This window comes from Thalia democratica, chromosome 2, assembly GCF_965202585.1.
Source record: "Thalia democratica chromosome 2, ktThaDemo2.hap1.1, whole genome shotgun sequence".
NCBI classification, from domain to species: domain Eukaryota; kingdom Metazoa; phylum Chordata; class Thaliacea; order Salpida; family Salpidae; genus Thalia; species Thalia democratica.
The window spans coordinates 39276506-39420684 of NC_139166.1; the positions used below are offsets into that span (position 1 = coordinate 39276506).

The 144179-nt window shown below is 26.1% G+C and overlaps 3 protein-coding genes across 7 annotated transcripts; 2 read left to right on the forward strand and 1 right to left on the reverse strand.

The window, feature by feature from the left end:
* The first annotated feature begins 38399 nt into the window (after window positions 1–38399).
* Window positions 38400–63284, forward strand: LOC145829518 (uncharacterized). Of its 2 annotated transcripts, none has more exons than XM_082937341.1 (7): window positions 38400–38586; window positions 42132–42263; window positions 52308–52625; window positions 56237–56404; window positions 57311–57488; window positions 57553–57678; window positions 62638–63284. In XM_082937341.1, the coding sequence occupies exons 1-6, from the start codon at window positions 38523–38525 to the stop codon at window positions 57656–57658; spliced, it is 966 nt and encodes a 321-aa protein (XP_082793467.1). In that variant the 5' UTR covers window positions 38400–38522; the 3' UTR covers window positions 57659–57678; window positions 62638–63284. The 2 variants fall into 2 exon arrangements, with proteins under 2 accessions (XP_082793467.1, XP_082793468.1); XM_082937342.1 differs by lacking the exon at window positions 62638–63284 and adding an exon at window positions 62157–62209.
* Window positions 63285–64551: 1267 nt separating this feature from the next.
* Window positions 64552–67807, reverse strand: LOC145828581 (SCAN domain-containing protein 3-like). The gene is made up of 3 exons (XM_082936336.1): window positions 67655–67807; window positions 66940–67468; window positions 64552–64580 (listed from the first exon to the last, which is right to left on the reverse strand). The coding sequence occupies exons 1-3, from the start codon at window positions 67805–67807 to the stop codon at window positions 64552–64554; spliced, it is 711 nt and encodes a 236-aa protein (XP_082792462.1).
* Window positions 67808–104595: 36788 nt separating this feature from the next.
* LOC145830212 (B9 domain-containing protein 1-like) lies at window positions 104596–124837 on the forward strand. Of its 4 annotated transcripts, XM_082938141.1 has the most exons (7): window positions 106944–106997; window positions 107243–107439; window positions 108591–108694; window positions 110400–110580; window positions 117550–117709; window positions 122473–122572; window positions 124697–124837. In XM_082938141.1, exons 3-7 carry the CDS (start codon window positions 108611–108613, stop codon window positions 124808–124810), a joined length of 639 nt encoding a protein of 212 aa, XP_082794267.1. In that variant the 5' UTR covers window positions 106944–106997; window positions 107243–107439; window positions 108591–108610; the 3' UTR covers window positions 124811–124837. The 4 variants fall into 4 exon arrangements, with proteins under 4 accessions (XP_082794264.1, XP_082794265.1, XP_082794266.1 ...); XM_082938138.1 differs by lacking the exons at window positions 106944–106997; window positions 107243–107439 and adding an exon at window positions 104596–104730; XM_082938139.1 differs by lacking the exons at window positions 106944–106997; window positions 107243–107439 and adding an exon at window positions 104788–104911.
* Window positions 124838–144179: the final 19342 nt, after the last annotated feature.

Genomic DNA, 144179 nt, shown 5'->3' on the forward strand with positions numbered 1-144179 from the left:
GCACTTTTGCTCGCTTGACTGCAAGAGTTTGGGATAACCAAAAGCTAAGCATCCGAACAAAGGCTAACGTTTACCGTTCCTGTGTTTGCAATACTCTGCTTTACGGTAGCAAGACATGGACGTTACCTAGCGTACAGGAGAAGAAAATCAATACCTTCCACCTACGATGCCTTCGTCGCATCCTTGGAATTACATGGCAGCAAAAGATCACCAATGAGGAAGTATTGAGACGTACTGGTCTTACCACTATGTACTTTATCCTCAGTCAGCGCAGGCTTCGCTGGCTTGGTTATATCCTGAGAATGAATACTGAGCGGATCCCAAAGTTTCTATTGTATGGCGAGTTGGTCGTTGGCAAACGAAACCGAGGACGTCCAAAATTACGTTTTAAGGATGTATGCAAGCGCGACCTAAAAAGCTTGAACATTGGAACTGATGATTGGGAGTTGCTTACAAATGACCGTGCCAAATGGAGATCAACTATACACAAAAGACTGCAGGAAAGAGAAAAGGAATATTTTAGAAAAACGAAGAAGATGAAGAAATAAGAGGCAGAATGAATTTAATTGTTTTTTTGTGTGTTTGTGTTTTGTTTATTGCATCACTGTGTATGTTTTTTTTTTTTTAAACATGTAATTTTTTATTTTTTTCTCTGTGCACAACACGCATAGCCGATCTCGGCTGATAGCGGGCCTTATTATTATTATAAATTACTTTATTCTTTTTGAATCTATACTTAATATTTTTCAAAAGTTAAATGAAATGAAAAACATTTGCAACTACTAGTGCGTTTAATTTTATCTTTCTTATTTGATCAGCATTGATTCTAAATTATAAAGTTTACCTTGAGCACACCTCTAGAAATCTCAAGTTATTCTCAATATTAAGATGGTATACATTCACGCAAATTATTCAAACTAGCACTAAAAAACAGCAACTCTTTGAAGCATTTGGACCAATAATTTTCCTAATCTGATCTGGTATAAAGAGCAGATATACTTGTTTATGACACTAGAGTGATTTTAAAGTACATACCAGACCTTAATAAGTGCAGGGTTGCCTTTTGTTTTTTCAAAATTTTTTCGAGGTTTTTTAAAGTACACATTTTTGGGTTTATTTTTAGTTTTAAGTTAATTTCTATATAAGAAACTGTGTTGAATAGTATAAAAACATTGAAAACATACTGTAAAGTTACTTTAAATGTGTTTTTAAATAATTTTTTTTGATGATGACAAAAAAATCTTATTTATATGAAAGATTTTTTGTTTCAAATCAAATTTTACTATTGAAAATGTTAAAATTATTAAAAATTACAGGTTTTTCTAGGTTTCAAGGTAAAGTGGCAACCCTGTAAGTGATATAATTATAATGTGGTCAAATTTATTCATAGATTTCATCCATGTTTATAATGGATATGCATACAAGACGTTAAAAGGTTTTTGTGGTGTGCAACTAGATAACTGAAAGGTTCTTTGTTCATCAGGTCCTAAGACTTTTGAGCGTATTTTTTGTCCTTCAATAAACTACTAATGTATACTTACTGATTTCTAGTTTTTTTTAATTTTATTTGTTGTTAATTTTTTTACTTTTTTTTCACTTTTAATTTGATTTTACAAAGTTCAGAAACTTCAATATTTTTGAATAACTTTTAAATTTTTGTTAGAGTTATTACACATGGTTGCTACTCTTTGAGTCAAAAAAACTACCCTAAGTGACCTTAAACTGTCTTGAGTTTTTTTTTTTTTGTAAAAAAAAATGTTTTTTATATTTTTATAATAAATAACCAAAATCTTCAACAAAATTGGTTATTTAAACAGCTTTTTTCCGGTGCATAACTTATTTGAAAAATATAACAAAACACATTTAATTTTTTCTTAAATTTATTTGAGTATTTTCGAAGAAAGTCTTGTCAAAAATTGTATCTTACTAAATTAAATTAAAATAAAACTATACTGTAGTTTAAAGTTTTAAAATAAAAAATGACGTAATGATCAAATGTATAAATTAATTAAATGCTAATACTATTCATTCAATCTTCAAGGACCAGTTTATGTAAGCAGAAAAAGCTTATATAACACACTAGACTTTTAAATCCTTAAATTAAGCAATTTTAAAGTTATTAGTTTCTTGTAAAAAAACTAAAAAGTGCAGTTTTATTTTTGCTTTTATCACTGTTTTATTTTAATTTGGTTTAAATCTTACAAGTTTTATTAGTACATCAAAGTTCTATAGTATAAGCATTTTTATAATTACATCAATTTATATTATAAAACTATAAGCTACAGTATAATTTTAATTCAATTTCAACCCAATTTAATTTAATAGTTTTAATAATTTAATAAGATCAATTTTTGACAAGACTTACTTCAAAAGTACTCAAATAAATTTAAGAAAAAATGAAATGTCTTTTGTTATTTTTTTTAAATTGGTTATAAAATAACAAAACTTTGCAACTAAACCAACTAAATCATATTCAAATTTTAGAATAAAACTGTCCTGAGATTAAAAAAAATTGAAATTGTGTTTAAATTGCAAGTTTGTAAATTGATGCAGAATAGTATGACTAGATTTGATGTTGAGCATAAAAGTTTTACTCTTGCTAGTTCTCTTCACTCACACAATACAACGTTTTCTAAATAATTAAAATTCATAAAGACCTAGAACAAGATTTAGCCTAAACTCCTTTAGGTATTTGGGTCCAAGATTTTGGTCTAGTGTCCCAGAAAATTTAAAATAAATAAAATAAAATAAGTTTAAATGCGGTAAAAAAATGTTAGATTGCACCTTCCATAAGGAACCTATTGTTGCCTCCGACTTTGACCGGCTATATCTCAAAATTTGTTTTGAATTTTTTAAATCTGTAAAAAGCATTTTGTAGCTTAGTAAAAATTATATAAAATAAGATTAAATTTCAAAAAAAAAGGTGTTTACCCCCCCTTTGTCCTTAAAAGTTATACTATTTTTTTTGTTTATAGATAGATTTACTTTTATTTTTTAATTAAAAGGTTAACTTTTTTATAGATAAATTTAAAGATAGGGCAGGTGGAATAACACATGATGAGCTCAAACTCACCCACTTGACCTTCAGAAAACGTTTATTGTTGCAGAGGGGAGAGTGTGTTCTCTGATGTTTTTATACCTTAAAAAGAAAAAAATATCATCAGTGAGCCTGAGTAAAAAAAGAACTCAAAATATCCTGAGCTGTCCGGAGATTTTCAAAATACCCTAAGTTATGCTGTGTGTTCTTAGTAATATGGGTGTGTGGCAACCCTGGTTACATTAAAATAATTGTATAACATTCTATATTAAGGTCTAAAAGTTAATTAACTCATTTTAATACTAGTTTAATGTGCTTTGTCAACAACTGATTGTGGGTTCAATCTGGAGGCAGTGATCACATGGTTAGGTAGTTGTTGAGATTATTTTATTACAGCACCATGAACACCTGTTTGGGTATTTACGATTTATGATATTCAAACACTTGGTAGTTTTTTTTGAGGTTATAGTCTTTAGAGTGTTCTCCAAATGGCCTGCCACCAAGGATTTTTAATAATTACCTATGATGATGTTGCACCAATATCAGGCTGAAATTTTATTTGATGTCTTTTTTACTAGAATTTTTAAGCTAAAAATCAATGTTTTAAGCCTAATATGTATAATCTAAAAGATACTTTTAAACAAGCTATTTAAATACATTGTAAGAATTAAATTTGTTTATTATAAACTATAATATTCAATAAATTTATTTATAAATTATAGTATAGCTATTCAAAATATAAATTTAAGCGTTTGTTAACAAAAGATCCTAGTGAAAAAAAATTCACTGGAATATATAATAATATCAAATTATACAGTATCCTTCTTTTATTACACTGACATATGTTTCTGTGTGTTAGAGTCAACGCACTTCAACTGAGCTCTGTAAAATAATAAACACTGTAAGGAAATATTAGAAGTTAAAGTAGGTATGTAGGCTGGCAGTTGGGATGTTCTTGGGCGAGTTTTAATTTTAAGGTTATTAAATTCAAAGTCTCGCTCAAGATCATCTTAACAGCAAGCCTACATACCTATTTTACCTTCTATTTTTTCTTTACTGTATTTATTTTTATACAGAGCTCAGTTGAAGTGTGTTGACTCGTTTAACACACAGAAACATATGTCAGTGTAATAAAAGAAGGATACTGTATAATTTGTTATTATCATAAATTATAATATTGATATAATTATTTAATATTGTAAAATAAAAGTGCTTAAATATTTCAATTTTATTAGTTTATGATCAATAAGTTAAATTTTATTTATGTATTTGTAAAATATTAATTTTCAGCCTAAAATTATAGTTAAAATAGACATTAATGATAATATAAATTCAGCTTGATATTGGTGCAACATGATTCTAGGTAATTACCAGAATTTTTTTTAAAGAAAGTTTTATTTTTAATTTTGATTAATTAAAAATAAAATATAAATGGTTAAGGTAAAATACCACATAAGTAACACTTTTGCATTTGCCAAGAAAACATTTATCATAGTAAACGGTAGAAGCTTAAGATTTTTGTTTTTTAACCTTAAAAAAATATACACTTGATAGATGCTCAAAAATACTTTGTTCCAGTGCACAAAAAAACCTCTGGGTCATCAAGCACACACCCAAAAAATATTTATGAAATATAAGCTTAAAGAGGAGTTAAGAATATACATACAATTTGTAATGTTTAATTTTGTCATTTATAAACTACATAGCACTTATTTTATAAATAAAACTTTTACAAACTGTTTTAATTAAACTTAGTTCTTTTATTTGAAAAAGTTAAGAGATGAACTGAACTTGGCTTAAATGGCTTTTTTTTTTTTTTTTTAACCTCACTTAAAAACCAATTAGTTTAAAATTATTTTATGCTAACTTGGAAATTTTTTTTTATTCTAAAGAATGTTCTTTTGCTTGGCTTTTCACAATAATTTCCATCAAATTGGGGTTTGACTTTTGTAGTGGGGTCCCTTTAAAAATTTCGAGTGTTTTTCTATTTTTTTAATTTTACAAGTTTTTCTCTGAAAATAATAATATTTTTTTAAATTTTCTTTTTTAACATATTTATTATACTAAGTTTAAAATTGATTTTTTTTTATATACCATAAGCAATAAACAAAAATTTTTCAGAAAAATTCCAATTTTGCACAATTTTTAAGTTTTCAGACTTTAATGCAAAAATAAATAAATAAATTAAAATTTTTATTTTCAACAGACTTGTCTAGTTAAGTTTCATGATGTAATATTTTTTTTTTCCCAATTAATTATTGCTTTTAGAATATATGACCCATACAAGTTTTAACTAAACTCTTAGCACTTGAGCAAGAAATCCCTCAAAATCCCTGCTAAGAATTTAGGCAAAACTTGTATGGGTCATATATTTAAAAACAATAATAAATTGGGAAAAAAATATAATTATATCATGAAACTTAACTATACAATTCTGTTAAAAATAAAAAATACTATAAAAAGCAATATTTTTGCATTAAATCTGTTAACCTAACAATCAAAAATAGTGCAAAATTGGAATTTTTCTGAAAAATTTATTTAGGCTTATGGAATAAAAAGTAAAAAATTGGAAAAAAATAATTGGAGTTAAAACTTAGTATAATAAGTATTTTATTAACAAATTTATTATTTTTGGAGAAAAACTTGTAAAATTAAAAAAATTAAAAAAACTAAAAATTTTTAAAGGGGCCCACTACAAAATTCAAACACCAATTCGATGGAAATTATTGTAAAAAGCAAAGCAAAAGAACATTCTTTAGAATAAAAAAAAGTTCCATGTTAGCATTAAGAACTTGAAAATTACTGGTTTTAAAGTTTGGTTTAAAAAAAACTACAAAAAAAGATTTTCAAGCCAAGTTCATGCTAGTAAGAGATGAGACATTTTTAAATAAATAACCTTAACAATAACAGATTATAAAATATTTTTAGCAAGCTCTCGGTTTATATTCAATTAATCCACTCTAAGGGAAGGATAACAAACCTGGTACAATTTTCAGTTTTACATTTGATTTTATTGTTATAAATAAAAAGTATATAAGATAATTGCAAAAAACTTAAAATTTACTTATAAAAACATTAAAAAGTTGTATCTAAAATTTTTCAACTTGTTTCATAAACAAAACTGTTTAATGATTAAAACCTTAGCTTTTAACGTAGAGATCAATTTATATTTTATGTGTGTTTAGTGTTAGGTAAGGTACTATTATAAAGAAAAAAATGTGTATCATAAAACTTACCAACATAAACGAAACTTGATCAACCATTTTATTTATACTTTATTTACATTCAAAATAAATATATTAAGCTAAAATTTAAAGCTAAATAAAATAATAAAGCTTATAAAATAAAATTAAACTTCCTCTGAACTCTGAAGTACTCATTACGAACCCTTACACTAACAATAAAAGGTAATAAATTACTATTACCAACAACTAATACTGACTTAAATTTCTTAATCTAAGATATTTTTTATTTTAGTTTTTTTTATTAATAATATTTAACATGATACTAGCTTTTTTCTGGTTTAAACGTAAAATTATTATAAAAAAAATTTAACACAAAAATTATAAGAACGAAGAAAAAAACATCAAGTTTTAAAGTTAAAAAGTAGTTAGTTAAATAAGATTATTTATCGACGATAAATACTGATCAACAATCGTAAGATAACACTTATAATATTCAAAATAAATATGTTTAAATAAATTTAAGGGTGTTAAAAGTTATCATTTATCAATAAGCTTAAGTTCTGTATTTATAGCAAATTTCTTGTTTAACATTTAGTTTGTTTACTTTTATCCAATAAAAAAGTTATCGGAGTTAGAATAGTTAGATTTTCTTTAAATTATACCTTTTAACGTCTATATTAGATGTTTACTAATAATTTCTTTAGAAGTCGAAGTTTATGAACCGCGTTACTTAATGGAACTTTATTTATCAACATCAGAGACGAATTTTGATCAATTTGAAACACATTTGCGGTAATTATAGTTTATAATTAATTAGATCATTAAGCGACTAGTTGATATTTATTATTTATTAAAAAAAAAAAAGCAAATGTTTAGAAAGGCTAGATTAAATAGCACTTTTTATACGATGGTTTTGGTTTGAAAAATTATTACGAAAAAATTTACTATTTACAAACTATTTTTTCATTATTTTTGAACTTTAGCAATCCTTAATTTCCTTTTGTTTAAATCTTACATGCATTAGTTTAGATAATTTTGATTTAAAAGTTTAAGTAATATACTCAAAATTATTCAAAACTGTTTTTTCGAGAAGAAATTTAATGATAAATGACATACTTGAACTGACATTTGCAAAAGTTTATAATAAATTTGCTCGAAAATGACGAAATGGTATTTAAAAAACTTTTGAAGCTATTTTATTTCTCGTTCAAATATTTCAAAACTAAACTACTTAAATAAATGTTGATTAATATTTTTATACTTTTAGTTTAACAATAAATAATTGATATAAAAGTTTATTACCTTTCTCTTACGAGTTAAGGTTATAGACCTGACCTATTTATATCATATAAATATTTATTATACTTTTAATAAAATCTTAGTAAAAAGGACGAATCTAACTCGATGTAAAATTGACTAGCATGTCAAGAGTGATGTTTTTTTTTTTGTTCTACTTAACTTAGAAATAATTACTAGCTTAAATAGATAATTTAAAAATGATGCTAAAATTTTATTATTTTAAAATACAAAACAAATAAATAAAACACTCTCTCAAGTTTTTTCTGTGATAGTTTATACGTATTACACTACTTTTCGTCAGAACTTAACAGTAGAACAAATGTAAAATTATGAAAAGTTTTTAAACAAAAACACAAAAAGTTAAAACTAACAAAGTAATAAGCACAATAAAAAATCAATGTAAAGTAATAAATAATTAAACTCAAATACTACTAACGGATAAAAAATAGATAATTTAACTAAATAAAGACACTTTGTAATCAAATTCCTTCTGTTTACACAGTTCTGGTTTCTCCAAAAATATAGAGATAGCCTCCAACTTCACGAGATCAAACACACTATTGCAATGATGGATTATTCTAATTCTGGATATGTCATATTTCCTAGCACAATCTCTATTATTTATTAGATGTTCTGCAACTGAAGATCTTTTTGCTGCGTTTTTTGTTGCTATTGTCTTAATTTAGGTTCTTGTTCAATGAATTTCAATACACAAGCAGGTAGATGTTCTTTTATCCTGGTTTTTAAGTTCCTAGAGGTCTGACCGATATAGCTCTTTTCGCAAGAGCAATTAAACTTGTACACTACACAACTTTTGTCTTGGTCTGGTATCGGGTCCTTCAACTGCAATTTTAATAAAGATTTTGAAAGAAATATAACTCTTGGAAGCACTTGATTGTAAGATGTTTTTGTTAAGTCTTTTACTTTGCTCTCAAATACTCGTGGTTTTTCTCCAATGTAAGGTAGTTTTGAAATTGCTGGGAACTTCTCCGGTCCAAATAGCCTAGGTTGATTTATGTTATTGTGGTGTGATTTTATCACCTTCTTAATCAAATCTGGTGGGTAACCATTTTTTATTAACATTTCTTTTATTCTCTCAACCTCTGAATGAAGTAATTCTTTCGAACAGATTCTAATGAATTCATATGCCAACTGATCATGAATGCTTTATAAGCGTTAATTTGTTTTAACTTAAAATGGCATGGCTTAATATTTTTTGTAATTTCGTCGGATTTAAAAATGACATGGCTGTACAATAGAATGTTTAAATTATATATTATATCCATATATATTGTTTATTGAATAACAAAAAAAAAAACGCTCAAAAATTTGGTTCTAAGACATGGTGCACAAAAAAAAACTTTCGGTTATCGAGTCGGACACCACTTGGATACCTTTTAAGGTTTTGTCAAATACATGATCTATAACCTTATCCCTAACCCAACTTACTAAAAATTTTTAATCAATCTTTACCTTTATCCCTGACGCACCTTACCTAAATATATAAAGAATAATAGTGGAAAAAAATTAGTTAAACTCTAAATAAATATAAATAAAGTATTAGCTAATCAGCAGCGATTTAGATTTGCAGCCGACGCATGTAAAACTTTGTGTACTTGAAGATAATAATTCACGCTTAAGTAATTAAAGCAATGCCTTTTAATAAGTATAGTCCGGAGTTGGTACGAATTAGACTACTATTTTTATTAATTCTATCCTACTGCTGTTTTTTTTTTCAATACAGACACTTATTTTACCAAGTCTGGTCCCGACTCTAGTAAAGACACAATCAAATTAACATAAGATGATATTGAAGTAATTTATCTTGATGACTTCTATACTAAACAGCTTATTTTTATGTTTTTAAAGAATATTTTATTTAGCATTTCATAATGACAATCTATTTGCAGATAAGTTTTATTTTAATTTTTCTCATTTTTTTCAACTTCAGCTCTAGATGTTTTTATTATCATAGCCACAGCACTATATCTACTGTACAATATCAAAAAAACGTATATAAAACAAAACTATTTTTAAATAAATATATAGTCAGTCATCTTTCACGAATCTACGCACATTGTGTCCACAGCAAAAAAGCGTAACTAAACGAGAGAACGTAATAACACGAGAGGTAACAAAAATATTTACTATATTAGCTGTTTTCTTATAACAGATTTGATTAGATACAGTTATAGGACTCTTTAACTTTTCCATTTACAAAATTAGTTTTCAATCAAATTGTTAGTACTTGTGAAAATATTTTCAATAAAAGTTGTTAATGTGTATACAGTTTCATTACAACGGATGAAGTAACAACTGTTGAATATACAGAAAATACTTTAGATGAGGTTGAAGTGGCTAACAATGATGTTTAACTCACAAGCAAGCCTGAAACTTCAAAGGTTCTATATGAAATCGATGAAAAAGATTTTGGAGAGGAAGAAGAGATTTTAAATTTGAGGGATTAAAACCAAAGTTGATGAACACCATTAATTTAAATTCACAGTTTTGTTCTATCAAAGCTGTAACTGGTACAGGACAGCTCTACGAATTGAAAAATTGAAGGCCACGTGCGAAAAACTTCAACGTTTGCTGTGTAAAACAAGCGGTACAAAAGAATAATTCAAACAGAAAAAAAACATCAAATGACAGTTAATAAGAAAAAAAAACAATTTAAAAATATTATTTAGTTTAAAAATCAAATAAATTCTTAAATCAATACATACAGTTAATTTACAGTTTTAAAGATTTTTCAAATTATTTTTTTTGTTTTTTGAAAATTCTAAAATGCGTAAATAATTGAGAGTGCGTAGATTCGCGAGAGGTGATTGTAATAACAAATAATGAACTTTACCACATGACCAACAACAAGAGCATCCAAAACAACCTATTTATTGATGGCAAGAAACATTTTACTTTTGTTGATGATGGCCGTCCTAAATTAAAGTAATTAATCTGTATTTTAGTGTTTAATTTTTTACAAGTAGGTTTTTTTAAATAAAAACTATTTATAAGTCTGTAAGTAAAAAGTTACAATTAAAAAATATTCAGTTAAAGATGTTGATGATAATTTGTTTTGTGTCATTCTAAACTTAGATAATTTTAGACGATATACTTCTTAAAGTGTTATTTATTAAAGCTTAATTTGAAAAAAAGTTTATCAAATATAATCAAATATTAATATATACAAAAAGATTTCGTTTTAAGCAAAAAACCTAAACTCTGCTTAATCAACCAATTTATTTACTTGGTTTAATATACACTGATTAGATGCTTACTCTATCAAGTTGAAAATTAAAGTTGTGTTACATTTTGTTACTTAATTTATCGTCGTTATTTGTATTTTTAAATGTTTATTGATAAATTTAAGTAGAATTTAACATAATAATCATTACCCATCACAGCGTTCAGAGTAATTATATCAAACATTTCACTGAATGTTGTTATAGGCTATACGCTACTGAAAGTAGTAATAGACAACAAGAAATACGGATGTTGTAAACAACAGGCAGTAGGGGAAACTTATAAGCAACAACTAATAAAGAGTTTTTTAATTAACAGGCGACTGGGAATACTTATAAATAATGAACCATAAGATTTATCATCAACATCATGACATTAAGCTTAATAAATAGTGATCTGCCGGATCCACAAACTATATTACTTAGAAATCAAGATCCACCAGGTAAAAAACTGGTTCTATGGTTGTTATAATTTTTCCAACTTTTTTATTCTAAATTACAAACAACTTATTTTCCGTTTATTACTTATTAAAAAAGTAGAAAAATTTTGTAGTCGACATGCCACATTTGATAAAAAACCTTTTTGCGGACAATACATAATAGAATGTAATTATTGCCGGGCCGCCTAGTTTTTCAAAAAAAAATAAATTTTAGTTTGGTACTGATTTGTGTTAGAACATTTACATATACATTACTCATTTTGAAAGCTCTGAAAACTTATTTTTTAAATTCGTTTAGCACTTAACCGAATAAATTTGCTAAAAAGTAAAAACTAACATTAGTATAATAATTTGAGACAACAATTCATTTTGCAGCATATTTTATTTTTTGTGAACTAAGAATTTTTCAATCTACCCTTTTCAATAGCTCTTGTAGATAACTAAATAGATTTTTGTAAAATAGTAAAATTAATAAAATTGTAAGATTATGCGTCATAATAGGTAAATAAAATTACATGTACTAGGCCAGGGGTTCCCAACCAGGGGTGCGAGGCAGCATTCCAAGGGGTGCGAGATGGCTATTATTTTTGTATGATAAATAAGGAGATTTTCAGTCTCTGATAAAGTTTATAAAGTTAAAAAGTACATTTTGTTATAAAAATAAGTTGGCGCTAATTTTCTGAATAAATTAATTTTCTTAATACGTCATAGAGCAAGAGCGCTTTTCTAGAAGTAAATTTATTTTACTAGTTTTATTTAATAGCTGTTAGTTTAGAATTTTCATTTCAGTAAAGTTTTCTTAGAGATTTACACCTGCGAATTTTAATCATCTACTCTTAAAAAAAATTATTTTCTTAACTGGCCATTAATTGTTTAAAATAGTATATGAGCTAGCATCTATTGTAATTGAAATACTTAGATAAAAATTAGTACCTTCAGCAGTTTTTTTATTAGCTGTTTAGAACAGGTTCTGTTAAGTCTATTACATTTATAATGTAATCTTTAATTAATCTTAGTTGTGCAAAAAGTGGTGCTTAAAGATTTAACATCAGTAAATTGTAGAGTTCACAGCAATTACTGTATGTTTAACCATTTAAGAAAACTTGTTTTTAGCTTTAGTGTAACCAATTTTTATAGATCAGCAAAAGTATTCAATGCATCAACTTTATTTCCATTCATTCTTTTTTTGAACTTAAACGGTTTACCTTTTTCAATGTACTTTTTTCTATTTATGTTGTAAGCATAGAAACTTTTTTTGTATTTGCTTTTATACATATCTTTTTACATGATTAGTAATTAAATTTTTTTTTAGAATACATTTTATTTAATTAAAATTCAATCATGTCAAAGATAAGGAAGTGGAATGATAGTTATGATCAGTTTGGTTTTACTTGCACTGAAACAGTTGAAGGCCTGCAAAAACCGCAACATTGTATTTATGTAACATTGTATTTTCGAACTCAAATTTGAAGCCATCTAAGTTGCAAGAACATTTTAACAAACGGAGCATATATTTTAGGTCATGATTTTAAGTCATTGAAATCTAAAAGGATCCGCTATGACTCACGAGGAACACTTTCAAAATTCGGTTTTGTAACTGCTGGCAAACCTCTTTTATTGGCTTCTTACCATGTGGCGTATAACATAGCTAAATCCAAAAAGCCTCATGCAATTGCTGAAGAGTTGATAAAGCCATGTGTGTTACAAATGACAGAAGATGTTCTGGGAAAAGAAGCTTCAAAAAAGCTTGAGTTAGTGCCGCTAACTAATTATATTATTCAAAGTCGAATTAAAGATTTAAGTTCGGATGTCTTGGATCAAGTCATTGCTGAAATCAAAGCTAGTTCTTTAAAAGTATAGTACACTATCATAAAAACTAAAACACAAACTATTAATTAATGAAATCAATGATTTTATAATCAAATTATTAAAAAATAATTAAAGCATATAAGGTTAGGGGTGCAAGATCAAATTAAGAGACTTTAGGGGTGCGGGGCATCAAAAAGGTTGGGAACCATTGTACTAGGCGATGCTAATATAAAGTTGTTTAACAAAATTTAAAGTATAAAGCTAAAGTACTAGAAATTGAAAGTATTAATAGCAATTTTAATAAGAGGAAACAGACTTATTTAAACTTTCTTAAAATAAAATTAAACAACAAAAACAAAACTTAGTAGCGAATTTACAATAGTTTAAACAAATTAGAGTTATAAACAAATTTTTGTTTGCATAAACTTGGCTTATTAGTTTTTATAAATATAGACTCTAAAACACTTAAATAACTTAATTACTTTAAGAATTACTCATTCCACCAGAAAACCCCTTAACGGAATTGATTACTTTAAGAATTACTCATTACACCAGAAAACCCCTTAACGGAATTGTTAAAGATCTCACTCCTGATCCAGAAAAATGCAATATAATCTATAAATACAAATGCCACTGTGATAGTGAGTATATTGGGAGAACTTCGCAACTATTTCACATTAGAAGGGACCAACACGTGACCAACGCCTTAAGAAACTGGATGATCTATGGGACTATTAAGCCAATAAAAAGTCAATCGGCAATAGGTGAACATTTGTTAAATAACTTAGAATGCGCAAAAAACTATAACGATAATATGTTTTCAATTGTTTGTAAAGGACGTAACATGTATCATTTAAGTGTTTTAGAGTCTTTATTTATAAAAACTAATAAGCCAAGTTTATGCAAAAAAAAATTTGTTAATAACTCTAATTTGTTTAGATTATTGTAAATTCGCTACTAAGTTTTGTTTTTGTTGTTTAATTTTATTTTAAGAAAGTTTAAATAAGTCGGTTTCCTTGTCGCTATCATAGGATTCTACTTATACACTAATATTGGCCTGGTATATTACGCAACGTGCGCTCTAACTTGTATAGTAGATGCCCCCAAGATAACGCTTAAATTATAGTTGACTTAAATAACTAATATGACTTACTTACTATTTACTAAAGGTTTAATAAATCAGTTACTTATACTAATTTGAACTGAGTTCGAATCTGTGATAATGATTATATTTACAATGAATTTGCAGAACGAAAAGATGATAAAATACTGCACAACATTACACTAATAAACCAAATTATCAATTCTTTTAAAAGACGACAATACTCGAATAAAAGAAACTAAGAACTAAATGTTTAAACCAAACTCAAAAAGTATTCTAAAATCGAAATCTACTCGACAACAAGATTGAAACCATTAAAACTTAAGTGCAGCGAAAAGCTGCACTGACTTCAGTCCGCCGCAATGCAGTAGAAACTAAAAGAAGTCCATATTACTCGAGATTGCTGAATTTATACTCGCTTGAGAAAAAAGAAGAAAGTAAGAAAGAGACAATTACCGCGTAAGCGGCACATCCTCTTCTTAAAATTGCTATTAATACTTTCAATTTCTAGTACTTAAGCTTTATACTTTAAATTTTCTAAAAATATATAACAGAATGCATTTCATTTTCTTTAAATTTATTTAAGTACTTTCAAGTAGGACTCGTCAGAAATTGTTTCCTACTGGATTGGAATGAATACAAATTGAAATAAAATTATACTGCAGTTTAAAGTTTTAAGATATAAAATGACGTAATAATCAAATGTTAAAAATTAAATAAGTGCTAATGCTAAACAAATTTGGTATACTAACAAAACTCGGTAGAATTAAAACAATCTAAATAAAGAAGCGATAAAATTTTTAATTTAAAACTTTAAATAAACTCTAAATAAACTTTTAATTAAATGTATTCAATCTTTAAGGCCCAGTTTATGTAAGCAGAAAAAGTTCGTTTACCAAACTAGACTTTTTAAATCCTTATATTAGTAATTTTAAAGTAATTAGTTTCTTGTTAAACTTTATTTTTAAGCATAGCAAAGAAAGTTTACTGGAATATATAATAACAAATTTTCACAGTAATGTTTCTTTATTAAATTAACATATGTTTCTGTGTGTTACAAGTTAACGCACTTGAACGGAGCTTGGCAAGTCCTAGTGACGAAAAGTCCATTAATACAATATTAATTTTACTTAAAAATTTGAACATAAGTGACCAGTAATTATACAATAAAATATACAAGACACACAATTTCAATAAAACTAATATATTTTGAGCAATTCTCATCAGTAGAGTACAAAGCTTACACAAGATAAGATTTTACAAAATTATATAGTAACCAAGTAATCATAAATTAGTCAAGAGATTAATAAACGACAAAAGCAATCAGTAACAATTAAAATCATTGAAGTTTTATTACGTTATAACTAATCTACAGTAAAACTCAACATTAATATAACGAAAACAACATTTATAAAATATTACGAACTTAAAGAAACAGTATAGTCAAAATCTTTTTGCTTACATAAAACAGGTTTTCAACAAAAACATCGACGAAAGTGGTATATATGACCTTATGGTCTGATGATGGAACTGACATAATCAACCCCTTGTTAAAACAGGTTTTCTTAACAAAGTTCAAATAGCATCTAGTTTAATCAATTTGAAAAAAACAATACTACAAGTTTTAATAATTTCAAATATACTTAGATTATAACTGCTTGCACGTGTTAAATTATTAACCATATGTTCTGCAATTGATGAACGTTTAGATGCATTTAAAACCTTGACCAGTATATCATCTTTCTTAACTAAAAGACAAAAATTGTCTACACTATTTAGAACATGCTCTATTATGGTTTTCCGTAGATATCTTGTTGTTAATCCAATATAGCTTGTTTTACAACAGCAGCTGTATTGGTAAATTAACATACTTTTATTTAAATTAGATATTTGATCCTTACCACCTGGTGTTAATAGTGGTTTAGAGTTTAGAACGATTCTAGGGTTTGCTGTATTATAAGTATTTCTTATCAATTGTCTAACTTTCTTTTCTAACAATTCTGAGCTTTTGTTAATGAATGGAATTTCTAAAGTAACAACACATTTTTTAGGTCCTAATGTCTTTATTTTATCCAAATTTTTTAAATCATAATTAATTGTTTTGTTAACTAACTCTTGTGGGTACCCTTTTTTGTTTAATAATAACTTGATCTATTTGATTTTACATAGTAGCAACTCTGCAGAATAAATTTTCTGTGCACGATGACACAGAGTTCGGTTAGATTCACTTTTCTCTTTAAACTACAGTTGGATTACGAATTCAAATAACAACCTGTAAAAGTTTTTTTCTTTCTATACACCGATGTTAAAAATCTATTTTCTTCTCGTTTAACTTGTACATCTAAAAAAGTAAGTACATTATTATTTTCTTTTTCTACATATTGTGAAACTGATAGGGTTATGAGCATTATTCAAAACATTGAAAAATTCATCCATCATTTTCTTGATTTTTTTATAGGATTTGAGTGTTTTTACAAACAACTGTGTATGTTGAAACCTAGATTTATTGATGAAGAAAGTGCTACGAAAGTTGATTTAACATCCTTGGCATATAGCTATAGTAAATCAAAACCTGAAATAAGAAGTTTGTTGGAATTCTCTGAAATAAGAAAAATAGTTAAAGAGTTGAAAAATGACAATAATTTAATAATTGATAAATCGGACAAGGGAAATGGGTGTGTATTAATGAACAAATCTGACTACTTGGAAAAAATGTATGTTGTTATTGATGATTCATCAAAATTTAAACTTTTAGACTCAGCAAAAGAATTAAACAATATTGATAAAGTAAAAGTGAAATTATTAAGTTTCTGAATCAGTCATTATTCAAGAATGAAATTAGTGAATCTACATTTAACTTAATTAAACCGGTTGGATCAGTTATCTTGTAACAAATTTGCCCTTTGTTATTAAATTTAATATTAGTTTTCGGCCATTTTCGTAATGTGTTGGCGGTTAATGTTTTTATTGATTTAAAGTTGTTGTTAATGTAAGCTGTTTTTTACACTAACTTTGATAGTGCCAACCTTGTATCTGAGAATTTCTTTATTAGTGTTATTATTATATTACAAAATTAAACTATTTGCAAATTTAAAACTAGTTGTTTTAAATTTATAAAGTTTTAGATTTAAATTAAAGGTTTATATTAAAGTTCTTAAAGCTATTTAGCTATTCTATATTTCCTTGTATTTTATATTTAACTTATTGAACACGGAGCAGTAAAATGTAGGTCTTGCCCTCAGAACCAAACCCCCTAAGTGTTTGGCTGTTAAAAGAAATAACAAGAGGAGCTGTAGCTCTATCTATAAAAGTAATCCCTTAACGCAGGCCTTTAGGCTTACAACCCCACGTTTGTATGGGTTACCAAAAATTCATATAGAAAACATTTCTTTGAGACCTATTTTATCTATGGTAAATTCAGCACAGCATAAAGTGATGAAGTTTTAGAACTTGAGTCTTGAAATACTCTTTAGAAAATTGTTTAAAGGATTCCTTTACGTTCGTTGACAAAATTAGAGATATAGATGCAAATAATACGTTCATTGCGTCATTTGACGTTAAAATTCTTTTTACTAATGTACCGTTAGAAAAGGTCATTGAAGTTTGTGATGATACATTATATACGATAAGTAAGCCTACAATAAACAGAGCGAGTTGAAAAAAACACTATTGAAACTTGCAACTTCTGGCTATAAGTTTAGTTTTTATTCCTTAATTTGTTCACAACAAGACGTGATAGCCATGGTATGTCCCTTCGGACCAACATTGGCTAATATATTTATGAGTTATATTGAATAAAAAATTATTTCTGATTACAAAAATAAGTTATTGTACCCAGGTATGTTGATGATTGTTTTGTGTTGATCAGAAGCGAGAAAAATATGTATGAATTTTTCAATATTTTGAATAATGCTCATAACCCTATCAGTTTCATAATATGTAGAAAAAGAAAATAATAATGTACTTACTTTTTTAGATGTACAAGTTAAACGAGAAGAAAATAGATTTTTAACATCGGTGTATAAAAAAAAAAATTTTACAGGTTGTTATTTGAATTCGTAATCCAACTGTAGTTTAAAAAGAAAAGTGAATCTAACCGAACTCTGTGTCATCGTGCACAGAAAATTTATTCTGCAGAGTTGCTACTATGTAAAATCAAATAGATCAAGTTATTATTAAACAAAAAAGGGTACCCACAAGAGTAAGTTAACAAAACAATTAATTATGATTTAAAAAATTTGGATAAAATAAAGACATTAAGACCTGAAAAATGTGTTGTTACTTTAGAAATTCCATTCATTAACAAAAGCTCAGAATTGTTAGAAAAGAAAGTTAGACATTTGATAAGAAATACTTATAATACAGAAAACCCTAAAATCGTCTTAAACTCTAAAAGTCTAAACCACTATTAACACCAGGTGGTAAGGATCCAATATCAAACTTAAATAAGAATATGGTAATTTATCAATACAGCTGCTGTTGTAAAGTAAGCTATACTGGATTAACAACAGACATCTAAGGAAAAACATAATAGAGCATGTTCCAAAGAGTGTAGAAAATTTTTTCCTTTCATTTAAGAAAGATGATATACTGGTCAAGGTTTTAAATGCATCTAAACGTTCATCAATTGCAGAACATATGGTTAATAATTCAACATGTGCAAGCAGTTACACTATAAATATATTTAAAATTATAAGATGTAACCTTAAAAGGCGTTAAATCCTGGAGATCCTAATAAGCTAAGCTTATCGGAATATATAATACAGATGTTTTTGTATCAAAAGTTTATTCCGACTAACGGCGTTTCACTGCTCTCAAATAAATTTAAAAACAGATCTACGGAGTCTATAAAATATTAACACACATTAGAAAAAAAAGCATGTATAATTATGTATAGTGTTTATGTGAGTAGTAACTATAAACGAACTTTATGATTTAAAAACAAAGTTTGGAATAAAAACATAAAAGTATAAAATTTTCTACAAAAAATACAAATTTAATAAAAGCACACTAACCCCAAAAAAGCTCTAAGAATAGGCAACTTTTTAAAAATGAAAATTAAATTAAGTTGTGCAGAAATGTTTTCATAATAAATTTAACAAATTAATTAATAATTTATGCAGCTTAAAAACATGAAGTATCAAATTTGTAAGTGTTTGAATAAAGACTTTTATAATAAAATTTTTAATAGAAAGACAGTTAAAATTTCCTATAGTTGCATGAGCAATGTTAAAATTTTAATGCAATCGCACAACAAAGCAGTAATTTTAAACTTTAGAAATAGACATATCAAAGCTAATACAAATAATAATTCTAGTAATAACGTAGATATATATAATATTTCTAATTATACTAATCATATAAATAATAACAATAATATTAAAAGAATAAGTTTTAATACTCGTGATAATAACAGTAGTAATGATGATAATCCTAACAGTGGTAATTTTTATTATGGTAAGAATAATGTAAAACATATTAAAACTTTAAACATAAAAGATATAAGCTGTAATGATAATTTTAGTATTAATGATAAAGAAAATATTCATATCAATAGTACTAATAATAGTGTAGATTATAATAATCAATGTATAACTAGAAGTATTGCTAAAATGATAAAAGAAAAATTAGAACAAGTAAGTGATAGTAGCGCTAAAAGTATAAGTAAAATACATAACAATAAAACTATAAATAAATATATAACTAAGCCTAATAGTGATAAGTTAAGTAATATGCCTAAAACATGTAATTGACGTAAAATAAATAAACACAACTGCCCATTAAAAGGTAAATCTTAAATTAAAAATATAATTTATAAAGTTAAAGTTGAAAGTAAGGGCCCTGATAAAATTTATATCGGAAGTACAGCAGGTAGTTTCAAGGATTGATATGCTAACCATAAACATACTTTTAAAATTATAAATAAAAACCAAAGCACGCGTTTATCGGATTATGTCTGGAGCTTTTTTCACAGGTACTGTAAAAGGCCAAAAATGGAGTGTAGTATTGTTTCAAAGATTAAACATGCATCCAACGGAGTAGTAGAATTTGCCCAACTTGCAATACAGAAAGAGCAGTAATTGCAGCAGAAGATAAAGACCTACTTCTGAACAAGCGGAAAGATTTATCGAATATTTGTCCCCACAACCGACGATTCTACTTTAAATAACTCTGTCTACTTATGCACTTATTTATTTCACAACATCCACATTTACAATCACAAACACTTACAAATTTAACACTTCATGTTTTTAAGCTGCATAAATTATCAATTAGTTTGTTAAATTTATTATGACGTAACATTTCTGCACAACTTAATTTAATTTTCATTTTTAAAAAGTTGTCTATTCTTAGAGCTTTTTTGAGGTTAGTGTGCTTTTATTAAATTTGTATTTTTTGTGGACAATTTTATATTTTTATTCCAAACTTTGTTTTCAAATCACAAAGTTCGTTTATAGTTACTACTCACATAAACACTATACTTGCTTTTTTCTAGTGTGTGTTAATATTTTAAAGACTCCGTAGATCTGTTTTTAAATTTATTTGAGAGCAGTGAAACGCCGTTAGTCGGAATAAAGTTTTGATACAAAAACATCTGTGGTATATTTAAAATTATTAAAATTTTTAGTTATGGTTTTTCAATTTGATTAAACTAGAAGCTATTTGTACTTTGTTGATAAAACCTGTTTTAACAAGGGGTTGATTATGTCAATACGATTATCAGACCACAAGGTCATATATACCACGTGGTCTGATGATCGAATTGGCATAATCGACCCCTTGTTAAATTTGAGCTTGTCTCAAGGCAAACAAAAGTCTAGGCTTCTGCTCTGCAGACCTTCGCCGACATTTTTCTTGAAAACCTGTTTTATGTAAGCAAAAAGATTTTGACTATACTGTTTCTTTAAACTCGTAGTAATTTTTAAATGTTGTTTTCATTATATTTATTTTTAGTTTTACTGTAGATAAGTTATAATGTAAGTAAACTTAAATGATTTTAAATGTTACTTATTTTTTTTTTATCAATCTCTTGTTTACTTTATGGTTAATTGGTTATTACATAAGTTTGTAAAATCTTATCTCTTGTTAGCTTTGTACTTAACTGAAGAGAATTGCTCGAAATATATCTAGTTTTATTGTAAATGTGTGTCTTGTATACCTTATTTTATAACTTTAAATAAGTATAATATAGTTTTGATTATGTATTAGTCATAAAAAGTCAAATGTAAACTGTCTGTGTAAAGGTTTAAACTTGAATTAAGTATTTCTGTATTGTTTTAAATTAATTTCAAGATACTTTTGAAAAAAAATTATAGATTAAAGAAAAATTACTTATATAAAATAATTACAAAAACTGACAACAATAAGAACACTAAAAAAAGACGCAAAAAGCTTCTTTTTAATTTTAAAACGCAAAAATCCGCATCCGGATGCTGGATCCGGTAGATCACTATAATGATAATAAACGATGCATAATCAAAGAAAGCGGTAATTACGTCTAATAAAATAGATGATGATATTGACCAGTCTTATCAAAAAGAAAGTGAAGGACAAATCAGAAAGCACAATAAATCATCATAATGTTCTGAGCTAAAAACTTAGGAAGAGCTACAAAGATAAAAATCTAAATATTGGCTCAAGCAAAACGTTTAAAGGAGTTGAAGTTAATGCGTAAAAGAAATATATTAAATTCTTTGAATATTAATAAAAACCGATTAAGTCAGGTATGAACTCAAGTTATGAAGATACTGCGCGACGTAGTTTTCTAAGGAGGGATAGAAAAGGAAAAATTCATAGGTTAGAAGATCTTGAAGAGACATCGTTTAACGATCTTAAGTGGACCCACTACTGGAATTAGGAATAAAACAGTGTTTTTGATTTTGTTTGAAAATTAGTGGCCATAGAGCCAAGATTCTAACGCAAAGTAGTGATCTACCTGATCTACAAAACTAGGATCCGAACGGATCTGGATTATTATAACAAATAAAAATCCGTCCAGATTCGGATCAAGTTGATTATAGATTTATAAAATTTTAAACTTTAAATTAAATCCGGGTACTAAACATTTAAGTTTTGATAAAGAACTAACTTATTAGGTTAATATTATAATGCTTCTAGTTTATTAAAAAAAAGTTGAATATATACATCTTGTTAAAAAAAAGCTATTGTTAAATTTTTTTTTTGAACATTAAGAAAAATAAAATTAAATATAAAAATTTGAGACAACAATTCATTTTGAAGTATATTTTATTTTTTGTGAACTAAAAATTTTTTTCAATCTACCCTTTTCAATAGTTCTTGTAGATAACTAAATAGATTTTTGTAAAAGAGTAAAATTAATAAAATTGTAAGATTATGCGTCATAATAGGTAAATAAAATTACATTTACTAGGCGATGCTAATATAAAGTTGTTTAACAAAATTTAAAGTATAAAGCTTAAGTACTAGAAATTGAAAGTATAAGTAGCAATTTTAAAAAGAGGAAACCGACTTATTTAAACTTTCTTTAAAATAAAATTAAACAACAAAAACAAAACTTAGTAGCGTATTTACGATAGTTTAAACAAATTAGAGTTATAAACAAATTTTTGTTTGCATAAACTTGGCTTATTAGTTTTTATAATTATAGACTCTAAAACACTTAAATGATACATGTTACGTCCTTTACAAACAATTGAAAACATATTATCGTTATAGTTTTTCGCGCATTCTAAATTATTTAACAAATGTTCACCTATTGCCGATTGACTTTTTATTGGCTTATTAGTCCCATAGATCATCCAGTTTCTTAAGGCGTTGGTCACGTGTTGGTCCCTTCTTATGTGAAATCGTTGCGAAGTTCTCCCAATATACTCACTATCACAGTGGCATTTGTATTTATAGATTATATTGCATTTTTCTGGATCAGGAGTGAGATCTTTAACAATTCCGTTAAGGGGTTTTCTGGTGGAATGAGTAATTCTTAAATTAACCGCCCCAAAAGTGTTATCTACGGTTTCTAAAACTTGGTTTTCAAAAAGCTTTGCTTCCTTTCCTAAATATGGAAGTCTTAAATATACTACACATTTATTTGGGCCGTGTTTTTTAGGGCTGATAAGCTTCGCTGTAGTCCTATTAATTGTTTTTTCAATAACTTCTAAAGGGTAACCTAAGGAGCCAAAAATACTTTTAATGTTATTGATTTCTTCACTTAGTTTCACCTTAGAACATACTTTATGTGCTCAAAAAACTAAACACGATATTAAGTTGGTTTTTTGTGAGGTGGGACAAAAAGACTGCCAAGGAATATATTGGCCTACGAAAGTTGGTTTTCTATTAATGGATGTGTTAAAAGAGGTTGGTGTTCTTTGAACTAAGACATCAAGGAAAGGTAAAGAGCCATCAGCTGCATGCTCACGAGTGAACTTAAGTGAAGGATGTAAGTTGGAGATTTGGTCAAATAAATCATCCACATTGTAGTATGTCTTGTAAGAAATAAAAATATCGTCAACATATCTAAAGTAATTAAGAGGTTTTTCTATATTCGTAAATAAAGTGGACTCAAAATAGCCAACAAATATATTTGCTAACACAGGACCCAAGGGACTGCCCATCGCGACACCGTCGACTTGTCTATGGATGTAATTGTTGAACCTAAATTCTACGTTCTTAGCTGTCATATAAAGCAAATCCAAAAATTAGCATATCTTGAGCATGAAGCTGATGGCTCTTTACCTTTCCTTGATGTCTTAGTTCAAAGAACACCAACCTCTTTTAACACATCCATTAATAGAAAACCAACTTTCGTAGGCCAATATATTCCTTGGCAGTCTTTTTGTCCCACCTCACAAAAAACCAACTTAATATCGTGTTTAGTTTTTCGAGCACATAAAGTATGTTCTAAAGTGAAACTAAGTGAAGAAATCAATAACATTAAAAGTATTTTTGGCTCCTTAGGTTACCCTTTAGAAGTTATTGAAAAAACAATTAATAGGACTACAGCGAAGCTTATCAGCCCTACAAAACACGGCCCAAATAAATGTGTAGTATATTTAAGACTTCCATATTTAGTAAAGGAAGCAAAGCTTTTTGAAAACCAAGTTTTAGAAACCGTAGATAACACTTTTGGGGCGGTTAATTTAAGAATTACTCATTCCACCAGAAAACCCCTTAACGGAATTGTTAAAGATCTCACTCCTGATCCAGAAAAATGCAATATAATCTATAAATACAAATGCCACTGTGATAGTGAGTATATTGGGAGAACTTAGCAACGATTTCACATAAGAAGGGACCAACACGTGACCAACGCCTTAAGAAACTGGATGATCTATGGGACTAATAAGCCAATAAAAAGTCAATCGGCAATAGGTGAACATTTGTTAAATAATTTAGAATGCGCAAAAAACTATAACGATAATATGTTTTCAATTGTTTGTAAAGGACGTAACATGTATCATTTAGTGTTTTAGAGTCTATATTTATAAAAACTAATAAGCCAAGTTTATGCAAACAAAAATTTGTTAATAACTCTAATTTGTTTAGGTTATTGTAAATTCGCTACTAAGTTTTGTTTTTGTTGTTTAATTTTATTTTAAGAAAGTTTAAATAAGTCGGTTTCCTCTTATTAAAATTGCTATTAATACTTTCAATTTCTAGTACTTAAGCTTTATACTTTAAATTTTGTTAAACAACTTTATATTAGCATCGCCTAGTAAATGTAATTCTATTTACCTATCATGACGCATAATCTTACAATTTTATTAATTTCACTATTTTACAAAAATCTATTTAGTTATCTAAAGAACTATAGAAAAGGGTAGATTGAAAAATTTTTAGTTCACAAAAAATAAAATATACTGCAAAATGAATTGTTGTCTCAAATTTTTATATAAAGTTAGTACCGAAAAGAAATAATTTAGTAAAACTAAATGTTATACAAAAAAGACAAAAAATCTATCAATACGAAACCTAAGTTTAAATTTAAAAATTTCATTTGAAGCTACTTATACGATTAAACGTGAATTTTGTATCTAGTATGATGTAAGGAAAAACAAGTTAAATGTTAAAATGCTTAAAAAAATTACGACCTTAATCAATTTTTTAACGATAAGCTTATGTTAAATTTTATAAACAAAATTAAATTAAAAGATGAACATTAACTTCTATTTCAATTGTTTAGATACATAAAAGTAAATCATATAGTAAATAAAATATACTCTTGTCCACGCTATAAAGATACAAATGAACTTATTTTATTCTTTCCAAGCTGTAATGAAGAAATAAAAGTTTTTCGCCGGTCTTTGTGAGCAATCGATTTCGCTTTTGCTCGTACAAGTTACAAGCTTAAGAAAACAACCTTTAAAAATAAACAGAATATAGTAGTACCAAAAAATACTTCCTTGCAAACCTGGCGAGATGTGAGTATCTTTTCTTGTGTGAGTTCCACCATAATAAAACTTTAGCGTCTTTAATTTATTAAAACAAACTTTCTTTCAGCAAAGATACCCTTAATTTTCGTCTCAATCTTTTGATCAAATGAATCTTGTTGCTCGTTTTCGTGAGTGGTTGTACTTCTTTTCTGTTTCAAACTTGGTGTAGAACGATAAAAATCATTGGGAACATCATTTGTAGAGAGTTGAGTTTTAGGATTATTTAGGATTAAGCTGTTTTCATAATGTTTTAAGCGTGAGCTGTAATTTGTTGTATACAACCTTCTTTCGAACTTCTTTTCTATGTTTTCTGCCAAGATTGCTAAGGTCGTAGAACCATTTTGACTGGTGGAAAATTCACTTCAAGATTAAAAAATATTATCATTTCATATATTTTCATCATTCTGAAAATATATGCTTATAAACACCTAATTCTGAAAATGTCAAAAATAACAATCTTAATTGATCTGTTAGAAATTTGAAAAGCGCTAAAAAGCAGTAAATATTTTTTTAATATAAAGTTTTATAAGCACAAACACAATAATCTAAGTTAAAAACTGAAAGAAACTGATTGCGTAAAGCAAAATCTTTCCAATAAACTAGATCCGGATCCAGCCGGATTTAGGTACTTTTTTAAATTAGGACCCTGCCGGATCCGGTAGATCACTAGTTAGAATTTCGCCGATGTTTTCTTTGATTGAATTCAAAACGAGTATACTAGCTGTCCTGCCAAGTGGACAATGTATTAAACGTTAAACTGCAATTTTACGAAGCTTACGTCACTGATCATACCAGGTAACGGTAGCTTCATAGTAAAACATTATAATTCGTTTATATATTAACGACTTTTTGTTTTTTGGTTTGAACTACTGGCAAATTTCAATTAACAAAATCCAGGTCTAAATTAACTGAAACTTTGTGGTCTGATGATTAAAGTTGAATTAACAAACCGTTAAGTTAACCTAAATAGGTATGGGAAACTACTCCATTAGATGGGGTAGATTTACCAGAAAATTATTTTACGGGCTGGGCCTATTATAAAATAAGAATCACGGGACACGTAACTTTGAAAGATTTTTTAATGTATATTTGTTTAACTTTCGTACGCAGAAGTAATAATTAAATATTAATTAAATAATAATAAATAATTACTTTCAAATACACTTGTTTACAAAAGTATTAAAATTAACAGCTCATTTATCTTAATAAACGTATGTATATTAGTCATTTTCGAGCTAGGTTTCTGTCTAGTCGAACACACGGGCCGTAATTTTCCTATCTCTAACCTAGCAATTTGTTCTTTTAACAATAAAAATAAGTTAAGTATACAATTTGTGGTGTCTTAGTCAGTTAATGCATACATCTTAACAACTTTTACCTAAAATCATATTTATAGCTAGCTTTTACCACAGTCTTTTTAAATTTATTATCCTATTTGTATAATATTTTTGTCCATTGTGACTTGTGGAGTTTTTTCTTACTTTTGATCATTGAATAATGTATGAAACACTGTGTATTATAGTAAAATTAAAAATCTTAACTTTTTACTCTTTTTGTTAGAGCTTTTTCTGTAGACATAAGGTAGATTTACAAAGATACTTAGTTTTGCAAAAACAAAATGATTTGCAAAAGTCTGTGTCGAACACAGTCCAGCCTGTTATGTACAAAAAGCTGCAACGTTTAACTTACCGAAAACAAAAGTTGTAAAATTTGATTGAAAAGTATTAAAATTGAAAAAGTGTACAAAAGCTAATTTAAATAGGTTTAAAATAGTTAATAGAAGTTTAAAACTTTAAATGAAAAATACTTGCGCCTGTTAATAAAACTATTTAAAAAAATATTGGTTTGTCATGAAAAGAAGTTAGAAAAGTTACTATTAATCAACTATTTTACTTGAATTTATCGATAGATATTTAAATAAAAAGTAAGTGGAGACTTATTTACTTTTGAGATTATTTTTTTCCTAGGCAATGATAAAAGACTTATAAGTTTATGTAAATATACGATAATAAAAATCAATTGCAACTTGTAATAGAACAAATACTTGGAATTCCTTTAAGCTTGATGGTAAGTTTTATATGTTTAGGAAAAATTTTGTACTAAATTTAGTGTGTAATATAAACGGTTAGGTCTCAGAAAAGCACGACAGACACTTTTGCACAGCGTTAGTTTAGCACAGGTTTAAAGTTTTTTTTTCCTATTTTATTTATTTATAATATCTTTAATTAACAATTTGTTTTATTTATTTATAATTTTTACTGTTTCTCTTACCCCTAACTCTTACCCTTGGTCAGTATTTTTTTATTCTTTTTTTTTTTACTATCACTGTTTTTCTTTACCCTTAGACCTTGGCCGATAATTTCTTTTCTTCTTATTTTTTATTCTTTTCTACTCTCGTGCAAATTGACCCTGCTCGAATATAAACATATAGAATTTGTTTTTTGATAAAAAATATTAATGCTATCTTTATTTTATTGTTAGAAAAATCTTAGCAATAAATGGATCATTGGTTTTTATGTAAAGAAAACTATTTTTTTACTTGGAAAAAACAACTTGTAAAAAAGAACAAAGTGAGCCTAACTAATGCATATTACAATGGTTGTTAAATTATTTTGAACTTTTATGTTGTATAGCATTTGGTTTTTCTTAAAATTTAATATTTTTTTTTACTTTTTGGTTACTAGATATCTTTTTACTTTGATTAAAAAAATTATTTTGTTTTTTATTTATCGCTTTAGTGTTTTTTGACAATAACTGATATAATAATGAAAACTTTTGAACTGCATAAACTAAACATTTAAAGTTATGTTTTTAATTTTAGTTAAACTTTATTTAAACTTTATTTATGTGTTTTTAAACTTTTACAAATAGTATAAGTAAATTACTGTTCAGACGTGCAACAAAATTATTAATCTTTTATATTTTTATTATAGTTTATACCTTTTGAAGGTGGATAAATATATCAATTTTAAACAACATAAGCCAAATTTTACATGATATAATCTAAATTTTGTTAGTTAAGTAATAATTTTTCAAATGTTTAATTGCTCTATTTTTCAAATTTCATATTTATAATACAAAAGAACACTAGTTTTCGATTTGTTTACTGTAGTTTTAATGCGTTTAGCTTATCATCAACACAATAATAAAGATTATTAACAAACTTTTTAACAATAACATAAATACATATCATGACGTGTTAAATAAGTTTAAATAAATTTAGGTAGCTTATTTTAAAAACCACTTGTCTACAAGTTAATTTATATTTTGTTATTAAGTTTTATTAGTTTTTTATACTATTTAATTTACTTGTGTATTTTACTTGTACATAAGTTGTATTTAAAATAATATTACCAAATTTATTTAACACGTCATAATGTATATTTTGTTGTTTTTTAAAACTTGTTAATAAACTTAGTTATTGTTCTAATGATATGCAAAACGCTTTAAAACTGCAGTAATCAAATCGAAAACTAGTCGTTTTTTGTACTAAAAATATCAATATATGCTTTTGCATCGAGAACTTTGACATTTGTCAATTTAAAAAAAATTCCAAATATAAAATTTCATACATTTACAAAAAAAAATACGTGTTTATAACATATAAAAGAATAAATTTGCTTTTATATTTACTTTTAAAACAACTTATAACATTTTTTAACTCAAAACTTTGTGAAAAAGTTTATTTTTCAAAACTAAAATTATATAAATAATAGTACAATTATTTTTTTACTTGATTTAAGTTTTTTGGTAAATTTACCAAATACATCGCTTAAATATAGATTTGCCTATCTGGACTTATGTTTAGTTATTTAAGCATATATATTTTTTTTTTAGCAAGTATACAATTCCCTTCGCCGATGACTGTGACGTACGGAGTAGAAATCGATAAAGCAGCTCAAAGATGGCTAGTCAGAAGACTTTACATTCCACTGTCAAAATATAGTGCTAGAGAGTAAATAGTTTAAAACTTTTTAATTATAACTACGGCCTAACCGACTTGATGTCATTTTATGTCAAGAAAATTGTTAAGGTGTTTGTATTGCTTACATCACTATTCTTAACAAAGACTTCGGCTGTAGATCACTCAAAAGTTACAGTTGGACGAACAGAGACTCGCTATTGAAAATAGAAAAGAAACAGCATTTTTGACCTCTTTTTTTACAGTTTATGTTCAGAGGTTCTTATGAACTTAGAGCTTGAAACAAAGTTTAAAATACAACTAAAGTGGTGCAAGCTGTCGCGAGGTATTTTGGCTCTTTTTTGGTTGATTAATGTTTTGATAATTAAATTTTTATAAAACTATTCCTGAAAAATATATTATAGAACAAATTTTCAAAAGAATGTTTCAGTATTTTTATAATTAAAAAATAAGTTAAAGTTTTTTTAAATTTATTGTATTTACTAATTTATATTGAAAAAAAATGTAGCTTCTTACTCTTTCTTAATCCTAAACCAGGTAAACATTCTAAGTCTGAGATAAAATCGCACTAAGATAAACTCTAAATGTATATATAAGTGAAAAAAATCAACTGGTACATTCCAATGTCGACGCGTGATGAAAACATATTAGTGCGTAGCAACATAATTTAGCTTACACATCTCAAAATACTCTCAAACTTAATTGTTTCACTATATCTTTTTAAATAAGAAATTTTGTCATAACTGATTTTTTAAATTCAAAATACAATAACAATAGGTAGTTTGAATTGCTCTGCATCTCTATTACGCCATTACACGACATCACTAGTTGATTCTTATAACATTTACAGGTGATGCTCACGATTTGCCGTTTTATTTTATTAAATTTTTTTTTTAATTTATATACATTTTTTTTCAAATGTAACGCAACATACCAATGAAAAAATTACAATTACCTTTAAAACATAAAGAGTAAGGTATAGTAATATAAAAAGCTTAAAAAAGTTATGGAAAAACTAGTATTTATCTCAAAGGGAAAGTTATAGAGAAAGAAAAGAGCTCGAGAGAATTTCACGTAGAACGTTAGTTATAATGAACATAATAGAAAGATTTTATTTTAAGTCTGATAATTTTTGGTATAAGATGAGTGTCTCCAAAAACTTAAAAAAAATGGTAGATTAGATTATCTTAAAACGTTATACTGGATATTATTTACAATAGTTTTATTTTTATGTATAACTTTAAGTTATTAAATCCCTACTTATAGTTATGTGCGATTTAGCTGTGGGACACAGAGATAATGTCTAGTAACAATCGATTTTCGGTTTATAACGCCATCTACCATTTAAAAAATAAATGCATCAAATAAAATAAGAACAACCCGCTCAGTGTCATTTTCGACATACATTTTGCTTACAATGCATTACAACGTAATTATAGGCTTACCTTATTCAAGACCAGAAGTATACAAAAATTTTAAATGGATAGCACCTAAAAATATCATAATTACAAATTTTATTTTAATTAAAATTTCAAATAAACAAGTCAAACTATTAATATAAAACTTGTTTTAATTACTTTTTGTAAAACCTTAGTTTTATAGATTCAAAAATTTAAGCTTATAGTGTTCTTCGTATTTTAATAGTTTTACTATTAAACTGGTACATAGGAAATAAAAACTTTAAAACAAGTTACGGTATTTTCAAAATAGATTAAAACTGTAACAAAATTTGTTTTAATTTTCTTTATTTTGCTTTAGGATTGAGCAAGAACTAACATGTTATTTAAAAGTATTTCTATGGATATTAAACTATTTTATAAGAATTTCAAGTTTTAAATAGTATTTTTAGAAAGAAATACCTAATTTATATTAGTATGGTCCACTAGTAAAACTAACTCCCGTTTTAGAGATAGGTGTCAGAACTACACAGCATCAATTTTGCACGGATTATTTCATTAGCACAGATTATCACTTTAGCACAGAGTGTTACTTTTGCATTAAGTAACACTTTAGCACAATGTGACACTATAGCACGGGAAATACTTTTGTTAAAAGTGTTACTTATTTTAAACCAGGGTTTCCCAAACTCATTTACTAAATCGCCCCCTTTTCAGTAATTTGAAAAAAATCGCCCCCCCCCCCCCTGATTTAACAAAGTAGTTTTTCTTTTGAGTACAAACTTTTGAGCTAAAAAAGTTGTGTTCGAAATGTAATTTAGTCTGGTACTTCTTATGCACGCACTTTTGTGTTCAAAGTAGTTTACAGGGCTTGAGAAAATAATTTACAGTTATTTTCTTAGAAGCCCAGTAAAGTGTTTTAAAATACTTAATGATTAAAAAGCCTTGTGTTATCTGTAATCAATCCTGTTTAAATATGAACTGTTTTGAAACTAATGAAACTTTTAGGTCAGTGGTGGACAATTTTTGTAGTCAGCTATTCATATTTACTAAAAAATATTTTCTAGTTTAAACTCGTTAAAAAAATGTAATTGCGGGCGGCATGATTTTAAAAAAATAACAAATAAGAAAATTTAAAAACTCGAGCAAAATTGTAATAAACTTATGTACTATTATTGTGATCTAGGAAATATTATTGTGAACTGAAAACGAAATGAAAGCGTATTTCAAAATGTTAAGTATCAAAAAACTAAATTTTATTTATTATGCACAAGTAGTTTTCAATTTACTTAGCGGGTCGAAATTCGACTGGATCTGCGACTGGATCTGAGCCTTACGTTACCTACCTGAAACCTTAACTGAAACCTGAAACTATAATAATATCTCGTATAACAAATTTCGGACATTTAGAAGTTAATACTAAGTAACTTATTTAAGCCGCACAAAATACTTAAATTATTCTATAAATAGGCATATTCTAAAATAACTATACCAGAGATTAAAAAAACTAAAAAAATGAGCAGTTTATCATACACGTAATAAAATAAAAATTAAAAATTAATTCTGATCTAGTTTGAGGAAGTTTGACCGACTGGTTGATTTTCTCACATGAAAAGTGGTTTCATCAACAGCTTCAGTTAATGCAGTAAATTTATAAATTTCAATACTAAGATATATTGTAAGCAAGTTAGTTGTAAAAATTAAAAATTTAATTTTAAACTTTTTAAACTATTTGTTTCGTAGTAGAATACCATGAAATAGTTCTTGACTTGAAATAATCTTTAGGGAACTAAACCTTAATTCTAACAATTTTTTTTCTTTATTTAAATTTAAAAAAATCCAATGTTTTACACTTAATTTTGTGAGCAGAAAGTAATCAATTTAAAAAAAACTTTTAACTAGGATAAAATTTTGTTTTGTAACTGTAGCAGTCTTTTTGATGGCTTATTTAATTCTCTTTAAAAAATTTTTTTCTAGCTATTAGCCCATAATAATTTAACAGAGGAAAATAGTGAAAACCTAAAAGCTAGTGTTGAAGTATTAAAACAAACTAAGTATATTCTAATTGCTAATATTATTGAATTAAGAAAAAACCAAAAACAGTTGTATTAATAGTCTAAAACTCCTTATATAATAATAATTTTTCAACAATAATAAATCAAGTTAGAAAATAAAATTGAGTTTAAGAAACTTTTAAATGAAAGAGTAGAAGTCATTTAAAATAGAGACCTCAAATTTATACTCTTTTAAAACCAAAAAATTCATATTAGATTTTAAAACTTTAATAGTTATCAAAATTTTACAATCAGATATTAGGTATATAGTTATATAAGTTATATACAGATTAAACAAGTAATAACAAAAACCTGTCAAATAAAGGTCTTTCAAACAAATATTTTAATTTTATCACTATGCTATAAAAACTTTTAGAACGAAATGTAAAACGACGAATATAAACTACAAAATTAACCAGGTCAAAATAAAACTGTTAACAACTTTAAAACATAAACCATTTAATAAACATAGTAGACTTCCGCTTAAGTTCGCACTTTGAAAAAAACTAAAAAGTACAAACTAAAAGAAATATTACCATATTTTTTTTACAAAATGACAAATTTCAATATGTTATATGCAATAATGTTATGAATAAACATGAAATCCACTAAAACATAAAACAAACTTTCATTAAAATAAAACAGATCTATATAAGCTAACAAATACTATATATATTTTGTTTTGTTAATATTTGGTTAGTAATAGACTTTACTTTAGTTATATATAAGAAAATATAAATTTGCTTTTTTTACTTGGGTAAAAAGTGCGAACTCAAGAGGAAGTCCACCGTAATTAATATTTATTAGGCATTATGCAAACCTGTTGTAGAATAAATAGCTTGATAAAGTTGTTATTATAAAAAAACTACTTAAATACAATACAAACCAGGTTAAATAAGAAGTTTTCAAAAGATCAAATAAAATTAAAAAACTTTCATAAAATAATGTCTGCTACTGAAGTGTAATATAATGTGAAGGATGAGGTTCATGACTGCTTGCAAGTTTTTCTAATCTGATTCTTAATCAGTAAAATAGAGCCTTAAGTCACCTCCTTTATAAATATCTAGATTAGATTTTTTGCTCAAGATGTTGATAACTGAACTAAAAGCTTTCTCAACAACATAGCTAGAAGGAAAAGCTATAAACAACAATCTAAATTCCTTTTAAATGATTGGATACTTTTGCCTTAGTTTTTGTTGAGTCCAAAAGCTTTCATGTCGTTGTTTGGAAGAATTTAGTTGAAGTTTAAGGTCAGTTTGTAAGTCTGAGAAGGTTTCCTGTATGTCGTTTATTTCAAAAGTATCTGCCTCGAAGGGATCCATATTTTTATCTATATGATAGCTTTTTTTGTGTCAGATCTAAATTTACTACTTAATATGTTAAAATCGTTAAAAAATCCAGATTTTTTCCAGGTTTTTTTTTTTGCCGAACTTGTCAAGTTCCAGGTTTTTCAAGGCTTCTAGGTAAACTGGCAACCCTGTATAATTTTATTTCTTAGTCTAACTTGGTGACTTTTCAAAAAACAACTGGAAATATCATGAGGTGATAGTTAATAAAAGATAACATAGATTTTTACAAACCATTTATGATCCCAAATAACATATATCTCAGGTTATAAAATAGTTAGAGGGATTTCAATCATCTATGATATATGTAATTGTTAAACAAGGAAATATATGAATGAAAATATAGTATTTACTTGAAAGTAGGAGTCATAAACACTTGATTTTTTTTCTTTTTTTTCATAAATAAAATAAACTTTTTTGTTTAAGTTTTACCTCAGGGTCATACAATTTAGAGCAAGCTAAAATTAGTAAAATAGCAAGAAAAAAAGTAAAAATCTCATGACAGCCAAAAATTTTAAAATCGCCCCCTTTTCGCCCCCTCACTAGTTATCGCCCACCCTTTCGCCCCCTTACTAATTATCGCCCCCCAAATTACTAAAATCGCCCCCAGGGGGGCGAAATCGCCCACTTTGGGAAACCCTGTTTTAAACTGATCTGAAGCTTGTTTACTTTTAGTTTGAAGTTTTGCATAATTTGTTTTATATTTAGAACATTTTAGTACAAATTTTATATAAGCATAAAAAAATAATCATGCAAAATGAAGCCATTCAAAATAGTCGCTCCTTGCAAAAGTGACATTCCTTGCTAAAGTGGAACCGTGAAAAGTTTCGCTCCGTTCTAAAGGACATTTTGTGCTAGATTTGTGCTCCCTGCAAAAAATTTTTTTTTGCACTTTATTTAGTTCTCTACAAGATTTAATAATTACGACACAGTTTTTTTTAAGTTAATATTAAGCAAAGTGCAATTCAATTCGAACTACAGCTGAGGATTGAAAACAATTTTATCGTTTATGTGAAACATATGTACTGTTCTTTTTAAATTTAAATTTTTGCAATAAACTATTTAAAAAACCTTCAAGTGGGCTCTATGGAAGATGATTTTTCCTCAACAATCCTCAACAGTAGCTCGAATTCTACAATAACTACTTTTTTATTTTGAATTCGAGCTACAGGTGAGAACTACAAGCAATTTTATTGTTTGTATAAAACATATGTACTATTTAAAAAAAAATTGTCAGTTTTACGGACTTTACCCACAAACGGTCGCTTCAGTGCATTTGCACTTTAGCCCGCTTAGTCTAGATCACAACAGCGGTTTCTCGCGACTAAGCCTGCCTGATGAGTCCTAAAAAGGACGAAACCGGTCGTAGGTTGTCTCGGGTGCTGTTGTCGTTGGTCATGCGGTGAAGTTCATTGTTTATTACCGCTGGCATAAAACATTTAACTTTGTTGATAATGGCCGAAATAAATACTAGCTACTTTTAGTAGGTGACACTTAAACAAATATAGTCTGAAAAAGGGATGGGTGTAAAATTTGTAACGCAGAAAAAATAGAAACTTTAAATGTTAAAGTATCGGAATCTTGAAACAAAAAGAACGAACTAAAAGTGGTTGTTTGTATTACCATAAGCAATTTATCTAAAACATTGTTTAGAACAGGGGTCGGCAGCATCTATAAGTCACGGGGTAATTTTTCTAGAAAAACTTGCTCGCGGGCCGTATTGTGTAGTAAAATAACTTGTGGGCCGCTTTATTTTAAAATAGATATAGTAATCAACATGAAAATACTATTTTAAAGCAAAACTGTGATAAAATAAGTAATAATAAGGCTCTAGCAAAGAGTAGTAACTAAATTAAGGGCCTGATTGTAAAATTTTACTACAAAAACTTTTCACAAAACAATATTGAGTGCAACAGTATATTTTCGAATTTAAAATATTATTTATTTGAATTAACTTCTGTTCAACATGTATGGTCCTGTAATTTTTTTATGAACTTTTTATAAGACATATAGATATAAAATAGTAAAACGTGCTGTTTTGATATTTTGCTACATATTCAATTTTTATTATAGTTGTTCAAGAACATTAAAAAAAAAAGTAACTTTTATCGTAGAATACAAACAAAACAAACGTACAAATAAAAATAAAAGATGTATACGTCATGAAAAATTTCGTTACAAATTTGTATAATTTTATAACAGTCGGATTTAACATTAAGTATTTTACCTGTTATTAACTATTAAGCTCTAAAAATCTGTAGAAATTATTTTAATTTTAATGAACACATGTATATACCTACTTTAGCTTCTATTCTTTCACTACAGTATTTTTTTACAGGACCCAGTTGAAGTGTGTTAATCCGTTAATACACAAACGCATATGTTGGTACAATAAAGGAAGATTACTGTATAATTTGTTTTTGTTTTATGTTTCAAATTTGTTACTTGTTTTATTTGTATCGTTTATGCATTTACATATAATTTAAAAACGTTAATTTATTTTACAAGTCTGACTTCAGCCTAGTGTAATTAAGCCAAATTATTTGGCAAATATAAGGCGTTGATAACATTTAGAGTTTATTCTTTGCTTGCGGTTTTTAATATGGTGTTATTAAAAATTTTATGGTTGATTGAACTTCATAAGCTTATAATGAAAAAATAAAGTTTTGTTGTATTATAACAATTTAAAAAATGATTAAAAGACTTTTTTAAAACAACTTAATTTTTGCTATAGGTTTTAACTTTAAAAATATTAGTTATTCTGATAAAGAGAGTTATTTAATGTACTTAGTTATAACAACTTTATAAGTTTCCACAAAGCAAGTTTATGCAGAAGGAAATAGCTAAGTGATGTTACGAATAAAAGTTTTTATCATTTATTAAATGAAATGAAGTGCCCTTGATTTTGACTATAACAAAAAAGGTAGTTGAAACAAGATTTTTAAATTTAATAAAATAAAAATACATCTTTTTGATTATTGATTTCTAGATATATCAGTTTTTTTTTTAATATTTTTGAAATGACATTCAGTTTAAAAGAAATTTGCTGGTAAAAATAAAAAATTATGTACTAGTTAAAAATATAATTTTTTTTCAAGATAACTTTCAAAATTAGAAAAAAAAGATTTAAGCTGAGTAGGCAATAATAAGACATTTAGATTATATTTTTCACATTTTTAATACACGATAAACTTAACTGTTACTCAAAAAAAGACTATATTTTTAAAGTAATAAAAGCAACTCTTCAGTTAATTTGAAGAACACTTGAGTTTATAATAACAATTTGACTTAAATAAACCAATAAGGCTAAAATACTTGTGAAAAAAAACAGCAATGAGGGGCTTACAGAAGAACCTAATTCAAAAAATATATTTACATCATCAACAGAAGAACTAATAACGCTTTTAATAATAGTAAATTTATGTTATGAGAAAGTTCTGATGCAACACAAATACATTTGATGACGTATAATCTAGGGAGTCGGCAGCTGTTTAAAAAATCTTCAATGAGTTCTTCAAAAATTGCAAAAAGGAAGTCGAAAGACTTATTTTGTTTAATAACAAGCAGCACTTTTAAGAGTACTTTACACTAACAGGAAGAATAAATTTAGACTTGACATTTTTAGCTTTTTTAAATACTACTTTATTGTATTTTTTCATTACACAATTTTATTTAAGTAGCGAATAAAAATTTAACTTTTTAGCTTAGTAGTTAACATTTTGAGTGATCTATTGTTTTGATATTTTTTTCAAAACGAAATTGATTTAAAATTAACTTGATATATTGTTGATATAACTTGCAAAAAAAAAACAACAAAAATTATGATTTATATTTAAAGATGTAGTCTGTTTTAGTGTTTTGTTTCTTTCCATCAATGAATAGTTTAATTAAAAAGTAATTTTTTAAAATATATTAACGTACCTACATATCTTAGTTCATGAAAGAAAATGCATTAATTAATGAAACGAATATCAAGAAACTTCTACAATATCTTTTGAAAATTTCAGTGTTTATTTAAAATAAAAAGTATTTTAAAAATAAACTTTAATTCTTATAATTTTTATAAACGAGAGATAGAAGAAAGAGAAAGAAAAAAACGCAAACTAATTCATCAACTAGCAAGATCATATGTTCTTATGAAAGCTCTATCAGCGCACAAGGTAACTAAATAACTAAAACTGAATCAACAATTTGTTTACTTAGTTGGCAGCAAAACTTTTAAAAACCGAAAACAAAGAATTAATTTTTAAGTGGTCGACCTTCAGCAGTAACACAAAAATGTCTTCTCTGTTTCGAAAGCTTGCTTTTTTCAATAAACTTTTGTTGCTACTACATCTTATATGTAAGTTTTACGCATGTTTTACTTTGAAGATAATGTTATTAACAAAAGTTGTTTGTAGTAAAAGTAATAATCTTAAATAATGGTTGTTGTAAGTATTTGGTTAACTTACCGTTGTTGATTAATTATTTTTTCTGAAGTTTTTAATTAAGCTTTGATGCTGCTTTTATGTAGTGAAGTTTTATATTTAAAGCTAAGAAAAAGTTAAGTATGTATACAAAAAGTTAAAGTTAAATTTCAAAGTTACTAATAAAATTTCAAATGTTTTATCACATATTAAGTGTCAATAACACAAAGTTATTTTTGGAAAAGAAAAAAATTAGGCAGTTTTATTAATATACTCAAAGCAGAACTCAAAGCAGAACTTGATAAGCATTATATTTTTTTATGAATAAAATTTCAAGCAATGTAGTTGTTGTTTGTTTATTAAGGTATAATATACTTCTTAAAAATAGCAGAAGACATCGTTTGAGACTTTTATCCTGTTTTATATTTCGATTAGATTTTTTTTTGAAACTCAGAAAATCAAAAAGGTGTTAGTGCTAAAAAACACTTATTTCATATTTCTTGTTGTTATTTTTTCAAATTAGTAGTTTCAAAAGTAAATTTTGAACCGAGTATATGAAATATCTTAAGTTTAAAATAATTTATGAAGATTTGGAATTATAGAAAAATTTTTAAATTAATACAAAAGTTTTATAATTTTATTGTCTTTGTAAGAAATACTTATAGCTTTAAAGATAAAGACTAATTCAACAAGCAATAATACTAAATTTATAGTAAGGTAAATTGTTTAGCTTTAAGATTTTGAAAACTGCTAAGAAAAAAAGTAGTTATATGTATTCTTGTATTTATGATACAAATAAACCAAAATTAAGACAATATTGGTTTATACAATGTCGAAACTAGTTGTAGCTTTAGTTTCTGTTAACTTTGTTTTGACGTCTTGTGATGTTTCTCATGTAACTCAGTAAATAATTGCTCACGCGTAACGGTATTTAAAGGCTTTTATGAAATTTTTTTTTTTATTGTAAATTATGTTTTTTTATTTAATTTAATAAGTGCTTCTTAACAAATACTTAAAATAAAATGTAAAACATCGCATTCAACAAAAACCTACTCGTTACCAGAAAAACGATAATTTATTTATTAAAACAATATTTTTTTGTTGCTATGTCTATAAGTAAACTTTTAGGAACAAAAATTATCATCTATGTGGACTATAACGAATTAATTGTTGTAGACTATAAGGTAATTCCTTTTTTGCTTATAAATATTTTATATAAAAAGTGGTTTCTTTTATATTTTTTTACTTAAGTCTAAGCTTTAACTAGCTTCAACTTACTTAACGTATACTTGAAATAATTAAATTTTTCCTAAACTACTTGATTGTAAAAAAAAATTGTTAACTGTTTGTTTATTTTATTAAGTTAAGGTTTTTTTACTACTTAAGTAGTATTACTACTTTGATACTAAATTAATGAGTTACGTTAAGATAAAAAAAACACCTCAGTGTTTTAGTTTATCATAATATGTTAATTGCTCTAATCGTCCTAGCAAGTTTATAATATTTTTTTTGTCATTTTGCCGTGATCTTGTTGTAAATAAAAATATATAAATAACTAAAGTTACAAACTTTTAGTTAAGCTAATTAATTTTTTAAAGTATTTTAGTGTTTTGTCTCTAATTACATTTACTAGTAGAATAAAATATTTCACGTGCAAAAGAATTACAAACACAAAACTAGGTAGCAATTAAAATTAATTAGAAGCAGTTTTATGACCAAGCTGCACTTAGCAACTAACGCAAAAAATATTTTTAAGAAGCATTCTCAAATATGTTTGTAGAAATCATGAAAAAAAAATAGAATAAGACTTTTAGAAAGTAATAGAAAAATAAGTATAAACAAAACAGTATTATCGTTTTACAGATAAAATTTTAAATAAATAAAGAAAATTTTGAAGAAATTCATGTTCCAGTTGTACTTTATAAAATATCCTAATATGTTAAAATAAAGTTATTACTGTTCAAGCTTAATTTTAGTCTATTAATTTTTTATACAAAAAAAAAAACGCACGCCAACAATATACTTTGTTTTAAGATTAAACTTTAAGTAAAATTCATATTATACAATTTTATCTTATCTAACTTGCTTTGAATTAATTTTATACTGTTGCGTATTTGTAGTTCTTTTGCTTTTTTTTCTGCTAATTATAACTTTCTATTTATTATCGAAACATCGTAAGTTCTCGAAACAAAAATGACAACCTAAACCGAAAGTTTTTATAGGTTAAAAAAAGCAGTTGATAAAATTAAAAAAAAGAATCTTCTTTTAGACCAGGGGTCAGCAAATACAATATGCAAAGCACAATCTGCGGCCTACAATGTTCTTTTCAGCTAAAAAAAAACTTTTATAAACAAAAAACAATTTTGTGGTAAAACCTCACAACTAATCAATTATTTTGATAAGTACTAACTATTAGTGATTTATCATTGCTTGTTTTATCACATTTTTGATGAAAAATAATTTATTCTACTGATTACTCCAATTTTTTTGAATGACTACGGTCCTCGGAAGACATTTTCTATACAGTGCTGCCCACGAGCAATTGTTTGTAGAACAATTGGCTCGCGACTTATATAAAACTGCCGACCATTGATTTAGATACTTGAATACTTTTACTTATTTTTATTCAAACAAATTTATAAAAAATGTTGTAGTTTTCATATTTGTTTTTTAAAGATGCTAGAATACATCCATTTAATCTACTCTAAAAAAAATCTTACTACGAGTCTTTAAACTTTAATAATTTTTAGTTATAATTAAAGACAACTTATGTTTTCTTTTCTTTGAGATAATAGATAAACTTTCTTTTAAACTTTTTTTTTTCAAAATTTATTTTAACACAGGTATAAATATAAAATAAACAATAACATTTATAAATATGTACCCATGTTGTCAAAAACTTTAAACTTTAAATAACATAACTTTCCTAACTATTTATCGTAAATTTTTATCGAAAAGTACAATAGATCATATCATAGTATAAAAGTTTACGTAGAAGTTTGTATCACTGTAGATGTAGATGTTTGTCAAAGTTTTAAGTTTTATTTTATCATACATTCAATCGGAAGACTAAAATTTAATTATTTTTTTTTTATAATTAAGATCTTTTTAAGTAAAGATTTGTTTTTAAGCAAAAATTTGTTTTTACTTATTTATTTATTTAAGCACTGTTTTCCACAATATAAAGTCTATTTAAACTTTCTTTTGGACATTTAAGTTTTATTAATTAAACTTTAAATGATGTTGTTTAAATTTTTCATATAATTTTAAATATAACAAATTTTTTAATGTTTAATAAGTAGTAAAACAAAGTTTTAGCTAGTTTTTTATTAAAAAAATAATATGCATTTACATACAATAACTTATTGTTTTTAATCATTGATCTTGAAGTAGCTTAAATACATAAAGAATGTTTTTTTTTATAATTCTAAAATATCAATTAAGTTCTTAAAAATTATCAGACATTGATTTTAAACTAAAGGTGGGATTTATTCTCCGATTTCAGCAGCACCAAAATTAATACGACACATTAGAAGTGTACGACATCAAAGAAGTACAAATTCTAATAATGACGAAACCAAACAGACGTTTGTTTTTAGAAAAAAATCACAAGGTTAATTTGTTTTATGATGAACTTGAAGATCTTTTTATTTTTATAAAACCTCTTTCAGCACAAATATTTTATAGTTAGAAATTGCAATGAATACAGAAATATAATAGTAAGCATTTTTAAATATGTTTTAAAAATTTAACTTATACTCCAAGTTTCAGCTTTAAATAAATTTTGAACATGAGGTTTTAAGTTATAAAATTCTTAGCTTTTTATTTCTTAATTAAATTTACCATATCTTCCATTTATTTGTTTAAGCACTTTATTCAGATTTATCAAACAACTGAAGATCTCCTATATTTTACTAAAGTAGTTAAACATTGTATTGTTTTAAATAATCTGCAAAAATAAATCTGATCTTATTTACTGCAAACAAAGAGTTATTATTTATTTGCAATGTATAAACTCTTCCTAAATAAAAAAGTTATGAAATATTTGCAAATAATAAAGTATAATAAACTATTTATAGTTAAGTTGTGGTGTTTTTATTTTGAACAAAGCTTTTGGTATTAAAAATTGACAACTATTATGTTATAAGGTAAGCAAAAATATCTTTTATAGCTAAAATATAGATCTTTTAAACTGAATGTAAGTTATTATTCAAAACTGTAGACTAACTTGAAATGTCTTAAAAAGTTTGACTTTTTATCAAACAACCTGATGCTATATTTAGTTTTGATTTCTGTTTAAGATATAGTATCAGCTCCTAACTGTAACGATCACTCCGCTTTCAACGTTTTCAAATTTCAAAAGTTTTTACAATATTCCAGATCTGGCAGGATTCTAAATTTAATAGAATATCGAATATTGCACTGTTTTTCTTGTTTGGTTGGCGTGATGTCTCTCTTATTTAGTATTTTCTCTTATCGACTGAGCAAATTTATTTTTTTCAAGTAAAATCCACGTCAATACTTTAAACATTTACCTTTAATGTTAAAATAGTCAGATATCGTTTTATTAGTGTATACTGTTTCAATTTCTAATTTTTTTATTAAAAAAGATGAGTCAGTCGTTTTTGAAATCTTAATTACCAATTAACAACGTAAGTCTTCAGTTTAAGACTTTCTTTTAGTATTTTTTATCTTTTCATTTTATTTCGAGTTTAAATTAATTGATTTTATGAACTTACATAAAGTTTGTATTTGTATAATATTTTTGTAAAATATCTGATTTCTTTTTGGATGTTGATTTTACAATAGTAAGTTTGTTATTTTTGATAGTTTTCTTTGAAACAAAAAGTTTTAAAATGCGTTAAATGGTGTATTCCAAAAAATCAGCCAAACTGAGCTTTTAAGATTTTCGATAGACACTAGTGTATTGCAGAGTTGTCATAGTTTGAGTTTTTGTTAATTTCGAAATTGTTAATGCTTATACTCATTATTGTTTTATTTTAACGCATTTAATTTCGAAAAATTGAATTCAAATAGTTACAAAATGTATTACAGCTAGATTTAAGGAAGCGTTATTTATAATTGATCTGCTAAACAAACTATTTGACTCCAAAGTTTGGCAACAACTTAGGAAAAAAGGCATTTGTGGTATGTTGTATTATCAGACTGGTTTCTTGTCGTATTTTTTATACACTTGTAGTCGGTTTGAATTTTGTTTTGCTGTTTTAAGATTTATCTAAATTAAACTATAAGTAAGGGTGTAGCTGAATAATTTCATAGTAGAAGTTGCTTAAATCATTGTTGTATACCACGAGAGTGAGTATATCGTCTATATACTTTGCGTAGGGTATAGAGGCTGATTTTAATTAAGAATTTTCCTTAGATATTACAAACCGGTAAACTAGTATTGGGGATAATCGTCTTCTTATTGCAACACCGTTTATTTGCTTGTGGATTTTTTAGTAAAGAATTGAGTGCAGACATTTAGAAATTTTCATAAAATATGTACTGTTAATAATTTTGCTCCCTTTAATAATTATATTGGTACTTTTGTGTCGAGAACTGTTTTCAATAGGTCTTTGATTCTTTTTTAATTTGGACTTAAATACATAAGCTTTAGATGTCTAATTTAGCAAAATTGTTTCATTTGAATATATTATGCCTAGCATGGGTATTTTGATAGAGACACGCTAAATTTTTTGTGCTAACACCCTTATTAAACAAGTGCAAAGTGAAAGATGTTACTAAACGATTTACATCGTATGTACAAAAGTAGATAAAATATTCAATACGCAATTACCTATTTTAGCTCAAAAAACTCACTCATACTGCTAATAATATTCTTAAACACGGGAACTGCTTAGTTCCAACACGCGCACAATTACCACCCGAACAATTCCAACCCGAACCTATTCCCACCCAAATCAATTCCCACTCGAATCAATTCCCACCCGAATCAATTTTCACCTAATCAATTTTGCACGTCACTTTTACATAGCATCACTTTTGCACGGAGAGTTGTTTTTGTATAGTGTCAGTTTTGCATAGGTGTCACTTTTCCAAGAATTATCACTTTTTTATGCCTGCACTTTGCACAAAGCGTTTTGTTTGCATGGCATCAAACTTTTACTGGTGCGATGTTTTGCGCCAGTTGTCACTCTCGCACAACTGAATTTTTCTAAAAATTTGATAAAACTAAGTGGACGAAATTTATCTAAAAGCATTTATAGAAAAAATTAAACTAAAATTGTACTTAATGTAAATTTTGCCTGTTTAAAAATTAATTACAGTAACCTCTCGCATCTTTACGCACTCGTGACGTTTCGCATTTTAGAATTCTTAAAGATTCGAAAAATAAAAATTGTAATTTTTCTTTATATTTCACAAATTATGTTTATTGTATATTTTTAATTTTAAATATGTTTTTAAACGCTAACTCACTTCTCTATATCTTTAGACTTTGTAAACTTTGTTCCTTGACTAATTAATAAACATTTAGTTATACCTCAGTATATCACATATTTTGTTAACAATAAGAGGTTAAATTAAAATTCTGAAAGAAATATGACTGTGTTAAACTATAAAAGTATAATAAAATAATGAAAGTTTGAAACACAAATTAGTTATACAGCACTCTTGCCCTATATATGATTAAACATTATTTTATAATTTTAAACAAATGCTTAATTATAAATTGAATTTGCTAAGTAGAATATAATATAAATGTTAAGTATCATATAAGTCACATTTAAATTAAGATATAGATAAAATCTACTTATTATTAAAATTAGTAAAATTTTTCTACTCGAATTATTATTTTATATAAACTTAAATCCTTTTTTTTTAATATATGTATAATTTTATTTTTTGTTTTTATATTATAAATTATTAAACAAGTTGTTAAAAGTAGGAAAGTCCTTAGTCTGCTTTTAACTAGAAGCAATGTTAAAAACAGCCATTATAATAAGTATACTTGGTACCTCTCGTATCTTTACGATCTCATATATCTTTACGCACTTTTTCTGTGGACACAATGTGCGTAAATAAGCGAGAGGTTACTGTACTTATTAATGTAAAACTAAACTTGAGTATAAACTAAAATAAGTTTAACATAAAATTTAAATAAATATAAATTTCTTAATTTACACAAAGGTAACTGAAAACTATTTTGTTTTAATTACAGAAAAAGCATATATTAAGATTTATTATCATAAATATACGGACGATTCAGGAACAAACAACTTAATTTAAGTTTTGTTTTTTCGGACTAACGTTTCTACTTTTACTTTGATATTCATTGCTTTTATTTTACCAGGTCAGAACTTCCAAACTTAATTATACGCTTTTAATGCAACAAATTTTTCAAAAGAGAGTCTGGTAACATTATAAGTTTTCAAGACAAGTTAACTGCTGAAAATAAAAGGAATACAATTTTTTTATTTCACTTGAAATTTAAACTACAACATTTATAACATATTTGAAATTGAGTCTTAATTTTAATTTCTAAGAACACTTCTTGCTAAAGTAGTTATAAAAAAGAATGAAAATAAATTCAAATAGTTTAAGCCTATCATTTTAAATGTCTTTTTTATATGTTTAAGTATGAACTATTTAAAAAACTTTTTTGTTAAACAGCGACTTTTTTGTTAAACTAAAAGGCACACTAGAACAAGAATCAGTACATACATTCTACAACAAATAACTTCTAAGTTGTACAGTAGATTGAGCTTATAAGACATAAAGTTGTTATAATTAAAATGTATAATAGCATTTACCCTGAATCTTGGTAAAAATTATAATAAAAAAGTTATTTACTGCTTTAACTGCACTTACACGCGATACAGGGAAAACAGTTATAAACTAAAATACGTTAAACTATTTGTAAGACTAGGCTTTACTTTTATGTTAAAATACTGACATGCACTAATAGTTTTAGATTAAGTCTGAAAAAGTTGTAAAGTGCATTAACATACAAGTTTAAGCAAATTTTTAAGCTGTAAAGAAAAGTCAAACATAAAAAAAGAGTACTTAAACGACTATACTTTTAAACTAGCTGAACATAAGTAAAACTATCAAACTGTTGTTTTACTTTAAAAAAAAAAATAATTAGAAAGTTTTTTAAAGACTCTTCAAGTTTGTAAATTAAACTTAAAAGAATACAATTTTACATCATTGTCAAAAATCCTGGTTCGTGCGTGTTTTTGTGTGTCTATGTATTTTTAACTTTAAACCAAATCAAAGTCATCTTTAAATCGACTTCTATTAAAAAAATTAAACAAGCAAAACTTTTATGACTTTAAAAAAAATATTTTTGTTGAAAATAAGTTTCAATTAGTTATAAACATTTTTTCTAAGTTTAGTTTTAGGATAAGTTTGTTTTGACTTTAATATTCTTTATAATAAATAAGTTAAAGCTTTTGTGTAATAGAAATTAAAATATCGTTTTAGATTTATTTTATTTTTTTAAGGATATGAATTTTATATTCATTTTAGTTTAGTTTATTTCAAATATAGATTTGTATTGATAAAGTTTAAAACTGTGCAAAAATGTCATCTGTGCAAAGTGACATCATACAAAAGTGGATATTCGTTCAAAAGTGACGCTTTGTTCAAAAATGAAACCCGTATAAAATGCAAAAAAAAAAATCATTGCAAAATTGACGAACAACTTGGGTGGGAATTAATCAAGTGCGAAAAGCTTCGGGTGGGAATTAATCGAGTGAGAAGTGATCGAATGGGATTTGATTTAGGTGGGATTTGATTAGTTTGGAATTGACTCGGGTGGGAATTGATCCAGTAGGGATTTAGTCGGGGTGGGACTTGATTCGGTTGGGAATTGATCGGGTTGGAATCGTGCGGGTGGTAAATGTTAATATACCCTTAAATTTAGACTTAAACACAATATTTTGTTTAGAAGCATAGATAAAATAAATATATATGTGTTAACAAATACAAACAAAAGAAAAACTAGTTTTAATATATACAAAAAAAAAGGAAAATTTTTACAACAAATAGAATAAACCTAACTTCTAATTTAACCCTAATTCATTACACATTAGATTTCCTTGACCGTATAAAACAGGGGCGTCGTAAGTTAAAAACTTATTGTCATACTATAAAACTGTTAAAAACTTAATTTTAAACTAATTGTTTGTTTACAAACGTTTGTTGTAGTTTTAGTTTTTTTGTATTAAAAAATGAGTTTTATAAAATTTAAAACTAAAGGGTTTTTTTAAAACTAAAATACCACGTGTCTCCAATGATATAAAACAATAAATATCATAATGTGTCATTGAAGCGCAAAATAAATTTCAATCTAAACATAGTACGTATAAATCTTTTTTATCTCCCAATAAAAGCTCCTCAAATTTAGTATTTAAATTACAAAAAACAGTTGTCAACTTAGTTGTTTTTACTATACATTAAAACTAAATTAATGGGAACGTGTTGTTTCAACTAGTTTTCTAAATCTAGTTTCAAAGTAAGGCATAAGACATTCAAATTGCTAGTTTATATATTTAAAGTTAGTACAGTAGACTACCGCTTAAGTACGCACTTTTTTTGGTACGCACCCCGCCTTAAGTGCGCACTTATCCAAAAAGACAAAAAAAAATTCTAAATTTAAAAAAGGAAGTTATATTAGAACTTCTAAGAAATTCCAGTTTTTTTGCCTAAATTTTCAATCATCCAGTTTTTCCAGATTATTTTATGTTTCCAGGTAGAATGGCCAACCTGCTGAGTTAGCCTGAGACTTTCACATCTTTTAAACTAGGGTGAGTAATCCTGAATAGGCCTGAGATTGTGACAGTCCTGTTACTAAATATTAATAAACTAAATACTTATGTAGTGGTAGCAGAAAAGTGAAAAGAGTAATGATATTTGAGCTGTAATGCTATAAAATAAATAAATCTAAATGAAAAAGTTAAAAAACCTACAAATACAACATAGTTTAATCATAATTTAATTTAAATGTACACACATTGATTTTTTGAAAATGTTTGGTAAACACAATGTAGTTTGGTACTTTCCTTCTAACAAAACAAAATATGTGGCTAGTTGTAAGAAAAAAGCAAACAACTAAATTTCATATTATACAGTAGACTACCGCTTAAGTACGCACATTTTTTGGTACGCAACCCGCCTTAAGTACGCACTTATCTAGAAAGACAAAATCGAGAACCCATTCTCATTTCAGCATTGAAAATCCTAAGAAGTTCCCTTATATTATCACGGGAGACATATGTTGGCTTTGGTGGTGCAACTTTACCTTTATCCTTCGACTTGTTCCATAAAATCATTTTCTGACACTTTCCATCCATTTTTCTAAATTTTTCCAAATTTTTCTTAAATTTCTAAATTTTTTTTTATTCAATAACTTTCAGAATATCTGTAAAAGAAAGGCTTATTTTAATGTGACGTAATATAAAACTAGTTAACCACAAAATTAGTTACAATTTTATAAAGTCAAAATAAACCTATATAAAGAAACAACAACAACAACAACAACAAAAAACTAAAAGTAAAAAAATAATGAGCATCTTATCATTGTGCACTTATACTATAAATGTTTCTACTGATATAAACTTTCTTACAAAAACAGTCCTGAAACGTTTTCTTTTCAAAAAAAAAACCAAACACTTTTTAGCTAATGGAAAACTATAATTAATGTATTACTTTCTAAATTAAATGTTTAATAAAAATCTCAGCTATAAAAAACAAAATTAAATTTATTCTAAACCGAAACAATTTAGCAAATAACAGAAAAATGGTTTTAAGTAATAAATAAAACTAAACTTAGTTTGACTAGCAATCTATTTAGATTAAAAAAACAATCTTGGCTCTATTTTATCATGTAAAAAGTGTGAGCTGCTTGGATTTCTTTCTGTGCGAGCCCTGCTCAGATAAGGCTACTTTGTTTAGCCAACGTTGATATTTTTCATGGGTGCTTTTTAGTTTGTGATAGAGCTCAAGAGCTATACCAAGTGCTGCTTCACTAGAGAGCTGACACTCTGTTTCCAAAGCTTCAGTGTATAGCTTGGTGTACCCACGAAATTGACATTGACTAGATCGTGCAGCCATCTCATCATTTTATTCATCATGAATGTGAATAGCACCTCTTTCTAGTTCATCGATTGCCTGTTGATTTTCAATCGCAATTGCTTCAGCATATTTTGGGCTGTTTTTTGTTGTCAATTTGCACGAACTGCTCAATTAGTTGATGATTGATTTCAACTTTCATTTCGTTGAACAGGTGTACAAGGTCTTCAACATCTACCTCCTTTGCAGGACTTGAGTCACCTTCTTAATCGACAAATTGAATTTTTAGACCAGCAATCCGAAAGCAATTTTGGATCGCTTTTTCTGTCACATTATTCCAACCTTCTGTGATGTAGCAAGCAACATCAAGTAAGTTTGCTGGTTGGCCATGGGCAACATCAGCTGCTCCTCTTCTTAGCTGCTTGGATTAGTCTAAAACCTTATTTTTAAAAGCTTCAATCAAGGTATAAAATGTCAGCACATCGTTTAGATAAAGATACTTATATCTTTTCTTTAGCGCTTCAATGATTACTAAATCGCAAGGCTGTTTCCAGCTAGTCACATTGGGAAGAAACAGACTTACTGTGACATTTTGACGTTTGAATTTCTCAAAATGGCCAGGAGCATTATCCATAAGGATGATCACTGGAAGTGAGGTGCGTTTCCTTGGCTAGTTGTAAGAAAGAAAACAAACAACAAAATTTCATATTGTACTATGTCGTCAAAAAGTACGCACTACCCGTGCTAAGTACGCACTTTTTGGTCAAGTTCAATTTGGGTACTTAAGCCGTAGTCTACTGTATATTCAAGCTCCACTAAAATACCTATTGAAAACTGTTTTTGTCATAAAATCAATTAACTCATTGACTATTTTTTGACTTTTAATAAAATAATCTACAAAAATTTTTACATTTTGACACTCATAGTGTATTTTGTTATGTTAAAAAAGTCTACAATCAAATAAACAAAGTTGCAATGGGGTTTATTGTTTCTAATTCTAGCTGGTTTGTCTATAGCACGGTTTCCCAAAGTGGGTCATATGGTCCTCTTGAAGGCCATTTCAGGTATTTAGGTATTTAGGAGGCCGTTAGCTGCAAAGGAGCCAAAGGGGGCATGATTATTAAAGGGGCCATAAGGCCATAATTATAACCTTACACTAGATGTTCTGGAGTTGACGATGAAAAGCAAAAAAAGTCTTAGGGTAGTTTTTGAGACACATTATTAGAGGAGGCCATTGCTTTTGTAGCTTCTTCAAAGGGCCATATTAAAAGAATTTTTGAAAACCCTGGTCTAAAGCATTTAGCACTTAATAAAATTTTTGAACTAACAATAACCACCAAAATTAAACCTCTATTATACGCAATGTATGTTGACGATATACTCGCTCTTTTGAAATATAACTACAATTAAAGCAATTCCTACCATAAATTAAATAGTTTACTTAACTTGAAGTTTACTCTAGAACGATCTTTGGATAGCAAACTACTATTTCTGAACAAATAAGTTAAATAGCTATAAATAGTGTATATGGAAATTCAAAAGAAATCAGTTTAACAGCACAATACACTAATATCTGTTCAAAAGCTTGGACGCTCGGTTTGATTGACTTTTTTTGAATACAGCATTAAATGCATAATTTATGTATGCTCAAAATTTTTTGTTCTTAATTAAAAACTATCAAAAATAACAAACTTACTACTTTAAAATCGATATTTAAAACAAACGTACATAAAAAAAACGAAGACATTTTTTGAAGTTTATGAATTTGACTATTTAACACTTAAAACTAAATCAAAAACTTAAAGTAAAGTCTAAATAAATACTAAAAAGAATTATGAAATTAAAAACATTGTTTTGCTTTACGACATATAACGTGAGAAATTAGTTACTAAGAATTCAAAAACAATTCACATCTGATTTTAGATATACCAAGTAAACCAGCATACACTAGTAAAAAAGTATCTGACTTTTTCAACATTAAAAGCAAATGTTCGAAATTTTTTACGCAAATATCATTTATAAATTTAAAAACTCATTTGCTTTGTTGCTCAAAGCAACTTATATATACAGAAGATAAATCACGTCAAAAAATCCGAAAAAGTTGCGTAGAATATTTTATCATTGATTAAAATTCAAGTTCTGTCAGATATCAAGTATCGTAAGCAGTTATGGAGTTTTTAAAAACATTGAAAACAGAGTTTTTAAAATTTGCAGTAGAAAATAATTAAAATCAAAACTGAAAACAGAAATTAAAACTAAAAACTTAAATTTAATGAATGAAAAAGCAACAATAGAAAAAGCTCTTAGTTAACTTTAAATAAAAGATTAAGTTATTAAAAAAAAAATTGCATACTTTATAATGACTTAAGTACATTTAAAGTTTTCTTTAGCTAAAACCGTTATTTTAATTTGATTTAAACTTTTAAAGATGGTTTCTGATTTATCATCAAGAATTTAGGATTTAACTGAAAACATAAAAACGTGGTCATACGGAGTTAATATATATACAGATATATATTATTTTCTGCAGATGTTGCATGAAAAATCTTTTTATAAACTTTTAAGAAACCTTTTTATTAAAACTACTTTGCTCAATTATACATAAAACCTTTTTTTACAGGTGTTATTCAATATCCTAATAAGTCAAAAGCTTCATATGGTAACCAAGACTTAGTTATATGGAAGATTTATTCTAGGCGAAATGAGAAGATAATAGTTAGATTTGATTACCTTGATCTAGAAAGAAATGTTAACTCAGCTGAAAGTTGCAACTTTGACTATGTAAAGCTATCAAATTTAAAAGGAAATAAAGAAAAAACTTTATGTCGTTCTCACCAAATTGAGGATATGTTTTTTGAGTCAAACCGAAACTACATGGAAATTGTATTTAAAAGTGACGATTCAATTCCAGGAACTGGTTTTTCTTTAATATTTTATTGTAAGTTATTTGTAAAAACATTTTTGTATTAAAGATTTTATATTACACTATTAACTTTTTAAGTAAGTTAAAAAAAAAGATAAATGTCATGTTAGTTTGAAACTGATAATAACTAATAAAGATTTCTGTAATATTAATTTGATTTGTACGAAAGTGTATTAAAATCACAAAAATCAGAAAATGATACAAATACAAATTGAAAATAAGATATTTTTATAATGAAATTAAATTTTTCAAATAAAGATTTTAAACGTTGTAAAGAATTATTCTAAAAATTATTTATTTAAAAGGTAAAGCTTAAATTATATTTTTTATAAGAATAAAAAAACAATGAAAACAACAGTAAACTCTTGCTTGTAGTAAATCCTTTAAATGAAATTACTCATATTTATTTAAATTGGGGTTTTCTGTGGGGGCAGTTTTGTCTTTTGAGCGTTTTTAGTAAGTCGCCGAGGGGCAATAAGTAGTAAAGCGGCAAAAGGAGAGCAGTTACGTAATTTTAAACACTCATAGAATTTTAAGATTTACCTTGCTATTTTACTAAGTTTAACTTGTTAGTAAATGTTATACCGGTGGTACGATTTAAGCCAAGGTTTTCCAAAGTAGGTGATATCAGGGGAAAATAACTAGTAGGAGAGAACACTAATTATACAATAAGATATACAAGACTAACAGTTTCAGTAAATTAAATATATTTCGAGCAATTCTCATCAGTATAGTACAAAGCTAACAAGTAAAAAGATTTTAGAAACTTATTTAGTAACCAAGTAATCAAATAATCATAAAGTAATCAAGAGATTAATAAACGACAAAAGCAATTAGTAACAGTTAAAATAATTTAAGCTTACTTACCTTTTAATTGATCTACAGTAAAACTAAACAAAATAAAATGAAAACAAGCCTTATAAAGTATTACGAAAATAAAGAAACAGTATAGTCAAAATATTTTTGCTTACATATATATGCATTTAAAACCTTGACCGGTATACCATCTTTCTTATCTGAAAAGCAAAAATTTTCTATACTCTTTGGCACAATATAACATGCTTTACAACAGCAGCTGTTCAGATAAGAAAGATGATATACCGGTCAATGCTTTAAATGCATCTAAACGTTTACCTTTTGCAGAACATTTGGTTAAAAATTCAACTTGTGCAAATAGTTATAATCTAAATAGATTTAAAATTATCAAAACTTGTAGTAATGTATTCGATTTAATTAAATTAGAAGCCATTTGTATTTTGTTAAGGAAACCTGTTTTATGTAAGCAAAAATGTTTTTACTATACTTTTTTTTATATTCGTAATACTTTACAAGGCTTGTTTTAATTTTATTTTGTTTAGTTTTACTGTAGATCAATTATAACGTAAGTAAACTTAAATGATATTTTACTGTTACTTATTGCTTTTGTCGTTTATTAATCTCATGATTACTTTATGATTATTTGATTACTTGGTTACTAAATAAGTTTCTAAAATCTTTTTACTTGTTAGCTTTGTACTCTACTGATGAGAATTGCTCGAAATATATTTAGTTTTACTGAAATTGTTAGTCTTGTAGATCTTATTGTATAATTACTGGTCACTTATGTTCAAAAACTAAATATGTATTTAATTGATAAAAGGAGGCGATATATTTTGAGTTTCTGCCATAGGAGGCAACTATGAAAACGATTTTAGAAAACCCTGGTTTAAACGTTATTTACTTTTCATTGGAATTATTATAGTGTTATGATCGTATATTATATTTTAAAAACATGTAATCTTTTTATTTTTTATTTTAACAAAATTTTAAGTAGCTTATTAGTTTTATTGAGTTTTTCCAAAAATAAATTACATAGATTTACGAAAAAGTTTAAACTTTTAATTACATATCGCATTATAAAAACTACTTTTTATGGTTTGTTCAACAAACAGTTATACTAGTTTAAATTGTTTAAAACAGAAAATTATCATACTGGGTTTTTATAGATCATAAAAAATAAGAACTTTTACTTTATTTAGTTTTTTAAACATGATTGTATTAAAACAACATCATTAATCTATATTTATTAAGTATAAAGTTACAGTTTTTTTTTTGTTTTACTATACTACTATATTTAAAACTTAACTTAACTTAGATTGGTGTTTTTGTATAAACAACAAAATTTTCACTTAACTTAAGTTTTATTACAAAACAGTTATATGGCTCTTAATTAAAATAATTTTATTAACAGAGTACTTTAAACTAAACTTTTTTTCATTTTGATTACAATTAGTATTTTAAATTAATAATTATAACTTTTAAAATAGTTTTAACATACTTTTTTAAGTATCAACTAATAATAAAAAAGGTTTGAAGAAAGTTTTTTGAACTTAATTATAAACTGTAATTGTTTCATTAAACAAAATCAACACAAAAACTTTCGTTGTTTAAAATGATTGGCTAATCCACGTCTTCAGAAGTAAAATTATTTTGTTATGAATTGTTATAAAATTAAAGATTAGTGTTTAGACAATTAAGTTTTTGGGAACAAGTTTGTAGTAGGGACGTAGTTCAAACGAATCTGCAACGCTTCAAATTTCTTTAAACATTTCTTTCGACTCATTCGATGTTAAGTAGTTAAAGCAGGGTTTCCCAAAGTGGGCCATGACAGATACTCAGGGGGCCACGAGCAGCAAAGGGGTAAGAGGGGGGGCATGAGGCCATAACTTGAAACTTACACTAGATATTCTTGATTTGTAGATGAAGAGTAGAAAAAAAAAGAAAAAAAAAGGTCTTATGTGTATTTTATGGTAGTTTAGAAACTTACACTAGATATTCTTGAGTTGCAGACGAAGAGCAAAAAAAAGGTCTTCGGTGCTTTTTATCGTAGTTTATGAGTAATCTTGTTGAGTTTGGGAAACCCTGAATTAAAGTTATACAAATTAGCAGCAATTTTTTTTTTATTTTCTATAAAAATATTCTTTTAAACTAAAAAAGTTAGTTAAAAGTACTTAAAACAAATTGATGGCGTTGAATAATTGTTAAAGCTACATCTCTGCTTTGTAGTAATATCTAATTCATTTAGTGATCAAAAAAAGGCAAATTTTGTCTTTTGTTTTGTTATTTTACTTTTGCTAAATATTAATCCTTTACTGCTTTGTTTTAAGAGATTTCATCCTTACGTAACTATATTTATGTTACCAAAACTACACGTTTTGTTTTAAGAATAAACAAATAAATTTAGCTTACTAGATATAATATATGAAGATCATTAAAAATACTGTGGTAAAATTGTTATATATATAATTATAGTTTATTGAACGATAAAAAAAGACACTCAAAATATTTGGTCCAAGGACCTGGTGCACGAAGGACCTTTCGGTAATCGAGTCGCACACAACGGATACTTTTTAATTATTTGTCCAGGACAGTTATAATATAAATTGTAATTTATAAACAAAAAGTAAACTGCATATCTTGAATTAAAATTAACTTAAAATATAAAAGTTTTTCTTAAAAAAGTTTATTTTTATTCTAATGAAATAATTTGTAAACAATTTTAGTTTGAGTCAAGCGATTGTAATAAACAAACGAACTAAGCAAATTATTATAGTATTATAATATATACTAGTCATAATGTCTTGCAGTGATAAATCGAGAGACCAATTTACCCGCATACTATGAAGAAAATCAACAAACAGAAAGAAAAATCAAGCCAATTTTTCTAACTAAATCAATAACAACAAAATCTTCACCTACAATGAATAACACAAAATCATATACTATAACAAAATATATGCCTACAACGCTAAAAAGTAAGCTAGTATAGAAAGTTTCATATAAAATTGTAATTTAAAAAACTGTAGTTAAGTAACTTTTAATTATGTAATTATAATAGTCAACTACTAAATAAACCGGGACGGGTCTAAATTAAACGAATACAAAATTCCACGAGGGGATAAAATTGCACGAAGACAAATTTGCACCAAGAGTCAATTTTGCACAAGTAACAATTTTGCACGACAGTAAAAAAAAAAAGAGTATATAAAAAAAAACAGGAAAAAAACTAAATGAGAAATTTATAGAAAAATAATACAAAAAGAAAAAAAAAGAAAGTTACTGACCCAGGGTAAGTGTTAGGAGTAACAGTAATAGTAAAAATAAAATTAAAAAAATCTCTAATGAAAATTATTACAAAAAAGAAATGAAAAATGAATAAAAAAAAATGATAACTAAAAAGAAAAAAAAACTACCGATCGAGGGTAAGGGTTAGAGGTAACAGTGATAGTGAAAAAAAATAGAATAAAAAATTTAGCCCGTGCAAAAATGTCTTCGTGCAAAAGTGACCCTTCGTGCAAAAGTATATTCGTGCAATTTTTCCCCTCGCGCAATTTTGTACGCTCGTGTAAGTTTGACAGCTACCAAAATAAACCAAGTGTATGCAGATATCTATTCAATGAAAAACAGTAACAATATTATAATAGTTTAAGTTCTCAAGTTATCCTTAGATATGTTTATTACTGAGAATTTTGTCTTTATCTTAATACTATATATAAAAACTATTATATTGTTAATACAATATGTTATAAAAGTATAACAGTTTTTATATATAGTATTCAATTAAGAAAAAAAGGAAAAACAATTATAATGAAGCTTGTAATTTTTTAGACAACAGATTAGGAAATTTTATTTTTCTAACATGCCTATTTGTTTTTTTTAAGATATCACAACGTCAAGACCAATACTTACCCAAACTACAGAAATCATACCCAAAACAAAGCAAATAAAAGACATAACAACCAAAAGGAAAAAAGACTATGAAGTAAAAAACAGAGTTCCATTTATTTCCTCTGGTGAAACACTCCACATTTATGTTAAAAATAAAAGTCAACAAAACAGGTATAAACTAATATTATCTTTTAGTAAAAAAAAAACAAAAACTTAAAAAAAACATGATTGACAGAAAGGGAATGCAAACTTGGCTACTACTAATAATTATCATCATAGGAAGTGCAATAATTTTTTTGTTATCCACTTCGTTATACTTACTCATAGCCGGTGGAAAATGATGAAAAACATAAAAGCATAGGTAAGTGAAGATTATATAAACAAAAATTATAAGACTTAAGGTATTTCAAAAATTATTTAAAGTTATCGTTTTCTACAAATTTTGATTTAAAATAACGTTTAGAACTAAAACTCGTTGTTGCTTGGTTATACAGAGATTTCTATAAATATCTTATAGCTATTAAAGTTTTAATAATAACAAATTTAACAGTATTCTTTATTACTCTAACACATGTTTCTGTGTGTTAACGGGTTAACACACAGAAACATGTGTTAGTGTAATAAAGAAAGAATACTATTTAATGTGTTACTATCATATATTCCAGTGAACTTGTTACGCTTGGATCTTTGTTAAAAAACACTTAAATTTATATTTTTGAATAGTTATTAGAGTTTTATTTAATTATCATATTAAGGAAACTACGTTTTATGAAAATTACAAAGTACACATTTATACACAAAAACACTTTAAAGTTTTTTCTTTAATGTATATCTTTTTCGAGACTTGCAAATCACGCTTGTTTTTTTTTATAAACGTTTTCCTGACCCAAAAAAAGTTACAAAATGTTGATTTTTCGCTTTGTCATAACCAATGGCTATAGTAAAAGCATACTGCATATAAAATTTAAAAATGATAAAGATTATTAACTAAATGTTGATTACAATAAAACAAAACTTTTATTTTAAAGGTAGTTTTTCAAATGCTAATATACACTCATCAAATATTTTATTAGCTGTGCAAACCTAGAGGAGTGTTCAAATTAGAAAGTTTTGTATGTTAACAACATACTCTCAATTTTTGATACTTAGAAGTCATGGTGTACAGCTTTTAAAAATCAATTAAAACTTTAAAGCTCACGTTAAAGTTTAATTTTCTATTTTGACTCAATACTATAAAAACAATAAAAAATTTAATAGTTTTGATTTCTAGGAACATTTTCAAAGTAGTTAATCTAAGCGAACGACTAAAGAAAAAAGTTTAAATATTTTTTTTATTTACAACAGAAAAAAAAGTATTTCTAAAAAAATAAATATTTAATAAAAATATTATCAACATTACATAAAAAGGGTTACTATTTCAAATATATTCATTGAAATTTCAAAATACATATGTTACCGATTAAAAAAAATAACTTAAGTTTTTATTAAAGTAAAAGTTAACTCAGGGTGACTATACTTAAAATGTAGATCAAATTTTTGTTTATTAAAATAAAAAACAGAAAAGTTTGAGTATAAAAGTTTTAATTATTCAGTTCCTACAATTTTTAACATAAGTTAAAAGTAAAAAAAAAAAAAAGGATAAAAAAAGCTTTAATAGTTTAGTATGCATTTAAATAAAGCAAAATTTACAAATAATAATTAAAATTGAAAATGTTTTTGTTAATTTTATAAGTTTGAAATAAAATGGTAAAAACTTACAAAATTAAGTTGTATTGTTCCATAGAATTATTTGAAAACAAAAAATACTAGAATAGCAATACGTTAATAGTATTTCACGCTTAACAATGTTAGCCTTTAAATTGAATTTTTCAAGTTGACGCGAATTATCCCGCAAAAATAGATCTGCTGAAGTAAAATAGCTTGCCAGAAAAGTGATTGAAAACATATAAGACCTAACTCAAATGTATGCTGTAATACCAAAACCAATAGAGACAACGCAATTTGATAGTATAATAATTTATTTTTCGCTTATTTAAGTTCAAGTTGAACAAAGTTTAATTTTATACAAGGAATAAAACAATTTAATATATTTTTGTTTACACTTTTTCCGATCAAAAAGAAAAAGTTCTTGTTATTTGTTTATTTATTTGGAGTTTTTTAATTATTGAAAGAAAAAAAAAAACTTGTTTTTAAAAAATAAAACTTATCGAAATTTTATTTTATTACTACAAAAATAAATATTTTTGTTTAGCACAAGTTCTTTTTTATTTAGAAAACTAAACACTATCTAAGTTTTTTGACTATTATGTACTTTAGAATAATGTTTTTAGATATAATGTTTTTAAAGTTTATAAAAATTTTTAGCATAAGACTTGTTTTTGGTAAGCATTTTTAGTAAACTTGCAAAAAGTTAAACTTTTAATGGACATGGTATAAAACGTTTAGTGTACTCTTTTATTATTAGTCTGCCGTGATCGATATTTTAAATTGTATAAGTAGAGTATGCACTAGACTTAAGGTTTTTTTAGAAATATTAAGTTAAACTTAAATCATAATTTTTATCAACATAAGTAAGAATTTTTGTTTTGAATAAAAAAATGTCTTTAAATTAAAGTTTATTATGTTCACTCATATAACCTTAATATAGCTTCATGTGATATAATTAAAAAGATTATGGCATTTTTAAACAAAAGCAAACAAGTTTAATTTATTATTTTAGCACTTGAAATTAAAGTTTTACGATACTTTATAATAAATTTACATACATAGTCTCTTTTTAATCTTATAAATATTATCAACCTATGCTTTAAGCACACTTTATTAGAAAAAATAAAAGCATACTTACTAGCATTACACCAGCTTTTTAGGCTTTTTTTAATCATTTTTGTGTTCAAGTACAACATCAAATAATTTTTAAAGTGACATTTAATTAATTCAAAGTGCTCAACTACATCAATCAGAAGCAGCATTTTTGCAAGTACTTACATTTAGCCTGTTTAGTTTTTGTTACAAGTGCGGTTTCATAGTTTTATCGTGTAATATAATCTGACGTAGTACTTTTAAGTGATTTTAGTTTAATATTTAGTAAAACAAAATAACATGACTTTTTCATAAATTATTAACTCGTAAAAATAGTTTTGTTGTTTATTTTTATTTCGCAAAGAAAGTCAGTTGTTACATGTTTATTATACAAACAACATTGAAATTACTATAATGCTGTGATTGATCAAACAAAAACGAATATTTTGAGTATTGTATTTTACAATAATTATTTTTCATAAGTCAGTTAATCATGTAATTCTTAAAAATTAAACCACTAACTTCATTTTATCTATACAATAAACACTAGACTAAGACGCACGAACTTTTACACCAGTTTTATCGACAATGTCCTAGACGTTGAGTTGTGAGCGAATTAGTTGCGTCAGTTTTTTTCAATGTTCCCTCAAGCGGACGCTACAGTATTAGGATCTTAAACTTTCTTGTTAGACTGAAACAGCTGTTTCTCACGTTTATGCCTGAATGTTATTCCGGGTACACGAAAATTAAATTCCCAACATTTCAAATTCTAATAATTCTGATTTAGTTTGCGTTTTGTTGAAAAACAGTAATCAAAGATCTTTACTTTTACAGGGAGAATGAATATACTGTTTATAAAAAAATTAAATATTTCTTATTTATAGTGAACTATCTTTTTTTAATTTACGTTTATTTAAATTATTTATTGACACTATACTCTTATTATTTAGATGTACATGAATTTTGTTATCTAAAATATTATTTTAAAAATTTTGTTGGTAGAAGTTTCAAAACTTACTAAAATATGGCGTTTTCAGGAAAAACAAGTTTTCTTTAACTTTCTTTTCCTAATCTCATAATCTTGTAAATTAAAACTTTAGGTACACTTTTTTTGAATTTTAAGTTATTTTTTTGAAATGTAACTCCGTAAATTTTTAAATAATATTTTGAATTGTTGGAATTTTAATAGTCATAAATTGAATTTTCATGTACTTTTAGTGTCCTGATGAGGACAAAACCGATTTTACATTGTCTTGGAAACTGGTGTTGATAATGGCTTAAAAAGTTCGTTGTTAAGGTTTGTTGAATAACGGCAAAAACAACTCATACTTAATGAAAAAATTGAAAACATTTATGCTGCTTATCGAATATTCAAAAATAATGTACGATAAAAGCACTCAAAAATTTTGGTTTAGGATCCTTGTGTAGTAAAAAAACCTTTCAGTTATCGTTTTATACACCACTATAGATACAGTGGTCCAGGACTATAAGTATTAGAGTATGATAGTGAAATAAAAACTACTTTTAAAACTGAAATTCTCCAAAAAGACATATCAATTATAAAAAAGTTACCAAAGTCGAATTTTGAAACAACTTCATAAAACTTACTACATTTTTAGCCTCCTTGTAAATTATAAAAGACCCCTACATGTTTTAATGATTTTTATCTTGTTTATCTATGTTCTGTAAATATTTTAAAATAGGATAATAAGCAGACTGTAGTACACATAAGGGGCGTGTCTAGACTTTTTTTAGTGAAGTAGCACACTGTTTTTTCAATAATAGAGTATTTTCTGTAGTAGCTTTTAATAAAAAACTTAAGAAAATGAAACTAAGTTTTACTATTGTGTTATAGTACTTTTATAGTAATATAGTTATATATAATATTATATAAATGACTATATGACTATATGATATATATAATATAGTTATTTATAGTTATAGTAATGTAAATAAAAGTGTTTAAACTATTTAACTAAAAACTAAAATTTTATTGTTATTAAACTATCTAATAATTTATACTGGAAAAAACGTTAAAAGGTATCCGTGCAGTGATGTGCGACTCGATAAACGAAAAGTTCTTCGTGCACCAGGTCATAGGATCTAATATTTTGATCGTCTTTTTTTCGTTCAACAAACTATGTTAATAATATTTTTTTTTCTTTAAATGATTTACACATTATGATAACTAATTCAAACTGTAAAAAGTTAGCATATGAAACAATAAATAATAAATAAAACTAGAACAAAATTTTATAAAATAAATGTTAATTATAATGCTATATTATTGTACTTTTATTTTTTTTCTTTAAGCTTTGAATTTTAACTTGCATTATTTTCATATTTTTTTTATTTAATAGTGATTTAGTTCTAAACAATTTTATAATTTAAAGATATTATAAAAATTGAAATTTCAATTTTTAAAATTATGGTTCTTGCATTAAACTTACATAATAGAAATCAATGGTAAGAAACATAAAGCATTTTAGTTTTAAATCACTTTACAAAATAAACTTAACAGGTTTTAAGAAAGCAGAAGAAAGAAAAATGAGAGGATGTAAAAAAGAGGCTGTCTAATTTAAGAAAATGTGCGACAACTGTAATTTGTTGTTAGTAGTTTTCTTTTAGAAAAACAGTCGAACTATAAAATTATATGAATGTCCACTTTTAAAGAAAATGATCTTTTTTTCCTGCTCAAAAGCTTAGTTCTGTAATATAACTGCCAAAAGAAATAAAGATTTGTTTCCTTTTTTATCTTCAAATTTAAATTATTATAAGTTTATTGAACATTATAAAGTAATCGATTCTCAAAATTTTTGGTCAAACGACCTGGTGTATAACAAGATATTTCGGTCATTAAGCTACACACCATTGACTTTAATTTTAATATCATGTATGAGTCTTGTTTTTAAAATTATTTTAACTTATCTTAAATTACTTAAAGAACATAATATTTTAATTTTAACATTAAAACTAAATTTTATGTAGCCATTAAACATTTAGTAGTCTTATGATTAAACTGATCAGTAAAGTAACTTGAAAAAATGTCACTTTAAAATTCTGATCGAAGTTAAGTTTTTTCTTCTAAAATTTAAATGACAACTTTTTAAATAACTTATCTGCAATTATTTTAAACAATCATACTAGTTATAATAAATTACTTATGTAATAAACTATACCACCACTAAAGAAGTTTGATTCATTTTGTATGCTTAATTTATATTTATAGTACTTTATATAACCACAAACAATGTTTTAAAGTTTTTTTAAACACTGTTAGCTTATAAACAAAATAGAAGTAAGATCCACAAGAAAAAAAGATGGTTTATAGTAAAGTGCTTTAAGTAAGGTTTTCTAAAATATAAATATCAGATATCTTTTATGCTCTTACATAGTTTAAAACTAATTAAAGTATACGTAGCAGCATTTAGGGTAGTATTTGCTAAGTATACGAAGTTTTTTTCAAAAGTTAATTTATCATATAAAAGTTAAGCATATGCCAAAAAAAAGTACCTTCTTGTGTCAGAAGGTCTTAAGTTTCAGAAAACAGTTTTTATTTTAAGTATATAATATTTGAATTACCTTAAATTATGTCATAACAGTAGTAAAAAAAATTATATATAAAATTTCCTAAAAAAACTTGTTTCGGAGAATTTTCCTACAAAGAGTCAAAGTAGGTAATTAAAAATTTTATATGCGTCTTTCCCAAGGTCTGTAGTTTTGCAAGTCAGTCTTTGAATTTTTAAATTTCGTAATAAAATGACGTCACATTGTAAATTAAATTTTTGCCTTAAAAACTTTCTTTCGGAGATTTCCCCTATAAAGAGTTAAAAATGGTCTTTTAAAACGGTATGGGCGTCTTCCCAAAGGTCTGTAGTTTTGCAATTAAGTCTTTGATTTTAATTTTGACGTATTTTGTTCAAATGTGGCGTCACAAAAAAGTCTTTTTTCGCCTTAAAAACCTTGTTTCGGCTAAATCTCCTATAAAAAGTCAAAAATTGTCTTTAAAAGATATGGGTATCTTCCCTAAGGTCTGTAATTTTTCAATTCAGTCTTTGATCTTAAAATATTGTAAAAAATGACGTCATAAAAAAAACATTTTTCACCTTGAAATCTTGTATCGGCTAATTTTCTATAAAGAGTCAAAATTGGTCTTTAAAAGTAGTATAGGAGTCTTTTCTAAGGTCTGTAGTTCTGCAATTCAGTCTTTGATTTTTTATTTTTAAAGTATTATTTTAAAAAATTACGTCACAAAATAAAAATTTCCTGCCGTAAATAACTTGTTTCGGCTAAATATTCCATAAAGAAGCAAAATTGGTTATTTAAAATAGTATAGGCGTCTTCTTCAATGTCTTTATTTTTCAAATTTAATTTTTGATTATCGAATTTTTTATTAGTTAAGTCACAGAAAAAAAATCGTTTATAAAATATTTTTTTAGTGTATTTCCTCATAAAGAGGATTACCTGATTAAAAAATCTTTATTAAGTTTTATTTATTTCGCAAATCAGTTTCTGATTAATTTAAAAACGTTTCAAAACTAATTAAATTTTCATTGGAAAAGTTTTTATCCAAAATTATAAATTTTTAAAATGAAAGTTTATTCACAAAAAAGTATTAGCGTCTTCTTTAGGTCTTTAGTTTTTCAAAAAACTTTTTAAATTTCAAGTTAACTTGTTAAATATAATTAGGTTGTATATATAGTTTTTAAACCAATCTGTAAAGTTTTTTTAATTTGAATAATTTTTAATACTTAAATAACAATTTCAAAAAAAAAAAGCTATACATGTTACACTAATCAAGGTTTTAAATTTTTTATAATTTTTAACAATATCACTTAACAACATTTAATGAAATAAATTTAAATATAAAAAGTGTAAAAAAAGTAGATACGATACATAAAAAAACAAATGAATAAAATATATGTTAAACTAGTCAAAGTTTTAACTTTTAAATAACTTTTTAAAATATTAATTTAGTATACTAATAAAATAAAGTTAAAATATGAATAGTGTTAAAAAAAGTAGATACGGCACATAAAAAAACATCAAATTAGTTAGAAAAACAAATGAATAAAATACATATCTGTCAAAATTAAAATAGTGTCTCAAAACACTAGTACATTAAGTAGTGGAATTCAAAATTAATTTTAACCACTGAAAGTATAATTAATAGAATAACTGAAAAAATAAATTTATTTAGTTTAAAGTTAACTAAAACAAGTTACTTTATTTTTGTAAATAAAATAAAAAGTCAGCTATTTACTGATAGCCGTTTGAACAGATTTTTAAAGTTTGTAAAATTAACTAAATAAATTGTGGTGTAATTTGTTTTGAAACATTCAGTAACCAAATTGTTTTGTAAATAAAATTTTGATTATAATGTTTTTTTATGCTATATCAAAGTAAAAAGTTTAGTTTTCTTTTTTTTGTTGGTCACTGAAAACGATAATAAAAATATTATGTAAGAAGTATACTTACGACACTATATCTATTGTTTAAAAATTTATAGTTATAATTTTCTCTAATAAATACTTGATACTTTTGTAGTATTTACTAACTTTGAATTTAAAACTTGGAATTTTAACCATCCAACAAGTAAAAAACCTTTCTTCAAAACGACCTAGGCCAAAAAGGAAAAATGTTTTAGTAAGTTACTTGTGATTTGAACAGTTTTAAATTTTTTAGTATATTACACTTAGATTTTGAACCAATTGCTTTTTTACAACCGTTCAAAGTTCTTGTAAAATGTTTCTGTTTTGTAATTTTTTTTATTCAAGGCTTCAACTAGTTTAAAACATTTTTGAATATTTATAGGAGAATTCTCCGAAACAAGTTTTTTAAGGCGAAAAATGGCTTATTTTGTGACGTCATTTTTAAACAAAATACGTCAAAAAATAAAAATCTTAGACTGAATTGCAAAACTACAGAACTTGGGGAAGACGCCTATAAAATTTCAAAGTTCATTTTAGACTCCTTATAAAAGGGTCCGATTGTAATTTAAAGTGGTTTTATCTAATATTTGTTGAGTCAGCAGAAAAAAAATATTTGTAGCCTTATCTCTAACTCAGTGCTTCTGAACCTTTTTCTAGTGGCGGAACCCTTTTCCAAAGTTCAACTTTTCCGCGGAACCCCTAATTTAATTTTACATAAAATGTTTAATATAATATTTCTTGCAAAAAACAAAAGAATTTCAGTGAAAAACGATTTTTTTAGCAAAACTATATCATTGTTAGAAATCATACCAATTGTAATAGTATTAAGTCGAGTCAAACTCAAAGTGCGCCAGAGGCAATAGGTATTATATGATTCTATAATAAATAAACGAAAACAAACATGATTAATCGCAACGTCATAAAAATTTTTCCTTGCATAATAAAAACTAAATGAGAGCTACAAACAATAACGAAATGAACATGAACCTAATCGAATTCACAGATTACTGTAATAAACGGGTAAGATGCCTAACGAAAAATAAATGAAAATTTAGTGCGAAACTTGAACTTGTCTCTTAGCAACAAGCATGTCAATGCGCGGCTGGATTTTGGATAGACTGAGACGGAGACAGGCAGATAGGATGGAGTCAGCATACAGTTCCTTTTTTTCGTTTTAATGTTTGTTACATGCGAAAAGCCGGACTCGCAAAGATAAGTGGTGGTGAATGGTAAAAGAAATTTTACTGCACGCTTTGCTAACTTTTCTTACTTTTTTTTTACTTTTTGCTCACTTTTCTTTATAAAATTAACAGTTTTAATCGACGCTGAGAGAACTTTTTGTAAACAAGAAGGAAAATGTTTTATTGCCAAATTTTTTCTATGTAAAAAACAATGTATCCATTTAGCTTTAACTGCTTTATCCTTCATTTTCCTCACTACATCATTTTTTGACCCAGTCATAGACGCTGCACCGTCAGTACAAATGCCGACACATTTATTCAACTCTAAAACCTTGCTGATGAAATAATTTTCGACACATTTCATTACTTCAACAGAAGTTGTTTTTGTGGGTAATTCTCCACAAAATAATATATCTTCGTTGAATCCTTCCTGCCCACAATATCCAACTAAAACGAGTAACAAGGCTTTGCCGCTTACGTCAGTGGACTCGTCTAGTTGCACAGCATAAAATAGACTGGCTTTTAATTTCTCCAGTAGTTGATCCTCCATATCACTAGCCATCTCCATGACCCTAGATTGGATGGTGTCATTAGACAGAGGAATTGTTCTAAGTTTTTTAACAACTGCTTTTGATGCAACCTCCTCGCACAGATAAACTACTGCAAGGAAGGGCAAACTCCTTAGCAATAGTGAAAGCCTTCTTGCAATCCCAATTCTCAATGCTCCCTTATAACTTGCCTTTAAAATTAAGGTGGAAGAGTTAATGGATGATTTCAAAGCATTCTTTTGCAAGAATTAGGCATGTGTCTTCTTTTTAAATTAGTCCAACTTTTTAGACTTACTGTCCTTATGGAATGCATCTTGGTGCCTTCTCAATTTTGCTGGTGCTAATGATGAATTTGCCAACACTTTGTTACAACCAACCTCAACACATTGACCTTTCTGTTCTCCTCCACTTTCAATCACCACAAAACCATACTGCAGATACTTATCATTAAACTTTCTAATTTTACCTTTAGATGAACTACTACCAACATCTTCACTATCGTCATACTTTCTTTTTAAAAATCTATCCATGCTAAAATAGTATGTAAAATAAAGTTTGAAAAAAGTAAAACATTCCATTTGGTAATTTCAAAATAAGAATACTTCTAATACTGATTATAAAACTTAAAAAATCGAAATTTTTAAATTTGGTTTTGACCAATGAAGAAAAAGTAAACCTTTATAAACAACGTAAAAGTTCATAAACACATTTTTAAATTTCCGAGAAAATTGACTTTTAAAAATGTACGGTCTATAAGTTTGTATTGGAAGCTTTTTACAAAAATTACAATATCTCAAAACTTAAATGAAATTTTAAATTCTATAAAAACTGGCCTGTAGTTTATACTTGAAGCTTTCATATAAGAATCAATCTTATTTTTTGTAATGGCCTAAATATATATCAGAAGCTTGAATTTTAAAAAAGATAACAACTTTTTTTAATAATAGTAGTGAAAATTATGTGCTTTACTTAAGATGTGTTTTTTTGCATTAGTTTAAACAAACAGTAATGTTTTAACAAACAAAAATGTTGCAATTAAAATTACATAAAAAAAACAACTTTTATTAAGCAAATCATTATTTTATATTTTTTATTTTAAAATCATCAATTTAAAAATAATATCTTATTTTGAATATTAAATTTTTTTTTACATTTTCTTTAGGTGTTTTTTTATAAATGAATATCAAAAAAATATCATTGAGTTATAATAATTAAACAGAAAAAGCATTTAATACTTAAATAACAAACTTTAAAACTTGGCTAAAACATAGACATTTCAACATTTTTATCATGTAAATTTAAAAACTATTTCAAACTCAATTTCTGTTAAAATTCTAAAGACCTAGCTACAACTTTTAAAAATTAGAGTATCATTTTTTATTATGTAAGTCTAAAAAAACTATTTCAAATTCAATTTCTGTCAAAATTTTATAGGCCTAGCCAGATTTTTTTAAATTATAGTAGCATTTTTTAAATAAAGAATAATTTATACATATAAAATTTTAAATCAAGCTAATAGATATCTTTTTAAACATTTTTAAAGAATTTGATACAATATAATATGCCAGAAATAAGTTTCTGATAAAGATTTTTTATTTAGTTTTATTGTGTAAACATTTAGAATTTGTTTTGATTGCTCCTACATTGTTTGCTTTAGTGATAATACCAGTATTTTCATGACTTCACTAAAAAGAGAAATTCAAAAAATTTGCAAAAATTTGCGCAACAAGGACACCTATTAACAATGAATACTCATTAAAAGTCCTACCGCTAGATACACACTAAGCAGATCAATGAATGCTATAATTGTTTGTGTTTTCCATTTTATGTGTTCCATTTTTTTTGAAGTTTTATGATTTTTTTTTTTTTCTTTCAAATTTCTTTTTAAATTTCGAAAGGCTTCGCGGAACCCATGAGAGGCGTCGCGGAACCCCATTTCAGACGCACTGCTCTAACCATCTTACCAAAAAATATTAAATGTTTATCATAAAATAAGCTTTTGATATGTTAAAGTAAATAGATTTATGCAAATTTTATATTTTATTCGCGACCGGTTTCGGTGGCAAGAGATTGCGACCTTTTCAAGCAAAAATAAAATATGAAACTGCATGTAACAATGTTAGTTAATTATACTGTTGTTTAAAAACTTATTCATGCGTGAAGAATATAAACAAAAACAAAAATGTTGCATATTCGAAAATTCATGCATATCAGAGTATATTTAGGTAAAATTGGTACTAGTTGTTAAAAAAAAAGATTGAATTAATATTAATATAATGAGTCAAATAAAAAAACTGAATCCAGAGCTTTTCTTAAAAAAAAAAAAATAATAATAAAATATTTATACCTTTTCTTAAAAAAAATAATAATAAAATGTTTATACCTTGAAATTTATCTAAATGAAATTAAATATTGTCTAGAATTGTGGTTTTAAGCCAAGTGTCAACAAAACACTAATAAAACTCAAAGTCGCTGAAGGTTTCAAAATGTAATTTGTGCTAAGTTGACTGTTTAAAAAAAGTTTTTTTTTTTTTTTTTTTTTTTTTTTCCAATTTAAGTCAAATGTCAACAAAAACTCAATGAAAAAATCAAGAAAAATGACCTATTTTTTACTATAATTATGATTTGGTTTAAGTTTTGTCTGCTTTCCAGTTTATTAGTAAAAATCTGTTTCTGTGTCTGCATGAGTTCATTAATTCCGTTCTTTTGTTGATGCAATTTGTACCGGATTCAAGGATTAGTAAAGCTTCTTTTAAGCACAACCTGCATGTCATAATTCCTGGTTTTGGTTTTTTCTCCCTTTGTAATATTTTCCAATTTATTTTGTATTTTTTATTTTCATTTTTTAATTTATGGGTTAATTTTGAGAGTTCAGTTGCTTGTTTATACTGGAGGTAGTTTTTGTCATTTGGATTGCTTTTTATTGTTGTGTTGTGTGTAGATATGCGTTTTTTTAGTTGATTACCACTTAGTCCAATGTATATCTTTGTTGAATTATCTGTTTCTATTGTTGCCTGGTAGATTACATTTTCTGCCCTACATTCTCCTCCTTCAAGGGGGCAAGTTTCTTTCTTTCTGCAGTTGCATGATTCATCTTTGTTTACATTATTGTTGTTTATTACTTTTTTGTTGTGGTTTTTTATTATTGTTTCAATGTTTGACATGCAGCTGTAGCTTAATTTTATATTGTTTTTGTTTAAATATTTTTTTAACTTACTATTTTCTCCAAAGTGCTTGTTTACTATTTTTAGAAACTTTTTACCTATGTTTGTTTTTACTGATTTGCAATATGGGGGATTGAACCATATAATTTTTCTTTTCCTGTTTCTTTTTTTATCTTTAAATTCTTCTGTATAGTTGATTTCATAATTGTATCCGTTTACCTTTAAAGCATCATTATTGTCTTTTTTTATGTTGTTGAATAGGTTTTTGTTAGTTGAATTATTAGAAAGTCTGGTCTCTACCATTTTTGGGATTTGTTTAAGTATGGTTGGTGGATGGTTTGATTTTGAATTTATGTAACTTATTTTGTTGTTGTCTTTTCTATATGGGTAGAATGTATGGTTCAGTAGGTTTAAATTTAGGTCTAAGTAGTCAATCTTCCAAGAGGGGTTTTCTATAATTATATTTATGCCTATGCTTTTAGTGAATTTGTGTAATTTTTTCTTAATTTTTTCTATTTCTACATTGCTCAATTTTTTTTCTACAGCTATAAGTCCATCATCTCTATATAATCCAATTATTAAGTTTGGTAAAATGTCTTTTAATCCCTGTAAAATGTATAGCCCAATTAATTCACAAATTTCTGCCCCATGCTTTCCACCCATTGTGATGTCAAAAAGTTTGTTTTCATCTTTGTTATTTTTTCTTTTTATCCATGTTTCTTCTTGGTTATATAAGACAGATTTTGTTGCATTAAAGATTATCTTTTTTTCTTGTGTTGTAATTTGTGTGGTTTTGTTAGCAAAATTTAGAGCATCTTTTAATAATTTTTCTGTTATTGATGGGTAAAAATTTTCTATATCAAATTTCATTAATTTGTATTTGTGCATTTCTAGGTTTTTGTACCATTTGATTACTTCTTGTGTACTTTTCCATTGGTTGTATTGGTTTGTTTTTCTTAAGTTGTTGTTGATTTTGTCTATGTTAAGTATATGTTAAAGTAAAAAATTATGAAAAAAAACTTTTTGTTTTGCAGACTCAGCAAATAATAGGGGAAGTACCTTTAAATTACAACAAGACTATTTATAAAAGAATTCTCAAAACAAGTCATTTAAGGCAAAAATTGACTTTTTGTGACGTCATTTTTGAACAAAATACGTCAAAAATTAAAAATTCAGGACTGAATTGCAAAACTACAGACTTTGGGGAGCCCATACCATCAATGATTATTTTTGACTCTGTATATGAGAATCCTCCGACAAAGATTTTTTAAGGCTAAAAATGACTTTTTGTGACGTCATTTTTTAACAAAATACGTCAAAAAATAACAATCAAAGACTAAATTGCAAAACTACAGACCTTAAGGAAGACGAAAATACCTTTTTTAAAGACTATCTTTGACTCTTTATAGGGGAGAATTCTCCAAAATAATGTTTTTATAGCGAAAAAAGACTTCTTAGTGACGTAATTTTTGAACAAAAAACGTCAAATTAAAAATCAAAGACTGAGTTGCAAAACTAAAGACCTTGGCTAAGACGCCAATACCTTTTTTGAAGAGTGTTTTTGACTCTTTATAGGAGAATTCTCCGAAACAAGATTACATCGAATAAGTGGCAAATACTACACTAAATGCTGCAACGTCTCTTAAGCTTGCACTTCCCATTGAGGTCGCACTTTTTTTGAATTTAAATGAATTATAATAAAAAATGTCGTGTTCAAAGTTAAAGTTTTTACATCAAAAATAAACTTTAAAAAGGTATATTACTAACTAAGTATAACTAAAAAAACAAATTATTAACGTTTTTCATATGTAACAAAATAAAATAATAACAAATCTAATGAAAACGCAGTAAAATCTAAGAAAACTAACGAAAATACGAACTTAGAGTTAACATAAAAAATTCTCCTTACTAAAAAAAGATAATAAGAATATTATAGTTCTAAGTATCTCAAATCTTCCCTTGGTTGTGTGTTGTTCTTCGTGATTTTTTACATCGTTTTACTCGTTACATTGCAAGTACTTTCAAAAATATTCGTCTTCAGTAGGCAATTAAATTAGAACTGAATTAATACAAAATTTTCTTGCATATAAAAAGTTTTAAAAAAGTATATTATGACGTAAATATAAATCAAATTTTAGAGTAAACTTTGTTTTAAAATGCCTGGCTTTGAAAATTTGAAAAGTTTTTCTAATAGTAAATCTTATTAGTATCTCTAGTTTAAACGCGCAAACACTAAATGAAAAAAATATATATATAAATAATAAAAAAAAATGAAATATCAAATCAAAGACAAAAGACTAAATGAAATTAAATTGTTAAACTTTGATGTGTTTGATTTACTGTGTTAAAATACTTTAAAATGTAAAAAAAAAAAAAAGTAGTAATCGAGCTTATTGTTGACCAACAATAAGCTTTAGTTGTTGCGAGTTTAAACTAGAATTACTAATAATATTTACTATTTGAAAAACTTTTTTAATTTTTAAAGCCAAACATTTTAAAACAAAGTTTACTTTAAAACTTTAAAACTTGATTTATAGTTACGTCATAATATACTTTTTTAAAACTTTTTATATGCAAGAAAATTTTGAATTAATTCAGTTCAAATTTAATTGCCTTTTGAAGACGAATTCTTTTGAAAGTACTTTAGGCAATGTAACGAGAACTTATAACTTTGTAGATTTTTTTGTAAAATAAAAAAGACTTTTTATTTAAAACGATAAAAATAAATAGAAAATTCAACAATCTTTAATAAAAATTACATATTGAAAAACTAAACAATGTTTTTTTACTTAGTTTAATAGTTAGTAACATTTTAAATTTACTAGTTACAAAATATATTACAAATGTTTCATAGATTTAAAACATTTATTTTCACATGTAGTTAAATGTATTTGATTGTTTAAACAAAAAAATGTTACTTTAATTAAAAACTTTATTCTATGTTTGAATGGGTTTTGTTTATCCTACAAATTATCCTCATACATTTTTTTGATTTCAAGGTGACGAAATTAGTAATTTTATTTAAAAAAAATTAATCATGATTTCTTTAGTTAACACTTTTTGATTTTGTTCAAAGTGCGAATTTAAGAGAAAGACTACTGTATAACAAAGTGATTATTACTTATATGAAAAAATAAAACTAAGTCAATACCGAAAAACTAAGCCAAAACAATGTTTTGAATTAAAGTGTAACTTAATATTGCATTATCGACTACTAATAACAGTTAAAAAAATAATATATTTATCAACATTATACATTTAAAACGTAGATTTCTACCTTCAACGCAATTAAAAGATTAAAAACTCAGTTCAATAAACTAAGACTATAGTATCTAATTTTATGTTAGGTAAATTTATTTTTAGTGGCTCATTGCCCTTGAACATAAATTTTAAAGAAAAAAAAGTCTCATATTTGTCAAAGAAATCTATAAACACTATTATTTATTGATTCTTATAAGAACATATATGTATTTTTTGATAACTAAATATTGTTGTTATCTAAAGATTCAGAAACTGTTAAGTGTAAACACTAGTTTATTGAACTACTACATTCTTAAATAATTGATACTAACACATAACACTGATGTAGGTTACTTTAAATTAATAGTTTTAAATAAAAACGTTTTTTTTATTTAACAAAAAAATCTACAAATTTATTAGTAGTCGTTATAATGCCTAAATACTTTCAAATTCTTTTTCAGTAGGCAATAAGAACTGATTAATTCAAAATTTTCTTGCGTATAAAAGTTTAAAAAAAAAGGATATGATGACGCAACTATAAATCAAGTTTAAAGGTAAACTTTGTTTTAAAATGCCTGTCTTTGAAAAGTTTTTCAAATAGTAAATCTTATTACTATCTATAGTTTAAACTCGCAAAAACTAAATGAAATTAAAAAAAAAAAAAAAAATATGAAATAAAATAAAATCAAAGACAAAGGACTAAATGAAATTAAATTGTCAAACTTTGATGTGTTTGATTTAATGTTTTATAATACTTTAAAATGTAAAATCAAAATAAAAATAGTAATAAAAATATTAATCGAGCTTATTGTTGGTTGAAGTTAAAAAATTAAAAAATAAATAGAGTAAATAATCATAATAAATAAGTCGATAAAAGTAGTAGTGCGTATTACCTTAACTTGTTAAGATATTTAGAAATGTATAATCGAAAAACTTTATAAACTTTATATCCTTTTTTTAAAACTTTTATATGCACGAAAATTTTGAATTAATCAGTTCTAACTGCCTACTGAAAAAGAATTTGAAAGTACTTTAGGCAGTTTTTTAAGGTAGATTTTTTTCTTAGATTAAAATTTTTTTTATTTAAAACGATTTTGATAAAGACAAAAAAATCACGAAGAACAACACACAGCCAAGGAAAGATTGGAGATACTCAAAACTAAAATATTCTTAGTTAAATTAATAGTAAAGCAAAACATAATTAGCATAAATGATGTTATTGTAATTTTAGAATTTGTAAATAAAATGTATTTTTACATATAGATCGTTATTTCTAATCGAATAACTTATTTGTATAGCATGTTTTAACGAAGAAATAAGTGTTAAAACTAATATATTTAGAGGAACTTTATTTATAACGACTTTGCTCCGAAACCAAATCATAGCGAGTAGCGAAATCGTTACAAAAAGTCAATTATAATACATAGTTGTTCAAAAGTTTGTTAGAATACTTTTAGAAACAAACATTTAATTTAGACTTACTTTTGTCATAATACAAAACTTAATTTAAAAAAAGAGTTTTAAAATCAGTGTTTTTAAACAATTTAATTAATCTTAGGCTGATTTAAAAATAACTATGTGGGAATCCTGTAAATTTTGCTTAGAAGTTTTTATTTTATTCCGTAAAACATTACAGGGAAACTTTCCCTAAAGTTTAAACAAATTAAGGTAATCAGTGAAAATAATTAGAATAAATTATATTAAATTAAAAATAAATTAAAAATAAAATAATAAGTAACTAATGTTCTTTGGTACATTTTCCAAGCTAATATTGGATAAATTCTTAATTTTTTTATAAGAATTACAAATAAAAACAGCTACACAATGTTAAGAGTAGTTTTATTAATAAAAAGTGTATAATATGATGTTTAGTGTGTACAGATTTATTCTTCATTAATTTACTGTAACTGGTTTATAAAGTTTTGACCCACTAAAATAAAAAAGCTTATATAACCAAAAAATTGTTATATCTTTTTTTTGCCTAATTGTATAGGTTTTTAAACATTGTACATATAAGAAGTCGGCAACAATCTATAAGCATCGCATTGTATTTAATAAAAAAATAGTTTTAGGGTTTTTATGTTCCTAAATAATTGTATTAAAAGAATGAAAAAGTTTAATAATAAGATACATAAAATTAAATAGAAAATTACTTACTTTATTTTTAAAATTATTAAAACTAATTTGGATATTTTTTAATAAATTGTACAAACTTAAAAAAAAAGCCGAGTTTTGAATTTGGCTTATCCTTGATTTGGACCGTAGTTTGCTCACCCTTGATTTGATGATAACTGTTTCTATTTTTTCAACCAGTAATGTTAAAAAGTTGAGTGAAATTTTTTATACAAAATATAGAAATATTAGAAAATCATAAATTAATCTTAGAAGTATGTAGTTAAGTTGAGAAATTTAATCACATGAAAACTTTTTTTGTTTTTTTTATGATCATAAAATTATTTTTCTTTTAAATCTCATAAGTTATTCAGTTTTATATTTTGTAGTAACACGATACTCTGTAAACTAAATAATAAATTTTGAGATTTTTTGTAAGTTATATATAAATTTTTGATAATAAGTTTGTTTTATGTTTGGATAATACAGAAAAGGTAACAAAATGCTCAGATATTCTAAAATTTACTACAAAAAAAAAGGTGGAAAGTTTTAAGCCTTGTTAGTTTAAAGTAATTTTCATCCAAATCATTACTTTATTAAAACAAATAAATCATTATTAAAATACAAAAATTGTCTAATTTAAATTTTTATTTGAAGTCATACTAAACTTAAGTTTACACTGTTTATTTTTAAAGCTGATTGGTCTGTTTTTTTATAAATCAAGTAGATCAATGTCTTTGATAGAAGTAACTAAAACTTATACGAAAAAATAACAGTGCAAGTATAGGACTTTTTTTAACTCAACCTTATGTACTAAAATACTTATTGTAGTTTATAATTAAAAAAAAACTACAGTTTTAATGACTATATAAACCATATCTCGTTTTATAAATTATATAAGAAATTGTGATACAATGGTATGCCCAATTGATTTTTTTTTTTTTATAATTAATACAGTTTAAAAACTGAAACATTTGCATGTTTATAAGATAAACTTTTTGTTATAGACAATAACTACGAAATAAATCAAAGTAAACTTACAATTAACATTTGAAACTATCTACACTTAATAAACTTTTAAATAAAATGTCAAAATGACTGTTCATAACTTAGAAGTGTTTTAGTATATAGTATAACAAACACATGTACAGTTTACTTAAAAAAAATAATTTTGTGTTAAGTTAAAACCAAAATCTGTGGACAAAAAGTTAAATAAAGCTTATAGATCTGCTTGCTTTTTCATAGTTATTACACTTAAAATAAGTTTATAGTACTTATACAACTATATGTTTTAAGGAATTAAATGAAGAAAATTTATATGTATAATTTATGTTTGTTTGATTTGGCTTGTTTTTGTCCTAGATTTTAACTGTGGTTTTTAACATTAACAAAAATTTGTTTGATCTATATCACAAAAAAAAATTAAGAATGTTTTATCTTTATAATTAATAATTTTGCAGTTTGAATTTAAATCAATGATAGCTATTACTATTTCAAATATCATTATTATAACCATTTTGTTATCATTATTATTATTATTATTATTATTATTATTATTATTATTATTATTATTATTATTATCATTATCATTATCATTATTATTGTTATTATTATTATTATTATTATTATTATTATTATTATTATTATTATTATTATTATTATTATTATTATTATTATTATTATTATTATTATTATTATTACTATTATTATTATTATTATTATTATTATTATTATTATTATTATTATTATTGTTATTTATTATTATTATTATTATTATTGTTATTGTTATTATTATTATTATTATTATTATTATTATTATTATTATTATTATTATTATTATTATTATTATTATTATTATTATTATTATTATTATTATTATTATTATTATTATTATTATTAATATTGTTATTGTTATTGTTATTTATTATTATTATTATTATTATTATTATTATTATTATTATTATTATTATTATTATTATTATTATTATTATTATTATAATTATTATTATTATTATTGTTATTGTTGTTATTATTATTATTATTATTATTATTATTATTATTATTATTATTATTATTATTATTATTATTATTATTATTATTATTATTTTTATTATTGTTATTATTATTATTACAATCATTATTTTATTATTATTATTATTATCATTATTATTAACATTGTTATTATGACTATTAAAATTTGTTGTAAATATTATACTTTAATTGTTAAAATTCATTATAAGTAATATTTATTAGTAATTGTTAGTTTTATATTGCTTGTTTAATCAAAAAATTATCATTGTTCCATCCAAAAAAATTTCAATTTAATTATTTTCCTATAAAGCATGACGAGAAGGAAAATGAAAACTTAGTAAAACAAAAAACAATAGTATGCCAAGTACAGTTTTTTAAAATTGAATTATGTAAAAAAAACAAAGCTACTTAAAAATAATATGATAAAACTTTTAACTTTAGTTTTCAGACAAGTTTATATTTATCTAAAAAAGCTAGTCTTTTAATCTATTTTAGTTTTGTAAGCATTATTTTTTTTATTAAATAAAAAAACATTTAGAAAAAGAACACATGAGCACAATATATTTATATCCACATTATATGTAATGATTTTTGGATTATTGAATGTTTTAAAAACACTTACAAGAAGTTTAAAAACTCATTTTGTGCCTAATTTTATATAAACTATAATATTTATAATCTTTTTTAAGTTTACAGATAAAGTTAACTTAGATAAATAGAGCCATCACTAAGTTTGAAATGCTGCTATTTAAGCAGACAAATTAAAAAAATAAAAAACTTTGAAAACTATAAACTTCTTAAAATACAGTATGATAGTCTTTGTTTAAAAAATATTTGATTTTAAATTTGCATTATCACAAAATCTAAATCCTAATTTAAGATTAGAAAATGAGATGCTTGCTAACACTAGTAGAAATAAAAATCTAAACTTTTACTAGAAAAAGTACATACCAATAAAGTAAAACCCAATATTTTTAAAAGGTTTCAGTAATACAAAATCTTTTTTATTGAAGTCATACTTTTGTTGGGACCCTTAACTAAAACTTTTCAATAACAACTAAACATGCGAGGTATAATAAATTATTAGTCATCAAGCTTTTCGTTTTTTAGGTCTTTATAAACTATTTGAAATATAACATCATTACAGATTATTATTAAAATGATAATATGTTCATTTTTATATTATTTACAATACACAGCTCATTTATTTTCACAGAAACTTATTTGTAAAAATATTAACTTTACAAATAAATTTATGTGAAAATAAATAAGCTGTATATTGTAAATAAATAAAATAAACATTCTTTTCTACATTTTTGTGTAACCTTGAATTACTTTGGGATTTAAATTTATTAAAAAGACGAAACAAAGTTTAATACACTTATATAGAAACTTATAAGTAAGTTCTAGCTACATGGAAATTTAGTCGCATGTTTTCAAAAAGTATAATAAATTAATTCTACCTAATTAAGGGTTATAGTTATTATGACCTAAGAACATGCATTAGATTTTTTTGTTACGATAAGCCTGAAACCGAATATAAAAAATAAAGTGAATTTTTAAATTTTTCTTTTAGATCTAGTATTCAGTAAGCCAATATTCAAAGGTATTTAGAGGTTCAAACAAACTTCGAAAACTTTCTTTAACTTTTGCACTATGTACAATCTTTAAAGCAGTAAACATTAAAGAGTGTAAAAAACAGCTTACATAGAGACTATAAATGTATAAGTTAATAAAAGCTTTAAAAGTTAGATTCTAAGAAAACTAAAAGAATAATCTTAACTTATTCCGTTTATGATTTAAATTAGCATTTTTATTGAATATAGTTTTAGTCAATGTAAGTTTAATAATAATTAAGTAAAACAAGTTTACATAAAACGTTATAAATTATTTTTTACATCTGTCAGTAGTTAAAACACAAGAATAACTAAACTTTCAACTTATTTTAGCTCTTTTTTTAAGTTTAAAAAACGTTTATGTTTTTATATAACAACAACTAAAACGAAAATATTTACTGTTTTATTATGTTTTTCAAAATAGTTTGAAAACTACTATATTAAATATTGAATTAATTTTATGGAAAATTTTACATTTGTAAATTCCTATTCTTATTTTAAGTGGTTTTCACTCAAAACGAAACAGTAAAGCTAATACATAAATTATATGGTTTTTAACGAACTTCTATTCTTCCAAACTTGGTAATATGTAAGTCTAAGCTAATTTTATTTTTATTAAAAGTTTCTAATACTCTTTAGATATAAACAGTTTTAAACCGTAACGTCTGTTAAGTTCACACTTTCAAAATATATTAATAAATTTCAAAATCTTATATATAAAAATAAACAAATGAAGATTGAAATAGGTAAATAACTGTAAACTAAGCGTCATCAAATATAGTAAGACTAAAACAATACAAAATTGATATAAACTTTTTGACTTAATAGCACTTAAAATGAACTTATTTCTCTGAAACTGTTTATTATTTACATAATCTGTATATTAAGCTAAAAAGGTAAAACCCATTCAGCAATTACTATTAATTGCTATCAATTACTATTAAGTAGAAGACAAGTCTTAAAATGTCTAAGAGTGTAAGAACCGTTGTTAATATATATTTATAAAAGACTATATTGTGATTAAAAACTTCTAAATTATTTAGGCTCGTTATAATATGGTATATACATTAAGTGAATTTTCTTTATTGTGAAGTTGTACATCAGGTCAACAATACCTTTTCTAGTACTTCCTGGGCTCAAAACTGCTTTTTAGAAATGGTTTTATAAGCTATAATGTATTGAAGTTATAAAATACTTTTTATGTTTCAACATACTTTATATAATGGTAATAACTTATACAGAAGATCATGAAATTAAATTATGCACTTCAAAGATTAAACATTTAGCATTTTCAATAATGCTTTATGTTTAATTTTTAATAATGTTAAGTTAGTTATCTTACTTAACTTATTCTGAGTTCATAAAATAATCCGTTTTATTTGTTACACTTCTACTTAAAAGTGACATTGTATATTAAATACAAATTCCAAAATTGTAATACAAATCTTAAATTAACTAAATTTTTTCTTAAAGTATTCATTAAGACTTTTGAATAAAAATGTAATTTGTTCCCGTTTTTAACTTAAGTTTTTAATATACAAAATGTTTACAAAAGCTGAAAAATATTTGACTTAAATAAAAAAATTAATGGGTTTATAATAAGCAAGCTTTACTCTAAAAGTATTTTTATTATGCGTTTGTTTAAAGTTTAAATATAAAGTTTAAACATTTTTATGTGTTCTTATAGTTTTACAGCAGAAGTCAGTAATATTGCGAAAGTATTGAACTTAAACAAACAAAGTTGAAAATGTTTTGTGTTAGTTTTTCGTTAAGATTAAGGTCGTATTTACAAAAATTACAACTTGCAGTACTACACAAGACTTTGGTCTTTCAAACAGTGTTTTATTAGCTTATAAAATTTATGAGGTTAAACATTATAAAAGTTTATTAGCGAAATTTTATCAACATTTTTTATATGATTTTTATAATTTAACACCAAATTAAAAATTGTTTTGATGCACTGGCACCAAACTTTTTTCAAATCAGTACATAAGATTTTTAAAGTGACTATTTTATTGCAACCCCTTTTCTTTGCTAGTCATAACAACAAATGCAATAAAAATTAAACCCTCATGGTTATTTTATATCGCAGCATGTGTAATCTAATTTATTCTTTTTAGTTCTACTGTCTTCATGGTTCTTAACCAGTGCAAAGTAGTGAGCATAGAAGTTATTTTACTGTGCCCAGTTGATTTAGTATAGTGAAGAATTGTTTTCTAAATGACGTTTGTTTTGTATTTTTATATCAAACAAGTTAATGATCAAAAAAAATAAATTATAAAGTGCTTTTTAACACATTGCATATATATATTATGCAATCAAAGTATAAATAATAGTATTCTTTAACAGTAATCTATATTCTTATAGTCTAGTGTTCACAGAGTTGTTTTCCAGTAATTTACTTTATACTGCACAGCTTTTGAAAAGGTTAAAGAAAACTGCTCTAGTCACATGGTATGGTAGCATCATGTGCTTTTTGACTGCTTTAAAAGAACGGACCGGACTTATACACTTAAGATTTTATAAATAAAAACAAGTAGCTTAAACAAAAACAAATCTAATGTATATTTTAATGTAAATATTACATATCAGTTGAACAGTTTTAAGATTAAAGTTGCTAAATCTACGATAGCTAAGAAAACGAATTATAGTTTGCTCGGAAAACACTGACCTAAAAAGTTGTTGTCTAGAAAAATATCAAATTTAATTATCTACCGCAAGCTAAAGTCTTACAAACAATTTTTATAATAGAACTATATTAGTTTTATTAATATTGTGATAACATCAGCTGCTATAGCAAAAATATTTTTCATACATCATATAGCTTGAAAATTTTCAGGATTTATGCTTAATTTAAATTTGTATAGTTTTAACTTTTAATATTACAATTATAACCTTAGTTGTGATTAAGGAGAATAATATGATTTTAAATTTTGAAATCAAAACAATATTTTATTCGTTTAAATAACTTAGACAATATCTTCAGTTTTAAAAAAAATCTTTAATATTATAATTATTGTGTAACTATTTTCAGTGTATTGAAAAATAAAAATAAATATTTATTTTAATATTACAGTTCTTTTAAAGGGTGGGTGTCAGAATGACACAGCGACAAAATGACACGGTGCGTCACTTTGGCACGGTGCGTCACTTTGACACGGAGGGTCACTTTGGCACGGCGACAAAATGACACGGTGCGTCACTTTGGCACAGCGACAAAATGACACGGTGAGTCACTCTGGCACGGTGCGTCACTTTGGCACAGAGGGTCACTTTGGCACGGCGACAAAATGACACGGTGCGTCACTTTGGCACAGCGACAAAACGACACGGTGCGTCACTTTGGCACGGAGGGTCATTTTAGCACAGCGACAAAATGACACAGTGCGTCACTTTGGCACAGAGGGTCACTTTGGCACAGCGACAAAACGACACGGTCCGTCACTTTGGCACGGAGGGTCACTTTGGCACAGCGACAAAACGACACGGTCCGTCACTTTGGCACAGAGGGTCACTTTGGCACAGCGACAAAACGACACGGTGCGTCACTTTGGCACAGAGGGTCATTTTGGCACAGCGACAAAATGACACGGTGCATCACTTTGGCACAGAGGGTCACTTTGGCACAGCGACAAAACGACACGGAGGGTCACTTTGGCACAGCGACAAAATGACACGATACGTCACTTTGACACAGCGACAAAATGACACGGTCTGTTACTATAGCATGGATTAACAAAACTATAAGCAAAACTAAACTTTTTCAGTAATATAACTTTTAATTGTAAAATTTTGATAGTAATTATTTAAACAAAAAATTTATTATACTTTTTCTAAACTATAGTAGCTTGATACATTTGAAACTATATATGATACAAGGCTTTAAAATTTAAGTCATAGTATAAAAACAAAAATATTCTTAAGTTTATTTTTTACGTTTCACGACTTTTCATATTTATGTAATGAATAAAATTTAGTACTTTTTGTTAAACGTTTAATTAATTATTATCAGGAATCGTTATAAAAAATAACTAAGATTTAATTTAAGAAGACTTATTTCGTTGTAAGAATAAGTCATGCGTGTTTTAACTCTAGTTTTTAAAAATACAGAGTTTAGCTGCTTTTGTAGTAACTAGCCAGTTATATTAAATATGTTTAATATTTTAACCTAGTATTTGTTTAATTATAAAAGATTTTTTATTACTGTTTTTTAAACGACAAAAGGTTATCGCTCGAAAAGTTATACCAAAGAACATTTCAGTTATCGAGTCGTAAATCACATGCTTTAACAATCTATTACAAGCAGTTAAAAATAATTTTTTTTTATGTTAAGTCCTAAATTTCCAAAAACATACGAAAAAATATTCAACTAAAGTTAATAAGTTAGGATGTTTACTTAAAACTCTATATTGAAAATGTATAATAAACTTGTTTAAAAGCAAATAATTAAAATAAACGGTCCTGGAGCCTAAATTTATGAAAAATTTAGAAATAGTATGCGCATTTATATATTCATCACTTTTAAGAAAATTAAGCACTAGAGGTTATACAACTTGAGTCCTAATAAATCAAAATTAGTTATTCTTTAAAATAGTGTATTAAATGTTAAGTTTATCGTCAATTTAGTTAATTCTATTAAAGTTAATACTATAAGTATTTTTTATTTTTACAAAATTTTGTAGCCTAAAATATAAATATTTAAACTTAAATTATGACAGATATTATAGTAATTTTTGCATATAAGGAATTAAATAGCATTTATACTATTAGTTTTAGTATTATATTACTAAGAAAAATTGTACTTTGTTAAAGCAAGTCTATAATAGTCTATATTACAAGTGTGTAATAGTGATTTATTGAGTTTTTTTTAAAGAAGTGCTTGATGTAGGTAATGTTTTGCTAAAAAAAATAATTTATTTGCGGTTATTTGTACTTATACTTTTATCTATGCATTTAAAGTGCTTAGGTGCACAGTTTTATTTGCGAAAGAGCATTATACTTCTACTTCTAAGTGCACGATATATGTTGCAACTAACAAAAGTCGCATAGAGGCGCAAAATTTTGATCTTTTAAGTCAAGTGCACAATGATTTTTTGAAGATATTGCTACTAACGTAAATCGTCAGGGAACGCAGTATTTTAGTTCGAAATTGCAACGTATTAAGTCGCCAAAAAAGCGCAAGTATTACTTTTTTTAAGCATAAAAACGTAAAATAAGAACCGCAATAGAATTTAGAATTACAACAGCAGAAAAGTTGTTTTCGATAACGTCTGAGTTTTAGTTTAAAAAACAAATTTTTCTCTGTGTTTACACCTACTAGTTTATTGTTTTGATGTGATGAATGATTGATCTAAAATGTAGATTGTATGTTTTAAATCAGAATGTTGCTAAAGTTTAAAAAATATGTTTATATGAGTTTTTATCTTTCTAGTCGTAAAATAGCAAGTAATTTTTTAATTTTTATTACTCGTTTCAAGTTCTAGTACAAAACTGTGTTTAAGTTTTTCCATTCGAATTAAATCAAAAATAAATTCGTTTTAACTTTGGCAGTCGTATTTTGTTAAAAAAGTTGCTGCTTTTGCATTTTTGTGAACGTTGTATGATACAAATAATTATTTGTCGTTTATTAAGCACAGCTTTTAAGCACACCTTACACCTTGCTACTGCTTAAAAGTGAGTATGTCGTTTATAAGTACGACAAAAGACAATAGCAGGTATAAACATTACGTGTATCACTTTATTTCATGAAGTCACAATTAAAAATTCCTGCAGTCTTTGTTTTCAAAGTTAATCAATGTGATTGTTGCTGATTCTACAAAACCGGTGAGAAGACAGGAAACCGTAAAGTTTCCTAGAAAAACAAGATCGTTGTCCATACCAATGAAGATTGAAGTTTCACAACAAATCGTTCCCTACCTTATTAACCACCGTGTCATTTTGTTGCTGTGCTAAAATGACCCTACGTGTCATTTTGTCGCTGCGCCAAAGTGACCCTCCGTGTCAAAGTGACGCTCCTTGTCGTTTTGTCGCTGTGCCAAAGTGACCCTCCGTGCCAAAGTGACGCACCGTGTCGTTTTGTCGCTGTGCCAAAGTGACCTTCCGTGCCAAAGTGACGCACCGTGTCGTTTTGTCGCTGTGCCAAAGTGACCCTCCGTGCCAAAGTGACGCATCGTGTCGTTTTGTCGCTGTGCCGAAGTGACCTTCCGTGCCAAAGTGACGCACCGTGTCGTTTTGTCGCTGTGCCAAAGTGACCCTCCGTGCCAAAGTGACGCATCGTGTCGTTTTGTCGCTGTGTCAAAGTGACCCTCCGTGCCAAAGTGACGCACTGTGTCGTTTTGTCGCTGTGTCAAAGTGACGCACCGTGCCAAAGTGACGCACCGTGTCATTTTGCCGCTGTGCCAAAGTGACCCTCTGTGCCAAAGTGACGCACCGTGTCATTTTGTCGCCGTGCCAAAGTGACCCTCTGTGCCAAAGTGACGCACCGTGCCAGAGTGACTCACCGTGTCATTTTGTCGCTGTGCCAAAGTGACGCACCGTGTCATTTTGTCGCCGTGCCAAAGTGACCCTCCGTGCCAAACTGACGCACCGTGCCAAGGTGACGCACCGTGTCTTTTTGTCGCTGTGCCAAAGTGACGCACCGTGTCTATTTGACGACCGTGTCATTTTGTCGCTGTGTCATTCTGACCCGCTCCCCTTTTAAAAGCACTGTTAGCTTTAGTCAGAACTAATTAGTCATTTTCAAAGGTGTTTAAAACTTTTTTAAACTAAGTATTGTAATAACTTAAATAAGTGTTTTCATTTAGACAGTTTATAACTACAGTATAAGAATACACTTTTTACATCAAATATTTTTTACATTTAGTACAATTAGATAAATAGGAACTACACATATTATATCGATTTCCTAACTACAGATATCTTTAACACTAATAAGTTAGCATTAGTTGTAATTTTTTTGAATATATTGGAGTAAAACGCTAATATATTGTAATTCATAGATCTTCTATTGAAAGTTAGTAAAACTAATGTAAATAAAAACAAATTATACAGTAATCTTCCTTTATTCTACCAACATATGTTTCTGTGTGTCAACGAATCAACACACTTCAACTGGGTTCTGTAAAAAAATAATTACTGTAATGAGAGAATAGAAGCATAGAATAAAGTAGGTGTATATATGTTTTCATTAAAATAAGATATATTCTACAGATAATAGTTATTAATAGGTGAAATACTTAACATTAACCCAGTTGAACTTAACCCAGTTGAAGTGTGTTGATTCGTTGACACACAGAAACATATGTTGGTAGAATAAAGGAAGATTACTGTATAATTTGTTTTTATTTATATTCCAGTGAAGTTACTTTACTAGGATCTTTTATTAGCAAACAATTAAAACTATATTTTGAACAGTTAAAACTAATGTATTAATAGAAGATTTTTTTCTTCATAAGCGGTTATATTAGGTATCATTAGTCTGAATCAAGAGCAAAACTTGCAGATGCAAATGCTATGCTTCAGATCAACTAAGTGTTTTGGTTTCCATCTATTTCGACATCTGCAAAGTCAAACGCTAGTAGAATTCTAGGTAATCCAGTCATTGAGCATTATCGAATGCACCTCAGCTGACTTCTAAATCAATAACGAGACGAAGCTATTGTTTATTCACAGATTGGGCGCATTCAACAGCCTCCTCTTTTCAAAGTTAAATTTTTTTATTCAATTTGAAAGGTAAAATATATTATTTAATTTTTCTGAATGATAAGCATACAATATTACAAAAAATAGAAGTAGTAATGAAAAAACATGACAATGGTTATGACAATGATAATAATGATGAGTTTTGGCTGTATCAGTTTTTTTGTTCCGCTGAGCTTCTTCTTATTTTTGAGAGTATTAGCTTGTTGCATGGGCGACAACTGAAATCTCAATTTTATTCTCTGGCTCTTTGCTTCGATAGGTAGATTCGAGCGTCGTAGGTTTTTCGCGAAGACACAATACGGAATTTAAAAGTTTCCGGTTATAAGTTTAACCCTGTTTGATGGTAGGATGGGCGCCAGAAGTCGTGTTCTTTGATAAAAAGAATTTTAAATTCCACTAAAAAACCACCATTTGCTTTAAGCTGAGCAGCCCTCAGCTAATAAGTTGTTGTTCCGCTTCAGTTTACCTTCCTCATTGGGTGATTTTGAATAGCTGTAAGTTAAAAGTAAAACGGAAATGAGTCAATTTACAAATAAAAACAGAAAAAGAGACTCACTCTCAAACTGGAAAGCTAGAACTTCCGTACCATGACTACTGGTATGGACGCTAGAACATAAGCGATGCAAGAAAAACTCCCATTATAAACAACGAACTTCAATCGTTTTAAAGTTGATATTGCAGCTCTTTAAGAAACACACTAATTGAAAGAAATTATGATGAGTTGACGATTTGATCGTAATTCGTGTAAATTTTTTTAGCTCTATTTTTTCTATGGGGTGAAAGTTTTTTTTTTCAAACTCATAATAACATAAAAATATCTACTTTCTGAAAACTTAGTTCTGTATAAACTTGCAGGTTGTGTTCTTAAAGTTTTTAAGTTTTTTTTTGTTTCAATCAGTGTTGCTAACAACTTTTTGTCGATTTTAAGTCCGTCATCGCAGTATAAACCACAGTTAATTTTTAGAACTTTTTTGTTCATCTTGTTCTAAATAAGTATTTATACAAGTATGCATAGATCGGCATCATAGTAGCTGTCTAACGGTATGTCGAAATAAACTTCTTTATCTAGCATTCATTGTTGCATTCTAATACAGTTTTGCATAACTAAAGGATGGTGTTGACGTTAAAATTGCTACGTATTTACTTGCGAATTGATTAGATTTCATTAGTTCTTGGGATATACTGGGGTAAAATTCTACGACGTCGAATTTCATGAAAATAGACATTATTTTATTTTTATGTTGTTAAACTGTTTAAGGTGTTCGATAGAATTCTTTTATTGCTGAACTGCTAAATTTTGATAGCATTAAAACTAAATAAGTGGTAACAGTTTTTGCTTTATAAATAGTATATTTTATTTTCATTTTATAGTTTAATTTATGTGTTAATTCGTTCTAAACACGTGAAGTACTTTTAAAAAAAATAAACTCACTTTAAAATGTTTGTACTTTTGTTTAATTAGCTCAAAAGATTTATTAAAAAGTTTAGATTTTGAAAGTTTGTTTACACTGTAATTTTTTGCTTATGCTGAGCTACTTATTAAATGTTCTGCAGTAGATAGTTTAAGGCATTCAAGACTTGAGTCGAACTGTTTTATTTTTAATCTCAATTACAATAGTTTTCTTTACTCATATTCTTCAGTATATAATCCTTTATCCCATTTTAAACAGTCGAGTAATGTTAATAGAATAATAATAAAAATAGCACTTGAAATAACTAGTCTTAGGACCTAGTGTACAAAAAACTTTTCAGTAATCGATTCTTGGATACAGTCTAACGTCTTTTCTAGATGTCAATCTAATGTCATTTGCCTTAAAGAAACAGTAAAACTAGTAAATTGCAATACATTCTTAGGTTCAGGTATTAGATGTTTAAAGTTAGGTATTAATAATGGTCTTGACGTGAGCAATGTTCCAGGTTTTGCAGCATGAAAAAGTTTCTGATTAACTTGTTAGTGTTTTTGTCCTCACTTGCTAATAATAATTAGCACAAGTGCTAATACATTTATCTCTTGCAGATAACCACCTTTTTTAGCAGTAATCCGATTTGATCTGGTCTATTAACCAACCAGTGGAAATATCTTCTCCGCAAACAGATTTTTTAAAGCACTTTTCTGTCGTTTGACCACACATCAAGAAAAGGGTTACATGACAATTCAAATTTGGACAAATCAATTTCCGACAATTAAAATTTTTAGATAAATATTTTAGAGACCATATCTTAAAAAGTAATACATATCTGAAAAAAAAAATATATAAAGATATTATGATATTATTAATGTCTACAATATTACTTTTTGCAAAATTTTATATATTTTTGAGATATTAAAAACTTATTAAAGAATACGATACTTTAAAACTCATTTGAGCCATAACTCATAAGTTTTTTAAGTTTGCAAAATAGACAAAATGGAATGAAAATATTATTAAGATAGATTTATTTTTGTTTTCTTCGAATATAAACTAATTTTGAAGTTGCGGCCATAGTTGCCAGAATTTTTCGGCTATTTTTGCCCTCATTCAACTTTTATAGAAAAATTGACATATACAGATTTTTAACCGTTAAGTATTGCCCAAGAGCTAAGTTTGGATTTCTTTTAATTTAAGTAAATGAATTAGTCTACAAATAAAACACTGTACTGAAGTGCTATTCTTATTAACTTGCAGTTTACGGAAATTAACTTCTTTATACTAAAATACTAAAAGAATAACTCTTGCAAACTAAAAGTACAAATTCCAATATCATTCTTTAGCTGATTTAAAATTTGCTTGCAGTTTTTTGTTCATACTTAAATTTTTCAAATGCAGAAGTCTATCAATTAGGTTTGAGTTTTTTGAGTTCACACAGTCGATTAAATTTGCAAATATTGAGTTCGCACTGCTGTTTAAGTTTGGATTTTAAATTTTATAAATTTGCTTAGTATGTAACTTTTTCAATTTTAAGTTAAGTGAATTTGAGTTTAACATAAGCTTCACAATATTTTTATTGATTGAGTAATTTTTTTTCTAAAGTATTTAAATAAATATATAAAAACTTTAAAAAAAAAACGAAACGTAAAACTTTTAAATGTACTTTATGTTCTAATCAAGGAAATAAATTTAATTCAAAACTTTAATTTTATATTTCTGTAAACTCAGTCTCAAAATAATAGTAATAAACACTTTTATTTGAAAAAAAGTAAATTATAAGATTGTTTTTCAATTTTTACTAAAAGACGATTCTTTTAAAAATCTTTTAATGAAATTGTACTTAATGATTAGACTATGATTTTTTTAAATATTTTACAGTAACTTCAAAATATGTAACCTTTTTGTAATAAATATTGGTTTAAATTTTAACGATAATAATGGATAAAAACATATTTTTACTATTAATAGATTGATTTATAAAACACAGTAATTAAGTATTGAACTCTAATATTTATATAGTTTTAGACTTTTATATTGAACAAAAAGTGAAATTTAGTAAGTGTATTTGATGAAAAGGTTATTTATCAGTTTTATAATGAATTTTATAAACAAAAAACTCTTTAGTTTATTTAGTTTGCATATATTCCTACAGTGAACAGAATTTTTGGATAACCTTAGAAATCCTTATCATCCTTGCACCAAAAAAACGAGTTTGATTAATATGTTATTTATCAACAGCAGGGGCGTGTCTAGACTTTTTTAAAGGGGGTTCAAAATCTTTTTTCTCTTAATTTACCGCTTAAGTACGCATTTCTTAGGTATGCACTGCCACTTAAGTACGCAATATTTAGTCGAAAAACTCTGTGTTTAAAATGCCTTTTTCTGCTTAGAAAAAAGATATAAAAGTAATAGAAAAATATTAAACTTTTTTATTTATTGTACTGTATTAAGTTTAGATAAACTAAAAGAACCAGAAAAAATTATGAACATACAAATTTTGATTTAAATGTTAGTATAGATGGAGTTCTTACAATTTTTTCTTTTAACTTTTAAACCCTTTACATTTGTATATCTATTTAAAATAAAAATTATTTTTTCAAGTAATTTAATCTATAAAAATTAAAATTTCACTAAAATAAAGTTTAGACTCGTACAATTAAATTTTAAAAATCTTTAAATTATTATTAATTGTTTGCCTGATGGTGCAGGGATTCTAATGATGATTTTGAAATCTCTCTGAGTTGTAAATTTCAAAAAATCAAGAATCAACTTTGTGGTCAACACATATACAAAAATAAAACAACTTAAATAAAAACTGAAATTTCACTTAAAAAAATGTATAAACTTATACAATTGTACAAGTCTTATACAACTTTGTGTCCAACAGATATACAAACATAAAACAACTTAAAAAAAAATATAAATTTCACCAAAAAATGTTTAGACTATTACAATTAAATTACACTTTTAATTATTTAATTAAAATTATAAATCAAAATATCTTAAAGTTATAATTAAATGTTTGCCTGATGGTGCAGGAACTCTAATGATCGTTTTATAATCTCTTTGAGTTGAAATTTCAAAAATCAAGAATCAACTTTGTGGCCAACAGATATACAAAAATAAAATAACTTAAATAAAAATATTAAAACAACATTAAATGATAAAAGAATAAATTGCTAGGTGGTGTAGTGGTCTAAAGATGATTTGGAAAACTCCCTGAATTCAACTTTTCAAGGTTTAAAAGCTTCACACAACATTATTATCTACAAACAACTAAGTAAAATAAATCTTTAGTGATTATTTTGGACATTTTTTAACTAAAACTGTACTTACTAGTTGAAAAACAACATTTAATTAAAAGTTATTTACAATAAGTAACAATTTGTAATGAGAACTAAGAGCATCTTAATAAAAGTTTCCCAGAAAAAAAATGCTACTTTAAAACTTTTACCTATTATCACGTCACCATTAAAATTTTATTTAAAATCTATTTCAGCTGGACAAAAACGAGCTTTTTTGTTACGGAAACTTATAATATTTCAGTGTTATCAATTCAACATTCATTATTCAAAGTTTATCAAATAACCAAAACAAAGTCAATAAACAACGTTTTTAGTGATATTCTAAGAATATTTTGTTCTTTTCTTTTTTCATGGGGTTCATAGGAAACAGGAAACCAGTCAAAACACGCCCCTGATCCACAGTAAACTTTACTGAACTAATAGCTTTATCAAAATATTAAAAACCAACATTATAATTTTCTTATTTTCCTAAAATGAAACAATCATCAACATACCTAAAATACTGCAACTTTAACTTAAAACTGTAGATGACCTTTTGTGTGCACAATTGCTCAAATTCGGAAAATTCAAATTCTTAAACAAAAAATTGTGTATATTTAGAAAAAATACGTATGTTAGTCATATTAATATATAAAACTCTTTTTTTTTTAGATCTTAAATAATTTTTGAGATATTGCTAAAATAAATTTTTAAACATAGTAATGTTTAGTGTTTTTAATATCTCAGTTTTTTTTTTTTTTGCAAAAATAAAAAAATGGCTTGTATACATAAATAAGACTTACAAAAGTGTTTTTAATTTTTATAAAATATATATTACTTTTTAAAATATAGTTTCTTTAGTATTTTTTCAAGAATTTCAACTGTCGGAATTTGAATTGTCATGTAATGTAAAACTTTTTTTAATAAAGCCTTAGAAATATTTCACTAAAGTAGTTTTCAGTTTTTTTTTTTTCATATTCATTTTTCCGGCTTGATTATTTCCGGCCGGACCTGGATTATTGATCTAAACTTTTTTAAATGCAGTTAAGTAGTAGTTAGGTAGACTGTTTTCAATAATTACTAATAGTTTTTATTTTTAAAAATAACAACTAATTTTATTAACTGTGTTATAATTTTTTTATTAAACTCTAATATTTTAAGCTAATTATTAATAAAAAGAAACTAACCTTCAAAAGATAAATACAAACTGAAACCTAAAAATCAAAGTAAGCATCGGCAACAGTCATCGAAGCTACTAACTAAGGCTTAAAATATATAGTGTCATGACGTGAGGCAAGCTGAAGTATAAGTAAAGTCTTGATCATAAAAATTAAGTCATCAGACCACAAGCTCTCGGTGGACTGAGACTACTGAGAACTTGTATGTATACTTCGTAAAAGAGCTTGTAGTCAAAAAATAAGATAGTTGTTGGAAAACTATAAATTTAGAACATTTTGTTTTTTGTAGAATCTTTTCTTTTTGTACTCGAGCCTAAAAAGAAAATAAAGAGAGGTCTTTTTAGTTTTTTGAGTTATATTACTTTCAAGTTCTGTTCAATGCTTGTTCAGGAGTGTAAAGTATAAGAATGGTCTAAATTTGACATGCAAATATTCATTAAGACAATTTTATAACCAAAAAATTATACTCTTTTAGAAATTATTCTTATGAACAACATTGATATATTTGTTGTAAAATAATGAATAGGTGTCGGTATGAAACTAAATTATGCTATAAAAACTGAAAACTTAATAAATAAAATAATGAAAAATTAAATTGTAATTTTGAGCATTAATTAAGTTTTAGTTCACATAATTTTGCTATAGAATAACGGTGGATAACATATGGACTGCAGGTAAAATTCAGGAGAATGCATTTTAGAAATAATAACTTATACTAAACAAATATAGGAAAAAATAGTAACAGTTTAAATTTTTTCCTTGTTGAACAAAAAACCAATAGTCGCAAAAAATTCTTAAAACTAGTTGATAAAATTTACCGAAAGTGGTCAGTTAAATAAAAACCCTAATCGTAACAAAGTTAGAATTAATAATGCATTTCTGCAAAATTTAGAGTTTTTAGCGGTTCAGCCTGAACCGTTCAGCCAATATAAACCTTTAGTATTATTAGTTAACTTTAACAAATAACTTTAAATTTTAAAGCTTATAATATCTACAAATCTCCGAAAACTGTTTTCGCTGTTGTTAAAGATAATCGGCCAGTTCACAAAATTAAAGAGTTTTAAGCATAATAATTAATGTTTCCTTTCAATAATTTCAATAATCTCATTAAACATAGTAAAATTACTTCTTGTTCTAAATCAAAATTTTGATATGAATCTCAAACTATTTTATACATTATCTTTACGTCTAAATTTGTTTCTGTAAAACTTTAAAACTTTTAGTTTACTATCATATTTAAACTTCAGCTTCTAAAAGTCTTGAAAAATTTTCAACACAGTAGCTAATGTATGATAAATTAGTTTTAAACATAAAACAAAAATTTGTCCTGTAATTATCGAAACTAGTTACTTTAGTTTAGAATTTGAGCTAGTTACCTACTGGATCATCAAGTTTCGGATCCAGCTGGGTCAGATTCCGGATGTTTTTTCAAACTAGGATCTGTTAGATCACTAATAAAAATAAAGGTTTACTCATTATAACATTTTACGACATAAACTAAAAAGAGTATTATTTTTAACGCATAACATACTTCAGGTTTATAAAATGAGAGATAGTAACGGCAGTTCTCTTTTAAGAATTATGCACGCTTTAAATAAAACGCACAGCAATATTTTGAAGTAAATGACGCTCGAAATTTTTTTAGGAAAATTTAAGCCGTACGGGACCCTTTTGTAAAAATATGAGTTTTGAAGATAGATGTAAGTTAGAAAAAGTTATCGAAAAAGCAATTAAAAGGAATACTTCAGAGAATCTGGCCAGCCGAAGATATGATATATTTTGCGAGGCATGATATAAGAATATAAGTTAACAAATCTTTATAAGCATATAGAAAGTAAAAGTAGCAGGTTATTACGTATCTTTAAAGCTAGCCCGTCGTGGTATATGTCAGTTAATACTAATGAGATGCTTTTGTCAAAAAAACACCTTACGTTTTTTTACTCCTGATAATATAAAAAACAAAACTGAAGAAATTTTTAAATTAAAGTAGGAAGTGTTAAGGCGTGTCGTATATATCAAAATGTAATGTTGTTTGAAAGCAGATGTTTGATTTATTGACTATTTTTCAATTTACTTAAAAAAATGCTGGAAAATAAGTTTAATAACTACTTTTTATCTTGGAAGTTACAATTTTAATTTAACATATTAATGTGACTTCTATAAACTACTTGCAACTAAAAATATTTGATTTAGATTAATCATTAAATTTTTTATCTAATTTTGAAAACGTTTTAGTAAATACCAAAATTTCTATTTTAATTGATAAATGAACTTGAAAATTATTCAGTAAGAACATAGGCATTTATAAAACAAAGCTTAATATATTTTAAACTGTCTACTTACTATATAATTTTATAATTTATTTATCACTTAATTTAAATTTAAACAGACTTAATTGCAAATGGTACAAAAAATTTAAAAAAAACTCCTTTAATAATATAAAATTATTTTTTTTAATCAAGATTTTTTGTAATTAAATAGCATTTTGTATTGTATGTCTATTTTCCTATCAGTTTTATTGATAGCAAAGTAAAAACTAAACATAGTAGTTTAGCTTTTGAATTTCAAAGCTTTTAGCATAACGAAATTAATAGATTAAGTGTTGTTAAACGTACTTTTTTTTTCGAATAACATTTCTAGTTTTATTTTAAATAAACCGTGCACTGTAGTTTTTACAAAATTGCTCCTTTTTTACTGGAAACTATAATATATCATCAGACGTTTTAAAAAATAACCAAATTTCTAAATAATCCAATGGCTAGCTTTTATTATGTATTTTTTGTGTATTATTAAGCTTGATTCATTACCTATACTAACAAAATTCAAAATTTAGATTTACAAAGTGTTTTCAGTCAATAAAATTATTTGATTTTTTAATTAAAGTTTATTAAATGACAAAAAAAATACGCTCAAAATATTTGGTCTAATGACTTAGTATAAGAAGAACCTTTTGGTTATTAAGTCGCACACCACGGATATTTTCTAATGTCTTGTCAATTGTCATAGTCAAATTTTTATATCTTTATTTTTTTTGCTTCAAAAAAATTTATTTTAGTTTAGTAACTTATTGTTATTAACAACAAAAACTTTTTTTTATAAATTTCTAACATTATTAATTGTACTATATTTACTAATCAATAATAATAAATTATAACTTGAAAAAAAAAATATTAACAATTGTTTAAAGTATAATATTTTGAACTGTACCAGTCTTTCGTACACCTAGATTAGGGGTGGGCAACGTAAATAATTGAAGAGCCGGATCCAAAAAAATTATTCCTCAGCGGGCCGGAGCATTTCGAGTAAGTGATCTACCGGATTCAGTTGAATCCTTTTTTAGATCCGGATCTTTAATCAAAAATATTGTCCGGATCCGGCTAAATACTAATTTTAGACAAGGTTTCGTATCCGAATAAAACTTATTTCAAAAGACTTGGATCCGGCTGGATGCTAATTGATCTGGAGTTTTAAAATTTTGAATCAATTTATTAACTACCAAGGTTCTCAAGTGTGCAATTTTAAGTTAATTTTTATTAAGTACTCATAATTCTCTATTTTTACAACTATGGACCGAATTAATACTAGTTAGTTTTATAAAAACAATATTTTACCTACTATAAATTACTAGAGCCTAAGATCTCAAACTAAAACATTAACAACTTTTAACTATTCGAAATTATCTAATTTTGGTAATCCTTGGCTCGAGACTACATTAATAATATTATTCAGAAGTTAACTAACATTACAATATTAAACTACTATCTTTTAATTTAAAAAACTTATAAAGATTCATTAAAAATTTAGTTAGATTGTAAACTGTTATTACAACATGCACAAATAAATTTCCTAAACAAATCATACTTAAAGTTAATAAGATATTATTTTGAAATATTGTCATCAGTTGGTCATCAATAAACTTAATCATTTAATTAATCAAAAATTCTTTAATTAAAATATCAATCGAAGAAAAGAGTGCAAACTGTAGTCTCAACTTGGAATATTCTACTAAAATGTAAAGTTGAGAAGTTATACTTGAAGTAGGTGTCAATGTTATTAAAAACTACTTTTTTTAACATTTATAAGAACAAGTCACTACTACACATCTTGGAAAGACATCAATTTTTTACATGTCATTTTCTATGAAAATCATTATGATAGGTAAGATCATCAAAGTTAGTTTAGCAAACATTTTTTTTGGATAATTTGAGAAAGAATTAATTCAACTGACTTGAAAAAGAACAAGGTACTATAAAAAAAGAGTGTTTTTATTACTACAAAAATTAAAAGCCATTTAAAAAAACGTTTTCAGGTTAAAGTCTCACAGTTTATTTTGTGAAAATAATCAAAAAAAGGTTTTGTACAAATTTTATAATACTTACATTGGCTTGTAGGCAGGCATAGTAAAATTTTAAAGCTACTAATTGTAGCTGTTTTGTCTGTTTACACGTGCTTTAAAGCTTTGTAGTAAATTGAGAGAAACCTGGAGAAATAAAAGAAACTAAAGTGACAAAAAGGTGGTACGCGTGAGCGCGCTCGAGTTATTCTCTTTATTTTAAAGTTTTTCAAAATTAGACACGCTTTAAGCGCAAGAGTAAGAGAAAACTAAGAAAAGAAACTAGTGAGTTAAATAAATGGTACGCTTAAAATATTCTCATATTTTAATAGTTTATGATTTTTTAAAGTTCTAGCTAACTATCACCTCTTGTTTTACATTTTCTTAAATTTCATAATTTGTTGATTATTTTTGTTGCTGTAACAACTTTACTAAAATGTCAACTACATAAGTTTTTAAATTACAACGTCCTTAATTATTTTAAGACCTTGTTTATTAAATAAAAACATTTATTTATAATATTTTTACTGGTATACTCTATAATATTCTTAAAAGTACAAAAATAAGTTCAGTTTGTCTGATTTATTTCAGTTTTAAGCTTTGAAAAAGATTAAAGCAACTTTACAAGCATAAAGTAATTTCTAAAGTAATGTCTAACAATTTATATTGTATCAATTTACTAATTGCCAAAATACATTACTTCTTTCAGCTACAACAAACTTAAACTTTAAAACAGTTTTATTACTTACTTTAAACTAAGAAATAACTTTTTTAAGGGATTTGTTCTTTAATGTATAGTAGAGATATAATGAAATAAATATAGTATTAAGCCTTTTAAACATAATTATTACAGCTTTTTTGAAGAAAATATGTAGCTTATTTCGGGAAAAGCTGTCATATTAAATTAAAAAGATGTATCTATTAATACTTTCAATTAATGTATGCTATAATAAAGCTGATAATTTAAATTATCATGCTTATGTAAACAAACATAATTTTACACTAAAATTAAAAATTATTCTGCTAATACAATTTATTACTAAAACTTATGTTACTAAAGTTTATGACATTAAAAGCATTCGCAACTAAAAGTTTTAAAGAAGTTACTATACTTTTTCTATGAATATTAGTGGCTATAATATAAAGCAAATATTCAAATTTAAAAGGACCTTTATTTCAAACAACTTTAATAAGTTTAAAAATTGAAACTAAATTTAAGAGAAACAAAAAATTTTAGAGATAAATATCTAAAACTTTCTTTACTTAGCTTTTTGTTTTAAAACTATTCTAATGTTTTATGTACGTATAATCAGCATTAAATAACCTTTTTTTAATTACTTATGTGCTTAAAGATTCGTTTATTTAAATGAAGCTTCAAAGTTTGTGAAAAAGACAAACTGGGAGATATTGTAAATAAAAATACTTTATAAACCTTCAACACGATAGTAAGTTATATTATTAACAGCTATATACTCTAAATACTTTTCTGATGTATTGATAACGAGCTTAGATTAAATTAAATATGTTTATTAATGAACAAGTGCCCAACATAAAAGCATTTACAAAACTATAAGTTAAACTATTTTTATTGTTATAACTGGGAGTTGTAGCAATTTTACAAAACATTTCTCATTTGTATAGTATAATTTCTTGTTCAAGTTTAAATTTCAGAAATAAAACAAAAAACCTGTTTAAAATTTACAAAAAAATTGGAATTGAGCTAAAACTAGTTTGTTAAAAAAAAATTTAAAGAAACACAAAAGATATATATAAAATTTTAAACTTTAACACAAATTATTAAAAAATAAATGATAAAAACTATAAAAAAAAAATTTCAAAGTTTAATAGACAAAAAAACTTTAGGTAAAATTTTTAATTTTACAAAAAAAAAAGGAATTTAACAGTTCAATCATCATTGCACTTATTATAGTTACGACAAAAATGTAAAAATAAACTCTTGTTTTAAGAAATTTGTGCATTTTACGTATAAAAGTTTGTAAATAGATTTAAGAATTTCGAATAAAAAAATGATCAGCATAACTAAAAACAGTAGAAATCCTAGACAATCGCTCAAGTAAAAATACTTTAAACTTGAGTGAAGTCTCTCATTTTTTTCATAGATTTATATGAGAAGTATTTTGTCTTTATAAGAAAAGCATGTTTTTGTTGAAATTTAAAATTACCATTTTCAATGAGCATATATTTTATAAATGCTTGCACAAAACTTGTAAAAATATTGACCTGTATTAAAGAAATAATTATAAAACGTTTGGAATTATAGGAATATTAAAAATAGGTTAGAAATGTAGTTTGTCCATAATAGAATTTTTTTTCATCTAACACTCAATGTTAGGAAAGATATATTAATAACACACATTTGTATGTTGTGTATGTAAATAAGAACACCAGAAATATAATTACTTATATAATTTATTTTACAAAGAAAAAATTTAGTTAAATATATGAAAGCTTTAAAACAATTTTTACTTTTTTTAGTTGGCGTTTAAAATAGAGCATTTATAATAATTTATATTTTTAATTAAAATGCAGTTACAGGAAGTAATTAAAACTAACTGGAAGTAAAAGTAATTATTTCAAAAAGAAGCACAAATATTTTAATAACTTGTGTTTTGACCGAAATCTTTTAATAGTAAAGTAAAAACAAAATCTAACATTTATTAATTCTTATTTGATGCATCCTCTTTTAAAATAAAATTAAGCTATTTAGTTTAGTTGTTAACAAACACAATTGACTATACAACATGGATTTTGAGTAGTTTTACCTGTACCTTTTAATTAAACGTGATATTTTCATACACCTCGTTGACTTCAAAATGAAAGTTAGGTTCTTCCAAAAAAAGACCTATAAAAAAATTGAAAAATTTTATATTAATAATTTCATTTATATAGTAAAATAAAAACTATTTGAATAATTAGAAAACAAATAACATTTATTAATTTCAATGTTGTAAAATTTAACTTATAACTGATTCGACTAAATCTTTAATTCAATGTTAGTAATTTTTGGTTATAAGAAAGTAATGGTACATTTTTTGGCGTTCATAAATAAATAAAGATGTTTATTTTTGCAAAAATGATTCAAAAAAAAAGTTATACCATATTAATAAAATAAAAGGTTAAATTCAAAAAATAGTTATAGTTGCTTTGTTATCTAAACTAAGCTTACTTGAATTTGGCGTGTAAATGAAGTCTTTCAGATACTGTTTAAGTGTGTTTATTGCAGATTTAACCTGAAAAGGTTCGATTTTACTTTTTTGAAGAAGAATATTGAAACATAATCTATCTGTTAAATAAAATGAATTTATAAATAAACAGTAAAATTTTAGTCATGATTCAAATTTAAGTTTAGCCATGCTTCAAATACTTTTTTATAATTATAAGATTGTTTAGTCAGGATTTTTGTTATAAAAAAGTTTTCACTCTATCAATGAAACCTTTGGTTAAAAAAAGATTTTGAAACCTAGCTATATAATTATGACAACATAGTGGCATATAAAAAATTTATTGTTTATAACCAAAAACATAACAATTAACAATTAAAAAATGATAAAAAGCAAAAGGCTACTATGAATACAACTACTTAAGAAGCTTGTAACATGTATACAAGGTGTGTACAACTTGTTAATGCCATTAGGGATCAAAATTATAGAAAAAAAAACATTGGCTATACTTAAAAAAAATTGCTAGAACATACTTTCTTTAGAAAAAATTTAATGATTTTTGTTAAATAAACTTTTTTTTTATTAAATCCATTACAGCTGTGAAGTATGAAAATCTGTCAAAGTAAATTTTCTTGGCATTAAAAAAAAAAAAACTAAAATTCTACCACTTTTTTTAATTTTAAAACAATTTACTTCAAACTCTCAGAAAGAGATCTTGATATTATTACAAACCACTTGTCACAAGAAGATTTATTAAAATTCAAGTTATTATATTTTATGAACCAAATAAAATATTAAGTTCTTTTTTTTTATAAAAAAAAAATTATGTCAAATTATTGGGAAAAAATAAAACTAAATGTTATAAACAGATTTGCCCCCCCCCCTCCCTATGGCCTCAATTAACCAAATGATATAATTAATAAAATTACAAAACCAAGTTTTGCAAAACCAAAAAAAAAAAAACATCAAAAATTTCAAGTCTAAGTATAGAAATAACATAAAATAAATTTGTTTCTAAACTATTGAAGAATGTTATTATTAATAGTAGTAAATAAATTATGCAAAAATAATTGAACAATACTAATGAATTTTAAAGTAATAAAAAAAGTGTATTTAGACATTGCATATAAATAATTGATTTTACAACATTAAATTTTACTTATAATTTTTTGTCTTAGAAATCAAAGTTTAAAATAAAAGTTAGAAATTTTATAATAATACAATACAAAGCATATTGTGACCAAAGTTTTAAGTAAAGCTATTTGTTTATCTTAAACTTCATAAAAATACAACCGATATCATAGTTGATTTTGAAAATTTAATCTGAATCTTATAAACAAGTTATTTGCCTCCCTTCCACCCTATGACCCAATTAAAGAATTTAATTTACTTAATAAGTGAAAAGCAAATTTTGTTTATGAGGCGAACTTTATTTTGAACTCAAAAATGTTATTTAATTATTTGAAAAATCTGACAATAACCATCTAAAAATTGAAGTCTAAGTTTATGGAAAGTGTTGAAAAATGCATTGCTAAACTGTTGAATAACAATACTTACAAAATTGTGAAAAAAAAAATCAATTTTCAAGTAATAAGTGAAATAGGATTTTAGACTTTACATGATAAATGATTATCTGTGCAATATTAAACTCAATTAACATATTATACTTTAAGAAGTAACTAAAAAATCTTTATTTTTTTAGACAGAGGTGAAAATCTTAAACCTGCTTTAAAACCCTTTGCTTTTAAATATTCAGTAAAAAAAGCTGGGTTTTTCCGGAAAAATAAAATTGTGTCGCTGATTTCAAAGTATAAATACTCAAATTTGTATTTTGAATTACTATAAATTGTTACATATAAAAAAAAAAACCTTTTAAGTCATTAACTGATTTCCACGATTTCAGGTATCTCTATATTTGGGTTGTTGAACATATAAAGGTGGTAAGTCTTCTGAGTCTGGTAAGTTTTTTGTTAAAATTTCCATTTTTGTTACCTACAAGTTGCAAGTGCTTAAATGATATATTTAGTCTGTAGCTTAAATATTATTAGTACATTAAACAAAAAAAGTTTAGTCATTAGATACTTACCTAAAATATTAGCTAAAACTTTAAAATAGCTTAAAAAATTAAAAACTTCTCAAGTATTTACTGCAAACAAGATACATGGTTATCAACTTTTGATAAAAGGGATACCTTCAACTTATATGAGTATTTACATACAATTTTTATAAGTCAAAGATAAAACTACAACCAATTGACAATTAATACCATAAAACAGTAAATTTATAAAGTTAAGGCAATTAAAATAATTTTAATTCAAGAAAAAGTTCTAATGACAAAAATAACTTAAGTTAGCATGAGACTCTCATCAGTTTTTAACAAGCATGAGTTTTCCTGAGTGTGTATAACTCATAAGACAAAAAAAAAAGGTTTTAAGTGATTAAATTAATAAAAAAATAAGCAACACATATTGGGTTAAAGAATAAAAATCACTTTATTATACCTGTTAGCCACTCTTAATTTAAAAAACTAGTTGTAAAAAACTAAAACTGTGTACTATAAATTTTGTTAACACTATGTAGATCATACAGTTATTTACAATTTTTTTTATAAAATAAAAAAGATCCAATGGCTTTACCACATTAATAATTAAAATAGTTAATAATAATTCATCTAAGTAAATGACAGTTTAGAGGTTGTAAATAAAAGTATTAAGTTAAAAAAAAAAGAATTTAAAGTCATTATATTTCTAAAAGAAATAATTTTTGAAAAACTTAAAACAAGTGAAAAATTCTAATTTTATATTTACGTTAAGAAATTAAAACAATTTAAAATATAATGAAAATAAAAGTAGATTTGAAAAAAGATGTTTAACCAAAAACCATCAGTTTTGTCTATTTCATCAAAGTTGAGAAAAAAAAAATCTAAAATATGTAAATAACAAAAAATTAAAATAATCCATAACATTATTTAATTCAATACTATTAAGTTTTAGGTCAAGTTTACTATCTTAATAGTGTAAGATACTTTTTTCTCAAATTTACTATTCCATCATTATTTACAATTAACAGTTAACAAGTTAGTTATGATTAATTTATTCATTAAATGCCTAAAATTAACCTTATTAGAAAAAAAAACTTAAACTAACATTAGAGGCATTCATACTTTTAAAAATAATTTGTTTTTTTATTGTTAATCTAAATTATGTTTACAAAAATAGTGTTTTCTTCATGACTTGTTATATACAACATTTTCTTTCATAATAAATTTAAATCCCACTACCGGGGATTTTCGATAAATTTGTTTTAGTTTTAATTAAAAGGCGGCGCTTGTTACCATGTCTGTTGCTCTACAAGTTGTAGGATTCATATAAATTTTGAAAATGCCTAGCGTGCCGAATCATCCACACTCGGGCCGGATAAATTTTGTCCGCGGGCCGGATTCCATTTAAATTAAAAAAAGTTTTGTGGGCCGGTCATTTTGACTCCAGGGGCCGTACGTTGCCCACTCCTAACCTAGATCATTGGATCAAAATTTTGGCCATCTTATTATTTTTTTTAACTTTAATAACTCTAAAAAGCATGATTAACATTTTTTTTTATTTTATAACTAAATGAGAAAAGTGCATATTTCAATATTTCTTCTTTTTGTTAATTGATTTAAAAAGTAACGAGTTCGTTAGAGTATTTTTGAATGTATTAAAAAGTTACAATCACATAATAACATTTGATAGATTTTTAAAATGTTACATTACTTTTACACTATTTTTTAGCCCTGGTTCTTATAAATTATAGTAGCAAAGCAAGATAAAGGCAACAAGCTTATTTTTGCTCGTTAGCGCCTCTACTTAAATTTTTTAATGCATTTATTCAAACTGGATTCAAACAGTTTATTATTTTAGGCAAAGCAAAGCTGCCTTTATATGGACTTTCTTTTTTATTTTTGTTGTGGTATTTAAGTTCGTTTAAAACCACTTAAGTATTTAAACAACCTATCAAAGATATTAAGATAGCTTACTTATACTATTTGGAAAAAAACTCAGTCAGAAATTTCACTCACACAATAAAGTTAAATCATTTGTAAAAATGCAAGGTTTAAGATTAGAAATCCAAATTTTTTACTATCATACAAAAAATAATTGATATTCTTACATGAAAGAAAATACTTATTAACTTTTGGAACTATTATGGTGATGTGTGTGTGTGGTGAGTGTGACTTTTATTATACTGTAGATTAGTATTTAAAAATAAATTCCTTGTTTTAGATTATTTCATTTAAGTCTAACGTAAGTTCAAATAGATAATGACAATAACTACCTGTTAGGTGCTTTGACTGGTGCCTGTAATATAGCTACTAGTAGACTTGGAATGGTGAACTGTGTTATAGGTAATTGATATTTCAATTAGAATTAAATTATAGGACCCATTATTCTCTTGATTACCTCCTCATAACAGTTAATGATGAAAGAATAGAGAGCTCTCTGAAAAAAGGTTATAAATCACAATTAATGCTTCAATTGACAATAAAATTCACCATGATAACTTTAGGTGTAGAACTTCAATAGATGTATAGAGAAAATAAGTTAATTTCCTAGGATGAAGTTGCACCAATATCAAGTTGAAATAATATTATATTCAAAGTCTACTTTAACTATAATTTTTGGCTGAAAACCAAGGTTTTTTAAATACATAGATATAATTAAACCTTTTTATCATAAACTAATAAAACTTAAATGTTTAATTGCTTTTATTTTACAATATAAGGCAAACATATCAATACACTATTTTATATCGGTTACAGTATTGTAAAATAAATAAACAATGGTTTAAAAATCTACCAGTTTATTGCAACATTTTGTTCAATTTAATTTTGGACAACAGTCCTTCATCAGTGAACTTTAAAAATAGTAGAACTAAACACATTCATGCAACAAAATAAATAAATAAATAAAAATATATTATGACGTATTAGTTCAAAATTGTGTATAAAATTAAATTTTTAAAAGCTGGACAATTTTTTACATTGTAATGATATTTTTGTATGTAAAAGTAAATTAAAATGAAATGCGTATAAAAACAAACACTTTACCAATATAAACTTTAAATTAAAACCTATCTTAGTAAAGAAATGTTTGATGTAAGTTATTGTTAATAAAAAATTACTGCTATCGGCAAAATATAAATAAAAATAGAAACTTTTCCCAAACAATACTTAAAGCAATTACAATAACCTATATTAATAAGAAGCTGTATCTTACCAACTTCTTATCTTAAAGAAATAGTTTTATCCATTTTTAACACTAGTAAAAACAATTGACTTGTGTCCTGGACCAATTTGCAAATTATTTATAAATCTTGAGTATTGTAAAATAAAAGCAATTAAATATTTAAGCTTTATTGTTTTATGATAAATAAATTTAGTTCTGTTTATGAATTTGAGTAGTTTGTTTAAAATAAAGTATCTTTTTAGACTAAACATATTAGGCTTAAAATAACAATTTTTAGCCCAAAGTTATAATTAAAGTAGACTTTGAATATAAAATAATTTTGACTTGATATTAGTTCTACATAATCCTAGGTAATATTATATGTTTTGGTTTCAAGAAAACAAATAGAGAGATCTAAACTACTGGAGGAGAACTAATGAATTTATTTAAGCACTGATGAGGTCTTTGACCAAAATTTAGTTTGTAAAATAAATTCTTGCAAGAATTAATTCATAATCCTAGGTAATTAATTTTAACTAAAGGACCTTATTGTATTGTAGATACAATTGCTCTATGTTATAAATTAAAAGCAATTAATAATTATGTGTTAAGTTTATGTATTTATAAAACATTGATTTTTAGCCTAAAACTATAGATAAAGTAGACTTTGAATATAATATAATTTCGACTTAATATTGGTGCGACATCATCCTATGTACCTTAAATTACCTTAATGTATTGTTTAATGTATTGTTGATATAATGGCTTTATGATGAAAACTAAAAGCAAGAAAACTATTTATGTTTTATTAGTTTATGATAAATGAGTTTAATTCTATTTATGTATTTATAAAACTTAGATTTTCAGTCTAAAATTATAGTTTAAAGTAACGTTTAAATTATAGTTTAAAGTAAGATTAAAGTAAGTAGAATTTAATATAATATAATTTAAACTTGATATTGGTGCGACTTCATCCTAGCTAATTACTAAATTTTCTCTACACATCTATTATAAGTTCTACACCTAAAGTTATCATGGTGAATTTTTTTGTCAGTTGAATCATTAATTGTGATTTAGAACTTTTTTTCAGACAGCTCTCTTTTCTTTCATCATTAACTGTTATGAGGAGGTAATGAAGAGTGTAATGGGTTCTATAGTTTAACTCCTAACTGAATTATATATATATATATATAGAATTAAGTTATTTAACTCGATAAATCAAATCTTTCACACTGAGCCCACCTTAAGGGCTTTAACAATAAAAAGGTTAATTTAATATATATTCAAATTCATTGTATATTACTAAAATTACACTATAATATTAATAGTTTTTAGCAATATTATTCTGAGTATGCGCTAAACAAAATTAATTAATAAACTTTTTTCGAAAATGAGTGAGTTATGTTTAGATTTTTTAGTTAAAACCAGTACCAAAACCAAACTATACAAATATAAGAGTATTAAGCCAAGGGCTACTCAAAAAATCAAATTTTATAACTTCAATGAAACAGGGTTGCATTTAATAAAATTGCCAGGACATAACTTAGCAATAGTACACAATTGTCTGGATGAAACCAAAAACCACATCAGAAAGTGTTTTACAACTTATCGGATTCCATGAGTTATATGCCAAGAAAGTTTTGTCGAACAAACCTCCATTTTTTCTTTGTTCAGAAAGATATCAGATATTAGTTTAACAATTTCTGATGTAATTTGTTTTTGTAAAATTAATTATAAAGTTTACATGTATTTATGTACCATTTGCAACTTAGCATTTATAGATTAGTCATTTTTATTTTATATTTTACTTCACAAAACTTTTCAAAAGTATATGAGTTTCATTGTCAAGTGGTAAATGTTAAATGAATTTGAATAAATTTTGATTAGTAAAACAGTTTAAAAAATAAGTTCAAATTATGACCTATGAATATATTCAAATAAGTACAAACTTAAGAGTTTAGCAAGTGAAACTATAGTTATGTTAATCAATAAATTGTTAATAGTTTTGCCTTTCCATTTAATTAATGCTATTTGGTATTTAACTTAGGTCGTTCTTCCTCAATCAATATTGATTCCAGGTTGTAGAGTTTGCTTTGTTTACATCATTTCAAAACTATAAAATAAAAATGAGTAGTCTTTTATATACTAGTTTGCAAATAGTATTTAATACTTTTAAAAACCTTCCTATAATATTATATAGTATTGTTTTTTTGTCTGTCTTAATACTTTGGTGGTTCCTTAAAGAAAGTTAAACGAAATTAATTTTACAGATAATTAGTGTACGTTTTATTATATTAATTTAATATTATTTATGAGGTAGATTTGAAAAAACATTGTTAAGGCTAATATGGCCTTATTTACAAAAAAAGCTTGCCCAACACAACCGGATAAGCAAGGAAGCACTGTACAGTTTTCGTTAAATTTTACTTATACAAGTCTCAGTAATTCTCATCATTTATTTTTAAAATAGTTTAATTATCAAGTTCTTAAAAGTATTTAGAAATATTAATTATAAAAAAAATAAACACCACTTGCGATAATAAGTAAAATCTCGTTAAAAAGCAACTGGTAACAAAGTGTTTACAAAAAATAAGACAAGTTTTAAAAATAAGTTTATTCCTTATCTATGGTCTTGAAATGCCATAAGTTTAACAACATTTACTAGTCTTTATTTTTTTAATACAATTTTAACTTAAAATTTAGATAAAAATCAATAGCACTTATTGTATATTTAAAATTGTTTATGTTAATTTTAATGCTTTACTTATGCGTTAAATGTTTTTCTTTTCATAATTGCTTTATAATTGCTGTACTGCTGAGCTACTATCATCACTTTTATTAAGTATTAAAAGTTTATAGGCAATTACTCAAATTTGATTATGAATCGTGCAGCTGTAAGTGGAATGAATCCCAATCCGGCTGTATTTTTACTCATGGCAAACGGACAAATAGAAAGTGCTGAGGTAGTTTAAAACTTGTATTACAGTGCCACCACAATTTTGAGCTACAGTAACCTCTCGCATCTTTGCACTTGTGACGTTACACATTTTAGAATTCTAAAAAATGCAAAAAATAAAAATTTTAAATTTTTTAAATATTGCACAAATTAGGTTCATTGTATATTTTTAATTTAAAATATGTTTTTAAATGCTAACTCACTTCTCTATATCTTTAGACAAAAAAAGTTGTTGTAACATAAATAATTTTTTAAAAAGTTTTTCTTATATTTTATATTTTTTTTGTTTCAAAGAAGAAATCCTTTATAGCACCAAATGCATATTTTGTAAAAGGCTTTGAAATAAACTTTTATATAGACACCACACCATTTCTTAATTGCAAACAAATGCTTAATTATAAATTGAATTTGCTAAGTAGAATAGAATATAAATTTTTAGTATCAAATAAGTCACATATATTTGAAAACCTGTAAAAAATTTGCCAAAAACATTTGGCAACCCTGTATATAAGTTTCAAAAAATGGATAAGTGTTTTAAAAACAAAGTTTTGAAATATTTTTAGAATTTAAGTGCATAAAAAAACGTAGATAGACTTGTAAAATAATTCTTCAGAATCATTAAAAACAGTTTTGTGCTTAAAAAAATTATATGAATATATTTCCAACTCTCCTGTCATGTATACTCTAGTCTGGGAGAAAATAAAGTCTGATTTCTTTCGGGGTTTTTGAATTGTATGACCCTCAATAGATCTCTTAAAGTCTAAACTGTAGTGAAAGTAATATATTTTATAGTTGATTATCAACAAAACAATGTTTCACTCTTATATTGTTTTATAAGAGATCATCATTTGTTACGAATAAGTCTGGAATTTTTATTTTAAACAAATAAATGGAAGGTATAAAAAATAAATAAAAAATAAAAATATATTGTGAATCAACTTATAAAATAAATGAAAAATAATAAAATATTAACGTAAAAGTAATTCTGAATTTTTGAATTAAAGTTTTACAAACTATAGAAAATCAAAAAATATGAGTTTTCAAGTAATTTATTTTATTTTATATGAACTCTATACTAGATACAAGAAAAATGATTAAAAAAACTATATATATATGTGTGTGTAGGTATTTAAAACTTATTCCAGTCTATATAAAATTGTGCTATGTATTTAGGTAATTCTAAAACTGAAAATTTACTGAACTTCAATTTACTTAATTTCTAAAATACTTAAAAGTAAAAAAAATTGTTTTGAAAACATTGTTTTCAGTGCTTTCCAACTATGTGTTCTATTCAATACTTTATTTTCAAATCACTGAAAAAATCAATGACTGCTTCAGGGTTCATATGTGTCAGGCTAAATAAGCTAAATCAACTTTTTGAAAAACTTCTAAATGTAAGTTTTTGTCAGTTCTTCAAATGCTCAAAAATTTTTGAGTTTTTGAAATTTTTTTTTGAGTAGTTTATTAAATTATGAATTTCTTTTTAAATAACAGGTTTGCCACACTTTTAAGATAACTCTAGATGTTTTGAATTTCTCAAAACTCAGGACAGTTTAAGGTCACTCAAGATAGTTTTTTTTTTTGACTCAAAGAATAGACTACATATATAACCTGTATTTTATTTTTGATTTTTTACACCCTAAATAAATTCTTAATACAAATTTATGTATTACTTATATTTTTATTAGTGCTTTACTTAAAGTTTTTTTCAGTTTCCTGAGTTGGAGGACTTGTACTGCAAATTTTCTTTTGTTCATGGCCAAGATTGGATAGTTACATCTGGATTAGAAGAAGGAATATCACAAGTAGCGAAGAAAAGTCTTGATGAAAGACAAGTTTTTGTTTGGAATTTTCCAATTGAAATTACCTACAAAAGCACTAATCCCTTTGGCTGTTTGTTTTTTTTTTGTACAAAAGGTAACAACTCATTAACAACAACAACTTTTTAAATCGTTAGGCCATAAGGTGATTGCAAGTATTATTTCCACAAAGGATTACATTGGCCGTAATTAGAAAGCTCAAACATTGTTATATAAAATAGTTTTTACAGAACATAAAAATTATAATAAACTTTTAATATATAGTCATTTTTATTACAAACACATGTTGAAGAAAATTTTATTGCTTATTTCCTCCAAATAAAAATTAAAAACCTATCTTCTTTTATTTCTTTAGTAATAAACTTAAAGTTTTTAGTAAATGTTGTTCCTTGCATGCATTTAAATCATAACAAAGTATTTTAGCAATTTTCAAAAAAAGGTAGTATTTTACGACCAGAAGTAAAAAAGTATATTTATATATAGTTTTAAAATACTACTCAAAAAAATTAACAATAGGATTCTTAACTATTAAGTTAAGTTTAGACTAATAAAGTTTAAGGGCATAGGGGGGGTAAACACCCTTTTTTGGTTTTTGATCTTATTTTATATAGTTTTTATTAAGCTACAAGGTACTTTTTACAGATTTAAAAAATTCAAAATAATTTTTGAGATATAGCAGGTCAAAGTCGGAGGCAACAATAGGATCCTTATGGGAGGCGCAAACTAAAACGGCAAAAATGCAAAAATAGACTATTTCACTAAAAATCTATCTTCTACGTTTTTTGAGATAACTACCTCAAATTTTCAGGAAATGTTACTTGCAGTATTTAGAAATTTCTGTCAGAAGGAATTTAAAAAAAATTTGAAAATAAAAAATTTATATAAAAAATAAACAAAAAACAGTTTTTTTGTTATAAAATTTTTATTTATAATTTTTGTAAATTCTGTTCCAACAGAATTTTTTCAATATTGCAAGGAACATTTCCTGAAAATTTGAGATAGTTATCTCAAAAAACGTAGGAGAAGATAGATTTTTAGTGATTTCTAGTTATTTGCCGTTTTAGTTTGCGCCTCCCATTAGGATCCTATTGTTGCCTCCGACTTTGACTGGCTAAATTTCAAAAATTATTTTGAATTTTTAAAATCTGTAAAAAGCATCTTGTAGCTTAGTAAAAACTATATAAAATAAGATCAAAAACCAAAAAAGGGTGTTTTAACCCCCCTATGCCCTTAAGAACAATTGCTTTATTTGTAGGATAGAATATATTTTTAATGGAATTGTGCTTTTCTGATTTGGTCCTTACTTAATTATGTTACTATCCATTATTAACTCTCTGAGTATGTACATTTATATCTCAAAAACTAGGTTTAAGTATAAAGTTGGTGAAAATCTACAGTTTAAAAAGTTAAAGAAATTCAGTATAAGACCAGCTTACAAAAAAAAGTGCTTTACGCCTTTTTGGCCTTAATTTGCTGAAATATTATTATTTCATAGAGTAACAGTTTGTGGATTCTAAAGTCATTCTAGACAAAAAAGTTATATGATTACTACGAAAATTAACTACGCTTAATATGCCGTAACCTGCCACCTAGGTACGCACTTTAAACACATCGCTCAAAGTTCTTTAATTAATCTACATTTAGCCTAATAAAAACATGTTAAAAGCCACCAAAGTTTACAAACAACTATTTTAGCAAAACTTCTCAAAAAAAAACTTAAACCATAAAAACATATTTGTTGAAAGAATTTTAGAAGTCTTCTTGAGTATTTATTTATGCATTTATACAAAAATATTTTTTTATATATATATATTGTATTTTTATATTCCACCGAGATTTTTATTTATCTTGTAGTTCCTTGTACAGTGCATATTCACTTATCTGGACATGTTGGACAAGATTTTTCTGTTAACATATCGGGATAAACATTTTTTTATATTAGTACAAAAAATATTTTTTGTCATAAAATATTATAACTGAAATTATGCAATGCATAATAAATAATAAGAACGTTACAGTAAAAACAAATAGTAAATATGAGTAAAAGATAATGAAATGATTAATACTAAAAGCTAAATTATAGGTTAATTTATTTTATTATTGTTTTAAGGTAGAAGAGCATCAGACTTACTAACCCTCTGCAACAATATACGTTTTTCGAGGGTCAAGCAAATAAAATTCATCATTTGTAATTCCACGTGCCCTAACTTTTAATAGAAATAAAAAGATTTGTTTATGTTTGATTGAAAAATTAATTACATTTATCTTTTAAAACAAAAACAAATTAATCAAAATAAAAAAAATATAAACCGATGTCTAGTTTTGAACTAAGTTTGAATGTAAGCTTTAGTAGTATTATTACGTTACAATAATGAACTAAACTGCAGAATTTATAAATACAATTAAATTTTTTTTACAGCATGAAAGCTTGAATAATTCGGTTGCCACACACTCAGGGAATTCAGGGAATTTTAAAGTTGTAGAAAATCTCAGGGAAACTCAGGGAATTTTGATTCTCTTTTTTTAATTCAGGGAAACTCAGGGCAGTTTTGGTTTTTTCTAAAAATTTCAGGGAAATTTTAAGATTTAAAAAAAAATTTCAGGGAATTATTTTTCTAGATCTAGAATGAGATTTAGTTAATCCAGTTTCAATATTATGTTCATAAAAGTTTATTTTATTCATTTTTAAGTGCTTATTTAAAATTATTTAGCCTTGCTGCAAGTTCTTCAATATTCTTAGAATTAAAATGGTAAATTTTTAATAAATTAAAATAATTTTAAGGGTTCGAAAAAACTCAGGGAAGTTTAAGGTTACTCAGGGAAGTTTCTGGTCACCCAGGGAAGATTTTTTGACTCACAGAGTGGCAACCCTGTAAGTATATCACACAAAAATGTTTGTGTTTAATATTGAGTTTTTCTTTAATTTTCTTCTCGACTAAAACTGTCTGGATAAGTGAGCGTCCGGATAAGTGAATAAGCACTGTACCTTTAAAATTTACATAATACATAAAATTTATTACTAATTTTATATAAATAAAGATGTTGTTTAAAAATTTATTATAATTTATTGAATTGTGTGAAAATTACCTGAAGATGAGAATATTACGTCAGATGAGCCAATAGATGTTTGCATAAACAGCCAAAGTATAATAGTTACTATTAATAATATTTACACAAAGTCTGTTATTCTAGAAGGAGATCTATTTTCAGTAGAAACACAAGTAATTAATGGTAAAAACTATGGAATACTACAATCAGCTTTTAAAAATTCTCAAAATATTTTGAAAAAAACTAGATAGCAACAAAAAGTGTCTGCTAAACCCAAATGACAAGCTACACTAACAGACATGTTTTTAAAAGCATTTGTGCTATATAAATCTTAGTTACAAGGTTCTTTATTTTCATTCATTTTACTTATATATTTTATCATAAGGTATGTAAATGTCAATTTCATTGTTCTTTGTTTTTGTTACGCGCTATTTACATTTAAGTTGCATTCAAGGGGTATGTAAATGTTAACTTAACTGTTTGTTATTTTTGTTTATCTAAATTTATCATGGGTTATGCAAACTTAAATTGTACTATTTATTATTTCTTTCATTAGCTGTAATAATATGTTTGTTTTGAATATTGTATTTGATATACAGTTTGTTAGTTTAAAAATTATACTTTGGTTTCTTTAGTTTCTGTTTATTTAAATTTGTTACATTAATACTTATTTTAAAGATACAATACGTTACTACTTATTTTAAGGATAAAATACTTTTGTTTTACTAATTTTAGGTTAGTTTTTTAATTTAAAAGTAATAAATGCATTTTGAACACAGCATTTTTGGATAAAAAGTGCGTACCATACATGCAGTTCGTACCTAGGAAGTGCGTACCTAGATAGCAGGTTACTGTATTGATTTTTCAACTATCTACAGGGTTCCCACTTCCCTATAAATCCCTATAAATATGCAATATTCTGAAAAATAGGTAGAAAAAATTGAAAATATGTGAAAATCCCTATAAATTACGTTTTTTAGTTAGTGATTAAAATTTTAAAGCAGAAACAGCAACAACGCGTAATGTAAAAGCACTTAAAAGGTTTAATTTATTTTTTAATCAAAGTCTTTGTAGTCTTAGTACAAAACTGAGAATCTATGGCGCCACCTAGCAGATTTCCCCCTTTTTTTAATATATTAAACAAACTATCTAAAGTTTGCTTATTTAACTAAAATTAGAGCTCAAAAGTCCTCAAACTTTCGAAAGTTTCTTATTAAGACTTTGCTTTTAAATGGTTAATGAATGACATATTTTTCTTTATATACCTTAAAAGTATGTTTGTTACTTAAAAACTCATTGTTTTTTTTTGATAATTTCCCTATAACTTTGCTATATTTTATGGGGTTAGCTGTCAAATTTGCACGAGCGTACAAAATTTCACGAAGGGACAAAATTGCACAACTGCACTAAATTGCGCAAAGAAACTTTTGCACGATGGGATAAAATTGCACGAAGATACTTTTGCACAAGCAGACAATTTTGCTTGGAGACATTTTTGCATAGGTTGAATTATTTTAAAATTAAATTTTTTTATTTATTTATTTTTTATTTTTTACCATCACTGTTACCCATCACCCTTGGTCGGTAACTTTTTTTTAATTATTTTTAGTATTTTTACTATCACTGTTACCCCTATCCCTTACCCACAGTTGGTAGCTTTTTTTTTTTGTATTTTTATTAATTTATCTATTAGTTTTTTTTTTTTTTAAACTTTTTATTGTTGTTTTTACTCTCATGCATAATTGTCTTCGGGCAATTTTATGCCCTTGTGCAAATTTGTTTTTGTGCAAAAGTATCATCGTCCAATTTTGTGCACTTGTGCAATTTTGTTCTCATGCAATTTTGTCTTCGTGGAATTTTGACCTGTTCCCATTTTTTCTTTGAAATCTTAGTTGGAACCTCGTATCTATCCTTTTTAAACTATAAAATTTTTCGTTTTTATGGAAACATTAATTATAGTAAAATTAGAGCAAAAGTTTTGCTGAGTTTATTACTTTGCCAATTTTTCACGCTTTCATGACGATCACAAGTAAATAAACTGTAAAACTTATGTTCTAACTTTATTTTTACTGGCTCCTTAAGTGTGCAGATCTCTATAGTTTAATTGTTACATTCTCAATACGATTATTATGTAGCTTTTAGTTAATTTATTATAAAACAAATAATTAGTTTTAATAAAATTGTTTTATATCAAAACAAAATAACAATCAGCACTAGAATGCACTAAAAAACCTATACGAACAATTTCTAAGAAAAAATTGTAAGAAACAGTTTAGTATTATTCAAGTGAGCGTAAGTACATTACAGGGTTGCCACTGTACCTGGAATCCTGGAAAAACCAGGAATTTGACAATTTAGGCAAAAAAAACCTAAAATTCAAGAAATTTTGAAAAAAACCTGGTAAAACCTGGAATTTTGAACAAAAATCACTAAAAAACCTGGAATTTTAACAATTTTCACATGTTCAGTAGTAAAATTTCGATTTGACTCAAAAAATTTGTCATTCAAATAAAAAAAATTTCCTATCATCAGATTTTTTTTTATTAAAAAAATATTTAAAGTAGCTCTACAGTATCTTTTCGATGTTTTTATACTATTTAACACAGTTTCTTACCTTAAACTTAGCTTTAAATTAAAAATAGACCCAAAAATGTGTACTTTTAAAAACGTGGAAGAAATTTGGAAAACCTGGAAAATTTTTTGAAAAAACGAATGGCAACCCTGACATTAGCATTGAAGCATCTGTTTGTGTGTGCAGTCAATGAAGTTAATTCAACTGAGCTGTAATAACTTTATATCTTATACATTGCTATGTGATAGTTTACGCTATTTGATTAGTTAAGTTGCAGCAATATTTGTAGAAGCTAAAATACTTAGATTTTTACATCATACAATAAGCACTAGACTGCAAAACCATCAACAACAATTTACCAGACACCGTTTATTTTTTCTTATTAACTTCAGACAAACATAGTTGCAAGAAACGGCTGTTTCAATCTCAACCAAAGATGCTTAAGTACGTTAGTATTGAAGCTTCTTTTTGTAGGTACAGCCAAAAAAGTTGCTGCAACTAAATTGTTTAAGAACTACAGCCTTAACACATTCAGGCTAGTTCAAATTTATTAAAGTTATTTTTTTGCAAAACTAGGCTGATTTTGATTTTTTCGTTAAACTCAGGCTATTTAGTATGACATGAAATCAGTTTTTTCCTTAAAATTATGTTTTTTTTTTTTCAGTGTAAAGTCAATTTGTTATTTGTTATTATGAAATTTTATCAGGGTTGCCACACACTCATGATACTTGACATACTCATGATGTTTCCTTATATTCTTTATGTTTTATTGATTACTTAACTAGTAGCAATTATTAAGCTGTATTTAACAAAACTGAGATGCTTTGTTACCATACAATGGCTGATGAGTTCCTACAGGGAAAAAAACCTGTTGTAGATTGTCTTGTAAATGTTTGTTGACGGTTTTGTATTGTTTTTTAGTGACTTCTGAAAATAAAATAAATACTGCTACTAGCTAACTGATCAAACGAGTGTAGTAAACTATAACTTTACATAACAATGTCTAGTAAAAGTTGAGGGATGGCTAATATTTTCGACTTAATCGCATCAATATGTTTGACTTTGCTTACAAACGGATGCATTACTGCTTAAGTATTTATCCTGCTTGTTAAGACCGAAACAGCTGTTTCTCAGAACTATGTCTGCCTGATAAGATCCAAAGTAAGGACAGAACTGTTGTCAGGTTGCCTCAGAAACTATTATTGATGGCGGTGAATCTCAGTCTAGTCTTTATTTTATGATAGTGTAAACATTTCAACTTTGCTAAAGATGAGTAAAATATTGGTAACCAGTTTTGCTAATTCCATTAAACAAAATTCAACAAACAGTTTTTAGTGATCAATGAACTCCGTATAAAAGTAACACAATTTTTTTACTGTAAATGGTTTTTATTGTACAAGGTTTCATAGAAATAAATTTTAGGGCCACAGCTAGTTGTAAGCTGTTATGGTGAAGATATACTTGGACGTGATGTGATACGAGGTTATGGAAATGTTCATCTTCCAATTAATCCTGGACAACATAAATTAAAAATACCAATGTTTGTTCCAGATGCCTCTTCTAAAATACAAAGAATGTATAGGTATGTATAGCTGTTCTGTAATTTTATAGTTATTTTCTAATGCATCCATTTAATTTTAAAACTATTTTCATCATTAAGTTTTAATCATATCACTTCAATCATCAGACCAAAGCTCTTAGTAGACTTAGTTCTGAGTTTTACTCTCATTGAAACATGTCAGTCAGTGGTAAACGAAGAAAGCTGTAGTTATGGTTTTAGGGGGTGGGAGATTGGAAACCACAATTTTTACAACTTAACCTTATTTTGCAGAGTTTAATTAATCTACAAGTTGCATTCTACAGAGTTTTATAAGTCAAACTAGTTTTGAAGTATAGCCGGTTAAAGTCGGAGAATACAACAGGTTCTTTATGGGCGATAAAAACTAAAACGGTGAAATTAGACTAATTCACTAAAAATTTGTCTCATACGTATTTGAGATAGATATCTCAAATTTTCAGGAAATGTTCCTTGTACTAATTAAAAAAATTGAACAACTTTTTACCAGTGCATAACTTAATCAAAAAATATAACAAAACACAATTCAAATTTTCTTAAATTTATTTGAGTACTTTCAAGTAAGTCTTTTCAAAAATTGTATATAAGTAAATTAAACTAAATTGATATTTAAATATAACTATAATGTAGTTATGATGTTTAAGTTTAAATATATAAAATTACGTAATAATCCAGTGTAAAAATTAACTAAGTGCTAATACTAAAAAAGTTTGCTGTACTAATAGAACTTGTTACATTACAATCAAACTAAAATAAACCAGCGATAAAAACTAACAATAAAAATAAAACTACATTTAAAAAAACCAAATACTTCAAAATTACTTAATATAAATAAAACGTCTAGTTTAATATACGAATTTTTTCTGCTTACATAAACTGGGCCTTAAATATTAAATGTATTTTTGCTTGTGAATCAATTGAACCCCTAACTTTTGCTTGATTGGACCAAAAAATGACCACGGAACATATAATGCCTCAGAATCTAATTTTCGATCGATTTTAGTAAATAGTTCCCCATCAACTGATCGATGGACACAAACATCTAAAAAGTTTAATGAATTTTTGTGTGCTTCTGAAAATTATATGTTCCGTAAGCAGCTTTTGGTCCAGTCAAGCACAATTTAGGGGATTTAACGGGTATGGTGAATCTTTTCACCAGACTTTGTTCTCCTTGCTATCTTGAAGGCGAGTTGAAAACACTTCAAGATAGCAAGGATTTAATTAATCTATCATTATATGATGTATATATTTTAATTCTTTCATGACTTTTTAATACAAACTCAGTTTCATACAAAGACCTCGTCAGTGCTCATATAAAAAATCTAGAAAGATATGTAATAGTTATAGAAAACAGTGCTTAAACAAATAAATAAAAACAAATCTTTACTTAAAAAACAAAACTAATTGAATTTTAATCCTAAAGTTGAATGTATGTTAAAGTTGAAATTTAGGTTAAATATCAAAATCTTTATAATAATAAAATAATAATGTTATAAATGAAGAAAACTGCACAGAAGTATATCTGGAAACTTAAAAATGACAACATTGGTTATAAAATTGACAGGTAAATAATCCACCACATTGGCAAAGCCAATAACTCACAAAGTATTTGCTGTACTTGCATGCTATAAAAATTCGCAATTGTCAAAGCCGATAGAACTTAAGCCTAAAGTTGTCAGTAATATTGGTTTTATGTACGCTCTTAAAACTTTTTTTATGTAGCTACTATTTTCAGCAAACTAAAAGTCTTTATAAAATTCTAGCAAAATTTCTAATTTTCATTGTCATTACAAGCACATGTTTCTTCAAATATTAGCTTCGTCATAATTCAAATAAGCCACATAAGACAGTTTTTTAACTTAAAACTCTTTCACTACTAATATCCACAATTTTATTTTAACAATGTTTATTTTGAAAACTTACAAGAAAAAAAAAAATCTTCATCTAGGTTCTTAACATTATTGTTATTATTATTATGATTTTGGTACTTAACCAATATTTAAACTTTAACATACATTCAGCCTTAGGATTGAAATTTAATTAGTTTTGTTTTTTAAGTAAACATTTGTTTTTATTTATTGGTTTAAGCACTGTTTTCTATGACTATTACATACCTTTGTAAATTTTTTATATAAGCACTGACGAGGTCTTTGACCGAAACTGAGTTTGCAGTAAAAAACTTGAAAGAGTAAAAAAGTTTTTTTATTTCTCTTCTAGAAGTTGAGATCTTTTTATTTGTTTTCATAAAATCAAAACATATAATATTATATGATGTATTGGATATGTTACAACGATTACATATAAAACGGGTAATTTTTTTTGTATAGACTTAGTTTTATTAATGTCTTTTTTAAGTAGGCGGGTCAAATTTGGGTATTGTACTCAAGCTCAGGACGAACATATATTTTAGATATTTGTGTCAGAATACTAGCTGAATAAGTTTTAAACTATTTGATAAGATTAGATTTGTGCAACTTGTATAAATAAATTACGTGTTCATTCCATTTTAAATTTTCAGATATATATATTCCTAAATCTTTAAAAATTTAAACTGTTAATATCTTAGTGTTATTGATTAAAATGTCATTCGGGCAAGGTTTGTTTAGCTCATTAAAGGTAGTCTGGAATTTAGATAAAAAGCTAGAACAACTTGAATCTTTATTAAACTTTGTAACTAGGTCGATTTTCGCTTTTGTTATTTTAATATTTTCCTCTATTGGCACTATTATCTTGCTGAAATTACTTCACTTAAACTTAAATAACGTTAAGAAATAGCTCATAAGCCTTCAGCTTGCGAGCTGTATACAGCTCATTTCTGTTATCTTTACCTTTTCATAGTATTTGTTGTATTATTTCTTGCGTTTCTTGTATAATGTTCATTTTTTGTGTAAGTGTGTTCATTGTTTAACCTTAAAACATCTTGTTTAAGTTTATTATTTGTCATTAAGCACAAAGTATGTTGAATTAATAAATAAGTATAGTGAATATAGTAAATAAGTACTAATTAGGTGTTGGCTTCAAGAAAAGATAAAGCGTTATTATAAGTTTCAAACCGGACCTATAAAAATTTACATTTATTTGATTTTCGACAATTACTGTTTTTACTTTCATTATTCGTACTTTTAAAACCATGCTTAATTTCCTTATTATTACTATTGTTATTAGGACACAGGGACTAGTTATCTAGCTCGAAAAAATTACGAATCTGCAAAATACCAAAAATAAAGGGACAACGCTTAATGATATAATAGGGTGTACAGGGCAATTTACGTTTTCTTAATAGTTATAACTTTTTTTTTCAAATTTAAACTATTCTGATCCTGCTCTAGTTGCACCTGCTTGAGTTGCTCATGCTTGAGTTACTCCTGCTTGAGTTACTCCTGCTTGAGTTACTCCTGCTTGAGTTGCTCCTGCTTAAGTTGTCCCTGCTCAAGTAGCCACTGCTCGAGTTGTCCTTGATCGAGTTGCCCCTGCTCGAGCTCAACTTGTCAATACCCGTCTTATTATTCTCGCGTTGTAGTGAATTTTTAACAACGCAAGATCATTATTTTTGATTTACATTTAAATAATCTGTAGCTTTTAAAAATACTTTTTTACGATGCATTTGTTTTGATAAGAGAATCTGAGCTAAATTAAATGTATATAGTATAAAAGTATTTAATTTATTCTATTTTTTAAACATTACAATTGCTAAAGGTTATTTATATTTCTAGATAATCTATCAGGAGGGCAAAACAAAATAATAAAAGCTAAGAAAGCAGGGTCTTTTTAAGCTAAAGAATTGAAACTAAAGCGCGTTTTTTTTTTTCAAAATTGTGTAAGTTTCAGCAGCTTTGCAGAAATGTACAAAGCTAAGTGCCTGTTAGGACATAATTCATTAGGCAGAAGCGTTTTTATACTTTTAATTTTATTTCTACTAATACTTTTAGTTAAAGGTATATTTTCACTATTATTTCTATACTTGTGTAAATATGTAAAAAAAAATTCAGTCAAATTATTATAACTATTCAAAGCTATATTCAGTTTTTTGTTCTTTTTTTAGCTCAAACATAGTTAAGTTTTCATTATTTTTCTAAGACAGCTATACAAATTCAACTAATAAGCTAAATAAAATTTTAAATTATGGACTTCAATAGCAACACAGACACTTTGGTTTTAAATAAGTAAAACAATTATCAGTTGTTTTTTTAAATTAATAAATCAAGATTAGTTTATTTAAATTAGAAATAAAATATTTGTTTTTTTTTTTACTAAATGAATAAACTATCTACGAAATCGTATGATATTGTTAAAGAAATTTACTACTGGTTTTTGATGAAGAAAGTTTAACATAAGTACAGGGTTGCCGCTTTACCTGAAAAAACCTGGAATTTCAAACAATTTTCACATGTTCACTAGTAAAATTTCGATTTGACTCAAAAAATCTATCGTATAAAAAAAATATATTAAAATACATGTTTAAAGTAGCTTTACAATATATTTTCAATGTTTTTATTCTATTCAACACAGTTTCTTACCTTAAACTTAGCTTTAAACTAAAAATAGACCCAAAAATGTGTACTTTTAAAAACCTGGAAAAATTTTGAAAAAACGACTGGCAATCTTGGAAGTATCATAAACAGAACTTGTTGCAATGTTTTCTTTAGACTTTGTAGTAAGATAATTCAAACGCGAAATGCTGCTTATAGTTTTAATAAAACTTTAAGCTATGTATAAAATGTTATGTTGTTCTTTTAGCTGTTGACCTGATTTTTACTTTTTTCTTATAGCTGGTTTTCTGGTAGAAGGCCTGAGTTTGTAGATGCTCGTGTTGTTACTCAAAATGAAGGTCGTGATGTTACTAAAGTGAATTCACAAGGATTTGTCACAGTTAGTACAATTTTTTTTGAATAAAGCTTTTACTAAACATTTTTTAGTAAATAGTACTATATTTAAAATATTTAGTGAGATAGTTATAGTCTGAAAACTCATTAAAATAATTAAAGTTTCTAAATAAATTTGAGTTTAGATATTTAGTAAACACTTTAATAAAAAACCTACTGTAAAATAATATATACTAAGTTATCTAGTATAGACAGATTTGTTGTGTAATTTATTGTGAACAGCTTTTGAAATGTTGAGAACAACATGTATATAAGTATTGACATGCATTTAAGATTTAATTTTAGTTTTCTTAATTCCTCCACTACTCTTGCTACTTATAGCCTTGTTCAGTGAGTTATCCGTACTTAAAATGGAGACGTCCTCAGCGTACATAACCATCATTACTTTTATAATTAGTTGTATACCCAAAAAAAATATGTGAAATTTGTTGCTTTACTTAAACCTTGGGCTTATTCTGCAGTTGCTCGATATCTCTACTTTTTAATTTTAGGGTGTTAATGACAAAAATAAATTGTGCAAGGTCAAAACGCAGTAGTAGTTTTGTTAAGCACGTTGCTGCGGCTGGAATCCTTTCGAAAACGACTCGTGCTTGTTATTTTTTGAAAGATTAGAATAATGTCTTACGTACTTCTTTAGTTTCGTTTATACAATTGGTTGAAGAGTCTTTGTCGTTGATATTTTTTATTCGTTTTTTAGAAGTCTATAAAATAATTTATATAGTCTATTATTCTTATTAACCATCTTACACCACCTGGGATTTTGAGAATAATTGGTCTTCAGAACTTTTTTTTCTTAAAAGCCAAATGGTGTCCAATAATTTTTATTACAAATGAAGTACATTAAGACTTATATAATTTTTCTTATATTTTCTACATAATTTATGTTAAAGCAGTTGCTGAAAAAGTTACCCGTGGTTTTAGAAGCTTCGTTTTTACCTAATAGTGCTGATTTTATCGGAAATTAGAAATAATTATCTAGTTGATTTGGTTCTCATGTAGATGTTTAGTACAGTTTCAACTTTTGATGGAATGTCTTTGTACACAGTCATGATTTTGTGCTTGTTATTTTATTTATTTAGTTTTGTAAAATAGTTAAAATGGTATTTTTAGACTTCATTACTAAATCAGCTTGTAAATTTGTTAAGTAATACATAAAAGTTTTCCTTCATCACCATATCTAAAGTAGGTATAGCGTTTTTTTACAACTTGGTTTTGTTTAAAAAATTTTCAACTTTTAGAAATTCCAAACGACTTTCGAGATATAATGGGTCCAAGTTACAAAATCTTATTATATTTCTTTTAGAAGGTGCAAACTAAAAATCAAAAAAAAGTTCTATATCTTCCTAAGTTTTTTAAGCAGCCATTTATAACAAAGGAATGAATTTTAGGCATAACTTATATGAACTTCCTGACGAAATGTTCGCTTTTAGGTGATGAACATAAGTCTCCTGACTGTTTGGTAGACAAATTTTCTGCTGCAGATGATTAAAGCATTTCGATTCTAACACATGTCTGAGATCTGTAGCAGACAATTTATTATTACACTTTACTTAATATTGTATATTATGTCTTACCAACTTAAAAAAAAAAAATATAATCAACTTGTCTCATAACTTATTCTATTAACTGGTTTAAATAAAAACTTATTTTATATGTAAGTATTCGACTTCCAATAAAGATAAAAACTGTGGTTTCACAATAAATTCAAGAGAACAGTTTAGATCAAGAGCTAAAAATAACAAGACAAGCACTAATTTTGTTCATCTTTTTAGAAGCATTCTTGTCATTTACCTTCAATTTTGTAACTAGTTCTAAGTTTGTTCGTTATAAACGAAGCTTCCTTAAATTCTGTGGTTCTAAACCTTATACATTTTGGCACTTAGTTTGTCGAGACTAGACGCTTTACGATCTAAGTGTAATAATATTAAAGCATTACAACAGGTATAATTATATAAACTAAAATTCTGACAACTACAGTTGGAAAGTAAAATAAAAATTTAACGTTAATTAAGCAAGTTAAATCAATGGTGTTACACTTAATTTCAGTGCTATTTGTTTAAATTATAACTGTAATTAAGTTTCTACAGTGTTATCTAGACTAACTTTACAGATAAAATTGAATATATTAACACGAGATATGAAGAACCTTGGTTATGATGTCACACCTTACGAATTAATTGCAGCAAACCAAAATCAATCAATAACTGGAAGTGTTCACCAGTAGAATTGTAAACTTAGTGTAACATTGGTAAACCACTGTGATTTTGCTTAATAAATTTTTTAATGTCATATATTTTTGAAATTTTTCTTAAGTTCTAGCCAAAAATGTATTTCATAAACAAGTACATAGTTAATCCACTAACACTTAAGTATAGAAAACCATACTAACTTAAAGAATAAAAATAATTAAAGATAACTATTAGTCTAAGTCAGGGTTTCCTAAACTTGTTTTCATTAAACGTCCCCTTAGCAGAAATTTAGAAAAAATAGTTGTCCCCATTTATTAGATTTATTATTGCCCCTTTACTAGTTAGTTGTCTATCATTTTTTCGCTGTCCACCTAATTAACGGCGATAATAGCAAAAATCGCTCCTCTAGGGCGATGTAACCCACTTTGGTAAACCCTGGTCTAAATTATGTTCTGTAATCGTCTTGTTCGATTGTGCAAGAATCGTCCTTATAACTTAATAATAAGTTTAAGCAAATAAAGCATTTTAAATGTTTTATCATATAAAATTAGATTTTTTCTTAGTCTTATACAGTAACCCTGCCAACTTGGTACGCACTTTGAACACAGCACAAAAATGCGTACCCAACCGGCAGTGCGTACCTAAGAAATTTTGGTGTTTAATTACTTACATTAAGCCTAATAAAAACATGTCAAAAACCATTAAAGTTTACAAACGACTACTAAAGTAAAATCTTGTTTAAATATTATTTATTCATAAGTTATGAAAATGTCAATTGCAATGTTCTTTGTTTTCGCTTAATAATACTTTTTTTTACGTTAATGTTGAAATCATGGTATGTAAATGTGTTACACTGTTGATTGTTTTTGTTTATCTAAATTTTATTTTGGATTTTTTTTTGTATACGCTTTTTACAATTATATTTCAAACATCGGGTATGAGAATGTTAAATTGCAGTTTTCATTATTTCCGTTTATCTATATTTTAATCATGGTGTAAGAAAATTTAAATTGCCTGGTTTGTTATTGTCTGTAATTAATTAGCTGTGGTATGTTTGTTTTGAATTTGATATACAATTTTCAAGTACATACTGTTCTTGGTTCCTTTAGTTTTAGTTTGTTTAAATTAAATAACGTACAACTTATGTTATAAAGTGTTAGTTTTGTATTCGTGATTTAAGGTTTATTTTCACAATCTAAAGTAAAAAAAATATTTTGAACGCAGTGTTGATCGGCTAAAAGAGCGTACCATACCGACAGTTCGTACCTAGGAAGTGCGTACCTAGTTGGCAGGTTACTGTACTTAATATTAAATACTAAATAGTTTGTCTCCAAAACACTAAACCAGGGTTTCCCAAACTTTTTTGCAAATGGCCCCCTTTAAAGAGTTTGAAAAGCAATGGCCCCCTTCAACATATAGGTTACTCATAAATTATACACATAAGACCTTTTTTTTTTTTTGCTCTTCATCTGCAACTCAAGAATATCTAGTGTAAGTTTCAAGTTATGGCATCATGGCCCCCCCTCTTCCCCCTTTGCTGCTCATGGCCCCCTAGGGGGCCACTTGGCCCACTTTGGGAAACCCTGCACTACACGGTATACTCCCAATTCCCACACGTAATCATTGCCCACCCAAATTTTATTTATTATTTTTTTCTTAATATTTTTACTATCACTGTTACCCTTACCCTTGGTCGGTAAGCGGTTCTCGGATTTGATCGGGTGGGAAATTATCGCGGGATTATACTTGAAAAAATAAAGTGTACAAATTAATACAAATACTATTTTGCATGTAATAATTCAAGGTAGCAGTGGTTTAAATATTATCAATGTGGTTGATGTGTTATTACCTTATTTTATTTGCATATTATTAGGTTAAAGAATATTTAAAAATTTTACCACCGAAGCCGACTAGCATACCACTCTAATTCTTACGGTCTATTCCTAAGCAATTTATATTTAAATCAATTGATATTAAAAGAATAAAAAATGTGCCAAAAAGTCTCATTACTAATAGGCCACATCGGTTTAATTAAACCCTACCGGGTGCCTACCAGTGGCATCGCGTGGTCTTTTTGTTAAAGGTGCTCCAGATTGACATTGTCAAGTTAAAAAATCCCCTAGTTTGAAACACTTAGATTAAAATCATAAAAGTAAAATAAAAAAATATCAAATTTTTCAGAAAAAAAATTGAACATATTTGTTTAATTTAATAATCGATAAATTAAAAAAATATAAATATTAAAAAACACATATTTTATACCTTTGTGTATCATCACCGTTACTTAACAACTATAGCTACTTTTATTTATGTCCGTGTAAGTTTCTGTATTTGCACTATTATAAATTTACTAACTTGATTTTATGACTTGTCTAACTAGTAATTAAAAAAAACAAAAAAGTAAATTAAAAAAACGAGTACCCTGCTCGAGTTGCCCCTTCTCAAGTTTTTCTTGCTCCAGTTTTCCCCGCTCGAGTTTTCTCTACTCGAGTTATCCCTTCTCGAGTTTATTCCTGCTCGAGTTGTTCCTGCTCGAATTGCCTTTGCCTCAGTTTTCCCTCCTCGAGTTCAACTTGTCTTGTTTTTCTCGCGTTGTAGTGAACTACAACGATCATAATTTAATTCACATAGAGCTGCAAGTTATTGCAACTACAGGTTTCAACTATTCAACTTTTTTTATATTAAAAACTTGTAAAGATTTAAGATGCAGCTGACGCAGATTGAACTTGCAGCTCCAATTTTACGAACATTTTGAACATCAAATATAAAAATTTGAAAAAAACTAATTTAGCAGGGAATTTAACGACGTTCATGTACACATTTGGCTGTATTTTTTGTACAACTTGATAATAACATAACCTTCTTATTTTTTAAGCTAATATAAAAAAAGTTATAACATTTTAAATCTCAATTCCTCAGCTTTGAAATAAAATTACTTTGACGTTGTTTTGGGTTGTACAGCTGAAGCAGGGGCCCATTTAAAGCAGCGTGTGTAAAAGGGCTTAAACTTTAAAAAAAAAGTATAATTTTTTATTTTTTCAGTTGGAGCTCCAGCGTTTCACCCCACGCGATGCCCCTGGTGCCTACCAACAAAAGTTAAATTAAGTCAGTAAAAAATTAAAAGAAAACTGCCTTGAAACCCTGTATAAAATCTCTGTTGTTTTCCCATCAAAATCTTTATCACAGTGACGTTTAAAGTGTGTTGTGTTTTTCTTGGACGTTAGTAGCGTCCTTAAGTATTGCGTTTTAATGTTTTTAATTAAATGACTTGTGGCTTTACAGCACCATACAGGGTTGCCAAAAAACCTCAAAACCTGGAGTTTGAGGAATTTTGAACAAAATCACTAAAAAAACTAGATTTTCAAACAATTTTAGTAGTAAAATTTCAATTCGACACAAAAAATGTATCATAAGGAAAAAAAGATTTGTCATCAAAGTATTTTTTTCTAAAAAAACATTTTAAGTAGCTTTACAGTATCTCTTCAATGTTTTTATACTATTTAACACAGTGTTTTAACTTAACTTTAAGCAAATAATAAACTTAAAAATGTGTACTTTTAAAAATCCGGAGAAAATTTGCCAAAAATATTTAGCAACCCTAACCATTGGTGTTTCCCACTTTGTTTTCAAAAAATATTGCGACTTTAACTAAATAAGGGAGGATTTATAATATTTCTATAAAAAATACTAATAAGTCTATTAAGAGGCATATTTGTGAATCGACTTTTAATTCAAAGGTTCGCATTTTACCTGGTATTACAAATTTATTGTTGGTTATCAATAAAACTAAAAAAATCTTATTAACAATGACCAAAATGTTTTTGTAAAACGGAGGTTTTTTTATCTTGTTGCGCATTAATGATGTTTGAAGTAGGTCTAGGCCATGAGTCGGCAGTCTAATGTAACTCGTGGGAAAATTTTCCTAAAATAATTGCTCGCGGGCCGCACTATTTAGAAAAAAAAAACCTTTGAAGACCGCATTTACTTAAAAAAAGTTCTAGTAATTAGTAGAAATATGTGATAAATTAAGAAATGTCAGAGCACTAATAATGGGTATATATTGAATTTAGAGCCTAACTGTAAGTTTTTATTTCAAAATCTTTAGTTTTTAATTGTACATATTGAACTGAAAAGGAGCTCGCGGGCTGCCGATCCCTGGTCTAGCCAGACAAACACTTTACTAAACTAGATTTACATCATAATTTAGGAAGAAAAATTTTAAATAAAGAAAATTTTATTAATACTGTTTCCTTTACTTAAATTATGCAAAAATTTTTTTGTATTTAACGAATACCATTAATAATTTGCAGTACATCAGAAAACTATTCTTCATATAATTATTTGATTGTTTATCGTATAATTCAAAAACAATTTAAAGGTGGTAATGATTACTTGTTGACCGATAATGAAACATGCAAATACACTAAAACATAATTCAGGGCACACCTAGTTGTCAGATTTCTATCTGCGACAAGTGTCAAAACTACTCGAGCGTTCATTTCAAGTAAAAAATTTGTTAAGTCTAGTGTTATTTTGGCACAGAAACATTAGCATTCTGGCAAATATGAGGCACACATACTACTTATGGAAAGTACAAATAAAAATACCACGTTTTACAATTGATTTATAAAATATAATGAAACCTATCACAAATTAATCAGCGCACTATGTTGAGAAAAATACTAAAAATAATCATTTTGATGAGGTAATTATGATTTTATGCGAATCAGAAAATATACTATGTAGCAAAATATCAACTGTTATCTAATTTTACAAAATATGTGTTAACAAACTAACTAGATCACATAATATCTGAAATGAAGTTTAATAAATTGAAAATATTTTTTATAAAACAAAAACGTTAAAAGACTGAGTTTAACTTACGAAAACTAGTGTAGCTTTTACAGTATACCATAAAAAAAACTTGATCCGGATAATAAATGAAAGATTAAAACTTTTTTATACCAGATTTGATTTAATACTAATTATTAGCTTAAGCTTATAAAAAAGCAAACTAAATTTAATAGATTATTGGGACACACCTATTTAATGTACAATAATTTTATCGTTAAATTACTAAAAGCAACAGGCACTATTGAATTTTTTATAAGATTTGCGGCAGTGTTTTGCATTTACTGTAATAATTTTTTAGCAAACCGTAGAATTTTTGAAAACTCACATAAATGAGGAAATGTGTAATGAAAAAGGCAGCTTCCATGACATTTTAAATACTTAAAAAAGTAACTGAAGGGCAACAACTCAAAAACTTGATATCTATTTGGAAAAAATACGTATGTACGTCGCAAAGAATTTTCAAAAAAATATAAATTAGTAAAATGGGTTTATAAATATTAATAACTACACCTATAAACATGTTTTTTTTTAAATGAATGTTTATAAAATAACACCACTTTTTAAGTTTTGACCTTATAAATATTTTCTTAATAACTCAAACAGTAGTAATGCACACAAGTAGACAGCATTGTAATTGCTAAGACTTTTAGTTCGTTCTTGAATATTCATTAAACTTACTTTTGTTAAAATAGAGCTGTTCTGAAAGAGTTTCTTAAGACCAAACTATTTTTAAATTTATACTTTTAATTCTTCAAGGCTTAATTATCTAAGTTAAGAAAAGTATAGTATTTACAATCGCTCAAAATTAAGCCATACTCAAACTCTAGCATTTATGGGTTTGTTAAAACAGAGCTGTTCTGAAAGAGTTTTTTAAGACCAAACTATTTTTAAACTTCTACTTTTTTAATTCTTCAAGGCTTAATTATCTAAGTTAAGAAAAGTATAGTATTTAAAATCGCTCAAAATTAAGCCATACTCAAACTCTAGCATTTATGGGTTGGGAAGCCTTAGTTTACTCACATAGAACTAAACAACATGTTTGTAAAATATAATTATAAAAAGGCTTTAAATGCTTCTTTTGCAATAGTTACTTTCTTTTATACTTAAATGCAATTTTTTGACATTTTTCAATGTTCTTTAGCAAACAATAGTTAACTTCTTAGCAGTTAATTTTATGATTTGTGAAGAAGAAACGTCTAGTATACTTAAAAGAAAAACTAAGCCAAATTGAAAACGTGTAGTTCTTTTTTTTTTTGCATGAATTTATATTTTTACGAGCTCAATTTAATAATTTTAAGCTTTTTGTTACACAGCAGTGGCGACGCGTGGTGTTTTTGTTAGGGGTTTGCAAGTATTACTGTTTTTAAAAAAATCTCCTAAATTTAAATTTTGTCTTAAGCTATAGGAAAATAAAAAATGGATAGAACCATCAAAAAATCAGTCTCAGTCTTATACAAACGCTTTGAAGAGGTATTTCGTTTATTAAAAAACAAGCACTTTCAATTCTTATTCAAATAGAATTTATCACTTTTTATTTTCGTTCAGTTGAAATTTAGAAAAAAGTTCCAAACGAATTAGTTTCTTTGAAAAAAAATAAACAATTTCGATTAAAGCTAAAAATATTTGATTTAAATGAAATATTTCTCAGTAAAATTAATAAGTAATTTATTTTGTTATTTCTTTACCAACCACTGTTTTAATTTGTAAGATTCGATTTTATTAGCAGCACTTTTCAATTATGAATGATAAGTACTTTTTCAACGAGTTCGAAAAATATTTATTTGGCCAGTCTATTGTAAATGTGCTTGGGGCTTTGGTTTTATTTTTAGTTTTATTGTTAGTCTACGCATTTAAATTTCTGATTTTTTTCACAACTATCTGTACCTTAATTCTGAAATTTAATGTTTTCAATTGTATCGACTATGCCTTAAAAAAACAATATAAACAAATAACGAACAAAAAAAACACGGTTTAATAAATGTGCAGAACCAAATTTTTAAGGTCATTGTTGGTATATCGGGTTGATGTTTGTTAAAGAACAAAAAATTGTCTAATTTTTTTTGTTGCTGTTTCGTATTTTGAAATTCTAGTGTTTTCTAGCTGACTTAGATAAAATGACCGGGGGCACGATAATTCAAACTCCGACAACTCATTTTATTTTTTTTTTTATAAATGGCCACTACTTCTAAGATAAATAAATTTGAAAAAAGTACTTATGTAGGTATATTTAATACTTACTCACCATTTTTGATTTTGCAAAATTATTTATATTTTTACAGATATGGCTAAAACAAGTTTTAAAGTATACTCATTTTCATTAATTTTTAAATATCTCTTCAATAGTTTTTATTTTTAATTTATTTTATTATATCATAATTTTATTTAATAGATCGACAACCGCTTTTTTTATGTTTTAAAAATACGTAACACTTTTTGAGTTATGGCGTATTAAATATTTTTTTAAGAATTTTAGTTGACGAAATTTGGATTGTAACCCCCAGGACCCTTTTTTAATGTTGAAGTGCTAAATACACTAAGCTGCTAAATTTTGCACCAGAATCATTGAAATGGTTGACTTGAGCGTCCTAATATGTTAATCCTGAGTTTTACAGAAAATATTTCATATTGGTGAGCAGCTGTAAGTTGATGCTAAAATGAAAACATATGTAATTGTTTTTGCTATTGTTGGATCTCACATATCATTGAAAGTGTTAATTATGAAATTACTTTTTAGGAGGTGAAAAGACAAGATATACAAAAACATTATACATCAAAGCGTAAATAAATAATAAGTTTTGTGTTAAAAACTTTGTTTTTTATATTAGTCTATAACATTCAAATAAATTAAACTTTTTTTAAACAATATAAACTTTTATGTTATTTTTCATTTTTCGTCTCTTCGTTACGTGTCTTTCAGTTTAAGTAGCCTAGATTTTATTCCTGGGTCCATCGTACTGACAATAAACTTGCGATGATATAAAGAAAAAAATATCAAAAAACCTATATTTAACTTAGTAGTAAAAAACATAAAAATCATACTTAAAAAATATTCTAGTGAAACTATCTTGTTAAACATTACCAAAGTTTCTTTTATCTAATATCGGAAAATATTTACAAAAAACAGCTAAATATATTTCCAGGTAAATAAGAAGTAAAAAGGAAAGTTTTAGTCAGAGTTAGCATAAAGTTTAAACAAACTACAGGTAGTAATATTTAAAAACAAGAGAAATATAAAAACATGTAATAATTATCAAACCTAAAATAATTACTAAGAAAAACCTAAGTTTAAAAACCTACACAAAAACTATAAAATACTTATTGTATAGCTTTGTAATAAAAATTCATCATTAGTTAAATGTTAAATGTTTGTTAGAATAAATATAAAAAGCTTGTTTAAATATTTTTTTCACTTTATTTTATATGTTTTAGGTTTTTTATTTAACGACAAAAAAGACGCTTAAAATATTTTGTCCTAGGACCTGGTGCACGAAAATCCTTTCGGTTATCGTTAACCTTTGAACGTCTTGTCCATTGTAGAACTGTAAAATTAAGTTTTAAAAAGTGAAAAATAGTTAAAACATATATAAGACTTTATTAAAAATAGTAGAACAAATTTCATATCATTCAACTGCATTCTTGAGTCAAACATCTGATGTTTTTTTGCTCGTATTCAAATTAAGCTTTTCAACCTCAAAAATTTCATATGTTTTTATTTTAATTTTCAACGTTCCATACAATATGTGGTACTATATTGGTACTATATTGCACATTTATTTTACTAACATCTAAAAGACAGCAAAGCTAATTTATTGAACCTTTTATATACTATAGTATACTTTTTATTAAGTCGATTCAACCCTCCTATGACCTTAAGAAGTTAGGTTTCAGTTCTTACAGTAATTATTTCTTAAGGCAAAGCAGTAGCATGGACCCTATGTGGCCTTGAAAATTATATAACAAATTCAAGCTAAATCTAAATGCTAATTTTATCAATTATTTATTTTTATTAGTTGATGAAATTAAAAAAAAATAATCAACATATTTTTCAAACTTATAAATTTCAATTTAAAAAAAAATGATATTTTTAAAGCAACCATTAGAGTTGAAAACTTTATTAACTTTTTAAACAAATTACTCAACTTGAAATATTTGTGACTCAAATTTATTTTATAACTAATTTCAAAGACCCTTCATTTGTAAAAGTAGATTTTGATACATATATTTTTAATTTTAAATCAAAATTATCTGAACTTACGGTCTTTTAGCAACTAAGAAAATGTTTAAACTTTATGTTTTTTAATACATAACATATACAAAAAAAAAACTGTTAGAAAATAAGAATCTTAGAGTATATTTTGAACAAAAATAGATGGAAAAATATACAGTAGACTAATCTGCTTCAAAATTTGAAGAATTTTTCAAATCCACTGGTTGGTACATTTAAGCTTTTTGATTTTCTCATACTTTAAATAAATTAGGTAAACTAAAGCTTACTTGAATTTAAATTAGTCTTTTTGTATAGTGAGGTCAACACTATATTCGCAGTATGCACTATATGTTATTTATTACTATTTTTAATTAAAACATGTTCAATCTTGAAGTACCATCATAAGATAGGCTTATCTTGATGGTTTGTAAACAAAAAGTTAGTATTCTTTCCTTGTAAAAAATCATTTAGAAATGTTTTACTACCATGGAGCATTATCTTCTCTAAGCTACATCTGTTCTTAATTCTTAATGAGTTATAAAAGTTGTATACATTTTATAACTCAAAAATACAAAGAGCAGTTGATAAACTGTTCGAACCCATTGAAACAGAGACACAATGCTTTCTGCGAGCCTGATTAACAAACTTTTCGAAAAAGAGTATACGTAGTTAAAAAAAAGGTTTAGCAGAGAAATTAAATGCTTAAAGGATAAAATTGCTATATTCTATTTTTTTAGGGGGAACGCCTGCTCCAGTTACCTAGTATTTAATTTTTATAAAAACTAGGTTCTTTTGCAATTTACTTTTCAGAAAAATAGTGTTTAAGCGTTAAACATTAACCGGGAATGCCCCGGAGTGGTGGTTACAATAGTGGCCATGCTAAACCGCGGTTAGAAGGTAGCTTTGCTGCATCAAGACTAAAGGGGGTTTATAATTAGGGTCCATGTTAGATAGAGCTTTGAGTCTAAGATAATTTCAATCAATAAATAAAGTCAAGACAAGCAGCAATGCTGAATAACGAATTTATTCAGCTTTAAAATCAATACAAATAAATACAAATCTAGAAAATTGGCAAATTAGTCAAATATAAAACATAGCAGTGTAATAATTTAAATTGATATAAGCCCTAGTTAAATTGTGTATAACAGCAGTTAGAAATGTTATTTTAATTCAAACCGGAAACAAACTGCTGGGTTCCACTTCAACTATTCAGAGTCAACTACGCAACTTGTGTTCCGATGAGCAGCAAACTCAAATACAAATTAATTATAAGTGAACTGCGCTTCAACTACTCAAAGCCAGATACAGAACTTGGGGTGTCTTGCCAAACGTGAGCTTTTTTCCTTTAAATATTCAGCAGTTTTTCTTGTAAGTTTAATGGTTCACTGAGCACAAAATAAAGTTGTCTTGAAATTACAGTAATAACAACCAAAACAAACAAAGTTGGAAAACAATTTGTAAGTTGAAAATATCCTAAACTATTCAAAGTAATGTAAAAGTAAAAAACTTGTATTTTACCTCATAGCTTGAAAATAAATTTATGTCACTAAATTTATGAAATATTTACTTATTCCCAAAAGACTAAACTTTGTTCAACAGCCATAAAGTTACAAACACACAATCAACAATATTTTGTAACCCTAAAGTAAAAATAGATGGTTTTATTGTTTTTGGAAAAAGAATTGAGAAAAAAAATTAAGAACTACTTTTAAAAACTGTAGAACAAAATGTTTTTATAGTACAATAGTTTTTTTTTTTTTTTTGATTTTTAAATATATAGAACCTTTTGAACTTATTTTCATTGTACTTTTTATTTAATTTGAATTTAAATAACTGTGAAAAGCAATTGCTAGCAAGGAAACAAAGTTCATTATAATAAAATCGACTTGTAAAAAGGAGCATAACCCCCCTTTGACCAGAAAACATGTGTGTTAATAGTATGATGTATTTTTTCTTTTTAGAATTCTTTTTTTTGTCCATTTTCTGTGCTTGAAGCTAATTATTATTATTAAGTTTATTGTCAAACGAAGGACCTAGACATTAAAACCTAAGCCACTTAAATTGAAGACACTAACATAAAAAGAAAAAAACAAATTACAGTGTTAAAACAAACATAAAACCTATACAAGGCACAAACTGAAGAAACTAAAACTTTCACAACCAAAATATTCAACGATTCCAAAGTCACCAATCTCCAATTATACATTCCAAAACAACAAATCTTTGAAACAAGCATCTCTTGTCAACATTCTATAGAACCTGGTTCGAAATTCTAGGAACCATCTTGAAGATCACTCTTCATCAAACAAGAACTTTCAAAACGGCATTTATTTTCAACTTTAGACTTCATCTTGCAGAACAACGATCTCAACAACTGTTCGCCATTCATCATTTTTTCAAAGATTCACCACGGCAGATTCAGTCAAAAATCACTTCAAACATGTGGCAGCAACAATTCACAAATCTACCTTACGAATCAACTGAGCACCCAATAATTTTTGAATCTAAAGCCCCAAGCACATTAACAATAGACCGGCCAAAAATTCAAAATTAAAAAGTACTTAAGATCTATAAGGGGAAGATGTTGCTTACAAATCAAACTACCAATAAACTACATACCACGCACAAAATCAATGGTTAAAGAGATGTACAAAACTAATTACTTATAAGTTTTACTGGTAAATATCTTATTTAAATCAAATTTTTTTAAGTTTAATCGAAAATGTTCAAGATTTTTGCACGATACTAGTTTATTTGGAAGTTCGTTCCACATTTTTACCGAACGATAGAAAAAAGATTTTTGCCAACCAACATTGTTAAAATGATATTTGCATGTATATTTTCTATTATTACCTCTAAGTGAGTAATTATTTTTATAAGGTTTAAAGAAAGTTTGGGAATCAATAGTAGTTTCATTGTTAATCAGTTTAAAAAAGTAATATGATCAAATTCAAGTCTCCTGTACTCTAAAGTTTTTATATTAAGCTTTGTTAGTCTGTCTATGTAAGACGTATATGAAATACTGCACCGATTAAAGATTGATCTCGTAAATTTTCTTTGAATAGATTCAAGTTGGTTGATGTCTTTTATAGAACATGGAGACCATAATGGTGTGTTGTATCCCAACTTAGGACGGATGTAAACTAGGTATAATTTTTTAAGAACTTCCTAATCCGTAGATATAAAGCTTTTTAGAATTTGAAAAGATAAAATTGGTGCAGTACGGTAAATATAGTTAATGTGATGGTTCAATTTTAAATTATCTGAAATAAAAATTCTAAAGTCTTTAAATACTTCAGTTTTAGGTAAGATTACATTGTTTATTTTAAAGTCAAACGTAGGAATAGGTGTACTTCTGTGAATATTCAAAACATGACATTTGCTGGGATTTAGGTTTAACTTCCTTTCTTTTAACCAATAGTAGATTTTATCTAAAAATTTTTGTAAAACTAAGTTAGATTGGCTAAATGTTTTTGTGTCATTTGCAAAAAGCTTGATGTTGCTCTTAGAATCAACTTCTGAGGCTATATCACTCATGTAAATTATAAATAAAGTTGGCCAATAACCCCTCCTTGCAGAACTCAAAAAAAATTGGTAAGGATTCCGAGAACGTGTAACCGATAACTACTCTTTGTGTTCTTTCCTGAAGAAATTCTTTAAACCATTCAACTAGATTTCTATTAATTTTGTATTGAGATAAAGTTTTAATTAACTTATAATGAGAGACAGAGTCAAACGCTTTCTGAATGTCTGTATAAATTCAATTGATAGATTTATTGGTAAAAAAAGATACTAACCATGAATGAAAGCAATCCAATAACTGAATACAGGAAGTTCGTTTAGGAATAAATTAAATTGTTTCGGAGAAATAAGATTGTTTAAAAAAAGATGATTACGTATTTTTAATTACTTATATGTTCAAAAGATCTGCAAAAGCTACTAGTTAGTGAAATTGGTCTGTAGTTTAATGGATTATTTCTGTTTCCTTTTTTGTATATTGGTATGTTATAAGATTTTTCCATTGTCTTGTTATGAAAGATATAGCTAAAGAGCAATTAAAAATTAACGAGATTGGAAAAATGAGCGAGCAAATAGTTCCTTTTAAAAAATATGAAGGTATATTTTCTGCTGTTCTAAGTATTTTATCTTTTAATTGATTTACAGACTCAATTATTTCATTAATACTAATAAAAAAATCCTGCATTTCAGGACAACTTTTATCAATAAGTTTAAAATGTTCATCTTTATAATCTTTACTAAATACTTTTTGAAATGATTGGTTAAAACAAGAGGCTTTATCAAAGTCAGAAATTAATAGTGAATTATTTTCATTAAGTAAAAGAGGAAAGGAAGGTGATAGATTTAGCTTTGAATTTACAAAAGAGTAAAATTTTTTGAATTTCTATTTTGACAAAAGCTTTTTTCATGTTGTATGTCGAAATTTTTACAGCTTTTTCTGTGCTTTTGAAACTAGCTTGTATTTTTTAGTAATCTGCTGATCTAACTTGCATTTTTTGTATAGCTTTTGCGTTTCTTTTAGTAGCTTTTCTAAATAAGAAGGATATATTTTTCTTTTTCTATTTTTCCTCTTCAAGGGTACAAATTTTTTGATTGTAAAATTAATAATGTTAACAAATTTATCATAAAACTCCTGTAAATGTTCTGTTTTATCATAAATAAATCTCAAATCTATACTTGACAAATATTCGTTAATACACTTAAAATCCGCTCTGGAAAAATCTTGGTAAAGTGTCACAGTAGCTGATTTCATGCTCTTATTAACATTAATGCCAAAAGATATAAGGGAATGGTCATTAGTATTAGTTAAAGGTGAACCCACTGAATGAAATTTAATTCTATCCAACCTCATGCAATTACAAAGCACTAAATCAAGAATACCACCGTCTTTATTTGTTGTAAATAGTTTTTTAACTAAATAAACAAAACTATTTTCAAACAGGCATACAGTTAGAAACACACAATCAACAGTATTTTTTAGTCGTAAGTAAAAATAAAAAGTTAGATATTTTTGAGAAAATTATGATAAAAAATATTCTACTGCCAGGTTTAAATTAAAGAAAAAAAAATAATTTCTCTTAAATGCAATTTCGTTGATGAAATAAACTTAAACATAACATTTAAGTTTTTCGTAAAATTGTATCTATTAAAATTAACCTACGTGTAGTCTTTATAGTACTGGTAGTATGTATTAAATAGTATTACTGTGCTCAAAATAATAAGTTTTTAGCATTTAATTTAACTACTTATTATATGTATCAAATAATTATTACAATCTTATTTTCATAATCACCGATTAAATGAGGTGAGGATTTTATCATTACGAAAAACATTTCTAACAGCATACAATTTTAATAAAAACTAGTAAAGTCTGAACAGATCTTTGTATCTATCTGGCCTTTAAATTACTAAATATGTTTATTACTTCAAGTATTTATGCTTAAGAGTTTTTTTGTTTGAAGTATTAATTTAAAGTGTATAATTAAATTAACATTTTTATTAGTCAGGTAGTTTTAAGTTAACTAAAAACTGAAAATAAATTTAAAAATTAACTATCTAACACAAGTTTTCTTTTAAATAATATCTACTTAACAAATAATCGTAAAAAATTAAAAGTATATGTTTATTAAATGAATTAATTTAAGTTACTTTTAATCATTCGAGTAACTATTAACAAATAAATAATAGGTTCGGTTATTCTTGTTTACCAAGTTAAAATATTATAAGTAATTAGTTCAGTTTTTAACTAAGTCAAATTAAAGTGTTTGAAAAAATTATTACTCGATTTACAGTATCTTCTTACATAAGTTAAAAACAAGCGATTTTGTTTAAATCAACATAGAAAAAATAAATGGAAAATTTAGTAAATAAATTGTTTTGTAAGACATCTACATTATACAATTTTTTTTTTAATATAAACTAAAAAGTTAAGTATTTTTAAAATTCATTATCTTTATTTATTAATTAGTTTGTTTATTTTTTGTTTACATACCTTCTTTAGTTAGTTCGAAAATTAACGATCTTTTATTATTCACTTTCTTTTTTTTAGTTGCTCAATTAACTTATTAGCTTACATATTGTCTTTAATTAGTTTGAGTTGAACTTTGAAAAATAGTACTTAACAGCATATTTTGTACTCAGTGATGCTTAGTGAAACAGTAAAAACTGGTGTGTATTTTAAGGAAAAAAGTTAACGTTTGGCAAGACACCCCCAGAACTTGTGTTCTAAAAACCAGTAAACTCAAATACAAATTAGTTATCAATTAACTGCTTTAACTACCCGCAGCCAAGTATACAACCTGTGGACCAATAAGAAATAAATTCAAATACAAGTTAGCTATAAATGAACTGCTTTAAGTACTCAAAGCCAAGTCTACAACATGTGTTCCAATTAGGCATTGAACTAACTGCAAGCCAGTTATAAAAAATAGTTTTAAATGACTTAAACTACATAAGCAATAATACATTTTATACTTAGTTACAAGTAATTTTCAATTAGAAATTTTTTTGATTAATGATTGACCGTTCAGTTTTATTTTAATATTAAAGAAACTACTTATTATTAGGGATGAATTGCCAATACATTACAACTTGAAAAAAAGTTCAAAAAAAATAAAAAAGTCTACCATGCACTAAGACTAAATAACTCAAACAAAGCTAAAACGCCCTGCTTCAAAAGGTTTACTGTCATTTCTAAAACACGATCATTTCTAACCCGATTACTTCTAAGCCGATCATTTCTAACCCGATCGTAAAAACTTATTGTTTTTAGATTTATTTTAATCTGAATTAATTTTTTAAAAACTTAATCTTAACAAAGTTGTTCTTATGTTAGAACATAGTTAACTCTGTCTTAACCAAAACTTAATGTTTATATAGTTTTAATCAAAATAAACTTTTAATAATCTTTTTATTTTAACTAACTAGAACTTAAAATTAATTAACTTGTAATGATTTTTTTCTTCATACTAACTTGCTTAAATCAAACTTTTTTTTTTGATTTTATAACATTTACTAAATTGTAGTGGTCTACCGAATCAAAAAATTTTGGATTTGTCTGGATCCAAATCCGAGTCTTATTTTCAAATTAGGATTCGGCCAAATCCGGATCCGAATCTCAATTTCTTAATTTGGATCTGGCCGAATCTAGATTCGAATCCGAATCCGAATATATTAATAATTGCAATCCTCAAGATTTAAGCTGCTTGTAATGTAAGTACAATACAAGTTTATGAATAATAATTGCGTATTATATCATTACTTATTTAGTAAGAAAAAGTTAAAAAAATATTTTTAAGGTGTTAATTAATCAATATATTTTTATTAAAAAATATTTATTTTAAAAGCGAACAAAAAACAAAAGTTTTGCTGAAAAAAAATCAAGCTACATACACAAAACTTAGTTTCAATATTTTGATATCCATGCAAGTAAAATTAACAATTAACTTGTGTTTTTGTTATGCAAAATAAATAAGTTATGACTTTAATAAACGCTTAAAGCAGAAAACAAATTACATGCAATGGTGAAACATTTTACGTTTAACTTAAAAGTTAGTTTTTATTGTGACCATAAACGAATTAGAACATAAACTTTTACAAATGTTTATATTATAAAACAAAGAGCAATTGAAAATAGCATAGAGCTGTAATAGATTGAATATAATACCAACTATAGTCAAGGTCTAAAGAAGAATAGGAATTACAAATGTAATAAAAATATTTAAGTTTAATTTAAGATTACACTTTTACCATTACAAAAAAAAGTTAAGTTAAGCAACTCTAATTATATAGATATAAAACGAACTGCAATTGCAAAAGATGTCTTTTTTGTACTACAAAAGACTATTCTTGTTTTATCAAGTTATGGTGGAGAAATAAAAGCTTTTCGCCGGTCTTTGTAAGCAATTGATTACGCTTTTACTCGTACAAATTCCCAGCTTCAGAAAATAATATTTAGAATACATAGAAGATGATGGTGCAGCAAGTTACAACCTTGCAAAAAATCCCTTTTTTTTCTGCTTCAATTTCTTTATCAAATAATCCTGTTGCTTGTCCTCCTATGTAGCTGTGTTTGATTATTTTTTAAACATAGAATAGTAAGTTTAAAACTTCTTCGGATTAAAATTTACAGATGGTTGTGGTTTTGGTTTCTCTGGTTGCAATTTAGGAGAATCACCACCTTGATTAGCCTCGAAACAAATATTATTTTTAACATTTAACTTTAGTGCTCTAAAACATCATTTTTGAGGTAGCGGGTCGATATCATGGACCAACAGCTGTTGTGAAGAACAGTAATTTAAGGTCATTCAGATTTAAGTTGTTGTTATTAATATAGAACCTTCTTTCGCAAGCCTCTCCTACGTTTTAGGCTAAAGTTTTAAAAACATTTGATACTTCTTTCGAATTTTCATAAAACTTCGTAAGTGATTTTGCATGCTGGGGATCAATGCATTGTTTTTACTACACTCCTTTGTTACAAAAAAAAGGTTCGAGCAGTAGAATAATGTGATTAACCAGTTGCCATTATTCAGCTGTAATAACCGAATCTTGATCATTTTTATAGTTAGCATTTTTATAATACAGGACACTTGATTTTAGCTTTTTCAGTATTTCTAGCATAAGATATGTTGAGTTTCACCTTAAATCCACATTTTCAATAAGAAGCAAGACTTTTTGTTTTGTTTGTACGTAGTCAAAATCTATCTGGATTATTTTAGCATTTTGTTTTCTTTATTAGAATGGCTTAACTGGCTAACTAATTTTTGTACCTTTGCTAATAGCAATTTTCTACGATCGTCATCAAAAAATGTATTATTAATGACTACCTGAAGCGTATTGATAAATCAGGGCACTGACGAGGTTTTTAACAATTGTATAGCCTTCTTAGTTTTTCTTGATTGTGTCGCAAAAAGACATTAACATGATCCAAGGTAATATTCCAATTACTAAGCATATGCTGAATCTAATTACAAATATTTTGGCCTGTGTGCTTACACTCCATTTCCGGGCAATGCAAAACTCAAAATTTTCATTCAATCAATGAGCGGTTAAAGAAATATATGATTCATTTGTCCTAAAGTTTTCTACATATAGCTTGTGAATGACAAAGACGAAGCATGTGACAACTCTTTAGATACTTTTAGCTTCAGACTATCAGCCTGTGTAAGCATGGTTTCATTAAAGTACTAAGTACTTAGAATTACGTATCTTGGCTCTAATTAAGCTAAGAGCTCTATGAACCCTTGATCTTCTACAATTGGAAAAGGTCCATTCTCCATAACAATCATACTCTTGATTTTTCTTGAACTTTAATTGCTTTTGAATCCTTAATGTTCCAAGGTTTGATAAACTTACAATCATCAAAGCTAGTTTGCCTGATAGTTTCAATATTTCTTTTCTTCGTAGGTACGGTTGCATTTTGAAGATAACCTTATAGAGATGTTTAAAAAAATCCTGGTTAGGTCTGATCTATGCAGATAAGATTTCACTGAACTCAGGTGACCTGCGGAAAACTTTATTTAAATAAAATAAAATAAATTACCAACAGGTATATTTATTTTTTATATTTTTGCAAATGTAAGGCAAAATGTTATTTGAACCGAAATAGGTTCACGAGCAAACATATAAAACTAAACAAATGATGAACAAGTAACAGCGGTTATCCAAAAAGCTGAAGCCTAAACTATATGCTTAATTTTGTTTCAGAGTATAACAAAAAAAAACTATTATAGTATTTTTTCTGTGTAGAAAACTCTAAATAAAAGTTGAAAAGGCTATTATAAGTGTGAAAAAGCACTGTTTTATCCACTTAAGCCTGGAATAGTGATCTACCGAATCCAAGATTCGAACTCGGATTCGGCCGAATCCTAATTTTAAAATAAGATTCGGATTCGGCCAAATCCGAAATTTTGGATACGGTAGACCACTGTAAACTTTTCGAATTAATTGTTTGTCAAAAGTTTAATGAAGTGTAAAACTAGTTATAATTTCACGCTTGAGCGGATAAAAAGTGGTTTTTCACACTTATAATAATTTTATCGATTTTGGTTTAGAGTTTTGCACACAGTAAAAAATACTTTGATAAATTATTTTTGTTAGACTCGCAAATAAGATTAAGTACATAGTTTTTAATCTCAGCTTTTTGGATAATTGCTCTTATTTATTCATCATATGTTTAGTTTTTTATGTTTGCTCTTTGTAATGAGCTGCTCCAACTTTAAAAAAAAATCAACTTAAATATGTAACATTAAAGCAGATGATTGCATACTTTTAGCTATATACTTTTTGTTAATATTCTATTATTTATATAATTGACAGTTTTAATT

Coding starts and splice junctions, on each gene's coding strand:
- LOC145829518 (XM_082937341.1), top strand. CDS start 38,523: ATGTCTTCTCTGTTTCGAAAGCTTGCTTTTTTCAATAAACTTTTGTTG. Junction 38,587..42,131: donor GTTGCTACTACATCTTATAT/GTAAGTTTTACG, acceptor TTTAAACTAAAG/GTGGGATTTATTCTCCGATT. Junction 42,264..52,307: donor TTTTAGAAAAAAATCACAAG/GTTAATTTGTTT, acceptor CTTTTTTTACAG/GTGTTATTCAATATCCTAAT.
- LOC145828581 (XM_082936336.1), bottom strand. CDS start 67,807: ATGGATAGATTTTTAAAAAGAAAGTATGACGATAGTGAAGATGTTGGT. Junction 67,469..67,654: donor AGAAAGGTCAATGTGTTGAG/GTTGGTTGTAAC, acceptor TTAATTTTAAAG/GCAAGTTATAAGGGAGCATT. Junction 64,581..66,939: donor TAAAGCTAAATGGATACATT/GTTTTTTACATA, acceptor TTTTTTAATCAG/GTAATCCTCTTTATGAGGAA.
- LOC145830212 (XM_082938138.1), top strand. Junction 110,581..117,549: donor AAGCACTAATCCCTTTGGCT/GTTTGTTTTTTT, acceptor AATAAATTTTAG/GGCCACAGCTAGTTGTAAGC. Junction 122,573..124,696: donor ATTCACAAGGATTTGTCACA/GTTAGTACAATT, acceptor CTAACTTTACAG/ATAAAATTGAATATATTAAC.